Genomic DNA, 144179 nt, shown 5'->3' with positions numbered 1-144179 from the left:
AGGAACTTTACAATTACTTTACCAGTAAACATTAATAGATAGACTTTTTTGTATTTTACATATTAAAATAATGTGCTTTTTTTTTCCATTTGAAGACATTATCTTCAAAAAAACACATTAACGGAAACATCAGAGATGTGTGTGATTCTCATCAAGTGCTGACGATGTGGCTTTCGATGAAACGCTGCATGTTTCCTCAAGAGAATATTAAGGCGGGAATAATACAAGTCAAGACAATATTTAACCAAGTCCTAATATGTTTACAGTCATTTTGTATCTGCAGAAAATGGATCAAGTCATTGCGAAGTGGTGCAAGTCACGCGGCTGCCGTAGTTGACTGTGTTGGTGTAAAAAGCCTTTGAATATAAAAATGCTACATTAAGTGTTACGCATGTTCATAATTGCGCTCGCCCCAGCTCCCTCAGCCCAGGGCAAAATGTAATTAAAAGCTCTGAGAATTTAGTCACTGAAATCATTTTCTCATTATCAAGCCAGCCTCTGTACAAAGTGGCATATTAGTGGCTATTAAACTGGTAAATTAGTCACTTTTAATTATGGTGTTGAGGAGGACATGGCTCAGGTTTATTTATATTTATGTGCTGTTATGTAGTGCAGGGTATGTACATAACCACACTGCTTAACTGAAATGTCTCTTTGCTGCACGAGGTGATTCCTTACAAAGTGCCTCATTTCTTCACATTGTTCTTGTAAACATATTTGCATTGTTTTTGTTTGTTTGTTTAGTTAAGTGCGTGCTCCAGCGGGTCACATCATTTTTCACGATTGTTTTTGAATTATTTAGGAAGTTCGAAGGTCCAGCACTGCATGACAGTTGGAAGCGTTTCATATTTTGGGAGTGTCACTTGAAGTGCTGCGTCTCACAGTAGTCATTTCCATGATCTCGTGGGTTCTCTTTTTTTCAACGATGTGTGAGCTGCAACAGAAGCTATGAGAAGTCGAAAAAATGGTCGACGTGCTGTGTTTTAAAGAGATGTTAATAGAGATCTGTAGGTCCAAAGCATTTTGCCATGTTTTATTTATGGACATCTTGTATGTTGTGTGTCCATCTGCTGGAGAAGTCCTTATATGGTTCCTAAAGAGCTATCACAGTCACACAGACACACAGTAGGATATGGTAATACGTAAGCGCTGGCCTAGTTACGTTGCCTTCCACACCATCTGATTCTCAGTTAGACATTGTGTCCAGTCCCAAGGAGGCAGCGTGCTGCTTGGCCTCAGACGCAGGTTCTCAATGCTGGTGGTCTTGCTGTTGTGGCTGGTGAGGCCACTTGCAGTTGATGCCTGCAGCAGCGGGCTGTTCCACACCTGCTGTGCATGATGGGACAGGGACTGATAGTAGGACTGGCAGGGCAGAGAGCCCAGTGGTGCAGGAGCCTGTTAACATTCATTCCAGGTAGGGAAGTGAAGACGGGGCGGCGAGGTCAAAAGCAGGATAGTGCACCAGGTGTTGGTGGCAGCCATGTGCTGGCGGAACTGCTCCTGCAGACGAAATAAGCTGAGGGGGACGAAGAGTAAGAGTGGCTCTGAGAGAGAGGACCGGTGCTGGCCAGGCTGCTGCCTGGAGGACGAAGGTGTCACTGATGGAGAGACCAGAGGGAATCTGTACAGGGAGAAAGAAGATTAAGGTTGTATATATATATATGCATGATAGTCAGCTGATGAATGCATTAAGTTTGCCAAGGATAAAAGGACTTGTACTCTATATTCTTACCTGGTTTAGGGCATGAGTCTTTTACAAGCCGGAGAGTCGCCCCAGGTGTCACCGCCCCTCTCACACTTCATTCTTCTTTCTGAGATTTGCTCTCGTCCTCCTTATCGGTTGCATTATCCTCTGTTGCCGACTCACTGCCTGAATGTTCTGCTGATGTGACATTCAGCTCCATGTCCAGTGGAACAGGGCGAACCACAGGACCTTCTGTCTCAGGGAGGAGGAGGAGGAGGAGGAGGATGAAGGAGGGAGCTGGGTATCAGGACGGATAGTGGTGGAGGGAGGTGTGTCCTCCTTCTCATTCCTCCTTCCCCTGACACCTCCTTCTGCTTCTGAAGCTGCTCCTTCTGGAGGCTCCGCTGCTTTTTACGAAACTTTGCTCTGCGGTTCTTGAACCAAACCTGGAGGATAAAGAAAATGTAAACCATGAAAAAAACTGCGGTCATGGATTGTAGTTCACCGAGATAATTTATGCACTAATTTTCAAATATTTTGTTCTTCTCTGTTTTGTTCTTTGTTTTGATATTATTTTTTTATATAGAAAAACAGAAGCTAATATGCTCAAATGGCAGAGCTTTAAATTCAGAATCAAGCTTGTAAACCTTAGAGATATATGAGCTGGCAATTTTTTCACAACTTGTATATGTTGTTAAGACAAACAAGCCTTTGTGCATGCAAAACATCACTATGTAGAAAAGCCATAACTCTGCTTATAGCCATTATAAATAAATTGAATATTTTTCGTAATGCGAGTCAGTTTTTTTTTTTTATTAAAACTATTTCAAACTGAATTTTTATTCAATTTTTGTTTGTTTTTTCTTTCTGTTTTGTTTTGTTTTGATGTGTTTTTTTGTTTGTTTGTTTACTTAAGACTGACACCCAAAAACAACATTTTGGAGAATATTATCCCAAAACATATAAACCCTGCACTAATTGGCTGTCAGCATATTTTAAGGCATGATTAAACACTACCATAAATCCATACTGAGTTCTACACGAAAACAACCATCAGATGCATTCTGTGTTTCTTCCTCGGACATGCCTACCTGCACACGAGCCTCGGGCAGATTGGTGCACCTGGCAAGTCGCTCTCTCATCACACATCCGGGTAGGGGTCTTCTGGAAAGTCTTCTCCAGCGCTTCCAGCTGCTGCGCGGTGAAGGCCGTGCGGCTCCGGCGCTGTTGCGGTGCTGAGAGCCGTAGCGAGCCTCCAGGATGATGTCTTGAAATGCGCAGCCGTTGAAGAGAAAACACACGGCAAGTTTTTATTTTACTGAACATTAGGGGTTTATTGCACTTATTTCACTTGCATGAAGGTCAGCTGTGCTGTTTCTAAATAAACGAATATCTACGAAGGTATTCCAAACTGGAATTTTAGTTACTTAGTTTCCATCCATCTATTTTCTTCCACAAAAAAAAAAGCCTGTAGGTCTTAGAAACATTTTGTAATGTTTTCCATTCTCTTGTTTCAGTTTTCCCAACAAGAGAAAAAAGGGGGATGGCTGCAATGGCTAATTAAGACAGGAAAGAAATCTTTTTTATGGCCTACCACAGCACACTTTTACTTGCTTATTTATTCGGATCCCAACTATATTCCCCAACGGGGAAGATAATTAATCATGAATGCACATACTGACACATAATTTAAAAATATTCTACAAAGTAGTGTCACTGTCACAGACACAAATTTTACAACAAATTGCAGCTGATTTCTGTAAACACAGTGCCTGCTGTTCGTGTGTGTGAGCGTGCACTCAATTACCAGCTAGTCTCTCGGCCAATGTAAGCGCGTGCACAGACGGCCGGTAGTCGGGCGCGTGCTGCGCCTGTTGTGCGGCCTGCTGGTGCAGGTTGTACATGGCGCTGAGGGAGTTCATGGCGTGCAGAGAGTAGCCGTTCACCCCGTAATGCTGCATGGTGAGAGGTCGCTACCTGCGGAAGGGAAGAGAGGGTGGAGTGATTTTCAGATAAATGGGGGCAATCCGGCGTTGGGAGGGCGCGTAGCTGCTGATTGACAGGCGGCATTGTTAATCACGTGATCAAAAATTTAAAAACATTTTTTTTTTCATTCTTTGTTTAATGAGAGAACAAATGGTTCAGAAACATCTGGTGCAGACCTGGTAGCGGGCTATGACACACACACACAGCGTTTTTATTACTAAGTGACAGTAGACCCACGCGCTCAGGGGCCAATAGATTTTAATGTTCGCACTCAGACTAAAGTGTTATCCATTAACATCCAATTACCGCTCTGTTCAATCCATTAATTATACAAAAGACTTTTAATTGGGGTAATTATCACTCTTTGCCGTAATGAACCGTGACGGATGCCTTATTCATGAATTTATTCACGTCATTTTTGTGCTCCCGAGAAGCTAAATCCCTATTGAAAACGTTGCTTTGACAGATCAAGGCGTTGATGAAATGTTAGGAAATGATATAAGCTGATTTGTTACGGGTCTCGGTGGTAAAAACCTGCAACCAGATAGCAGGATTAAATTATAGGCTATGACTATTCTCATCAAGTGACGTTTATTTTCAAGTCTGAAAAATTCATTTTTCTTGCCATATTTAACAGTAAAGGTGATTTATTTGTGGTAGTTTTATGAATAAGTTTAAAGGCCTAAACATTTGCAGCTTTAACGGTAGGAAACAGACGGATTTCTCGAAGGAAAACACAGACGAGGCAGCAATTTCCAAAAACTCTATTTTGTAGTTCTCCTTCACGACGAGATTTTCATAGATGAGAACGCTTGAGGACACGATTAGATATGTATTAGCACCAAGAAGGCTGACAGGAGGGGCTATCTCCGAGGCCCAAGCAGTTATTATAACTATTACAGAGGGACCACAGGGGAAAGATATAAATCTTCCTGCTGTATGACAGGTATGTAACTGCATAAATTCTTGCGCTTGTGCAGAGAACTCAAATAATATTAAAACAGAACTTTAAGGTCTTTATTTAATTCTTAACTGCTTTGTTAATTCGGTGGATTTGTCTTTTTCATGTGCTGTCTTGTAGGCCTTCTGCAAATGTCAAACAAATTAATAACAGCAAATCTGATTTTGCAATAATACAAACTGGCCAGTAACCTAGTACATATCAGCTGGAAGAGTTTAAACTGCTCCATTCTTTGAAATAAGCCCTGATGGATAACTGTAATTTACTTCGCTGTTAATTTGATCGCGCCTTTTTTACGTGACTACATTATTAACTGACATGTTCTGATAGTATTTATTTTTTCAAGTCCGTTAAAAAAGAAATCTGTTTCTTCTCGTTTTTATTATATAATAGTAACAAAAGCAACAATAATAATAATGTGTAAACAAATTAGGGTGTGGAAACCGGGCTTTACTCCACACGGATAGCTGTTGTGGAAAAGTCGTTTCTTTCTGCTTTTTAGTGCCGTGTGCGTGCGTGCGTGTGTGCGTGCTCAGGCGGTGTGCGCGCAGTGCCGCAGTGCCCATTCCCAGCCTATTAAGTGGCCGCGGCGGCTGATGAATGTGATCAGAGGGCAGTGGGGAATAGTTTAATTCGCGGGGACAGAAGGTGCTTCGCTAAACATTTACTTTACTCCCCCAAGTATTTGAGTTGAATGGGCACCCCCACACACACCCCCACCCCCCAAACACACACACACCTCCACGCCCCTCCACCCTCCCCTTCCCCTCTCTGGCGGCCTCTTATCCCATCGCCCCGGGGCAACGTTTTGGCTGAGATGTATGGCTTCTCCGCGGGTAAAAATATGCATGTTGATCCCCATTTGGCTCCCCGTCTAATGGAAGTGCAAATAGGTTTCGACTGCGAGGCCCTCCATTTATCATCACCGCTGACATGGACGGACGTACAGTGGGACCTGGCGGTTAGCTTTGCGGCGGAGTTCCCGCGTGTGCGCGTCCGGGTATGTCCGCGTGCACGCGCCCGCGTTCCTGTAATCGGCGGTACTCCTCAACTGCAGTTTCCAGCAGTGCATCTTCTGAAATTATAAACATTCATTCAAATCAAATTAAGCCTCTAGCCATACAAGATATAAGAGAAAAAAATCACCATCCAGCCCGACCTACGAGCAGAAAGTACAGATTTGTATTTGTTTACACCCGCATGCCTGCAATCACTGATGAAGTTTGTGAGACTCAAACATCTGTCACTGGCTTCACAGCAAAGCCGCAAAGAAGCGTATCCTGATCTCATTTGCATGCTTTCATCTGTTTTCTTGTGTTTATGGCCAGGTATTTCTACTTTAAACCTGACTTCTGATCGTTGCCAGCTTACCGACCTTTTTAAATTACTGGTTATAGCCTGTGTCCCCCTGTCCATATCAAATTCTGCACAATAGCTCATTGCTGTGAGCTGTGTCAGTGCTGTTATTGTCATTCATAAGCCTCTCTTTGCTCCAGGCACTGGGCCCTCCTGGCTGCCTGCTGCTCAGTGCTTCGATATGAAACCGTCATTATGTAAATTGGCGTGTACAGTGCAACTCTTTGATCCGACTAAATTAGGAAAATGTTATTTGCTAACAGCCCTCAGGGGCCTGAGTCGACCTGACAATCTGCTCTTTGCTGTGTCACTAGTGTAAACTGTCAGAGGGCGAGGAACATCTGTAATTTTTCCCCCTCAGCTGTATTATGAAGGATATTTTTTTGTTATGCGAAGGCCAGGTTTAATTTAAAGGTTTTTCAGTGTCTCGTATTTAATTGGCAGCATTATTAATGACACTTAATTGACACTTTATTATTTTATCGTCTAAGGAAGTGTTAAAAATCACAGTGGAGTTCATAAAAGTAAAAGAGAATAAGTGAGCCTTTTTATGGTAAACTAGGCTACAAAGAAGAGACAGTCAAAAAAGGGGGGGATCTTTTATATTGGGATATATCAATATGCGCATATAGGCTACATAAAGAAGCACTTTATTTTTATTTTATTTTTTTTTATTTATCTGATTAACCTATTCTTGTGTTAATGATGTGAATTTGAGTTCTCACACCAGATGTATTTTGGGTTGCACACAGATGATTAAAAATAAAAAATAAAATAAAATAAAAATCATCCAAGGCACATTCAAACTGCATAGAATAAACAACATTAATTTTGCTACCAACTACTAGCACAACAGCATCTAATACAGGCCGTTCTTTCAAACTTTCCTGACAGAATCAACTTTATATTGACATGAAGTCTGCTCTGCAAGTGTCTGCTCTTTTCTCTCCCTTTTAATTAAATATTAAGAAGATATTTAGCTAAATAAGGACAATACGAAGAGGGTTTTTTGTAGTTTGTTTGTTTTTTACCTTCTCTGCCGGTAGTTTTCTTCGCTTACACCGCCTCCACAAACAGAAAGAACCAAAGCTCCTCGGTTTCTTCCTCGGGCTTCTCTTCAGCTCTCTCGGCGGCTCTGTCGGGTGTTTTTGTGCCCACTGTACCGTCCTTTTTGTCCACCAGTGCGATGACAGGTCAGCTCAGTGAAAAGTCATCCCGTGCGCTCCGAGCCCGCTCGCTCGCGCTCCTTCTGTCCGTCTCCGAGTCTCGCGCAGAAGTGAGAAGCCGCCATCAGTTGGAGCGCGAGATCCCCGAGCTGGGATTTTAAGTAGAGCCTCGCGGGGGTCATACGAGCTTTCTATTGGCTCTCAGTGCCGTCATTTAAGGAAATAAGACGGCTGACGGTCCAGTGGTACGTCGGTGCACTGACGTCTGGAGTTATTTTTCAAATATGATCAATTTAAGCACATTATGCCCGCTGAAATCCACCCGTGTCTGTAGACACATTTTTTTCCTTCTTTTTCTGGAGTTGATAAACAAACCTGAAATATGACAAGTGAAGGTTTTCAATGGATCCATTTGGGGCAATGTAGGCGATATTATTTTATGGTCGTGATAAAGTATGAATTACATTTTTTTGCAATCAGGTGTAATTCAATACACAGATTATTTTATTCTTAAGCTTAACTTTGAATGAGTGAATAAAGTTATTCTACTGAGGCATTCATCCAGGCATAAAGAAAACACAACCACGAACCTGATTTTATTAAAATATTTTTTTCTCAAATCTGTCTTCAGACAGCTTGTCTGCACTTGGTCACGAATCCGATGTCTTTCGTTAGTTTAGGGAGTGCAAGCATCCAGCCCATAGTTTGTTTGCTTTTCGGCTTTTTCTCCATGCCAGTGGAGGAGAGAGAGACTTTAGAGAGATGGCTAATAGATGCCAGGGTGCTGCCTTAGCCTCTCTCCCGGCCTGGAAGGATTTGGGATGGGATAGGAAGACAAGACGCCATCTCAGCCTCAAAAACCCCTGTCTTAAAATGACTGCGGGTAAGAGGATTAGGGCAATAATGCCCTTCTCTTCTTGAAGGGTTTTCAGAGAAGATTTCTTCTCCCGGAGCAAAAACCGTTTAGGTAGGGAATTAAGGGCAGCGCAAAGTATCCTTTTATGTAAAGCTTGCATATTTTGTTGGGAGAATCTTTGAGAAAGTGCTTGGCCTTAACGCTTTTTTTTTTTTTTTTTTTAATCTCTGACCATGTTTCTCACTCTAACAAATCTGAACGGTAGACAAAAGATTTCACGGAATAAAGAATATTAATGTTAATGCGTCCTGGCGCATATAAAAACAGAGCTGCCTCCAAACGCGTCACTTATGAACAGCCAGCGGTTTGTGGACATGTATCAAAAAGTTTACGTGGGTCATTTGAAAGTTATCAGTTACGCGTGTGTGTGTGTGTGTGTGTGTGTGTGTGTGTGTGTTTGTGTGTGTGTGTGTGTGGTGTGTGTGTGTGTGTGTGTGTGTGTGTGTGTGTGTGTGTTAGAGAGAGAGAGAGAGAGAGAGAGAGACGGAGAAAGGTGAAGGTGAGGGCCACTCGTTTTTATTTATTTATTTATTGTAAGCAAAAATCTTGTTAGATATAAAGTCGTATAAAAGTAGCCTAATAATAAAGAACTTGTGGTATTTGCGAGACGTTATAAAATTAATTGTATGGCTGACATACAAAACTGGCCTGAAAAATTTAATTCATCTTCATAATTGACACCGACAAAATATTCGGAGTGCGTCTGTGTTATTATTATTATTATTATTATTATTATTATTATTATTAAATTTGATGTGGTCGAAATTTCATCTCCGTGGCGCGTCTTTCCTTTTAAATCTTTCTTTATAACCACCTAAAACTTTTCAATGTGTGCTTCAAAGTCTTTTTTTTTTCTTCCCCTCGCCTGGAAAAACTCGTGTGCCTCTCTGGTTGTGTCTACTTGGTAGGCTCCTATCACTCGGGTTTTCTCCGAGGTCTGAGAAAGAAAGAGGATTAACTTGTGAACCAATGGAAATAAGAACTTAAACGGGAGGTAAATCTGGCCACTGTCTCTTTGTGAGGACCGTCTCTAAAGCAATTAAAGCGAGAAAGAGTTTCTTCTCAGCGCCTCTCCACCTAAAGCTCCTTAGAGCGACTAGAGCTGTCCAGCGCATCTGAAGGGCTTAAACGCCATAAAACAGCTCCCTTACCCCTGTACCCAGCCATGCACCGCCGAATACGAGGTGGACAAACAATGACCTCCACATCATGAGCAACGCCAAATTTTAAAAATGTTAATTTGGCAGAAGAGTATGTTCAAACCTCTAAGTGAGTTTTGAGGGGGAGACCAGAAAAACGCTGTCACAGAATAAGTTATTGATTTCTTGTCAGGTTTAACCTTTTTATCCTCCCCCTTTATCAGATAATATTTTCCCAATTTGTGTAATTAATAGATTGAGCCTTTTATTTGACAAAGAACAAAACTATCTTTAATGCGCTCACATCTGCCAGCTAATTAATACTCTTAATGATGTTTCTGCAACTTCATGAATACATTAGGTTTGCAATCCAGCAAGCCTCAGCCTCCCCTGCACCATTCAAGGGTATTTCAGCATCTGTTCATCCCAAAGCAATTAATCATTTTGATGTGTAGTTTAAAACCGACTTCTTGCAGGAGACCTTTTTGACAAGAATAACAAAGCAATTTGCCAGGAGCCACCTCTTACACACAATATTAGCAGCACTTCCACAGTAAGACCTGCTTTCCTAGCTATATAGATATATATATTTAAATATATTTGATATATGAATTTAAAGAGACAGCAGCAATTTTGCGGTTTATTGTCAGCACCACGCCTCTGAATCCTCCAGAAATCCCTTTTATTGGTGACAAGATCTCAGGATCTCCTCTGCAAATCCCTCCTCTAAAAGTTTTCAACCTGTCAGTTTCCTCTAAAAGCTGGATAATTCCCCCCTCTTTTTTCTCCATCCATCCCCATCTCTCTTTCTTATTGCCCTCTTTCCTCCCTTGTCTCAATCCCTCTGTCTCATTTATTTTCCTTGCCTTCTCTGCTCTCCCTCTCCCTCTTTCTCTGTCTCTCTCTGGCCCGGATCCCTCTGCACAAGGGGCCCCATTGTATAGTCCTAATCCAGAGGCAACACAGCTTTAGGGACATGCAGGGATAAAAGGCCCATCAAGCCCACAACTTTATGGGGGCAAATCTCTCCCTAATCCTTCGCTTTATCTAAACAAAAGCCCCTCTGCCTTAATCCACCTATGTGTTGAAAAGAAAGAGAGGAAAAAACTGGAGAGTGGCAGAGAATGCAAGAGTGGGGAAAAAAGAGAGAAAACAAGAGATGTTGGAGAGAGGAAAAAAAAATCTCACACTCGGATTGAACGAGAGATCATACAGAGGAGGTCGAAGTTTTCAGGAAGAGGTAAGTAACACTGACAAGCTCTCACCTGCAGGAAGTGTTAAGTGCTGCCAAAGTGTAATGCATCCCTCATTTAAAGACCCAGTTCATGTTCTGACCACATAAACACACTCATATTTTAATGACATAAGTAGAGTTGAAACAAAGAAGGTCTGGTGTGTTCATTTAAACAAATTACACTTTTTTAAGGCATGCATTTGTTAAGAAAACGCGAGGCTCTCTCTGTGCTGCAGGTGTACAAGTGAAGATGACATCAAGGTTGATGTAAGGAGAGCAGATGCATGCAAGAAATTACATGCAAAAAATATGTTAAGACACAAATTTATTAATGCTGTCAAATGGTGCGCTTCCAGTCTGTTGACTGATGTAAACAAATGATCAGAAAACATCAAACAGTTGTTGTTTAATAGGGTTAGGCAGTGTATTAAGAGCCCTTTTAATCAATCTGATTAACTTGTGCCTTGATTTTGATCATAAGACCTGCGGTATCAGCTCATACTTTACATTAAATGTGTGTATACCTTTAATGTGTTAGTATCACCTGGACTCTTTTAGGAGCCATGCTGCTGTAACACGTGGAGAATGTGGTTTGGCTTTGTCTTGCTGAAATAAGCAAGAAAAAGATGTGTGGTTGGTGGCATATTTTTCCTGCAAAAACCTGCGTATATTCAGCATTCCTGTCATGTACATTAATGCCAACCCCTACCTTCACCCCTATCAGGGATGCTGAGTTTTAACTTTGTGCTCATAACAAGCTGGATTATCCCTCCCCTCTTTAGCCTCCAGGACATGGCGTCCATCATTTACAAAGAGAATTTCCGGTTTTATTCTTCTCTGCACCCAGAGAAGTTGCAGGCGTTCCACTGATTCCTTTCAGAGGCAATGGAGTGATTCAGTATTGGTTTTCAACCTTGTCCTTGGCATACTGAAATTTCATTCTCTGAATATTTTAATGATTTTATGTGTTAAAGATCTAGAAACCCCCAGGATTTTGTTACCTCTGTGTCAGCTTTTTGGGAGTTTGGGACTGTTATTTTACAGATTAAAGATCGGTTTTTAATTCTCTTTTCTCTCAGGTGTGGCTCTTCATGACTCCATATGTGGCCTGCTTTGCCCAGGTTGTTCCTCTAGTTAAAGAAATGGGTGCATCTTTACAGCAATGACTTATCCAAAGCCCCTCATATAGCCTGAATCCTTTCACTTCCTCTCAAACATCTGTCTTTACCACGGAAAATCTCACTATATCAGCTCCACTGTGGAGAATCAAGCTTTAATCTGGAGCTGGATTTATCTGACTGAGTGCTCACAAAGTTTAAGTCATAGCTCTGAGGGATGGGTGGTGGGTGAAGCTAAATATCTGCAGCATTAGTAGAGCAAATTGTCATTGAAATAATAAATTACTGCTTAGTGAAATTTTAGGCTTTTTTCATACTTTTATGATTACTATTTTCTGTTTCGATAAATCTAAGTTATTTCCCCTTAAAAATGTATTTAATTCAAGATCCTTTCAGAATAAAATTCACCACCACTCTGTCAAAGTAGTCAAAAGGATCTGCGATTGTCTCCCCACTTCTTTTACTTTTAGGCACATGCAGCATGGCACTCATCATATTACATTCATTAACACCCTCAATTACCTTCTCCTCCTCGGCTTCGTTCTTCCTAATAGAGCTAGCACACGGCTAATGAAGCAAATAGTTGGGACAATTTAGTCATTAGAGACAATTAAGACAATCCATTGCAATCCATCTCAGACCAGGAGACACAGAGAGAAGTCAGGGAGAGCTCCAGCAAGCAGCCACCCAAACCAAACATCGCTCTATGCAAAGTCAGCCAGTGTAGAGAAAATGCTTTAGACTGGATTGAAGTAATTTTCCCTCCGGTGGTATCACTCGTAATACTTGAACCATTATAAGTTGGCTGAAGGCATCTTGGTTTCCTTCATACAGGGATTACACCTGGCCTCAGGAGGAGGAAAATGTTTCCCAAGAGGCAGGCAGACGCAGAAGGAGGCAGAAGGCAGCCTTGATGCATTCCACCACAATAAAGTATAAATCCTCTTCTTCACAGCGTATTACAGGAATGAACATAAGGGATTGTGTCATTGTTGGTCTATAATCTGGCTTTAAACTCCTTGTTTTACAAATGGCCCTCTTTAAAAAGCTCTTTCTTTTTGCAGGGCTCTTTTTTCTCGTTCTTTTCATCCTGCATTAACCTGCTGTTCCCTCATCAGCAGTTTTTAATTTATTTTTTTCTTTTTTTGTTCCCTTGCCTGTCACATTTGGGGTCACGTATTATCACAGTCTATATTTGTAGAATTCCCTCCTTTGATGCACACGTGTAACGTGTAAACGAGCTGTCTAATTACACACGAGGACGTTGACTCTATAATATTCCCAAAGCTAGAGTGCCCTTTCCGCTTGTTAACTAGTAGTAATTGTGAGCATCACCAAAACAGTCCAGTCAAACATCAAGATAAAGCACACGCAGGGATTTGTGAATTTCCCAATGCTTTTCCATGTGTCCTTGCCCTCAGAAGCTAAGGGTAATGTCCTATCCTGCTTTGGAATGTGGAGATGGTGGCATTTTTTTCTGCCCGTTGAACAGGCAGCCTGCATGAAATGACTCCTAATAGAAATGTTCAAGTTGTCATCCTCTCCTGTGTCTCCACTGCAGTCTTTACTGAGCATGCAGATTGCATGTTACACCTGAAAAATTCGAGAAATTATCCAAATCAATGATCATTGTGAAGCAAATAAAACACCAAAAATACACTGTAAACCCGGATAAGTTGAATCTACTTAAAAAAACGAAGGTAACTCGTTGCCTTAATTTTTTTAAGTAATGAAACGGTTGAATAAGTGCAGTGGACTGTGTTCAATGTACTTGAGGCCCTTTTGGAATGGAATGGAAGATCTAAGTTGAATGTACTAATAACAGAGTTTCAGTAACTGCAGATACTTAGTTTAAGCAATCATTCACCACCCACTTATTTAACTCAGCTCGATAAGTAAGCACTACTCCATTACCAATTGAACTAAACTGTATGTTCTAATTGACGAAACTTATCTTTTATAGTTTGTGAAAAATTAAAATGTCTTTTAATCAATCCCCCTATCCTTTTTGGGGGGGGGGGGGGGGGGGGGGGGGGGGGCTGGAGCCTATCCCTGTGAGCAATTACCCTAATCCCAGTAACTGCATGTCTTCGGATTGTGGGAGGAAACCCACGCAGACACGGGGAGAACATGCAAACTCCACACAGCAAGAGGCCTGGGCCAAGGGGGAAATGAACCCAGACCTTCTAGGCGTCACTCTAGCTGTGAGGTAGCAGTGCTAACCACCACGCTGCTGCGTATTAATCCAGTCTTTTAAAACCGGTATAAACTAGATTTTTTAGCAGGTGCAAAACCTGATGATATTAAGGCCCCGTTTACACGATGCCGTTTTCACTGGAAACTGTGTCGTTTTGATGCGTTTCAGCCTTCCGTTTACACGATGGCGTTTCAGAAAAGATCCGCGTTTACACGATGACATGTGAAACGTTGAAAACGATGTAGTTCTCATGCCAGGCCACAAGTTGGCGTTGGTTTTCTCTTTGCAAGGTTTGTTTACGCAAGACACGCATGCGTGGAGTGACAGTAGGTAGTGCGGCAAATTGTTCATTACTTACAAAACGTGAGAGGTTTTGTGTGGACTGACGATGAGGTTGGCTCGCTGGTGCACACAACGCTGAATTACAAAATGGTAAAAACACAAGAAAAGCATAAGAAGCACTCATGAATCCGTGGGTACTATTTATCAATTTGTGCATCCGCGAAAAACTGTGGCCGTCGCAACCATAGTGCGCATGTGCGAGTCGCCCGTTTTCAAATCACCCCGGTTTCAAGTGTTTACACGAGAACGCAAGCCGGTGCGTTTCTGAAACGCTCCACTCTGGACCCTGTTTCTGAAACACATCGTTTTCACTCAGTTGTTGTGGAAACAGAAGGGCGAAACACATCAAAACGACACTGTTTCAAAATGAAAACGGTGTCGTGTAAACGGCACCTAAGTTGTTTGAACTCAAACACATAATTACAATAAGATAGACCATCAAAAAGTACAGTTTACTCAGCATTAACAAGTAATGTTCACAATTTTAAGTACTATGAACTCAATATTTTTAAGTCGAATCAAAATCTGGGTTTACAGTGTATATAAAACAGCATTCAGTTTATGCATGAAAAGGAATTACGGTGCATCTTTTGCTTGTCACTAAAGGCTTCATTTATATAATTGATTTATACAGTCTAAATGAAATACAAGTTATCAGTCAACACTGTGCTTGCATTTAGTTGTAATGGCACTCATTGAGTCCATTCTATAGAGTACTAATTCATTTTCATAGCAGAGTATTAAATCCACTCCAATTGAAAGAATGCAAAATTAAATCATTCACTAAGAATTCATTAGCTTCCAGTTACAACTCATGAATGCTTACTAACTGATTCATGTTAGCATTTTCATATTAGTATTCAGTATTTAGTATTTAAAGTCTGAAGCAACCAGTCTAAGAGATCCTGAACCCACACTATGAGAAAGTGGGATACATGGAGGTGACCGGGATTTAAGTCTCACTTGGAACCACTTTTAGGTTTTGCTTTCAAAAGTAAGCTTTTTGGTAACATTTCAGCACACAAATTAGGAAAGAAATTTGAAAGCTTTGGGTTAAAATACACTCTTTTAGGACATTAAACCCAGGTCAGGAGGCTCCATCCTCTGGGTTTCCAGGGAGAGAAGTTTAGCCCCATCTTAAGGTGTTGACGCAGCACACATTTTACTTGGTTACTCACATACTCACAGGAGGCTGGTTCATTTTTGCACTGCAGGAGGACAGGCTGTTTAATAGCCACCACCTGAGACTACTAACACAGTAATGTCACATGTCACAAACACATTTTTTAAAGTCTAGGTTTTCATAAGCATTCTCCATGTAACAGAGCAACCTGTTTGTCTGGACTAACAGGCAATATTCACATTTTTGTTTGTTTTTTTAACAAAGAAGCACATTATTGGGTTTTTATTAACATGAATTAGTTGTGTTGATTGAGATTTCACAGACAGATAGATAGAGATGAAATCGACTGTGTCTGATGGGGGATGTGGCTCAGTAAGTTTGGACTGAAATGATTTATGGGATATCAATATTTTGGCAAATTCAAATATCTGAAAAGAGAATGACTATTTTTTTCCCGGAAAATTTCACACATGGTCAAATATAGCTGTTTCTTAGAGTAGTAATCAAGAGTTGCATCACTGATGAAACATTTGATTGGTCTTCCTCTCTTTTTAGACTCACAATCTCTCACTCACAGAAAGTCACAGACAGGTTGGAGTGACATAAGGCAGCACATCTGGCTCCAGCCTTCTGTCCTCTGGCAGCCTCTCTGTTTTCTCTATCCTGCTCCTTATTTGAGTCTCACAGACCCTGTCACTTCCTCCTCCTCCTCCTCCTCCTCCTCCTCTGCTCTCTCCATTGCCTCTGAAAGGAACCTTGCTGGGCCCAACTGTCTGTGTAACGAGCTGGGCAGGGCAGTCTCAGTGGGGAATGCTCTTGTGAGTGTCTGTGTATTTACATTTGTGTATATGTGTTTTTCAAGGGATCACCTTGTCCTTTTTTTTTTTTTTTTTTTTTTTTTAGGGAGTCTCCCCCATGCAAACACACTTGAGAGGGTACTGGCTGTGTCACCCTTGCTTCTGCTCATCTTATGTGCAAACACACAGACACACACCATCATCACACTTCTCAGTGATCCCACAGCACCCTTCCACAGCAGGGAACAGAGAGAGGAGGTGAAGCAGGAGGCTAATGGATATGTTTGTTTACCTATTTGTCCTTGACATGATCAATTGATCAGCAGGCTAATTCACTGCCACCTTGGACTCATTACATTTCCATTTAAATTGCTAATGGATTTCTTCGAGGCTTCATCTTTGTTTCCCCATTTCCTCTGCCCGTGTGGAGCATGGAGGTACAGTAGAGGTGTGCGTCTGTGGAAGAAAGCACTCACCTGCATAAATCCATTTATAAGCATCAAGCAAAACTTTCACTCCGGATGGGGAAATCCAACATGAGTCACACTTTGTGTCACTTTGCGTCTCTATCTCAATAACGAGTGAAGTACGACAGGAATAATTACCTGTGTCATGGAACAGGTTTCAGCCATTAAATATCATCAAGTCAGACCTACTCACACTTATACAAACACACACACAGTCCCCTTGAAGAAATGTGAGCTAATTCCTGGGTGTTAAAATCCTGTGATTACGTGTGGCTGGGAAGATTACAGTTAATGATTGCTGATGTGAAATTAAATAAAGAAAGGACACCCTAAACAAAGCACTAATTCACAATATCTTCTGATAAAACAGGATCTTCTTCCTATTAAATACATTTCAGCAGCAGATCTGGATATTTGAAGACTATCAAGTGGCAATTTTAATTATTATTTTTACATATATTTTTTTCCACTTGGGTGCCAGTTTAAAAGAATAGTTTGGAAAGCATTTACTGCATCTCTTGAATAGAAATTCTTTTAAAGGAATGATTCAGAATTTTAACTGCTGGGATTCAGATACAATTTCTGAACAAAGGGGAAAAATGGCGAGCTTCAGCCACACTGAAACATAATGATAGTCAGATATCTCAGTCTTTATTTAGATTCATGAATTTAGCAGGATTATTCAATTCAATTCAATTTTATTTATATAACACCAAATCACAACAAACAGTCACCTCAAGGCGCTATATTGTAAGGTGAAGACCCTACAATAATACAGAGAAAACCCAACAGTCAAAATGACCCCCCCTATGAGCAAGCACTTGGTGACAGTGGGAAGGAAAAACTCCCTTTAAACAGGAAGAAACCTCCAGCAGAACCAGGCTCAGGCTCTGCTGCGACCGGTTGGGGCTGACAGGAGAGAGACAGGACAAAAGACACACTGTGGAAGAGAGCCAGAGATTAATAATAACAAATAATTAAATGGAGAGTGGAGTATAAACAGAATAAAAAGAGGTGAATGAAAAGAAACACTCAGTGCATCATAGGAACCCCCCAGTAGCCTAGGCCTATTGCAACATAACTAAGGGAGCGTTCAGGGTCACCTGATCCATCCCTAACTATAAGCTTTATCAAAAAGGAAAGTTTTAAGCCTAATCTTAAAAATAGAAAGGGTGTCTGTCTCCCGAATCCAAACTGGGAGCTGGTTCCACAGAAACCAGGGTAACTGTATCCTCTTATTCCCAGTATTTAAAATAAGCCATAGACTGTTTGTTTTTGTAAAAGGTTAGTTGGTTGGTTGGTTGGTTGGTTGGAACCTTGAGTTTGGCCTGAGAATGGCATCACAAGACCATGGGCACTACATAGGGAAACAACACAGACTGTTCAGTCACAAGGTAGCCACACCCTAAATCATAGCCTGTTTTTCATTTAATTTACTCTAAATGGAACTATAATTTATTCAGTGAAAACTATGGTGAATTAAATAAGCAATTAAGACCATAAACTCTTCAGTAAAGTGTTTACTGAGATAATAAATTAAGTGAGAAGTAGGGTCATTTTCTCACAGACTTAAATGTATGAGGAGTGGCCCTCTGGTGACCATTAGAAAGAATTCTTTATGCATAAGTCACTTTTTTTCATTAGCTTCACTTTTTAAACCCTGAGGTTAAATCCTTAACTTTTATACAGTCTATGAAAAAGGCTAAGATAGTGGTCTACTGCCCTCAACTTTAAGCTTAATGGGCAATACAGTCTGATCTAACTTAAGGCAAGATAAAACATATTTCAAAAATGTTTCATTCATGCTTTCTGACTGGCTGTGACTGGCTTTATTTTGTGTATACCCAGAATTTGTGGCTGCACAGATTATTCAGTTTTCTATTCATTTACACATAAGCTGACTGCACATGTGCACATGTGAAAGAAAGCAAACCAGGAGCTTGTTATGTGTTTTGTGTGTCATGTTTCCCTTCCTATGTGTCATTCTTGCTAAGCAAATATTATGTCTTTCATGTTTTCTTGATTAGCCCAATATAAAAAATACACACCCTTATTGCTGCATTGTATGGTGTCCCTCTTGTTTTCTAGTGCACAAGTGGATTCAGGAACCAAGTTAGATGCAAATACAATGTCCACTGTCTGCATGCACAACCTCTGCTGTTTGAATAACCCCTTAAAACAAAAGCTTCAGTTATATAAGTTGCATCATTTGTATTGGATGTCTTTTCTCTGCTGAGCTCAGGATGGACAGAGGGATACATGAATGGCAGGGCCTTCAGTAGGCTATCTCATGGGATTCATTTGTTTCATTGGCTGTAATGAGCTTTATATGATGACTCCTCACCCCTGTCAGATTCCACCATGATCCAAAAAAAACACCACACATTCATCACCATCCAATCACACCCACACGCACACACACACACACACACGCACGCACACACACACACACACACACACACACACACACACACACACACACACACACACACACACACACACAGACACTCACGCACACATAGCTTCAATCAATGGTCATAAATTTGATCCTTGACAAGCCTGACACTTGCACCCACGAGGGCTTTGGTTACTCTGTTTCTCTTGACCACTCCTAATATAACACACACTCATATACTCACACACATACAGACATTTTCTCTCTCTCACTCCTTCCTTCCCCTGACACACTTGTCAAGGACCTCTTTGACCCCTGACCCCGTCCCACTTGGCACTGTTATTGATTTTTTTCCTCCGACCCTCTCAATCTGGGATGAAGAAGGGTGAGAACGGGGGAATTAGTCGCCATAGTCAGGTATAATGGAGGGGATGCTGAGGATGAAGGAGAGCGATCAATGCGTGCTGATGGCTGAGCTTGCATTAGCAGAAACAACAGTCAGCCATGGAGAAAATCAAGAGGGCTTGAGGCAATGTGTGAGCAGCACTGATGGGGATGTGAAAGAAGATGGAGGAGGCTGGAAGAAAGGGAGAAGAGGTCTTGTTATGTTTCAGATGCTTGAGAAGACTCACAAAACCAGGCGATATGGGAGAAACAGCTGCATACTAACTACAAAACGCCACCCTGCAATTTAGTTGAACATCCAGTCTGTATCGGTTAACAGCTGATGAGAGCTTCCCAAACATGTTTCTGTTCCCACTGTAATAATCCAATAGTGGCTCTTGTCTTTTTCACCTTCTTCTTAAATTTCCATCAGCTTTAAGTCTCTACTCGTTTAATTCCTTTAAACATACTTACTTATTGGATGGCAATTACTGTGCAAAAATCTTAAGCTACCCCTCTTTTTTTATATTTTGTTTCCAGGGGACCAGACTTTCTTGTACTTAAAAAAAAAAAAAAAAAAAAAAGTGGTCTTGAGCAATAGTATTGCATGCTTTTTCACTAATATTTAGTCCAGTCCTTGTACCTGACCATTTTCAGGGGATTGTTGTTGTTGTTGTTGTTGTTGTTGGTTTTCAGGAGCTGGGCTTGGCCCCTTAGTTCCAGTGATAGGAACTGTGATAGGAACACTTAATGCTTCAGCATACCAAGACATTTTGGACAATTTCATGCTCCCAACTTTGTGGGAACAGTTTGGGGATGGCCCCTTCCTGTTTCCATAGGATGAGTGAGTTTGGTGTGGAAGAACTTGACTGGCCTGCACAGAGCCCTGACCTCAACCTGAGAGAACACCTTTGGGATGAATTAGAGCAGAGACTGTGAGCCAGGCCTTCTCATCCAACATCAGTGTCTGGCCTTACAAATACACTTCCAGAGGAATGGTCAAAAATTCCCATAAACACTCCTAAACTTTGTGGAAAGCCTTCCCAGGAGAGTTGAAGCTGTTATAGCTGCAAAGGCCAACATAATATTAAACCCTATCGATTAAGAATGGGATCTCATACATGTTCATAAGCGTGTGAAGGCAGATGAGCAAATATTTTTGGCAATATAGTGAATATTTGAATGTTTCACTGCAGCTATTTTCCAAGCAAAATATAAAGAAATAAGGGGTGGACCATGACTTTAGCACAGTATTGTAAAATGTCAATACTTTTGAGAGAGTTTAAGTTCTGTCACATGATAACATTATTTTATATTTTTCACAGAAACACAGCCATTCAAGACTCAAACTTTTAACCTATTTAAGGGGTGCAAAAAAAACCCAACAACAACCAGCAGTGTTTTAATGGTCACTGGTTTGCTCTGAAAAAAATCAAACACGAATTAGTACATATTATAAAGCAGGAACTTGAAAACATTTCACAACACACAATTGTGAGTTAGAGTACTTACTAATAGATAAAGAACAAAGTTTTAAATAGTTTCTTCATCATGTCATTTGTTTCAATAGTGTTCTCATATTTCCAAGCAAATTTACCATCAGTCAAATTACAGCAAGCCATAGACAGCATATAAAAAATGAGTGTAGCAGCCATTGGTTTCTAAACTACTGTTTGGAAGTGTCGAGTTGTCTGTCACCATCGTTTTTTTTTTTTTTTTTTGTACCAGAGGTGACCATAACTGACAAACGCGTGGAGTGCCCGGTGGCTTGGTTAATAAGCATGATGCAATGCACAGACAGAAGCTTTTGTTTCTTTGACCATTTGTGAGTACAATTAATGACATAGCAAAGCAGTATTTAAAAATGTTCCAAAAGGAATCAACTCCACAAATACAGCTGAGCATTCGAGCTGAGTGACAGTCAGCATCAGCGTTACGGATGGGTCCCAGGGTCCAGGCCCATACAAAAAGGCCACCGTGACCCCCTCTGCTGAATTTTGCTGACATACTTTTAGAACTATAAGTAAAATTAAATACTGCAATTTAGTAATGAAAATGTTAAATACCCACAAGAGTTACTGCAGTATCAACCATGTGCAGTAATCGCAGCAGCAGGACTGAGAGTGCACTGATTTTTGGAGTGTATGCACCTATGCAGGTCAGACTCTGGGAATTGTCTCTTGTAGCACTATTTTACAGGTACAATCAGTCATTTTTTTTTTTTTTAGGTCATTTAATAAAAAAAAAAAAGAATGTTGTATTCATAAATATACACTGATTAGTGTGTAAGTTTGTCTTCCAATAAATTGATGCATTCTCATAAACTTAGAATTAATCTATTAAAAATGTATAGGAGCAGGCGCTTGTTTGTGGAAGTCACCATGTTGCCCCACCATCATGGTGGCTGAGATGGACATCAGCATTCCACCTAATCACATTTTATCTATGTAGCCAGAGACCAACCACATACATAGTACACCAAAAATGGAGGAGAAGAGAACTGAAGAAGAATCTGCAATCTACTGAGAACCAGTGGTAAGATTTTACACACTGTACCTTTAAATGTACATGTAACTTTTTTCTTTTTTAAACAATGCATCTTAAGCTGAAGCTGTTTTGTGGACATAGCCTGTGTGACTCAAAGCACAGCACTGCACATAAGTGATAGCATAAAAATGCTACATACAATTTTATTGGTGAGTTTTAAAATTCATAAATTGGAAAATTACCTACAGAGACCACGTGTTTTTCTTCCAAAAATGCCTTTTTTCTGCTCCTAAGTTGGGGACTTGGAGTGAGAGTCTTGAGGAACAGACTTGCCTTTGGAGCATTTCTTGACTCCAGCGTTTCCTCGTGGCACAAACCAGCTGCCACACAGTCGGACCTGAACTTTTGACCTTCCAGATGTGCTGTATGTAATGTTGTTTCCTATTTTCCTAATTGCATCCATCTCAGGGTCTTCATGGCTGTCGCCATATACTATATTTTGTCTCTGAGTCTGCACCTTTCCTAGAGGATCTATAAATCAGTATCTTTGTGTTTATCAGATAAAGTCAGATTTTCAGTAAGATGACACTCCCCTCACATTATCGCTCTTTGTCAACGCTTGTTTTTTTTTTACCAGTCAGACTCACACCCGCTGTTTTCTCTTAGCTGTAAGTAAAAAGCATTTTAAGCAATTGTGGGTCCTTTTTTAAGCACAGCTTGCAATAATCCATTCTCGCTCCTCCACTCCTCATGGATCAGGTTAAAGATTTCACAGCAGTGTTTGGAGGTGACACACTTACACATAATCTTTTTTCTTTTTTTTAAATTTCCCACCATCCTCTCAGCTGATTCTCCCCCTGTCACTTTAGACGCGGCTGAGAGACTGATTTGGCTTCCATAATCTTTTCTTGCGTTGCCCCCTTCCTCTACTTGAGGAAACCTCGAAATATCATAAGGAGATTATTTAATTCGTAATTGATTGAGTGCCTCCTCACCACAGACCAAGATACTTCAAAGTGTATGAATTAAGACTTGGGACGGGGTGATTGAGGCAGGGAGGGGTGCGAGGAGGCAACGTGGCTCCATTAGGCTACTGCCTAGGTCGAGCAGCTGAGCCTCTTTGGCTGGCAAATAAGAGCTGAGTCTGATCCTGTGATGGCAGCTAATTGGCTAAAGGGAAGACCTATTGGTCAGGGGAAAATTTTGATGGGGGTCCTTGGCCCCAGTGGATGACTGGTTGTTCAGCTCCAACTACGTTTACAAAGGTAGATGAGGAAGAAGTTTGTAAACTTCAGACACCTTTTTTCGACACCGTTTTCAGCCTGTTGGCTTTTTTGGCAAGAATTTGGTGGGAAGCACAAGTACCACTTAGTCTAGCATAAAGACTTGAAACAGGGAGAATAGCCTGGCTGTTGTAGTTGATTAAGGTCAATTCTGTATTCCAGCACAAGATATCACATTGACATTTTTTAATATGTGCAAAAACAAAGGTGCAAATCTTACAATGACTCTGAAGTCACCTTTTTAAGTGCGCAGTTTTGCACTGATTAAACAGGATGCAAATTTGTAGACTTTAGGTTGACTATTGTTTTTAAATGTTGACAGTACCAGGCTAGCTTTTCCTCAAGTAGTATTTAAACTGAGTTGGATTTAGAATCATATTTACTCATTAGTCTGCATCAGCATGTCTTCCAAAATGTTTCATTACTTCTTTAAAAACCAGGTGGGCTCCTGAATTTGTGTCAACACGTAATGAAATGACTGTTTCTAAAATATTTATGAAAGCCATGTATCACCTGGATTCCAGCTCTATACACAGACTTCACCCTCTTTCTTCTCTATCATCTATAAAAGCTTTATCCTGCATGTGTGCTCAACTCTGAAACATCCCAGCCTGCCCATGCCTTCCTGCAAGATTCAAGCTCTTCGCTTGGCAGCAGAGCTACCTTTAGCCTCTGGCTGTCTCCAGAGCCAGTTCAGGTATCAGGTTTAGCATTATCCTGCTGCTCCCTGTGAGGGGCACACACAGATCCCATATGATCGCTGATGAAACTGAAGCAAAGTCTTTGGGCTGTGAAAGAGAGTGGATGACAAGGACAGTGTCTCCATCCTCCATTTCATATCTTTTCGCTCCAAATCACCCATCTGTGTCCACTTTACTCTTTGCTTTCTCTCAGTCTCTTTCTGCCCCTTTTCCTTTCTTTTCTACTCATCCTTTTGTCCTCCAATCAGCCCACACTTCCCTATCAGTCCTGACCCAATGCCGATCTTAATCCTCTTACCTCACGGCTCCATTACCCGCTTCAGCCATTTTTGCATTTATACCAAAGAAAGAGGGGCTTCTCTCTACTTTCTCAAACCCCCAAAGCTCAGTCCTCCAATCCCCCCAAATATAGACCCCCCCCCCCAATCCCACAGACCATCTCTCTCTGCATATGATTTCATTTTCAATCAAATGTGATATTTCTAAATCTGAATTGGGGGGGGGGGGGGGTGCTTTGGAGGGAAGGTGGTAAAATACTGGACCTCTTTGGAAGCCTTCATTCAGAATAAAAATGGTGTAAATCAGTTCCCAGGTGGGTCTGTCCGAGCTGCAGGATTATCTCCTGTTTTGTGTTGATTTTTAATCCCTAAATGCCACTTCTGGTCTCTTCAGTGCTGGTAATGAAATGCAAATGTAGCGCTACACTGCTCATTTTCTCTAAATTTATTTGTCACATCATAAATTATTGTATAAGTGAACAAAAAGTCATCCACAGGCAGTTCCTTTATTTATGTGAAACATGAATTTTCATGCTCTCTAAATTATCGTGCCAGCCGTTTCCTGTTTAACAAGTCTGTTTATGATCTCTTCTTTTCCTCCCCTTTCTTTCCTTTCTAATTTACTGCTTCACTCTCATGGGAGAGATTAACCCCTAATCCCCTCATGTCCCATGGTTAATTGATATGATTTAACTATTACAAGGCCCTGGGTGGTTCCACACTGTTACCTCAGAGAGAGCATTCCCTGCGCTCAGAACCATGACCCTCGTTCCCCAATCCGACCCTCCTCTCACCTCCCCCTTCAGTCTCCTATTCTTCTGTTTTGTCTGTTGTTTTTTTTCCTCTCATCTATCTGTTTCTCCCATCTTGCTGCACCTCCTCTTTCCTTCCAGTTTTCCCTTGACACCGCCCTCACTTGTTCCCAATGGTCACCACACAGTAGCAGTTAGCAGAGCACTCTGGGATGTGGCCTGCACCAGGAGACCGTAAGTTCATCAGAAACACTGGAGGACTTAGAGTCTTAAGTGGTTTGGGACAGTTTGCATTATAAGCTGGGCATGCTCTGAATTAAGCCTGGAAAAAAATGTAAAAAGTCTTTAGAAAATTTTTTCCCTTCATCCTCTTTTTTTGCACACCAATGTGCCAAAGATGAGATCAAAATGTCACCAAAAATGGAAGAGAATTATCTGTGCAATAATAAGTGAGGAAATGGTTGCATCATCTGAAAGTAACTGCCCACCTCACCCCCCACCCCACCAATACTGCAAAACTCTGGTGGTGTTTGGGATACCATAACTTTATTTAGTGACCTCACAGGATAGTTGTTGATCTTTTATTGGGAGTATTGCCCCAAACTGTCAAAAAACTTGTAGAGGCAAGAGGTCTTAAAGGCAAAATGTAAAACCACTGTGTACCACTGTGTGTAGTGGATTTAAAACTAAACCACAGTGGAAAATCCTGGGATTTTCAGGCATTTACCACAACAAATCCACCGATTAGTCTGCATCTCTGTTGCTCATAATCTCCAAATCTTGTTTGCGCAGGAGGACAATGCTAGTGAAATCCCATTTTAAAAGACATGACAGTTTTGATTTTTTTATACTGACTGTTTTAAATAAATTATGTAATTGTCTTCTTCCTTATGGCACTGCTTGAGTGGCATAAGGAAGAAGAGCATTGTTTTGAGCTTACCAGTAATTCATTAGGCACTAATCATTTAAGATCTCCCAGAAAAAAAAAAAAAAATTATATATATATATATATATATATATATATATATAAAGAAAGAGCGAAAAGTTTTTTTTAACATTATCACCTGGTGTGAAAACAAATTGCTTGAACATTTTGTAGGATGGTGTTAAAGACTGTAAAGAAGAATGTATGATCACCAGTGAGCCCACATTTATCTTCTTTTTATGGAATCATTCCTCATAAACATTAATTTAAAGTAACTGTACATTTCAATAGAAAGTACACAACCTTTCTACTTTTTTGTAATTTGGATCTGAATAAAGACTAATACCACTGTTGCCTATACAGTAGATTTTTGGCCACAGGCAGATAGCAGAATGGAAAATATCAAGCCTGGCTTAACACAACGAATGGAAACTTACTAATTAAGATGCTATGTTAATCTATGCTCTCCTTTTTTCTCTTTCTTTCCCTTCATCCGCCAATCTGTCGAGGCAGATGGCTGCTCCTCCCTCAGCCTGGTTCTGCTGGAGGTCTCTTTCTGTTAAAAGGGAGTTCTTCCTTCTCACTGTCACCAAGTGCCTGCTCATAGGGGATCATCAGATTGTAGTATTGTAGGGTCTTTACCTTATTATTTAAAGCACCTTAAGGCCACAGTTGTTGTGAACTGTTACTATATAAATGAAACTGAAACTGAAAGCTTTACTTTTAATAGTTAGCTTCCAGACATGAAAGTGGTATCTATGCATGATTTGCAAAGTTGTTTTTTCTGGTCACTCTGAGGTTTAATGTTGTACTGTAGATTTTCTATCAAAACATTGTTTCTGGTTATTTGTGAATCACATTGTGAATGACAGTGAATAAAACTGTGGTTGTGGTTGAGTCTGACTGGGGAAGCAGCGTGTTTTGTCTGTGCGGTAAAAAGGATTTTTATTTGTCTTACATTCCTCATATACATCATTCTGCCCCTAAACCTGCGCAGAGTATGTTGACTCCATTATCAGTCCAGTGCTGAAATGTTACACCTCAGCTGCAACTTTCACCACATCTTTTTTTTTCCCCTCTCATCTCTCTTTCTTGTTCCTCTGTTCTCTCCCAACTCCTTCCTCTTTTACTGCACACATGTAACTCATGTGTGTCCAACACACACACACACACACACGCACACTTTGCTGCCTACCTGCAATGAAAGCTGAGAGTGCGGCGGTGAAATCGCTGTCATATTTCTCAGGCTGATGGAACATTCTGCTCAGGCCTGAAAACATAATAAATAGAGGGCCGCACTGTCTGCTCTCAGCTTTAGCATGTATTTGTAATGTGATCATTCTCAAACCCGCAGCCTCCTCGTGTGCTTTAATGCCCGAGCTGAGATCACAACATCCTTCTCAAAGGGTTTGAAACAATAATATGTGGAAAATACACAGTCCCATTCTAACGTTGGTAAATAATAAAACAGGTTTTAAAGCTGCCTGCATTCATAACAAAATCCATATTTTTAGGAGAGGGGGAGGGTGTGTGTCTTGTTTTTAGATCTGAGTTGAACTAGTTGTTTGTCATGTGAGGCCTTGGCTGTATTTTACTCAGTGAGCTTTACTGTTGAGGTAACGTGTCATCAGAGGAATTGAGGTGTTTGGGGGTTTGGAGTGTTAAAGTGAGGAGGACTAACAGGGATCAGTGTGTCCGTGTCCATGTGTGTATTCGGGATTATGTGTGTGCACTGCCCTGCCGTTTACCTTTTGGCTCACCTAAATGTCTGCATCCACTCATCTTTCTTCTCCTCCCGCTCATCTCACTGCCCTGCTCCTCGTAGCCTCTCTAAGTCACTGAGGTATTTCCACAGCACTGTGTCAGGGTTAATATTTACTCTGATCTCATGGCTCGACAGCCCGGCATACACCTCTCGTACCTCATCTGCCATGTTTACAACACTGAATGCCAAAAATGAAATGAAATAAAATTAAACTCCTGTGAATCGCTGTTTTATTCTTAGTCTACAGATTCCCTGCAAATTTATTTGACTTATGACCTCATACAGCAAGATTATATTTTGGCTTTTCAGCATGTTATACTTCATTCTGTTCAGTAAAATGTTTAAGAGTTTGTCACAGTGGTGAGACAATGGTAGTGTAAAATAAAACCTGTTGCCCCTATATGAGGGCATACTTCTTTTCTATATGAATATTTTCTGTTCAAAGATGATGCTTAGTTTTTATACTTACCAGGTCCAACTAATCCTAAATAGGTAGGAGAAATTAAAAATGCGTCCCTAACAAGAGTTTCACAAGGTTAATTACAACAGCTGTAGTGCAATGCTGGAAAGTTGCAAAGTTAAAAACATTCAGTTAAAAGTAAAAGTCCTGCATTCACATTTTTAGTTTAACAAAGAACAAAAGTGTTAATAATAACATATAACTCACTATTCAGAATATCTCCTGGCTCCTATCAAAGTAATAATTATTACTTTAAATGGTGATGCACTGATATATGTACAATTTTAACAATAAAAATATGTAAAATTTACTGATATATCATCATTTAGTTGTTGATTATATTTAATTAAGGTCCGCTACCATCAAAAGAAGAATTTTATTTCCATATATAGTAATTTACAGGACCCTCCACGTGCGTATGTGAGAGCAAGACCCCGGCACAGAGCCACCAATCAGGCATCAGTGACAACAGCTATGACATTTACTGGGTTAGATACACCATGAAAACCAGAAGCTTGAGTTAAGGAGGCTTGCAAATGTGCAACAACTCTTGGCTAAATAGTTGCCCTCTATGAGATTTAGATGCATAGAAGAGCATCAGCTGAGCCATCAGCTAATGTGGACTGGCAGAGGGATCTGCTGATCTGCTGGGATTGTAGCTGAGCAAAACCAACGTAACTCTAGATTTGATTTGATTTTAATTTGCCAAAATTTGCCAAGTAGTTAGTAACTTAAACTTTAAAATACATGCAGTGGAAAACAAGATGATAATCAACTCAAAGAATATATTGGGGTTCATGTGTGGCACAATGAAGTTGAATTAGTCAAGTAAATTGCAGTTGTAACTAGTCTTGGTTGCTAAATAATGAGTTACGTTTATCCATCCTTTTTCTTCCGCTTATCCCCTTCAGGGTCGCAGGAGTCTATCCCAGCTGTCACAGGACAAGAGGCAGGGTATACCACAGACAGGTTGCCAGTCTGTCACAGAGACAGACAACCATTCATACTTACGGGCAATTTAGAATCACAGATTAACCTAACACCACTGTGTGCATGTCTTTAGACTACAGGAGACCAGAATACCCAAATAAAACCCACACAAACAGGTCCTGGCCTGGATTTGAACCAAGGACCTTTTTTGCTGTGAGGCAACAGTGCTAACCAACATGCCGTCACTGTGATGTTTATGCAGTCATCAAATGCAAAACAATGAATTGTGCAGTTTTTAACAAAAGGTTGCATGGCCTCTCCTTTTTCATCCTCTACTATTTGATTATAGGGCAACATAAGCCTTCGATTTCACAACCAGATAAAGCAGTGGAGGGTTAATGTGATCACTTGTCAGCAAATGCTACACATTTCAGAGACAGTTTGAAGTCAGGAGTCCTTACAGATGCTCACAGAGGACTTGCACATAAAGCAGGTTAAAATGGATAAGAGAGAAGTGTGAGAATTATTTAAAATATATATATTATATATATTTATATAAAAATGTTTATATATTTATATAAAAATGTTTATCTATCTATCTATCTATCTATCTATCTATATATATATATATATATATATATATATATATATATATATATATATATATATATATATATATATATATATATATATATATATATATATATATATATATATATATGAAAGTAATTTTTTTTGTTCTGAAGGAATTTTCTTCTTGCACCATCAGTGAATACTGGTGGAAAGTGTTAAAAGATAGAAGCCAATTATGGCATTTCTATTCACGTAAATATAAAAACTTGTACACAAACAAAATGAGATATCAATCCCATAAAAATAAGTAAAACTCATTTCACAGAATGTCATATAAATGCAGTTTTGTGTTTTCAGACTTTCCTTCATGTGTACGTGTCCATGTGCATCCCTGTGAGGTGGTGTGTGTGATGTTAGTGTTTGTCTTTTCAAAGCGGCGTCTCCATGGAGCTGAGCTGTCTCGGTCAAACCTCTGGGTCACAGGGTCATGAACCCTAGGTAAACTTAAAGCTGCTGCCTCCCAGCACAAGAGGGAGGTCTAGTCAGTCTGTTTGGCAGGTCAGCTGCAGATCAACCAGAAGGCTGTGATGACCATTAGGGAACATATTAGATATCACTCAAAATAAAACTAAAAAACTGTGTTATTGTAGCCTATCAATGGGCTCTGGACTGCTGTAATAAGAGCCACAAAAGGTACAATACTTCCAATACTTTTTGCTGCTTTTACTCCAGCGTAACCGTTTTCTGAAATAGTTTAGAAGTCCTAAACTTTGATTGTTTTGTGTGTTTTTCCAGATTCATCATTTTCTTTGCTATTACAACAGCCTATCAGACTCTTAATTTGCCCCTGGCAGCAATTTGACAGTCAATAGAGCAACGACCCTCATTAAACACCTATTTTACATCCATTTAGTGTCAACAGATAGAAAAAAAAACAATCAGCAGAGTCTGACTGTTGATTGAGAACAATGATGATTTAGTTAAACTGAAAATCCAATGTCTCCCTCCCTCAGCCCTGTGATCAGCAAAGAAAAACACCTTATCCAGTCGATCCTACGTGGGGGAAAAAAGAAAAAGAAAAGCCGGCTCTTTTTCTTTATCCCCAAAGCAGGATAACAGCCTGCGTTAGGGGAATATCCACGCCTGCCAATTGCGGTAATGGCCCCTAATTCCAAATTAATTCAGTCTAAATGAACTGTCAGAGGGAGATTGATTTGTTGAAGCTGCTGTCTTGATGAGTGGTGTCGTGGGAGGGGGTGATTAGGTGCTGAGGCCTGCGTCACCTCCTTCAGCCGCAGGCTATGAGGCTTAATTTTTTCTTCTTTTTTTTTTAAGCAGACCTGGACCTGAGCTGGCAACGCCAGCTGTTTCTGGGATGACAGGTAAGGGGGACATGTGGCCACTTGGGGCTGACCCCCACCGAGCGGGTAGAAGTGGGGACTGGGGGATCTGGAGTAAATTTTCTATCACAATTGATTGGACAAGCTGACGCTTAGGGGGAGGTTGATAAGGTTTCTAGATCATGAGAGAAGAGTCCAAAATGCACCTTCGAAACGCCACCAAGTCCGTCTCATTTTTTATTATTTCCATACTTCTGTCCGGTGTATTGCTTTGTGTTTCAGCTATAAATTGAATCCCAAACCAAAAAGTTCCTTCTGCATATAGTTTCAGGCTTTTTCTGTGAAGACAACCTTATTAATAGGCTCTCTTCAAAGTTAATTAGCTGTGGAAACGAGGCCAGGGGCACTGGCAATTCTACCCCAGAGGACTTTGCTATCCCTGCTGATTCCCGGGCTAGGCTAATTATTTCCCAATAACCTTACTTACTGGCCATGCTCCCTCCTCTGGGCCTGAGCCTAACAAGCGTCACCCTGTGAGTCGAGAGGCTGTTCTGCTTGGAAGTTTTTAGCCGCCTGCCTCCCTGCATGCCCGCCACCCAAGAGATGATTTTCTCCTCTTCCTCCTTCTGAGAGGAAGCCAGTTCAGACGCTCTGGAAGCCCCAAACATGCGGAGGCGAGAGGGTGGTGGCTTTCTAAAGGCGCTGCTGTTTGATGTCGAAAATTAAATTCCTTCAAATTCGCCATTAACGCTATTACTTAAAGTATTGGACACACTCCTAAGTATCCCAATGGCATTATGCTTGCTGTCATTAATTTTGCCCCCTCCTGTAGCTCTCCCTGCAAATATCAATATCAAAAAAAAAAAAAAAAAACTCAGCAGCTAACCTTATTACTCTGGCTATTTAATTTGACTGTTTACTTACTTTCTTATTTATATTTTTATTTCCTCTTCCCACAACCAAAGCAGAATTGTATGCTCCCATATATCGCACATATGAATGAATATGGGCCACATACATATTCTGAGGGCTGAAAAGCTGTTTATCATGCAAAGAGGGAACATCAGAGGCTAAGAGGGGAGGTGGCTAAAATAGGGTGAGCTATCAGAGTAGATATTAGAATATATTAGAATATTGGAAACTAAATGTGAACTTATGATCCTTTGACATACTTGAAGATGAAAGGAGAAAGAAACTACTATTTTTAAAAGTGCCATTTAAGATAGCAGTTGTACGCATAGAAAATAGTATTTTTCCAGGTGAAAGTCATGATCGTTTACTTATTTATGCAAATAAAGCCAGTCCATAACTTAAGATATATATCATATCTGGGCATTTAGACTATATTTGTCTATTGATTAGTGCATGTTTTTGCTTCTGCAGGAAGTGTTTTTGTCATTTGACAACGCTGCATTAATCCCCCCTTAAAGCTGTTGTATCCCAATCCTCACTAAGCGCACTGCCTCATGTCACTGCTCACAAACTGCCCTGTACGTACAGCAGCAGTCTGCACATGCTAATGGTCAGAGAAACATGTTTTTCTCCTTCAGTGATACTGATCATAACAGATTAAAGCTGAGGTTTCTTCATAATAACGGAAGGATGCATGACATGTATAAGTTGCTTGTTGTCAGGCGTGGCGCTTTAAGTGCTGCTAATTCCTGTTAGGATCCAGAACAACATTATTTATTTATTTTATTTTTTCCATAAGAAAAATATCTGACATGCTTTTTGGTGCTCCTGTAATCTTTGGCTGTTACAAATATGTTTGTAACAAAGTTCTCAGATATTTCCTTCTGGTTTTATTGGAATATAAAGCAGCTATTCAGAGAAAAACATATTGAAATTATGGAGTTATGAGCATCAGCGCGTGTAATCCTTTGAAGACCTGAAAGGATCTTGGCTGTGTATATTTAGTGCCCTTTGTGAAAGAAGTGGGCCTTTTCCAGTGTTCACATAACAACATATAAACAATTTAATTTTAGAGAATGGCTCCTTAGAAATGAATAAAAGCAAATTCTTATGTTGGTAGAAAAACTGTGTTCTTGTTCAGCCTCTACAATCTCTCCTCATCATATTTACACAATTATTGTACTACTAAAAAAACATGTTACAAGTTTGAAGCTGTCAGCTAAACATACCTGTAATGATAGGCTCACAGGATGATTAAAGGCTAACTCCAATAGCCTTTCAGTATATGGTTACCTGCTCAACCCTGTGAGATATACAGACACCTCATTTCTTTGGATTTCTAGATTTTGGGTTGCAATTTGGCGTAAAACCAGCAGTTAGCGCTCAGATTTTTGCAGTTAGCCGTCTTTGACTGTCCAGGGAAATTTTAACATCCATCCATTTTCTTCCTCTTATGCATTTCAGGGTCGTGTGTTTATTTGCAGATGTATTCAGATAGATGCTTTTTTTTTTCCTTTGCTAGAATTACAACAACAACAACTTTCTAAACATCAGAGAGAAAAAAAACTTTTAAGGCATTAACATTGAACCTATCATCATTAAGACTTTTTTCTGGACATCTACTGTCTGATTAATAAGTCTGATTAATGGAGGAGATGCAGCATCAGCAGCATTTTACTGCAAAAAATAAAACAAAACAACCAAAAACAAACTGTCTTTTTAAAATACTTGCTGTGGCTAAAACAATCTTGTCTTCACAGATTGAAAATAAAACCAGCATCTCTGTGTAAAATAAACTCCACACATGAATTCCCCCTCTGTTCTTTTCATCGTCTGTAATCGATTTCCACCAAAGTTTTCTTTTGTCCTCCCATAATGCACCTGGGGCCATAATAGAACCCGGTCTTCTTATTTCCCTGATGGACCTCCGCTCTGCCTGACACCGCTGTCCACACACTCGTTAACAACTTTACTCCTCCTGCTGCCCCCGGCCATGCAGCGGATGGATAGACGGCCCCGACGTCTCCTTGTCTAACTCTCACTCCATCTCTCTGCACATCATCCCTCTTCCCGCACCACAACAATCACCTTCTTTCCTCTCTGACTTATCACTCCACCCTGCCATTCTTCTGCTTCCTTGTTCCCCCCCTTCTCATTTGTTCACAAACTCTGAGCTGTTCTGCTTTAAGCCCATTCTTCTCCCACTCAATATAGAGTGGGAGCTTGCTGACTGCATACATCCTGCACCATGGCAGCTTAGCCTATCAATACTATTTAAATTCTCCTTATGGCCCCAAACAAGCCGCTGCATTATTTAACAGGCATGCGGTCAATCGCACATTATCAACACAACATTAACAGGTAAATGACGTTCGTGCAGCTGTTGAGCGATGTGGATACCTGCATCTTTGTCACACTGGACAGTCACTATAGAAGGTTTAGTCTCTGGATCCATTAAGCAGATCTCCTTATCTGTCTATAAAATATATTTAAATTTTCTTAATTCAGTGCAAGAGACAAAGAGATACAGGTGTGTTCTATTAGTGTAGCAAACAAGAGTCAAGCTATTAGGGAGAAAAACATCTATAACATACCCCGCCACACTGCAGAGGCAGGGGAACACTTTTTTTTTTTTTTTTGCCTCAGTTTCTTTTGTTGCTCCCGACAAAATGAAACAAGCTTGTTCAATCCAAAGCAGCAGCACGACCATAAGTGTAATGTACTTCTAGATGTAGGAAAGAATGGGCTGCAATAATAGCCAGGTCTCATTTAGTGTGGAAATGTTTTCCCATCTCCTGAGTTGAAAGGGGAAATATTCATTAAGGAATAAATCAAATGAGCCATGACTGCTATAAGGTTGCAGTGAAAATTCAATTTGTATTCATAAACAGCCACGAGCAAGGAGGTGATAATTCAGAAGAGTTGGGTTACTGAAGCTGTTTTCTACTTGTTATTTAAAAGGCCCGTGTTGTGTGTGAGTGCGCGCATGCACGTGCAGTACATCCACATGTGTTTCAATCCCCTCATAAACTAATGAAGTCTCTTGGATCTATTAGCGACGACCATTTTTTCCGAGTGTTGTTTAAAATCTAAACTCAATCACGTTAAACAGCAGCGGCGCTAACGTTGGTTCGTTAATGTAATGAAGCACGAGCTGTTTTTGAGAATCGCTCTGAAGCAATTCTTCATTAATGATGTAATCTGAGCGGTTGACTTCATCATTAAAACTACTGTTAAACTGGTTTAAGTGAACGTGTGTCATCACATGCTGCTCATCATTCATTAAGATTAATGCCAGAAAATGCTGGTGTGATTTTTAGCATGGTCTGAAGCTTGGTGTTGAACTGTCCCTGAACAAGACCCTCCTAACTGTAAAGACTCACATTCTCTCTAAGCTGTCAGTCAGTCAGTGCCTCCCAAACGGCCCTCAGAATTCTTTTAGACTTTAGTCTATTGAATGAAGCCGTGCATATTTTCTATTCATAATATCATTATTTGCTGAGTTACAGGCACTCAGAGTGCATGGGGGTGGGCAATCTGGCACTTTTTAAGTTGCCTTACTTTTCCAGCATTTTTGAGCCCTCATAACTTCATAAGTACATGAACTAGCCACATGAAGTCAGTTGAGTTGCAACCAAAACAAATGACTATGTTAGACAATCATTATGACACAGGCATCATGCATAAATTGATTGTACATAAAAATATAATCTAATTCTGAGAAGGGTGATATGGGAACCTTTGTCCAGATTTAGTTGATTTTATATGAAATGACCTGTAAATTCTAAGAGAACTATATTATTATTATTATTATTATTATTATTATTATTATTATTATTGATTTATTATTATAATTATTGGTGGTGATGAAAAAAAATCAGATTCAGTGCCGCTGTTTATTGGTTTTCCAAGTCTCTGGAACTCTGCTGGAGGGATGAACACATTCTTCTAAAATATATCTCCTTATATCGTGATTTGATGATGGTGGTGGAATCTGCTCTCTTATACATCGGTCTAAAAATCTCCCATAGGTCCTCAAAGGTTGACTCCTGAGGCCATGATAGTTATCATTTTTATCCTCATCAAATCATTCAGTGACCACCCTGTGCCTGATGGATGGAGGCACTGTCATCCTGGAAGAGACCTCCCCCATCAGCGTAGAAACTTCCACTGTAATGGCTGCATGACCCAGAAAAGGTCAAGTCTCAATAATCATCCGCTTCATCTCTCTGTAGTTCTACAACCACCAAACAGGCCTGAGTTCTCTGAAGTTAAGATATTCAAATTACCCAAAAGTCATGAACTCACACTCTGGATCGGCTTAGGAAACACTACATTATTCATACACACAAGCACATACATATTTCTGGCAAACAGTCAGAACTGCATACCTTCTTTTTTCCTTAATATATTTTTATTCATCTTTCTCTTTTGACTGTTCCAGAGGTGGCAAAAGTACTGACATTCTGTACTTAAGTAGAAGTACAAATACTTGTGTTAAAAACTGCTCTAGTAAAAGTTGAAGTACTTGTTCAACTTCTTTACTCAAGTAAAAGTTAAAAAGTACAGGCTCTGAAATGTACTTAAAGTAAGAAAGTAAAAGTAACTCTTTGGAGGACATTTCTACCAACTATTTATCTGTAAACCTACCTGAACTTGATTATATATTATTGTACTAATATAAAACAATATTACATGAGAATACAAATGTTATTCCAATCTAAATTTTAATTCTTTTTTTTTTTTTTTTTTTTTAAGCCTGTCATGTCTGGTAGATCTTGCAAGCAGAACTGTGATCTGAATGCGTTGTTGTGCCAAACATATTTGCTATTTCAAGATGAGCTCTATAGGTTCTCAATAGGCTCTTCTTGTTGTTGTTTTAACCCTTTATTTTATTTATCTGAGTTATTTTTCCACATACTATGTAACAGCCAGAGCTGACAGGCTGAAGAAGAGGAAATAAAGAGAAGAAAAAGGGAGAGAGAAAGGGAGCAAAAAAAAAAAAAAAGGGGAAAGAGCACAAGTCTATTAATCAGATACTTCATCACTTTAACATATAAAAAAATACTATCAATACTTGCAAAAATAAATTTGTGTGTGAAAAACAAAACTAACAAAGCATGTTACGCACACCAACAATTTTGTTGAGTTGTGATTGAGTGGGCGTTTGTGTCTGTGTCATGTTTGTGTCTGTGTCATGGAACGTACTTACCAATGAGGGCAAAACGCTGCAGCTCCACCCATCAGAAGCCAGAGGCAGGTACGGAAAGCCCCCAGAACCCCAGGCCACCAGCAGCCCACCAAGGGCCAGGAAGACCCCCGGCCACTCAGTCCAAAGACAACCGCACACCTACCCCAGCAGACGGGAGAGGGTGGTCTCAGACGGAGCCCCCCCAGTCGAGGAGCGAGGGCTCCAGGGAACCCAAGGCGATGAGAAGCCAGCCCCCCCCAGCGGCCAGCCCCCTGCACTGGCCGGCGGCAGGGCTCCCGGGCCCACGGCACCCAAGGACCGCCCGACCCTCCACAGAGCCCCCCCCCACGCCGAAGAAGCCAACGCAGCCCCGCACCGCACCCCCAAGGGGGGCAGGCCAGTACCCACGCCAGAACACCCCGCCCCACCCAGGAACCCCGAGGCACCCCCATCCCAGGGGGGTAGGGGGAGGAGGCAACCAGCAAGGAGTGGCCAGGAGGCAAGGCACAAGGCCCAGACCCAGGTCCAGCCATACATACAAACACACCCAGACACCCGTGTACACATTTATACACAGATACTCATACATGCCCATACATACTTACCCACACACAGATATGCCATACATACACATTCACTCACCCCCCCATACTCACGGAGACGGTGACAAATACACAAAGACACACATTCATCCATAGCTACCCACCCTCTGAAGGCGGGGCAAGTGGAAACCACCCCAGGGCCAACAGCGACCCCAGGACGCCACCAGCCCGGTCCCCAAGGAACCACCCGACCCCTACCCCGGGCGAGACGCAAGAAATCGGGGTGTAAGATGACCCATCCACCCCTCCTCCTCCCCAACTTGTAGGTCTATGTGTTAATGTTTGTGAGTGAATGAGGTGTATAGGGTGCAGTTAAAATTGAGGGGACAGTTATGCCACAAGCGCCAACTGTTGGTCGTCAGCGCTTGCCCACACTGCCCCCCCAAAACCCTCCATGTCTAAAGTGCAAATAAAATTTGGAAATTTTAATCTAAATTTTAATTCTAATGAATGTACTTAGCTTGAATCTGTTATGTAGGACCAGGGGCGCAGCTATATACTTTCTGAGATGTATGCAGGCACATTTTTAGTGCCTCTGTTATTGACCATCAGTGATGGTATAGTTACCTTGAAAAAGTAGTCCAACTACTGATTACTCCTTTAAAAAGTAACTTAGTTGCTTTACTGATTACCTAATTTTAGAAGTAACTAAGTTAGATTACAAGTTACTGTATTAGTTACTTTCAACAGCGGCAGGTCTTGTGCCAAAAAGTGATGGTCTGTCATAAAGTGATTCAGATGTTTCTGTGTGTTTTTATGTGTAATGTCTTTGTTTTATATTGGTTAGAGTGCAGTCAACATGATTTATGAAGGGCTTATATATAAAATGCAGAAATGACCTGTTTTTCAACAATCCTTAGGAGTCTGTGTTATTGTACCTACATTATAATCAATCCAGAGCTTTTTGGCCACATCAAATATCTGAACTGTGATGTTATATTTTTGTGATTTCTGCTGCCTTTTGAGCCAGATTTCTGTTTAAAAAGACATTTTTAATGTCAGACAGTTTTTACCTTAAAAAAAAAAATATATATAAATGTCACTTAGCCAAAAACTGATTGCAGCTTCTACTTTGTGATAGAAATGCTGTTTCTCACTCAAAATTACCTGATATTATTCATGAGAGACATGTTTGATATATGCTTCACAGATTATAGGTCAACAAGTCATTTACAGCCATTAAAATACAGGGAATCATTTTTTGGCAAATACCGAAAATTGCTTTTTGGCAGACGATCGCTTTTTGGCACAATATCAGCCTCTACTACATACTGTAGTAGAGGGCTTTTCAACTTTTCAGCTCTCCCTCACTTACTGGTTTGTACCAAAGTCCAGCTTTGTTGTTTAGGTGCTGGGGGGCTCCTGCATTAGCCGCAGCTCTGCTTCGCTCCACCTGTTGTGACTGGCTCTGTAAGTTTGATTGCGCCGTGACTCCAGATGTTTCCTCATATTTTACGTGGTGTTGAAGCTAGATAGCACTTTGTCGCCAGCATAGAGTGCACAACTAACCTTGATGTTGTCATCTATAGCTGACACAAACTCAAAATAGTGCCTGTGTTTCAGCAAGAAAACGCGCATCTCTCTCCTCCCTCCATTGTTAACATTTGTGTCGCTGTGCTGTTATTGTCCTCATCAGGGGCGTAGGAATGAGTTTCCTATTGGGGTGGACACATATCGAAAACCTGACAGATCCATAAATACTCTAAGCAATGCATAAAAAAATGCTATTTGATCCTTTACTTTCTTCTTTTTCAAATGTTTCTTGGAAAAATAGTGTTGTGTACACCTATATTAGTGCACGGATAAATGTTACCACTGTACAAATAATTGTTACAAATGCACAGATAAATGTTACCAATGCACAGATAAATGTTACCAGTGCACAGATAAATGTTACCAATTCACAGATAAATGTTACCAGTGCACAGATAAATGTTACAAATGCACAGATAAATGTTACCAGTGCACAGATAAATGTTACCAATGCGTAGATAATTGTTACCAGTGCATAGTTACCAATGCACAGATAAATGTTACCAATTCACAGATAAATGTTACCAGTGCACAGATAATTGTTACAAATGCACAGATAAATGTTACCAATGCACAGATAAATGTTACCAGTGGACAGATAAATGTTACCAATTCACAGATAAATGTTACCAATTCACAGATAAATGTTACCAGTGCACAGATAAATGTTACCAATTCACAGATAAATGTTACCAGTGCACAGATAATTGTTACAAATGCACAGATAAATGTTACCAGTGCACAGATAAATGTTACCAATTTACAGATAAATGTTACCAGTGCACAGATAAATGTTACCAATTCACAGATAAATGTTACCAGTGCACAGATAAATGTCACCAGTGCACAGATAATTGTTACAAATGCACAGATAAATTTTATCAATGCACAGATAAATGTTACCAGTGCACAGATAAATGTTACCAATGCGTAGATAATTGTTACCAGTGCATAGTTACCAATGCACAGATAAATGTTACCAATTCACAGATAAATGTTACCAGTGCACAGATAATTGTTACAAATTCACAGATAAATGTTACCAATGCACAGATAAATGTTACCAGTGGACAGATAAATGTTACCAATTCACAGATAAATGTTACCAATTTACAGATAAATGTTACCAGTGCACAGATAAATGTTACCAATTCACAGATAAATGTTACCAGTGCACAGATAAATGTTACCAGTGCACAGATAATTGTTACAAATGCACAGATAAATGTTACCAGTGCACAGATAAATGTTACCAATTTACAGATAAATGTTACCAGTGCACAGATAAATGTTACCAATTCACAGACAAATGTTACCAGTGCACAGATAAATGTCACCAGTGCACAGATAATTGTTACAATGCACAGATAAATGTTACCAATGCACAGATAAATGTTACCAGTGGACAGATAAATGTTACCAATTCACAGATAAATGTTACCAGTGCACAAATAAATGTTACCAATTCACAGATAAATGTTACCAGTGCACAGATAAATGTTACCAATTCACAGATAAATGTTACCAGTGCACAGATAAATGTTACCAGTGCACAGATAATTGTTACAAATGCACAGATAAATGTTACTAATGCACTGATAATTGTTACCAGTGGACAGATAAATGTTACCAATTCACAGATAAATGTTACCAGTGCACAATAAATGTTACAAATGTACAGATAAATGTTCCCAGTGGACAGATAAATGTTACCAATTCACAGATAAATGTTACCAGTGCACAGATAAATGTTATCAATTCACAGATAAATGTTACCAGTGCACACATAAATGTTACCAATTCACAGATAAATGTTACCAGTGTACAGATAAATGTTATTAATTCACAGATAAATGTTACCAATGCACAGATAAATGTTACCAGTGCACGGATAAATGTTACCACTGCACAAATAATTGTTACAAATGCACAGATAAATGTTACCAATGCACAGATAATTGTTACCAGTGCACAGATAAATGTTACCAATTCACAGATAAATGTTACCAGTGCACAAATAATTGTTACAAATGCACAGATAAATGTTACCAGTGCACAAATAAATGTTACCAATTCACAGATAATGTTACCAGTGCACAGATAAATGTTACCAATTCACAGATAAATGTTACCAGTGCACAGATAAATGTTACCAGTGCACAGATAAATGTTACCAATTCATAGATAAATGTTACCAGTGCACAGATAAATGTTACCAATTCACAGATAAATGTTACCAGTGCACAGATAAATGTTACCAGTGCACGGATAAATGTCACCAGTGCACAGATAAATGTTACCATTGCACAGATAAATGTAACCAGTGCACAAATAATTGTTACAAATGCACAGATAAATGTTACCATTGCATAGATAAATGTTACCAGTGCACAGATAATTGTTACCAGTGCACAGATAAATGTTACCATTTCACAGATAAATGTTACCATTTCACAGATAAATGTTACCAGTGCACAGATAAATGTTACCAATTCACAGATAAATGTTACCAGTGCATAGATAAATGTTACCAGTGCACAGATAATTGTACCAGTGCACAGATAATTGTTACCAGTGCATAGACAAATGTTACCAGTGTACTAGCATATTAAAAAAAAGTTTCATTCCAATGTATGTGCGTTTGAGGGCCCCCTGGTGGTCAGGGGGGCCCTAGGCAGCCGCATATGTCGCCTATGCCTCGGTCCGCTCTGTTCATGGCAATGATCCCAACAGACCGTTTTACCTCATTCAAGAGTTTCTGACTCCTGCCTCCCAAACACTCAAAGCCGTTCAGAGGGAGGCGGGGGAGTGCACGTTGCGCCTTGAAAATAAAAGCACACGAGTTAAAGATTTCAAAATCAAGTATTTTTCTCCTCCGCTGTGTAATTTTTGGTTGGGACAAATGCGTCTGTCTCCAATATTGGGGGGGGCGACACGTCCCCTCCGTCCCCCCCAGTTCCTACGCCTATAGTCCTCATGGGACTTAACTGTGGCATCTGCCAGACATCACTCCCTGAGACACAAAAAGAAAGCAAAAATGTATCTTTGTACTGAGGAAAATGACAAAAATAGTAATGCACAGTGACTTGGATAAATAACTTTAATCTGATTACTAGACTGCCAATAGTAACGCGTTAGATTACTCGTTACCGAAATGAAGTAGTCAGATTAGAGTAACGCTTTACTGAGTACGGATTACTGAGTAACGGATTACTGAGTAACGCGTTACTGACATCACTATTGACCATATATGCATCCCCTTGTGCGGCGCCCCTATGCATTGTATATAGTGCGTACCCACTTTTTGCGCCACTGAGTTGGGCACAAGCTGCGAAGGGAATTCAACTTTATTCTCTGTCCTACATAGTAGAGGGTGACTTTGCCTCCACACCTAAACACAAACGTGAGGATACTCAGGGGTTAAAGTAGGATTCAGAAGGTGGAGGAACCCTAAGTTCAGCTGTAGAGGCTCTGAATGGGGAGAAGAATCACAACTTTCTATTGTGAAATCCAGTAAATGATGTTGGTGTGCAGGCTGTGATCAGCTGATCTGCTACTGCTGCCCTTGCTTCCTCTCCTGTCCTCTTTCTTACATCTTTCTCCCTCTGAGTGAAGTTATCGCTCATTCTTGCTCTCCCTGAAAAACAGCAGCTGTTCCTTTAGCTAGCAGACACACTGTGTGACAAACTGCAGCACTTTTTGTGTTGATATTCGTTGAGCATTTAGAAATGTTGCATTTAAAATACCCGCCTATTCTCTTTTTGCTCGCTCCTCTTCTGTAGTGCTAGCTAAAATGCTGAAGTACAACTTACAGACATCGGCCCTCGGCCTGGCCCACTGTTAGCCCTGATTATATATAAATGATTCATTAATTACACGGTTTTCCCTCTTTAATTTCTTTGTATGCGATAAGCCCCGGTGGTGGAGGAAACGCCAGTATGATTGTCTCTTATATGTTATTATTCCTCCCTTTGGGCTCAGATCGTTTGATGTTTGACGGCGCACTGACCGGAAATGCAAACGCATTAAACCTAAAGTAACGAGTCTGTTTTGAAGTACTGATATTTGTGTAAAAATGTAGGGAGTAAAAGTAAAAGTAGTCAGAAAAATAAATACTCAAAGTACAGATACCTGAAAAATCTACTTAAGTACACTAACAAAGTATATGTACTTCATTACTTCCAACCTCTGGACTGTTCCCTTTAGGGGTCACCACGGTGGATCATCTGCCCTCAGCCCACCCTATCCCGAGCATCCGCCTTTGCCACACCAACCATATGTATGTCCTCCCACACTATATCCATGAATCTCCTCTGAGTTCTCCCTCTTTTCCTCCAGCCTGGCAGCTCCATATTCAGCAGCTATTGTCCAATATATCCACTATCCCTCCTCTGCACATGTCCAAACCACATCAGCCTCACCTCTCTAACTTTGTCTCCAACCTGATCAACCCGAGTTGTCCCTCTGATGTAATCATTTCTTATCTTTTCCACCCTGGTCACTCCCACTGAAGATCTTAACATCTCCATCTATGCCACCTCCAGCTTCACCTTCTGTCTTTTTATCAGTGCCACCGTCTCCAAACCATACATTATGGCAGTCTCACTGCCATCTTATAAACCTTCCTCTTGCACTCTTGCTGCTATCCTTCTGTCACAAATCCCCCCAACACTAGTCTCCACCTGCTCCACCCTGCCTGTCCATTGCTGTGGATTTTTAATTGATGTTCTTTATTTGGGGGGAAGGCATGTGTTCTGTGAATGTGGCGTAGTTTCACGAGTTGATTATATGTGCAGAGTTTATGAAGAGGAGCACTATCAAATATCATTCACTTTGTATCGTATTCTAAGTATTTTAAACTTGGTCGTTGTAGTAGTTTTTTCTGTGTGGTATAACACACATACAGAAAAAACTACTAAAATAAAAGCGCTGAAACTTATATATAATTAAACAACGCCTTTGCCACCCAACTTATAGTTGGGAAAGACTAAAGGCGAACATCTGGTTAGTGCAAAACTCCTCTATTATTTTTCATCTTCTCTTTGGCAAGTAAATCCTTCCATCCTCACAAAAAGCTGAAGCCTTTTTTTCTTCTCAGAAAAAAAAAACAAAGAACAACAAACATATTTAGAGCAAGAGAAAGGAAAGAGATAAGAGATGGAAAGAGGATGAGTTCTCCACTGTGCTGGAGAGGCCGCCAAAATCCATTACCTAAGTGTTCTTTATCTTTTCCATATGCTTTTGTTGTCTAATCTAGCTCTGCAAATCCTGGATTCAGAAAACAAACTAATGGATCAGTCCCAAACCCACCACTTTAAACACGCACAGAGAGGCACTGCTGCAGTGCTGCCCAGTGGCCGGAGGGCAGAAATGCAGGTAGGGGGGTTCACAAAGTGGATGGATGGATGGATGGATGGATGGATGGACGGTTAACAGATAACAGAATTCAAGGACGGCAGAGTTGCTAACTCTACTGTCTGCCACTGCTTTGGCCGTCACATCCTTGATCCTCTCAGCCCCCCCCCCCCCCCCCCCCCCCCCCCCCCCCCCCCCCCCCCGATCTCTTCTTTTAAGGAGGATTGGAGTTTATTCCAGACATCCACTCCAGTTCAAGAAGTGGAACGAGGAGGACTCAGGGAAATGCGGGATCATGGACGGGCTTCCAAAGGGGAAAATCGTATCACAATAGCGCTGTGACTCTTATCAGATTTAAATGAACGGGTTTGGGGTTTATGAAGTCAAGAGCTCGGGCTCAGTGGTAAACTTTTAAGTTGTTGGAGGTGGTGTACTGATTACTAAGTTTCTCAAATGGACAGGAAACATAGAGGCAAACGATGTGTCACTGCAGCCTGATTAGCTCTTAGTTAACACAGGAACAAAATGCACTGTGCACTCTGCTAGATGCAGACGCCATATAAACATCACTAACAGACACATTATCATGATGCCTCTATAAATGGAGGAGAAAGTCCCTCTAAGAATCAAATGCTTTATTTGTAAAACAGGATTGATGCCTTTACTCTTCTGTAGCATGGACGGTGCAGACAAATTTTGGGCTGCAAAACGACATTGCAAGGACATAGGCATTTAATGCAATTTATGTAATGTGTATAAGATATCACAAGCTGGCCTTTAGCTTGACATAATAACTGGAAAGATAGGGAAACAGTTAACCTGGATTGTCAAAGTTAACCAAACCTACCAATCAGCACCTCTGCTCTTCTCTGATTAAACATGTTTCAGAATAAATTCAAACCTTACAATGAATCCTTAAACATAACATTTTTAAGGTTAGCACTGATGGGATTTATGATTGTTCATTGCATAAATGTCTCAAGTGTAGGTGTCAAAAGAGCCCGAAGACACTCTTCTTCCTGTGTTTAATATCAGTTAACTGCAGATAGATGACTTGCTGGAACACAGCCACACTGCTGTATACTTCTTTCATGCTTCAACCCTCCTCCAAACCATCGTCACGCCGTAGGCTAAACTAGCTGGTGATCAGTCCCAGTCATTAAGCCCAGCAGCAGCATGCTGTGTGAACAAACATCCCTAATCACAGCCTCTTAAAGACTCCTAATGAGCCTCTGCTAATTAGGCCTCTCTCTCCAAGTCAATCTTTTCTCTCTCTGCCTCAGTCTGTTAGCCCAGCCTCATTTGTCTGCTATAGATTAGTGAACACAGGGGCCTGTGTGTGTGTGTGTGTGTGTTGTGTGTGTGTGTGTGTGTGTGTGTGTGTGTGTGTGTGTGTGTGTGTGTGTGTGTGTGTGTGTGTGTGTGTGTGTGTGTGTGTGTCACATTGGCCCAAATCAAGTTATTGAAAATCATCAGTAGTTAAGGTAAGGGTTTTGGATGGAAAGTCGTCAATGATTAAAGAAGTGCTTTAGTCTTTTTCAAGATCTATTATCCTGAGTTCATCTAAAAAAAAAAATTAGAATAGATTTCCAAATATCTTTTGGGTACATTTTGGTGCAATGTGTTTGGCTTTTATTACTTGGAAAAAGGTTTGACTAACCCAGTTCAATTAAAAACAACATTAAAACATCCAACCTCTCCTACTTGACATTTCTGTATGTCCAGTAACAGACATACTGAAATGTCCAGCATGTCATGTCCTCAGCATCCTGTGCCAGTGTGGTTCCAGTCATGCATGTCTCTCAGCTCTTTCAGATGAGTTTATATGGAAGACACATTGTTGCAGATCACACTGTCTTCTCAGTATTGTTCAAATATTCTCGATACTATGATCAAGCCTGTTTCTTTTTTAATTTTTCATTCATGCACCAGTTTAGAACAGGCTCCATTGTGTAATATTATATATATATATATAAAATGATACCTGAACCACACAAAGTCCCAGTGTATCTAACAATCCTGCATGATATACAGGTACTTATGTCAGTCTGTGTTTCATTTGGACATTTTCAGAAAGCTTAACTGGGTCATCAGCAGCTCTTCCTCCACAGAGTGGGGACCCACAGCCGACTCCCTGCAAAATCCCCGAATTCACATTCAGACTGAACTATACAAATCCTGGCCAGAAGACACTGGAATGAGACCTCATAATTTTCTAACCTGTGTGTTGTGTGCGTGCGCGCGTGTGTGTGCGCACGTGTGCGCGTGTGTGTGCATGCGTGTGTGCGTGCCTGCAAAAGAAAAGATCTCAGAGGATAAGCTAGAAGATGACAATTTGCCTTGGGATGACACTGACCTCACATGGCTGTTTCCTATCTATCTTTTACTTTTTCCACTCTTTTTTTTGCTTCAAATCTGTGTCTTAGCTCTACAGCAGCTTAACTGAGGCCGAATGAGACCAAAGATGTGCACAAACCACACGCTTGGTAACAAGATTGTAAAACTTCCTTCAGAAGGGCAGAATTACTTTCAAGTTCTGTGAATGAAGATGTTAGGTAATGCAATGTTCTATCACCCTCACACCTCGCACTTCCCTGACAGACTGATGTAAACTACATCAGGTTGTTTTATTTCACTGAGAACTTGCTATTTCTAAAATACACTTGTTATTAGAGGCAATGAGTACTGAAATCTACTTACTTTATTTGTGCATAAGGTTTGGTTTGATACAGAGGAGAAGCCACAGTTTAGCCTTTAGTCACTGTAAAGCTCCTCTAGAGCTGCAAAAAACTGTATGCAGCTCATTCCAGTCTGAATCTCGCTCCATGATTTTCATGTGTGAAATAAATAAATGTGCCACTTTTAACTTCATCTAAAAGAAATCTGAGGTGAAATCAAACACACTGATGTTTACTCTGCCTGATTATCATTAAGCCATAAGTCCCAAGCACAGTCCAAATCCCTCCACCAAGTAAGTTTCAGTCCTCATGACATCAAGCACCCATCTGCACTGTGCTGAAGTCAGGGCAGCAGGCCGTGACAGATCACAGATCAGCTGCTAGAGCAACGGCAAAATTTGTCACCTTCTGCAGCAGCAGATCAATGATAATTACCCAGCTGACATGAGTACAGCTATACCTTTACAGGATCAGGAACAGGGGGAGTGGGAGATGAAGAAGGAAGGGAGAGGGGATGAAGGGCTCTGGGCCACACTTAGCTCTGAGCTGATCGATACTGTGTGAGATATGGCTGTGACCAGCCCTGAGGCCCGGCCTTATGGAAGCTCAACAAGCCATTACTGCCATCTCTCACAGGGCCTAGTAGCACCATGCCAGGGTTTGTGTGCGCTAATGCATTATAGCGGCCAGAAGGAACTTGACAGGCAACACATCGCCATCAAAAATATCATTACGACCAATCACCTCCTACAAGTGCACTTTTAGATTATAATCGTTACAACCAGTCATTTTCCCTTCTTTATCAGAGCCATGACGAGGTCATCCTCTTGGTGAAAAAGCTTTTCATGATGCCCTTCCTTCAGCACCATGGACAGCATTAAGTGCCCTCTGCCTTTTGGTAATGACTGGTCCCAGATTACAGTGAGCAGGTTGGTAGCAGGTGTATTATCAGTTTGACAAACAAAGGAGAGAAAGCGATTTCTGTTAATGAATGGTGATAATGAAAATCAACTGAAAAGGATCAAGTGCATTAAACAGTCCAAAATACATTTGGGAAACATTGTTATTCACTTTGGGAAGACTGACACTTCTCTAATGATTGAGCATTAAGGTTAGGAAGACAGGGACAGGAAGACACAAGGTATTGGGGCAATTTTAGCACAGACTTAGAGGTGGCTGTGGTTCAAGAGGTAGAGCAGGTTTTCAACTAAGCGGAAGCTCAATGGTTCAATTCAGGCTCCTCCAGTCTGCATGTCAAAGTTGTGGCTTGTAGCACTTTGAGTGTTCAATTAGAGTCGTAAAGTACTACATAAACACCATTTGCACCATAGGGAAACATCTATCTCTGCCCAATCAAGAAATAAAAAACTAACATTTTATTGAAGTAAACTGACATTTTAGATAAGTAATAAACTGGACATTAAAAGTGAGTTAATATTTCTCAGAAATGCCAGAAGCTGTATTTTTGAACTTTTGAACCCAGCAAGTTTAAGCTAAGCTAAGCTAATAACTTCCTAATAACAAGATCCTGAAGTAACACGAAGCACCAAACTTTTAGAAATAATTACACTGGATATTAGATTATTTGGTGATACAATTTCTTTTTTTTTTTTTTTATTAAAGAGCATTAGTTACATTTAAATGATAATGGTTCATCTGAACTGTTGCTGAATTCCACCACTCAGTAAAATTTAAGTGATTCCCTGGTATCATAGAGCATCCCGACGTTTTCATCCCACTTACCTGCTGGAAGACGCGAGCAGCGAGTTCATCATCATAGAAAAGACGCTGTCACATCGTAACAAATTAGGCGGACAGGGCAACAGGGCAGCACATTGGTACATTCATCACGGGAGAAATAGATCATGTCAGCGCCGTCTGTTCTGCGGAGGCCTATCTGCTGCTCCTGTGGGCCTATAGACGTGCACTACATCAAACCCAACTGTAGGAAATGAGGCCTTCATGACAAGTAATAGGTTTTACTGAGTGGATGATGAGTATGTCTAAAGTATATCAGGACAGTCTCAGTCCTGATGGCACACATTTTTACTTTCTTACGAAAAACACAAAGTTCTTCCTGTTCGCGAGCAGTTGTCAAGAAAACTTCTGTTTATCAAGTCATTTGCAGCTTTGGAGGAAGGCTAAAAAGTTTGGTGGTGAATATATTTGATCACTTTTAAGTAAGTCCCATTTTAATCTGACTTTTCTGCCTTTTAAAATGCACTCCTTCAGTTTTCATTAAAGCAAAACAAAACCTATCAACGTTCTCAAATCAAAGTCCATTACAAACGGAACGGGACTGCGTCTGTCTCAATGTTCCTACATCCTTTTGTAAAACACAACTGATAAATTCTCTTTTTGTAACCTCTGCAGGGTTCAGTGGCCACATTCAATGACTGTGAGAGAGAAAGAGACAGGGAGAGGAAGAGCGACAGGCAATCATTTCTCTGTGCGAGCGGCAGAGCGGGTAGGCGAGCAGATGAAAGCCCATTTTCCTCTGATTAAGTCCTCTGAAAATATTCCATTTGTCAGTGCCACTGCAGCTGAGACAGGCCCTGGCCTGCACAGCCAGCCGACTGTATCTGTTGACTACGTAGCTGCCGCGATTTACATCGCTCACTGACAACATCATCATTTCCTCCTTTAATGTCCTCCTTCACTTCTGTCTATACCTCCATCCCATCCCTCTATCCCTCCCCTTGTCCCGCCACCTTGGCCACCGCTTTCCCTCCTTCATTCCCCCTCTCTCTCTCATCCCATCGGCAGTGCTTAGCGCCTGCCGCCCCCTCTGCCCCCTTAACAGCCTATTTTTGTTTGATCTGCCCCCATTGCAAGGTTGACTGCTACCAAAGAGGGGAGAGCAAAGAGGGACCTGCCTCTGTCTCTGTCATAGTCATTTTCAATGTCATAAATTTCAATTTCCAATCTCCCCCCCCCCCCCCCCCCCCCCCCCCCCCCCCCCCCCCCCCCCCCCGGCATACCCATCATGGGAATTTGTCAATTCTGTTTCTCTCTGTCTTTCTCTCTCATTCATTCTGACTCCCTCTCTCCAAACACCTATTGGCTATTATCCTGTCTCATGTCTTCCCCAGACTTCTGCCACACAGAATGCAATTTTCTCCCAGCCGCATCTGTGATGAGATCCAAATGAAAGATCATTAATATTTTGTTCAAAAAGAAATGGAGTTGTGTCTCCTATTTTAAATATTGCCATTTTCCCTTCTTGTGCTCGCTTGCTGTTGAGATGCTCTTTTTCACCTCCAACACATAAGGGCGATGCAGATGATCACTTTTTTTTCCTGCACCCTCTTCCCCAGTTGATGATTGCATATGTGAGCGTGTGTGTGTGTGTGTGTGTGTGTGTGTGTGTGTGTGTGTGTGTGTGTGTGTGTAGCTCTGTAAGAGCTTTGGAAAACCCGACAGGCATAACAAAGGTATTTGCTCTTTGTCTCTCAGAAGGTCTTTAACTTGGAGACACTGACAGGAGCAAATGAAGCAGCTGTGATTGCTGTTGTGTGAGAAGAGATGGAGTGGCACCATTAGCAGAGACTGGGGCACATCTTCGTGACAGACTGTAGTATAAAGAGGGAGGGAGGGTGGAATAAACACTCAAGTTTTATTAAAGGTGCTCGTGAGCAGGAGAGACTTTTTCTGTTATGGGACTTAAATGAAACAGAGTATGATTAACTTACACTGAGAGGTTCAGATTCGATTGTGATTACTTTTTGTTGGAAAATTCTCTGAAAAGTGCATTTCTACACTGCCAAAGTATCACGCTGCTTTGACCCAGGTAATCCAAAATCAGTTTAGCAGGTATAAGATTTCTAATCTTATTCTCTATTTGGTGTTTATTTTCTCACAAATTTGACTTGCAGCAAGGCAAGAACAACTCAGATTATACAGATTTAACGTGAGCACCTGTGTCACAGTCATTCTCATTACAACAGATAGAATGTGGAAATAAGGCAAATTAATAAAGAGCAATTCTATTCGGTTCAGTTTTTGTAAAGAAGTGCCAAATCTCATCTGGGTAGTCATCTCCAGGTGTTTTCTATTGTAAGCTAAAGACTCCACAACATTACAGATAAAGAGCCAACAATACAGTGATCACCTATGAGCACTTAGAGCCAGAGAGGTGAAAAAAATCTCCTGTTTAATCAGAAGAAACTCAAGTTTGTGAAAGTAAAGAAAAGCGTGGAGAGACAACAAACAACAAAGAGGACAAAGGACAAACTACCAGTAACATGACAGGACTACAAGAAAGGAATTTGTTTGTTGTTATTGCAAATATTGCATATGCTGTTTTCTTAGCATGTGAACATACAGAATAGGCTCATGACGTAAACAACACTAGCTGAAAAGATTCAGTATATGAAGTTATAATATGTATTATATTGGCTGTGTATAAGGCTGCGTGCTTTTTACCTCAGAAGTCAGAGCTGGGAGTGACAAACTACCCAAGCTGGAGTACAACACAATGCTTGGATTATTTTGTTTTTGTGTGTGTGTGTGTGTGTGTGTGTGTGTGTGTGTGTGTGTGTGTGTGTGTGTGTGTGTGTGTGTGTGTGTGTGTGTGTGTGTGTGTGTGTGTGTGCTTAAACATGCTTCTGCATGTTAATGAAAGTATGTGGTTGGTTCTCTGTGTATGATTTATTTAGATAAATACACAACAGCGGTAGTACAGGGTACACGTTCTACAGTTTTACTGCGGTTTACAGTCACTGCTCTCAGCTTGGATTGCAAAGTCAGGGTTGGTGGGGCTTCTCTGACTTTCAGAGTGGGAAGCTTCTGCTGGGAAGTCAGGATTTCTGACTTCCCATTTAAAATGAGCAATGGTATAAAATTCACTGTGGAGCAGCCAACTGACCAGCATACAGCCCTGGGCTATACATATTCTGCTAGCATGGCTAAAAATGTTTGCTACAGGAAGTTTTGATGATGTCCTTTCAGTCTTCATTGCCAGCTGTAATTATTTAACATTTAATGTTAGGGCTGCATGATTATGACCAAAATCATAATTGTGAGTATTTTGTTCAATATTGAGATCACAACTATTTGTCACAATTATTCATTAATTTCACTGGCAAAAAATTTTTTTTTTATTGCACTGTCATGTAAACTATACTCTGCTTTCACATCTGCATAAATCTTTGCATCAAAATAAAACTGGTTCTCTTTAATCACCTAGATTCTCTCTTAGAGGGAAAATAAAATCTGTGAGAGCCCTTTCAGCTTTTGAAAAATAATTACACAGGGGGGATAATATATCTTTTGTCCAGAATTTGACCATTTTCCTGACATATTTGTTACTCGCTGTGATTTCTGTGCATCTTTATGAGCTGGATGGATAAACAGCCCGTGCAGCCATCAGAAGACGGATACAGTGTGGTCATGATACAGTCAGCAACAATACTCAGGTCGGCTGTCATGTTTAACTTATGCTCAGCTGGTACTTATGAGCCCAAAGTGTGCCAAGAAAATATCCCCTCCAAATTCTGACCATAACATGAGACCAGGAAACGTTTTTCCAATCTTCTGTCCTCCAATTTTGGAGAGCATGTGTAAACTGTAGCCTCAGTTTCCTGTTCTTCAGTGACAGAAGTGACACCTGGTGCTGTAGCCCTTCTGCTTCAAGGTTCAAAGTATTGCACATTCAGAGATGCTCTGGCACCAACAACAACAATGCCACATTCAAAGTCACTTAAATCACCTTTCTTTCCCATTCTGATCCTGGGTTTGAACTTCAGCAGCTCGTCTTGACCATGTCTACATGCCTAAATCCACTGAGTTGCTGACATTTGATTGGCTGATTAGACATTTGAGTTAACATATAGTTGCACCTTAAAAATTAGCAAGTTATTATAAGTATTCACAAGTGTTGGTGGAGTCCACAGTAACACAGAAGTTTAGTTAGCTAACATAGTTGTAAGGTTTTTGCACTGACACAGATCAGCACTTGAAAGCAGTTCTTCTCTTTGTCAAATTGCGTTGCATGCCATTCAGCATCTAAGTCCCTGAGAAAAAAAAAAACTAAACAAAGCCCACAAGGACCACAAGCTTCTTGAACACAGTGGACTGCAAAGACAAACAGATTTCCTTTTCTGAATAGCTGTCTCTGCAGTATGATTGTGTGACTTCAGCTTCAGATGGCTTTAAAGACGAGTTTAATGGGGCTTTAAAAGACAAGCAAGTACAAATTAATAAGCAAAGAAAACACATGATTTCAAAGACAGAGAGGTGGTTTTAATGGGGAATGTGAGCCAGAGGAAAAAAAAGAACCAATAAAGTTGTGAAATGTAATTTGGAAATTAATCAGCATTCATTAGCCCACAGGGCCTTTCCTCCAAGTCTCTTTCTCTCTCCATCTCTCTGTCTTTCGGTCGCTTAATGGTCCTTCTCTTATCGAGGCATCACGGGTAGCCCGCTCACTGCTCACCCAAGCGTTGCCCATTTGCCTGCTGTTTCGCCAGCTCGCTCTCTAACCAAACTTTACCTCCTACCTGACACCCCCGCCTCCCGCTGCTCATTAGCATCACATTAGCATTTCATTTGCATGACTTCAATCAGGATTCGATTCACTCTGCTCTTTTTCTGACGCTCTTGTTTTCCCACCCATTCCTCAGCACTCACAAAGAGTTCTCAGTTTTGTGTTGTGGGTTGTTCTCCTGAACTTTTGCTTGTAGTGATTTTGTTGTTATAGTCACTTTTTCTTTCAGTGCACAGGTGACATCACTGTTATCATCAGCATTTATTTTGCTAGACAGTGATGAAAGTCTCAGGGTATAAAATAGATCACTAGAAGGACAAACCTTCTCTACTGTACTGTATTATGACAATGTCAGTAGCCTCACTTTTCATGCCAGTGAAACTTGGATGGAGTGGAATTCATTTTGATCTCTTGGCTGGAAAGACACAGTAATTAGCCAGTTGAGCAGAGCGGGGCGAGGTCACACTCAGGCAATTAAGAAAGCGACAGCCCGTCCAGCACAGTGACAGGCGGAGGCCTCACTCACAGACGCGCACATCCATTCAAAGAAATACAAATGACTGCTTTTAAAAATGACTTCCACAAGCAGCCTAATTACTATAAAGTCACTGGATCTTCTGTCTGTCCCAGAAAGAAGGGTGGAAGAAACGTGAAAGCAGGCAGTTCATAATGACATTTAACCCAGCAGCTTTTACCACTAATGAGGATCAGTTTTATTATTTTGAGTTGTCGCGTACAACTTCTAGAAACAAAAGCTTTAACCATATTTAAATCTGTAGAAAGAGCAGTCATCTTTGGAAGTCCAGATGATGGTTCACTGCACTGGCTCACTGGCTTAATGGCTAATGTTATTAGTTATACCTGCACAGGTATTTTTCATGAAAAGGCTTGAAGTCCTTACAATGTCATTTGGAACACTGGAGAAGAGACTAAATGCAGTGTAGTTTTTATTGTGCACATATTAAAACTTGCTTGGTTTGTTGGTCCATAATGCAATGCACAGAAGAATACAAAAATTTTAAGGATATAAAATATCATTTATTAGTTCCTATTGGTGGTATGGTGGTAATTACTGTCACACCAAGAAAGTCCTGGGTTCAAAACCTGGCTGTGGAGTTACATGTTCTCCCTGTGTCCAAAGACATGTATGTTAGATTAGCTGGTGATTCTAAATTGGCCAAAGGTGTGAATGTGATCATAAATGGTTGTTTGTCTCTATGTGTTGGCCCCGTCTTCTTTTTGCAATCAAATGAGTTGCCCCCTGCTGGCCATTAGACAGCCTGCTGGGTGGCACCTTGGTGGTTTAGTGGTTAAACCCAGCGACCACATGTACATGCTGTGTTGTAGGCAGTGCGGGTTTGAATCCTAGCCTGTTGCCAGTTTACCTGTGTGTCTTCCTTGTGTCTTTCCCTGATTTCCTGTCTCCCTCTGCTGCTGTGGCCAAAAGAAAGAATGCTGGGTTAGGACGCACTGTATTAGCTTCACTTTTCAGAACTGAAAGTTTGACCATCTTCTATGTACAGAACACACTTAGTGTGTGTGTGTGTGTGTGTGTGTGTGTGTGTGTGTGTGTGTGTGTGTGTGTGTGTGTGTGTGTGTGGCAGGGTGAGACAAGCTTTGAAAGTTAACTTATGATTACACACAGACACACACATATCCCACAAACATGTGGGAGTCCTACTTTGGATGTGACTTGACACTTTGGCACACAGTGCCATTAAGTGTGTGTGTGTGTGTGTGTGTGTGTGTGTGTGTGTGTGTGTGTGTGTGTGTGTGTGTGTGTGTGTGTGTGTGTGTGTGTGTGTGTGTGTGTGTGTCACATTATCCAGTTCTTTCTTTGTCTCCCATCTCTGTTGCCACCCCACTGCCAAAGTCTTAATACTAGAGTGTGTGTGTGTGTGTGTGTGTGTGTGTGTGTGTGTGTGTGTGTGTGTGTGTGTGTGTGTGTGTGTGTGTGTGTGTGTGTGTGTGTAAGATAGTGTGAGGTGTTCTGATACAGCGTGAGGCAGTTATAAATGGCCATCATTTCCCAAACCACTCTGTTCTCCATTGTGGAGCGTGTGTCGCCGCGGGGTGGGAGGGAGATGATGTGTGTGTGTGAGAGAGTGTGTAGGAGGATGTAAGGGTGTGTGAGGGGGTAATAGAGGAAGTGACGGGGCTGATAGTCCCAGAGGAAAACTGTGAGTGTGGAGAGTAGCAGAAATGTACCACTACGCAGTGTGGAAAGGCACACTGAAATCAGTGTGAGCAGAGGAAGAGACAGCTGTCTACAACACAACACACATTCAGGTGCGGGAGCATTGATCATAAAATCAAAATCTCAGTCATGTTCTGAATTTTTTCTATTTTTAATTGCATTGATTGACACTATAGTTCTATTGTCCTTCAGTTTTATCCTCCTGCACAATGGTATAAAAACTAAGGAGTCCCCCACACTCAATTATTGACACTGAAAAATACCATAATCTGTATTAAAAAGTCCACACCACCATTTGTGTGTCATTATGCCTGCAAACATCCCTCAAACTGTTTCTAAAACACCCTAAAACTAGATCAAGAGCATGATCTGAATGTCATCAGGGTAAGTGAAATCTTACAGCCCTGTTGTTCACTGTTTTATAGTCTGGCTGGTTGCATCATTTAAGTGTTGCATCCACCTGAGTTTGTTGCTGGTTTTTTGTTGTTGTTTTTTTCTGCATATCTCACCATTTCATCCAGTTTCCCATCATCACTTTTAAACAGGTAAAGCAAAGAAAGCACAACTTCTGGATTATATTTGCCATTTTAGCAGTTAACTTAAATTCATCCTCGGAGCTTTGTGTGGTTCATGTCACATGTTTACATGCGGACTGTCATCTTTTATACTATTTACATCTGTGTTCATCCAGTATTTGTATTTCTAGGACCTTTTAACAGCGTTTCCCATAAACCCAGATAACATAAGGGGTGTGTCCATGAGCTGACATGTTTCTGTTATAACACAGCAGGTGTCATTGCTCTATAGTTGTGTGGATTTGAATTTTGGATTCTTGGATGCATATTTGAATTTGCTGATTCTTGCTATTTTAAGTAGCAGTTTTAGTTCCCTCTGTGTTCCCCTGTGTGACTCAGAATTTAGTATTTGTCTTTTGGTTACTTCCTGTTTTACTGGTAGAACAGATCATCTATTAATTGGAAGGTCGGTGGATCGATCCCGACTCCTCCAGTCCATAAGCCAAAGTATCCTTGGGCAAGATGCTGAACCTGGAGTTGCCGCTAGAGTTGTCCATCAGAATGCAAGTGAGTGTGTGTTTATGTTAGAAAGCCATTAGGTGTGAATGCATGTGTGATGGGGTGAGCGAGACTTTCAGTATAAAATGCTTTGTGTGCTCAAATAAGTAGATAGGTGCTGTATAAGTACCAGTCCATTTCCTATTATTTTCCCCTGTGTTAATTATGCTCTGCTGAGCCTCGGTCCCTGCCTGTCTCCCGTTGTCTAACCAGACCTCCCTGTGTGTCTATGGTCCTGTATTCCCTTTGTCAAAGTACCTGGTATGCTTTCTGTGTTACTGGAATTCTGTAATTTTAGGTTTTCAGTCTCCTGCATCTTACATTTAGGCCCTCACTAACAAAAAAGTCTTAAAAGTGACTTTAAACCTGAGCCTTAATTGAACTTTGTGGCTTCAGATGTTCCAGTAACTTCAGTTGGAGCTGAAATCCTGCTTTTCTAGTCGATGACACTTTATCCCGGCTAAACAAAGAAATCCCCAGGATTGAGCTTTTTTTCAGGAATACCAAAGAAATTTAGTCTAATGCGAAATTATTAAAAAAAAAGTTTGACTAACTGGATGTGACAGTTTAACTCTTTATGCGCACAGACTTTTGTACTTTTTCTTCCCTTTTGATATCAGCGGGTTGACACATGGCACTCCGTGTCCGTACAGTTTTGTAAGCACATGCTGCACATAGGTGCTGATACATAAGCCTGAGCACAATGTGATTCAAAATGTATGCAAAATAATTTTCCTTCTTCATTCAAGCAGTTCTCTTGTTTGGAAAAACCTATTTTCCCTTCATTGAATCCCTCCTTACAAAGCAACACAATCTGGAAAATGAACAAAAACTAAATTAAGATATTTGAAATAACAATAGGACAAAATTGGAAAAACAATGAAGAAAAGAGTAACTCATAAGTAAAAGAGTTTAGATGAGATAATAAAGCATCAAATATAAGCTATAATTGTTTTCAGTTACCAGGCAAGGTCAGAGGTAATTAAAGTTAAACTTAAAACTAAAACAAAGCGTGAAGAAACACTTTAGTTAACTGATGTAAGAAAAAAAAAATCAGATTTAAGATTCTTGCAAAAATCCTGCCTTTGTGCTGTTAGATTATTGATGTTTTGTTGTCGCTCTCTTAGTGAAGAGTTTGTGGGCATTCTGTAGTTGTCGTTGAGCTGCACTGTATTACACTGACTGGTATTTCTGTCATTTAGCCAAGCCTCATTAATATAAATGGGATGGACAAAATAACAGAAGCAGCGTCAGTTGAATCAATGTGGCTCCAGCAAAGCAGGAACATTACAACCTGTGTGAGAGTAAGCTTGCAATAACTGCTGCATTAGTTCACCTAATAAACTACCAACTGAGTCTATCATTTAAATGCAAAGCACTGTTTTCTTGGTGTATGTGAGTGTTTTTGTTCCCTTAATGTCTGAAGGTTGTGCTGCACTGTTTAGATTTTTCTGGACTCGTGTTAATGGTTCCTATCGAGCGTTAGCCTCAGAACAGTCTTTGCACAGGCCAATCTTTTGGTGCCAGCTAAACCTCAGGATATAACTGTCTTTGTTTTATTCTTATATCCCTCTTTTCCAACTCACTGGGAACTCTCTCCAGCTTTAACTCACACTCTACATCTGAACTCATTCTTGTAACTTAAGAATCTTTTGTTAATGGTATTTTGTTTTCTTTTGGCAGTCATAAAGTTTAGGACTTAAAGCCGTTAATTACGATTGGCTCCGCTTGCCCATTTTGAGCTTATATCATCCTCTTTTCTATTCCGGTCTTTAAGCAATTTGGTTACACAGTGCGTCCAAATATTGTGATTAAATTGGTCTGTCAAAAGCAACTTTAGGACAGATAACAGTTGTGGACAGTGAGTCTACAGATAAAACTGTTTTATAGTGAGTGTGTTCAGCTGCGTAAAATGTAGAAAACTCTTCATCTTTCCTCAGTGCTGCACTTCCTGTTCTTCCCTTCCTGACCTGCAGTGGTAACACCTGCATGTCTTATGGTTCCTCAGTGGTGCTGTGTGTTAAATGCAATCAAGCAGAAGCCGCAGTGATTCCTCCTAAGGTTACTGTTTAAACTTACTGGCTGCTGGATTTACCAGCATGAAACCGTCCCGTTACACAGTGGCTACTGTAACCTTTAATGAAAGCTTACAAAGGAAAATACAGGAATAGGCGCTTTACATTTTAGTGTCTCTGCTGTAATACTCATGAACAGTTTATTCCTGCAAAAATGTATTCAATTACTGTAAATCTGTATCTATACTGAATCTGTTCTAAACTGAACGCTGGCCAGACTTGAGTATTAGCTTTAGAAGTTTTGATCACTGTGATCCACTGCTATAGCTACAACAAAGCAACAACAAACACTGAAAACCACAAAAATCTGAAGTCTAAATATAAAATATCAAAAAATTTCCAGCACATCGCTACTAAACTACATTTTCAAACTTAATAAAACTGTCTGATTGTACAGTATTCAATTGTAATGGTGGAATAATGTAGTTCTCACAGTAATTTGTTACAATGTGTTTTCCTCTTGTTCTAAAAAATATATATATTACACCCCAGCAACACTCCATCTTTCCCTCTCCTCTCTAGAAGAGGTTAGAAATTAAATGGCAAAAACAGCAGGGGACACTGTGTGTGTGTGCACCCATTTCAGCACATTACAAATGTCTTCCACTTATTTCAACCAGGGTCCCGATATGATTATGATGCAAGAGACAAGTGAGGAAACGAGAGGGTCACTTATGGAGGGGAAATAGCCGGTGTTTGACAGGAGGCCTTTCTAAATCCCACACTCATCCATCATAAGTGGCATTTGTGTACTCTGAAGGCCTCATAATAGCCTTTTGCATTTTCACACCGTGCTTTGCCTTCTGGATTTGATCGGGGAGAGAGGGAATGGATGGAAATAGGTGAGGAGGGTGGGATGGGAAAAACACACACGCACACACACACACACACACACACACACACACACACACACACACACACACACGCACACGCACACGCACACACACACACACACGCACACATTGCACTTTCCTTCATTCTCTTTATTTTCCAACCCTCATCTTCCCGTTCTCACTCCTTCAAGGCTGCTTCTCCTCTCTTCCCTTCTACATTTTAGGAAAATCACTCTGAATTGGAATAGGGACCCCGGGGCCACAGGCGCAGGGTCCATGTTTCTTTTTTTTTTTTTCCTTTCTTTCTTTGGATAATTGACTCCCTTTGCCTGGTAATTCATCGCTTGCATATGCCAGCTAATTCATCAGGAGAAGAGAAGCTGCCGACCTCACAACCTTGCAAGCCCCACCAGCCCACACCCCCCTGATAGCGCGCACACACACACACACACACACACACACACACACACACACACACACACACACAGAGAAACATATCTTAACACTTTTCCTATCTCACCTCCCCACCCCATTTTGCTAAATCGCATATATGCACACAGACAAACACATCCACACCAGGGTGTGAGTTCGCCCCCGTCCGCCTCCTCCCTCCACCCCACAAGAGCCAGTAGCCTGGAATGAGAAGAGGGAGCAAGCGGCAAGTTAGTGGATGGAAAACCTGAGATGATAGATGGGGCGCATTGTGGCATTATGAATGAATTATACCTCCCAAATACCTTGAGCAGCACAGACTGTCAGCGTGTATCTATACTAATCTGGGAGAAAATATAGCTGTTTCCACATTAAAGGGGGCTGGCAAAGAGCGAGCCACAGAATTAATTGAGCAATCAGGCCATTAGAGGGAAACATCATACTGAGCCCCGTTTCCTGATGTAGTAACATTTATCACTGCTGACCAGAAATCTGCTTCCCAGGCTTTTTCTTTTTTTTCTTCCATTTCTCTCTCGTTCTCTCTAATGTGGCCCATCTTCAAACAGATTAGGATTATTGTGACAAGACAAAGGTATCTTTTGTCTATTTCCATAGCCGTGTCAGTGGCTGCTGCATTTATCACGGTTGTCACATGGTCTTAAGGCTTTCAGTTTGCACACCTTGTCCCATTTTTCTCCCAGTGGTGGGTCCATGTTAAATTTGCAAAAGAAAGTGCACGACTCGGAAATGTCCCCTGATGAATGGTAGGCTGGACTGTCAGGTACACGAGGATTTGTTTGCATTTTCCTCTCTGTTGACTTTAGTTTTACATTTATCAGATTTGATCTTAATAAAATATGATCATGTTAAGTTTTTGTTTTGTTTTTAGCTCTTGACATTTGCTTGAATATCTCAGCTATGAAGATGTGTTATGCTAGAGGTTGTAGGTGCTTGAAAATATTTGAAAGTCCAGTTTAATGATTCTTTTCATTGTTAGAAATTGCATTCAGCAGCTTTTCAAAGTTTTCTGCATCAAAATAGATCAGATAGATATCATATTTAACATTAAACTATTACCTCCTGTTTCAGAGCCCATCATCACGTACTTTCACTGCAGATGTCAAGCAGTTGTACTAGTACTTAAAAGTACTGTATCAATAATAATGTTATTATTTATGTAAATCTGTGGTTGTGCTGTATATGTTTACACACTGCAACTGCATGTTTATGAGATAGAATCTAGTGCATGGATTAAATTAAAACATAAAGTAGCATATTCAAAGTATTTTGGCAATTTTCAGTAAGTAGTTTTTACTCACAGGTTCAAAGTAACATAGTGTGAGTTGACCCACTGTCATTTTTTTTATTTCTCTGCATTTACCAGAAAGGTCTGCATATAATTAACACAGCAAGGTGTCTGGTTTGGAGGAACCTTCAATCAAAATACTCAGCTAGTACAGTAATATAGAAAGATACTGGGGAAAAAATACTGTGCTCATCTGTAGTGGTGGTGATGATGATGATGATGATGTAGTCCTGTCACCTCTGAGGTGCTGCCTCAGTGAGCCAATATCTGGCATCTATCCCCCTCTGATGGACAAATGAGAGAACTGCACCAAGCCCAGTGGAAGCTGTAGACAGTTTTCATTGCTCATATTGGTAAATACATTTCTAAAATAAAATCATAAAATCACAGATCATATGTTTTTATATTTTATACTAAATAAACCATAATTAAGTGACAATAGGTAGCCCAGACAGATAGCATGATATACTGCACAGTTAGGCCCATATGTTTTTGGACACTGACACATTTTTTGTAATTTTCCCATCGCCACAGTAGATCTTAAATGAAACAGCCGAGATGTGATTAAAGTGCAGACTTTCAGTGCAGGGATTACAGTCATTTTTATACACAGTCCCCCATTTTCAGAGGCTCAAAGGTAATCAGACTAACATAATTTTAAATATAAGGATTGTTTTTAATACTTTAAATCTTTTTCAGTCAATAACTGCCTGAAGTCTTGAACCCATGGCCGTTTCCTCCCTTGAGATGCTCTGCCAGGCCTTTACTGAGTTGCTTGACTCCAAGATTTCCCACAGTGTTACTGGAGGCCAAGGTAATGTCATCCAGAGGAAACATCTGGTTAGACACACTGTTTCTAAGACTTGTAAATGTAGATGATGTGGTATGCTTTACATCATGAGCTGTTTCTTTCCTTCTCCATACTTTTCTCTTTCCATTATAAAGGTTAAAATTAAGCTTGTTTTCATCTGTCTAAATAGTTTTTTTCCCAGATCCGTGCAGGCTCTTTTAGACCTTTTCTGGCAAAGCCTAATCTCACCTTCCTGTTCTTAAGTGTAACCAGTGGTTTACACCTTGTTGTAAATCCTGTGTTTATATCCATGAAGGCAGCTCTTGATTGTAGACTTTGACATGATACACCAACTTTCTCAAGAGCATCCTTGACTTGGTTAGATGACACAGGACAATGATCTCACCCAGGATGTTCAAATTCATACTGTTCAAGCTAGACTAATCAAACTTCACACACTTCTTCACTGATTTCACTATGTGGAACCAGCTTCCAGCTTGGATTCGGGAGACAGACACCCTCTCTATTTTTAAGATTAGGCTTAAAACTTTCCTTTATGAGAAAGCTTATAGTTAGGGCTGGATCAGGTGACCCTGAACCCTCCCTTAGTTATGCTGCTATAGGCCTAGTCTGCTGGGGGGTTCACATAATGCACTGTTTCTCATTCACCTTATTTACTTTGTTTATACTCCACTCTGCATTTAATCATTAATTGATATTAATCTCTGGCTCTCTTCCACAGCATGTCTTTCTCTCCCCTCAGCCCAACCGGTCGCGGCAGATGACTGCCCCTCCCGGAGCCTGGTTCTGCTGGAGGTTTCTTCCTGTTAAAAGGGAGTTTTTCCTTTCCACTGTCGCCAAGTGCTTGCTCATAGGGGGTCGTTTTGACTGTTGGGTTTTCTCTGTATTATTGTAGGGTCTTTACCCACAATACAAAGCACCTTGAGGCGACAGTTTGTTGTGATTTGGCGCTATATAAATAAAATTGAATTGAATTGAATTGAATAACAGCACCCCCCCCCCCCCCTTTTTTTTTTTTACATAAAAAATATATATTAAAAGTTTAAACTGAGACGTTTTATTATATTAGCTCAATTTGAATTTGATGGCAGCAACATGTCTCAACAAAGAGGCTGGAAAAGTAAGTGGTGCTAAAAAGAAACAGCTGGAGGAATTTTTTTTACAACTAATTAGGGTAATTGGCAACAGGTCAGTAACATGACTGGGTATAAAAGGAGTATCTCAGAAGTAAAGATGGGCAGAGGTTCACCAATCTGCACAACACAACAACCACACAACAACCACACAACAACCACACAACAACCACACACAGAGAAAATCCCCAAAAATCACCTGCATTTATACAGGTTTTAGAGCAGCACATGCTCCAATCTTGATGACGTCCTTTTCAGGGACGACCTTGAGACCTTCAGCAAGATGATGCTAAACTGCGTACTGAATCTATTACAGCAGCACAGCTTCAAAGTAGAAGAGTCAGAGTGCTGAACTGACCTACCTGCAGTCCAGACCATTTGGAGCATAAAGAAATGAAAAATAAAACACAGAAGACCCAGCATTGCTGAGCAGCTAAAATCCTCTATCAGACCAGAATTGGACAACATTCCCAAAAGTCCAGCAGTTGCTCTCCTCAGTTCACAGACATTTATGGACTGTTGTTAAAAGAAGAGGGGATGCTACAATCAATGTGATGAATGTGATGTTTTACAATCAAAAACTCTGCTTTTATTATGAAAAGCAAAACAAGACCTTTCACTCAGCGTCAGCGTCACTTTACAAAACAGAACAGACCACTGAGATTATTCAGAGCCAGCCAAGAGTGATGCAGTGCAGAGGGGACTAGCTCAGCTAGTCACACAAACTTCTGACCTGACCACCCAGATGTGACAGCAGAAATCAAGACTCATCAGACCAGGAAACATTTTTCCAGTCTTCTGTTGTCTAATTCTGGTGAGCCCGTGTGAACTGTAGCCTCAGTTTCCTGTTCTCAGGTGGCAGAAGTGGCACACAGTGTGGTCTCCTGCTGCTGTAGCCCACCTACTTCGAGGTGCAACGGGTGTTCAGAGATGCTCTTCTGCATACTTTGATTTGAGTTACTGTTGCCTTCCTCTGAGCTCAAAGCAGTCTGGCCATTCTCCTCTGACCTCTGACATTAACAAGGCATTTTCACCCAGAGAACTACCACTCACTGGATAGTTCTCTCTTTTTTTTCTTTTTGGACCAGTTATTTACATGTATTCTTAAATATTGAGCAACACAATTTCATTCTTCACGTTGTCCTTCAGTCTTGCACGGCTTGTCAAACAGATCTGTCAATTATCTTTATAGTGTTTATATATATATATATATATATATATTTTTTTTTTTTTTTTTTTTTTTTTAATTATTGCATTTTTACTATGTGTACTAGAGGCTTTTGTAAAGCCCTTTGTAACACTGATTTTGATATTCTGGTAAGCTTTGATTCTGATTTTGAGATATTGGTAAGTTTTATAAAAACAAGCAAGCCATCTAATAAAATAAGATAAGATAAGGTTAGCTAAATTATTCAAACCCCTGGGGCTGATTTAGCTGCTAAACAGATCTAAAATTACAATTTCAAATAAAAGTCTTCTCCCTGGCACCAAAATATAGAAATGAATGGTGGTTTGAGACTTTTGCACCAAACTATACTTGTATTAAAACTCTGTTTCTCATAATCTAATACTACAAATGTTTTCCACAAACCCACAAACAGAAGATAACATTTTAGGAATAACACTTTGTTGTGTCTTGTATTAAGCTCTGTACAGTGCTTTGCTGACATGGATGTGCATCCAGGCTTTTTCCTCAGTAAGTTTTGTCTACAGCCACCAAGGGGCAGCAAAACACCCCCTACCATCTGCAGCATAGTTTCCTCTCTTCCATGCAATGTTCAGTAGTAACTTTCCACTTACCACAATGTGAGTACCAAAAAGGCTACTCTGAAGGTACAACTGACCAGGTATCAGTAGTCAGGCTATGTAAACACTGATAGACTGTACTGATGTTGTGTGTATCCTGTATCCAAGTGTCAGAAAACTGCATAAGCCCTTCATCCGGTTCTTGAGAAACCTGGATATGTTCAGTGGAGTGATAGAGACTGGGATACTGCGGCATGCAGAAGCCGTCTGATCATCCCCTGTTTGTACAGAGGTGAGTTGCTGAGATGTTGAACAATCAAAACATAAGTGCATACAGGATACAGGATATGAACGGCAGCTCTCTTTTGTTTATGTAAACTCCACATTCAGGATAGCAACAAAGCTAACACTCAGAAACAAAGATTGTGCATTTAAATACTAGTCATGTAAACATGTAAATGAGACTAGGAATATAAGTGCCTTCAGATTAAATAGATTTGTTTATTTAGGAAATAGATTTTAAACTACTCTAACCAACAACAGAATGCAAACTCACACCAAATTACCCTATCATATACAACACTGCTAATTTTGGTCACAACATACTTCGACTTTCACTAATTTCACAAAGCTACCTTCCTGTATTACTTTATGTGTTACTAATTTTGTGTTAGTATACTTACAGGCCACCTTGATGTCATTTCTGAGGGAGGTATTTTAATGGATGGTCTCAAGAATCTACCTCATGTACCTTCCTGCTTGTTTGGGCTCTCGGTGTGTTATCCTGGGACTACAATAAAGCCATGAAAAACATATTCTGTCTCATTCAAAGACTACTTACTTACTTCTAATTCTAAAAGTCTGCATATTTGGAAGTCTCTTCTCTTCTGTCTGAAGCCAAGCATCAAAGTTTATTTATATAACACTTTTTACAGACATAAAAGTCACAAAGCACAATATCAACAGTTACACGTTAAAATAGAATAAAAATAAATACAAACATAAGAAACAAAAGAATGTCAACAGAAGGCCTGATTAAACAGATGTTTTACACAAGTAGTAGAACCTTAATGTAACTAAATAAACGTCTGCACACATGGTTTTAAAATCATGGCACATGAAGCTAAAGGATGCTTTGTGACCAGTTTGTGCAAACTAAACCTGTTTAGGACATTTGGGCCTCGTCTGTCAAAAAATGTCACACTCATCTGCCATAGCCTATTTCTACTGGTGTAAATGACAGTTTCAGATGAGCAGTGTTAGTTGTTTTAGAAAGGAGAAAATAAAATATGCATATTTCAAACTGTTTTTTATCTTTATTAACTTGACACAAGTAATGCTTGCGTGCTTTTTTAAGACAGTTGATTTGCATGGTTTCAACAAGTAAATGAGACTCTCGATCAAGTTAAATACAACGAATAAATCAGACTTTATCAACCCAAGAATACATCTGACTTAAAATATTAAACACTCTATGCAGTTTTTATTTTGTTACTTAATCTTGAGTGTTAGCAAACTACACTAAAAGAATCCGTTGTTAGTAAAACATGCCAAAAGTATTCACTCGTCTGCCTTCACACACATATGAATTTGAGTAACATCCCATTCTTAATCCATAGGGTTTAATACAGGGGTGGGCAACTCCAGGCCTTGAGGGCCGGTGTCCTGCAGGTTTTAGATGCGTCCCTGATCCAACACACCTGAGTCAAATATAGAAGTCATTAGCAGGACTCTGGAGAACTTGACTGCATACTGAGGAGGTAATTCAGCCATTTGATTCAGGTGTGTTGGATCAGGGAGACATCTAAAGCCTGCAGGACACCGGCCCTCGAGGCCTGGAATTGCCCACCCCTGGTTTAATATGATGTCGGCCCACCCTTTGCAGCTATAACAGCTTCAACTTTTCTGGGAAGGCTTTCCATGAGGCTTAGGAAACGCATTTGTGAGGTCAGACACTGATGTTGGATGAGAAGGCCTGGCTCAGTCTCCACTCTAATTCATCACAAAGGTGTTCTATAGGGTTGAGGTCAGGAATCCGTGCAAGCCAGTCAAGTTCTTCCACACCAAACTCACTCATCCATGTTTTTATGGACCTTGCTTTGTGCACTGGTGTGCAGTCATGTTGGAACAGGAAGGGGCCATTCCCAAACTGTTCTCACAAAGTTGGGAGCATGAAATTGTCCAAAGCATTTTCCTATGCTGAAGCATTAAGAGTTCCTTTCACTGGAACCCCCTCCACCAAACTTTAAACCACTGCATCCAACTTTTTGCATTGTGCTTGGTGTTGCACGGATTGGATGCATGGAAACCCATTCCATGAAGCTCTCTACACACTGTTTTTAAACTAATCTGAAGGCCACATGAAGTTTGGAGGTCTGTAGTGACTGACTACAGAAAGTTGGCGACCTCTGTGCAGACAACGGTCTTTGATTTTTACATGGTCTTCCATTTTGTGGCTGAGTTTCTGTCATTCCCAATTGCTTCCACTTTATAATAATACCACAAACAGTTGGCTGTGGAATATTCAGTAGCAAGGAAATTTCACAGTTGGACTTGTTGCACAGGTGGCATCCTATCACAGTACCATGCAGGAATTCACTGAGCTCCTGAGAGCGACCCATTCTTTCACAGATGTTAGTAGAAGCAGTCTGCATGCCTAGATGCTTGGTTTATACACCTGTGGCCATGGAAGTGACTGGAACACCTGAATTCAATGATTTGGATGGGTGAGTGAATACTTTTGGCAATACTGTACATTAACTAATTAGAGATTACAGTGCATATTGTGTTATGTTGTGTTTATCTTTTAAATTGTTGTAATTTCTCAACATTTGGGATAAATATAGGCCAACATATCTTATTTATTCTATTTTATTTTACTTCTTATTCATGCATCTGGTTCTGCCGTCTGTTGCTATTCATTCCTTCCTGTTGAGTATGACTTCATTAAAAATCAGTCTCCTCCTGCCCCAAATGCTACAAAAACAAAAAAGGTGCAAACTCTGAGTTTAGAATTATAAAGTATAAATCTGAATGAAAACAGGACAGAGCGTACAGTACTGCTTGGTGCTTGTAATCACTCAGGTGATGCATGTGGGTCACAGGAGTCTGGCTCAGTTTGGCTCCACTCGCCGGTCTTTCTCGCGCCAGTCACTTTTTAGAGGTCGCGCGCGGTTTCGGTGGGTTTCGCACGCTCCGCTGCGGACCAATCAAAGGGCAGCTTTCCTAAGCAGCGTCCCGTTGCCGTGCAGTTGTCCCGAAGAGTGCTCCGTCCTGTGCGGCAGCGAGGGTGAGTTCTGCAGCTCATTATTCACTCAATTTTTCATGAAGCACTCACTTTGAGTGATGAGGTTTCACAAGTAGCGTGCTGTCTGGTGTCAGGCTGTGCTAACGTTGCTTTAAGTCATTGTCTCATCATGTAAACATACCTGTTTTGTGCGAGGTTTGGGTTCAGTATTTGGTCACCACCGGCAATATTAAGGCTAAAGCTTTTATGCATAAGTAGCTTTAACATAGCTGCAGCAGGGTTAGTGAGTTGGTAGCAGTTTTGTGTAAATGCTGGAGGTCAGCAGACAGCTGTAGCTGCGGTAGTAACCCGACAGGAGACAGACCCGCCCGCTTACCGGCTGTCTGTCCAATCCCACAGCAGGAGAATTAGCATACGACCAATGATGAGAGCCGAGCTTTGTCTAGGACTGTTATAACGTGAAGTTGCCAGGTTTATCTCTCAGTTGCAGCATAGTGGAGTAAAGATAATAAGTGCGTGAAGTCGAGAAGACACCAGGATATCTCATCAGCACTGTACTGTTTGCGCTAAGGTGGATTTTGGATTTTATGTACAACATGACATTTGAGGAGCTAAGTGGAGATTACTCTCAGGAAAGGTAAATCACTTGAATTATTATAATTTTCAGCTCTTCGGCACCGTGTCGTTGTTTCTTTGCAGCTAATTGCATGCATTCATTTGATAAGTTCACGATAAATCCATGTGTATTTTTTGCCATAGCTGCTGTCTTTTTGGCGTACTTCAGAGCGGGCTGTGGACGCTAAAGTCCGGTTAACTGCTCCGGTCGCGAGCCGCGGTCTCCACTTTTCAACTAGTTAACGCAGCTGCTGCTTTTAGGTGACCGAAAAGCAGACAGTTTCACACGGGAGACCTCATTATAGCTGGTCGCATGTGGTCAAAGTGATTTAAACCGCAAAACTGACAACAGTTTGCTTTTTTTTTTTTTTTTTTTTTTTTTTTTTTTTTTTTGCTTTTTTCTTCAAGCGTGGTTAAATACACTTGTGCACATCTGTCAGTTGTGCCCGAAGCCGGTGGATGCCGGGTGGCTAGCTAGTTAGTCCGGTTAGCTAACACTACCGAGGTGGAGCACGTTGGGAAGTTGTGTGTGTGTGTGTGTGTGTGAGTGTGAGGGAGAGAGAGAGAGAGAGACGGCTGTTGCAACAGTGTTAACGTCAAACTATGTGATTGTGTGTTGCAGAATGGACGCAGTGGCCAAAGCTTTAGAGGAAGTCCTCACCTCTGCGTTGCCACAGGGCTGCATTACAGTCGGTGTCTACGAGGCTGCCAAGTCACTTAATGTGTAAGTGCATAAGCTGTCCTGAAGTATGCAACAAGTTGGCCCTATGTGGAAGCAACCCTTGCAACGTGCACTTAAATCGGCTACAGACTAACAGCGTCTGCTCTTCTCTCTTCCCGCAGAGACCCTGATAATGTCGTTCTGTGCGTCCTGGCTGCAGATGACGAGGACGTTAAAGACGTGGCCCTGCAAATCCACTTCACTCTCATTCAGGCTTTTTGCTGCGAGAATGACATCAACATCCTGAAAGTCAACAGCACCAGGCGCCTGGCACAAATACTGGGTGGAGGAGGAGGTGGAAAACAGAGTGGGGGTGAACCTTTGGACCTCCACTGTGTCCTTGTCAATGTAAGTGTTGCCTCCTGTAATCGATGTGTTTTTATAGCTCTAAATATGAGAGGATTAGGAGGCACATGACTGAAACTCTTACTCACAGGGGAACTTGTCAGTACTTGTTCTTGTGAATTTAGTAAACACAAGTATGACTTCTCCCTCATGACTTCTGAGAAATGTTAGAGGAAAATGCCTTGTATCTGCCAGCACATACAGGGAATTTCTGTAACTAGAAGTGAATAGATGAATATGCATCTAAATACTTTTTAAATATATATTTTCAGAGCCCACATTCTACATCATGGAAGGATCCAGCTCTGAGCAAACTGAGCCGATTCTGCAGAGAGAGCCGCTGCATGGACCAGTGGGTACCCATCATCAACCTGCCCGAGCGATGAACTTTAACCAGCAACAAAAAACGTGTTCAGAGATGAATTTTATCTGCACACAAATTGTGGCGTAAACCCTGATGGACACATTACCATCCATAGATCAAATTCCAAAGCACTGCTGAATGAGGGAAAGAAAATTCCTGGAAAACAAAGAAAAAAAACAAAACTTTGCTATCTGTATGAGATGATCTATTTAAAAGAGGAAAAGGGGGGAGAAAAAAAAAAAAAGCAGAGGGCTGGATTTCCACTTTGGACTGGACAGTTTGGAGTTGCGTCTGTCAGCCTTTGCAGCCGAGATGAGATGGCGAGGCTCTTGTAACGTCGCGAGGTGGAAATGGCGTGTTGTATTTTTCAGTGTGAAGCTGGACACAGTACAGACAGACTCTGTCATGTGTTTGTTTGGTAAAGCCTCTGTGACGAGTCGGAGAAGTGGGGAGAAACCAGAACGCGGAGCCGTTGAGTGGACCAAGGCCTCGGCCTCTCTCTGCAGAAACAAAGCACTCGTTGAAACACTGGACCTATTGCAGTTTCACTTGTTTGATTAAAATTGTTGATGTTGCTGTTGTCATAATTTATAAAGAAAAAGGGAAGGGCTACACATCCAGTGAAGACATTTTGTGTATCTAGTGTTTCTAATACCAGCTGGTTTCTTGCCACAAGTGAAATAGTTCCTTTTGTTACAATTTAAATTATTTCTAATTATATTTAAGTGTATTTATGTTTCTCTTTTTATATATATATATATATTAACTATTTGTAATATTTGAATACAAGACACGCATCTGTATTGGTGTAAATAAAATGTATTGGTTTTTTGGAATGAGAACTAAACGTGTTTTTCTTTCCTCTTCATTTCTGGAAATTTTAGCAAAGCAGAGCTCAAATGTGGCCTTTAGCAGTTTAAAAAAAAAGTCACATGTGGATCACAGGGGTCATGTTGGCCTCAGTGCCATCTCTGAGCTGAAGAGAACAATAATCCTCGCAGCTCTCTCTGCACTAGCTTCTGCCTCGGTCAGCAGGACCTTGTTCATTCATCCAAACAGGTTCCTGTTTCACAAATGCTCTGATTTGTTGGGTAGTTTGCATTTTCATTGGGTGACTTTCTAGGAAAAAAGCCTCTGAAACCTGAACACACGCACAATTAAAATAAATATGGAGAACTATCGCACTTCCCTTGAGGCTTTTATCAGAATAAACTGGCTTCTGCCCTCAGGTCCAATAATCTGCAGCGATCCCTGCTACTTGAATGCTTTCTACACGAGGCTTTGGCACGCAATCTCGTGCAAGTCGGTCTGGAGTGCTCCCGCCACCCCCTCACCCTCCACCCTTTCCTTTTCCATCTATGTCACATGCAGGTGATCTCTCAGGAGTTGAGTTTCTGTGATGTCACCGGGCTGTAAGGCGGGCAGTCCCCCGCGAAAGTGCACAGTCATGATCATGAGATGAGAGAAGGGGCAGAAGGCTGTGCCTGTGTTGCACAATCCAGTTCAGCTTTTGATCTGAGAATTATTAATTGTTGTTCAATTTGGGTGGCTTGTAAAACTCTCTAGTCAGAGTGAATTTCTTAGTTTTTTTTCCCACTTTGGGGGATTTGTGCTCATCTTTACTCTCACAGTTTGAGCTGGGCAGGCAAACCCTGAGCAGAATGGATGGATATAGCAAAGGACTGGCCTTCAAAACAGCACCCCAGGGCCTCAATTATTAACGCTTCAGTGGGACTCTGTTTTTACTACATCACCCAGAAGGCTCCATTGCACTCAGAAATGCAAAGTGCATTTAAAGCCTCTTAAGTGGTACCTAAATCTAAATGTTCCCCTGCCCTAGAAAAGCTCCCACAGGCCCCATGGTTTCAGCTGGCACTGTGTGAAAGGTCAACTGACTTGTGACTGCAGGGTGTGACACTGACTGAGGTAATGTGGCATTGCTGTGATAAAATGTCAGAGGGCTGATGTAAGCCCTGTAAAATCATTTTTGAATACCTTGGAAGTTTGTGCTAAAAAAAAGGCTGATGCTATTGTCATCAGCACCTGATGGTTGTGTGCTAATGTTGGGAAAGGTTCAAGTAAGACAGTACCTGTGTTTATACACAGAGCAAAGTTCAGGTAGCTGCAAAGTCATGCAGCTACCTGATACATGATGCAAGCTAATAGCCTGAGGCAGCAATGTGATGAATTCAGATTTGAACATGCAGTGTGCTGCCACGATTAGGAAACTCTGAATGAAAATCAGCCATAAAATATACTCTTATCATTTTATTAGGTACATCTGGTCAAAAACCAGCGCAGCTCAGACCTGTCTTAGAGATGCGTTCATTCTACTTCATGACCATGTAAAGCTGTTTGACCAATATTATCAAGAGTAGCAAAATTAATGGACACACCTGTCCCAATGATACAATTCAGCTGCACCACAAAATGAACACAAGCCATGACAGACTTATCAACACTGTTTAAACATCGACACCTTTATTGCAGGGATGTTGTATAATACTTGATTAGTTCCAGCTCCACCCAATAAACTGCTGTTCTGTTCTAATGATTTTACTTTCCATCTTCTCGAGCTGAAACTTCAGAGTAAAGGCGTGCGTGGACAACTACACCCAAAGGTGTTAAGGAGTTGGTCCACTAACTGTGTGGGATCATGGAGTTACTAATCTGGTTGCTTGGCAACAGCCGGAGCAACAAGTGAATCAGAAAAATGCCACCGCATATTTGGAAACAATATATATTCATAAGGTACATTCACCAGTTACACTTGCGGTAGACTTAAGTGTAAAAGCATGCTAATTCTATGTTAGTGTGTCATGATGCATAGCTGCAGTAAGCTCAGTTATGGGGAGTGGTGGAAACTTACTTGACAATACCAGTTACATCAGGATGACCAGGTTGATGTGATTTTTCAAAATAAAAGCACAGATATTTATAGAAAGGCTCTGAAGTCTATTTTTTCAAATTTAAAAATGTTTGCTGGCTGTTACTGACATGTTTTTGACACAATTCATTTATTATATAACTCAGCTATCTCAGCTTTTTTTTTTTTAGCCAGCCTTTTATACCCATGACATCTGAGCTGCAAGCAACAAAATACTGCAGTAGCAACAACTCCACCATAATTTTTCCAGAAATTGCATAGTCTAGATGACCAAAGCTTATAATTGCATCATGAGTTTTAGCATCATCATTTTTATTGTCACATGGGGCCCTCGTGAAAGTTCCTGCAGAGTTTTGCACAGTTTAGGCGTCAATATGCTGAGTCATTGTGAGTGAGAACACCTACAGCGATATCAAAGTAACTGCAGCTACTACATAAATGAAGTCAATCAAAAGTTTCTGAAATGTGACTTAAATTTTACATACAGGCAACGCTCACGTGAAAGTACTGCATCATTTGCAACACCGGTTGTGGGTGAATTATGTATTACATATTGTCATTCAAACATGAAAACTACAGGTTAGTTGGTAATGCCGGTATAAAAATATGCAGCTGGGACTACCAGAGGAACAGCGGTGCAACTGCAGTCCACACCCTCCATCATCTCTCCTCACCCTGCCCTTCCTCTCCCACACATCAGCACATTCCTACACACTGACACTGTAACTGCCAGGGCAGATTTTCATAGTGGGGCACATGGTCAGCGAGCCGGCCTGCCAGCCACTGGCCAGTCGCGTTGCTGCACAATGACAAACTGGGATTACTGCAGTGGCCTTCTGGGGCATTCATGCCTGCAGAGATGTTCCTGGGAGTCTGTAAAACAAACATCTTTAATGGGTACTTTTACACGACTCCCTTTTTCTTTTTTTTGGGGGGGGGGGGGGGGGGGGGGGGTAATCTTTGTTAGCTTCAAATGGGCCTGTTTTATTTGTCATATATGTAATGTTACAATGGTGGGTGCTTATTTTAAATAAGTTTAAGTTTTAAATAATGGGCTCAGATTTCAGAGTGCACCAGTGGTCGTCTCAAGCACACAGAAATCCCAAAAACCACACTGTAAATCTGCAAGGCTACTCTAGTAGAGTCCAATAATACAAAAATGGAGCTGGGAATGAGAGTAGCTCACCTTTAAAGTTTCCATTACAATTTTCTTTCTCTATTTTTAGCAGTGTACACAATACTAAGGCACCTGATGTTCCCTGCAGTGACATTCGATCTCTGAGGGAAGCATATCGTGAGAAAACAACAAGAGGAAAGTTTTGCCTATGTAGATTATGGACAATAAATAATAGGTGACACTGTTTTTTTTTTCTCATCACTACATGGCTGTATGTGTGAGAACTGTCACATCCACACCAGTATTTCTGCAGTTGTTACAATAGCTGACAACGTGTCGTTCCTGTATGATCTTCCTATTGTGTGGTGCAGAAAACTTAACAAGCTTTGTACCCACCAGCTGGTGTGAAACAAGGTCAGAGAGACCCAAGAGGCCACCAACAGAGAATGAAAACAGACTCTCAGGGTAAGCAGGCCGTGTCCCAAAAATAGTTTCTCTCCAAGAGTGGTGGAAATCAGAGTTTTGTACTTTCTATGTTTAGCTCTGTGCACAATCCTGGTGAGAGGCCCGAGGACTCTCCTCTCCCAAGTAAGAAATAAATTCATGACTAATGAGAGGAAGTAGCTCCAGATAACACTACGGGCACAAGAGGCCAACATCAGGTTTCATGGATAGTAGCAAGATTATGCAGCACAGCACATTTTATTGAGATATTGGTACAGTATTGGACTGTAGGAATGCTTCACTTTATTAATTTCAGTTAAGTCTTCATACAAATGTTGGAATATTAATAAAGACAGTTATCAAAATGCAGATTTTGACAATTAAATTAATCTATAAATGGTACAATAAGGCTGTTACAGAGTCACTGTGAATGGACAAAAATTAGGACATGGCAGTGGTCATCTGAATTTTTCCTTAGGAGGCAAACAGGACTCATTTATTGCAAGTAAGAAGAACTGACAGCTGGACAAAAAAATCATAAAAAATACCATTGGATAGTAACACTAGATCTTGCTGATTCGAAGACCCGACAGTACCCTTTGGAGAAGGCAACAATACCAAAACTGCTGAAAAGCGGAGCACCTGGTAAGTGAAACACGATTTTAACAAGTTTTGCTCGTGACATGTAGACAAAACCGATGGCACAATATTGTTACAAATCACTTTCATCCCACAGATAAGAATTGATAGAAACATCTTTATAGAAAGTACTCCCAGTTAGAATGTTCTTTATCATACAAGGCAAACATAAGTAAGGCTTTAGAGTGAAGATTTGAATTAACACTATCTATTCGTTCTTTTTTGTAAAATTCACCATAGCAGATATTTTCTCCCAGCAAATCACAACATGCAGGACATGTCAGACAAAACCAGCATCCCCACCAGCACAAAAGTTAAAAACTCAAGCAGTTATGAGAGAGTGGTTTAAAAGACAAAAGAAAAGAAGAAAAAAAAAAAAAATCACCGGACACCCACATGGTGCCAAAACACTTAAAGATAATGACGTGCACGTCCACTTGACTAAGACACTTGTGATGAGCGAGTGGGCGTGGCTCACACTGCGTAACAATTGCTGGCACGTTTTGTCGTCAGCATCCTAAAAATAACGTACCACAGAAGGTTTTCACAAAGGATGGCTAAAATGGTTGAATTCAGACACCATTTAAAATTTCTACAATTTTCTGTCATTGGTTTTTTTGGTCCCAAGGTTTTCATTACACAGTGTTGCCCATAAAGCATTTTCATTTTTCACATAAATCTGAAGCTGAGCAAAGATCGTCTTTGACTAAAGGTTTTTATACGGAATGAATATCAACATATGGTTCATTAAAATCAGCTAAAGACAACACTATACAAGGTAATTATACTGCAGTGAGATTTTACATTACTATATTATAGTTATAGTACCAGAGTGCAAAGAGTGAATTGAACAGGATGCAGATTGTCCAGAAGCAGTTGGAGCTGCTGCAGCTGGGATGGGTTGAAAATATTATGTGTTAATAGATACAAATGTAACACCAAGTGTTACTGCTCCAATCCAAAATACATCATGGTTACATCTGAGCAGAATTCACCCTGAATTTAGTGATCTAAACTGTTCAATACTGGCGGCAATGCTTTCTGAAGCGATCACTGTTCTCCTTGAATGACACACTTGAAAAGACAGGAAGGAAACTTTGGCTGCATGAACCCATTTAAGGCAAACCTGGGACACTAATAACAGTCACTGCCCACTGGAGATGACACTGTGCACATATGAGGAAAGACCAAATCCATCACTGAGGATTGCCAGTCCTGTTGGGACATTCTGACAATGACATCTGCTTTAACATTACGCACTTGCAGGCAAAGTTTTGTTAGTGGTTAGAGCTCAAACTGAAGAGTGGGTCAATAGTTTCAGTGAATAATACGGGCTAATGGAACAGCCACACAACATTTCTGAACATGTGGGAATGATACGATTTCAGTCCACTCCTCCAACTTCTCCCAACACAAAAGAATACAGCAACATTAATAAGCCAAAAAAAAAAAAAAAAAAAAAAAAAAAAAAAAAAAACCACAACACAATAAGGCTACGTGACATCCACTACAATATAGTGCAGGGTTTTTTGTCCTTGAAGGGGTTGTCTGAAGCAGGGATGCCCATAAGTAGAGGGTCGTTTCTAGCATGTTCGTTGCAGTAGTTCATAAGGTCTGCAGAGGCCTTGGATACCTGCAGAAACAATGAAGAAAAAAAAAAAACACATATGGACATATGGACAGATTAATTGATGTGTTTTTTGCAATGCTTAAACACACACACACACACACACACACACACACACACACACACACACACACACACACACACACCTGTATGTATCACTCAACGATTATATGTTCAAAAAGCAAGTGTTTCGGACCTGCTTTGGAACATGTCTGTTTCTGTGAGATTTGACTGAGTAAGAACTCCAAAAAAGGAATACAAAATGAAACAAATTGTGACTGTCACAGGTCACAAAGTGCCCCAGATCTATGAGCCATCATCCAATGCTGCTGCTTGTGTAGGAAAAGAAAAAAAAAAAAAAACTGAACAGAAGCTGTCATGTGACTCACTGCCTAATCACATGTCCACACCAAACAAAACACAAGGATTTTCCCCACACTCATTCCATGATTCTGCAAAACAAAGTTTTTTTTTTAAATGTGTATTTTATTTGTAAGAACACTTCAATATATCCCGTAACATTGCACATTAGCAATTTACAACAATTTGATCCATTAGTAATTAAAACTGGAGCATATGCTGCTGCTAGAAGAGATGCATAACACACAACAGGAGAAGTGGATTGAAGTAAAATGGTTGCACTGCACCTTTATCCTCTCAATGCTCGCCTCTATTCTCAGCTGCTGCACCGTCCGTCGGGCATGGGCGATGTTATTGGAAGAGTGAAGCTTTGAAGACATCCTGGGCGGTGCAACACTGCAAGAAAGAATGACAGAGGAATGCCTGAATAATATGTAGCTGAAAGAGCAGCATAAACACACTGATGGAAGAGGCTATGAAAATCAAGTTTTGTTTTCAGTTCCTGTAGCTCTACAAAAATAATGATGACAATAATGAATGATGGTGTCAAGTACTTGACAAGTCACGGAGAAGCTCTGAGCCAAAAACATTCTGTGCGTGTCAAATGTTCAACAGAAGCCACTAAATGATTTGACCTTATTTAATGCCTGTGAATGTGTTGTGTACCATAGAGCTGTTGCTATGTACCAACAGCTCTATGGTACACACAGGACCCGCATCTACACTTCCACTGAAATATGCAAATTATTTTTTTGTTGTTCCAGTGCAAACTTGCAGCGAAAAAAGATCCAGTTATTTATGAGTTGCGCAAACTCTGCTGAACTAAGACAATGAATGAAGATCTGAAGCTGCAAGATGTGTGTGTTTGCACCAGCAGCTACGGGGGGGGGGGTCACAGAGTTTTCTGATAATCATTAACACACTGAGGGGGAACAAGTCCAGACATAATGCACAGTCCTGCTCCAAAGTTGCTCCTCTGCTCTCTTGCGTCCTTTTATTGCCATGCGTCTGTGTTTCCCATAAAAACACACTTATTTCCTGTAACTTCTTTGCATAACACACAAATGCCTTGTTGCGCCACACCTTGCTTTGACCAAAACCTTTCCCAGTACGGAACAGGAAGCTTTACAGTACAGCTTCTCAGAAGTTTATGTTGAAAGTTCGTGCAAACTATGAGATTAATTAACCAAAAAAGGGATTAAAAAGGTTCTCTGTCTGTGTGCATGAAATATGTAATCAACTTGCATGCTGTTACAAAAGGCAATGCTTTTGCTTTTAGGCCTAAAATGATTAGACTTGCTGATTCTCCTTTAAAAAGTTGTCTTAAAGCTTATTTTTGTTTTTGATATCCTGGTTTTAGCTAAATGCCTGCAGGGCTTTAGTTTCTGCTTTGTTTCTGCAGAGACGCCTTGGTTTTAAAGCACAATCTTTTCTGATCTGGAAACATACAAAGAGAAACAGAAACAAACCTGTTATTGTTATTATTACTATTACTACTGTGTATGTTTCGGTGCATAAATATTCCAATTACTGCATCTGCTTTAAAGGGGCACAGGATTGTGTAATGAGGCCTGAGTCACAATAACTGTAAATGACACAGGAAGGTGCTGCAAATGAGACTACTGAGATTGACACACACGAACCTGCAACAGCCACAGACACTCCTGAAGCCAGTTTTAGTCCAATGCAAACATATTGGAGAATGTTTATTTTGTTAGACCCTGTCTGCAGGATGTAGTCCCTCCAGACAGTGTCTGATGCTGTAGCCAAATTGCAATGCTTTTCATTTCAGAAACAAAGAGCGAGGGAGCAATGAAGACAAAAAACGGAAACGTGAAGGGATGGAAGATCTCCATTTTCAGACTTCTCCTGGGGAGTGCCTGATTAGAGTTTTACTGCCATCCAATGACAAGTAAATACTTCAAAAGACAGACTTTGAGTGATGACTCAAAGAGCTGAAATGTTATTGATACCTTGTGAGACATGAAAGGGTCTTGCATCACAGTCTGAGGGGAACAATCACTCTAAAGAAACATTCTCAACTTCATTATGAACTCAAGGCACCAAAGGTGAAGAGAGCCAGAAAATGCTTTTATCCAAACATGCTGAGTGAAAGTCTTTTTCTTTTTCTTTTCAATGGCTGGAAGAATTCTGTACATGGGACATGTTCAGGCTTAGATTATTAGTTTTTTTTTTTTTTTTATTATACTGAAAGAAGCAAAGGTTTTTCTTCAGGCATTTTGATGCCCACTTTCTGACCATAAACGTCTCCACAAGTATTAGGTTCCTGACTAAAAAGACCGCACTTTGTGCTTCACCTGCTTCAAACAGTTTTTTCCGGCTGGTATTTTCCTGCTTCCAGATAAAACACCCTGGGATCCTGGCACTACCATGCAAAACATATTGTATAGTAAATAAATTGCACAATATGCAAACACAGTACAAAAACTGCTGATCAAGTACAACAATGAATACAACGATAGCATGAGAAATGCAAACAGGCTTCACACGACAGGCCTGCAGTAAAAAAAAAAAAAAAAAAAGGCTTGGACAGCTCCTTTCTCTCAGAAACGTCCTGCAGAGAGGCTAATCATCCATGACTTGAATTAAACACTGCTATTTCAGGTTCAACAGCAATTACACGCTCTGCAAAAACAAATAAAAGGGCTTTTAATCACAGATCAGAAGTGCAAGTAAAACCATAGCAGATTAAAAATTGCACTAGGTTTTATTTTGCTGGCAGTGTGATTCAAACAAATTAATTTAAAGGACTAAAATATTGCTATTTAAAAACAACCCTTTAAGTTCTTTGTGATTTAAGCAACGGTGTAAGTGTTTTTTTCTAAGACAGACCCCTCATAATCACTGCTTTTACTTTATTTTTAAAACTAATGGCATGTTGCTTATTCACGTAAATACAGACAGATTTCTAATAAAATTTCACCAAGTTTTTTTCTTTTGCTGTATAAAATATGCCAAAAGGTTGTCAATAACTCTTAGAAGTATTAATGAAAGCTTTAGGACTGAGGCACTTTTTACACCTTTGGCTCTCTATATCTGCCACCTGGCATGTGGAGGGAAATGAAGAGACCTCCACTCATGTTATTTAAGATTAACTTAAGACAGAATTAAAAATTTATTACTTTTTGGCGCCAAAAGTATAATTTTAATTAGCATGTGTGGTAGAAGGAAGAGGCAGGACTCCCAGTGGGATTCAGAAGGCAAAATACCCAAAATGAGTCACTTCAGTGAAACAGTGCAGGCTCTGTGATGTGACGCCAGCTACCAGCAGCAGCAGCCTGGCTGAAACTCTATGGGAGAGCACGAGTGTGTGGCATTAAGCACCACCATGTACAAATAGTTGCCAGGCAAAAAAAAAAATTTAAAAAAGAAAAAAAAAAAAAGAAATTACCTCCAAGGATCAGAAAAAGACCACCCCCTTTACAGCACAATACACACACACAAGCAACCAGGACCACCTACTGCACAGAGCAGCATGGCCCCACCACTCTGCTGTATCTTACACACACACAAACCCACCCGCACACATGCCATTCATTAGCACAGTGTTCAAAGTGCCAGGAACAGGGAACCATTATGAGTCAATGCTATTAACAGCAACACTCAAGAGATGAAAAACTGTGTGTGTGTGTCTCACACTGTTACTACACTGCAGCTTAAACCCAAAGAAAACTCTTAAAATCGGCTGCTGACGAATACAAGTAACGTACATTAAAGGCTAAAAGAAGAGTCAGTCCTGTTGACTGAACAGTCTGTGTGGTCTCTTCAGTGAGTATCTGAGGCTTTTTAGATTGGAGCAGCTTTTGTAATAAAGTAACACTGCTTTGGGGCTTAAGTACTGCTGGCTGTACTTCACATTTTAACTGACATGAGGTGACAAGAAGCAAGGATCAGGCTTTTATGCATCGAAAGCCCCACATTTAGCTGACCTACAAATGACAGATTAGCAATTGTGGATTGTGTTCTTCTGCAGATAAACCAACAACCGGTATTGTGTTAAATAACTTGGAGAGCTCTTGGATTGGACATGACTCTGTGGGCCTTTTCAGAATGGGTGATATTAGATTTTCATGAAAGCACACTCAGTTTTTTTTTACGCTACTTCTGCTCTTCATTTCTGCAGCAACAGTGATACATTGAATTTATATTCAGTAACTGTGTCTCAGTATAGTTGCTTTATTACTGGCAGATTCAACCTTCACAATAACCATCTACAGTATATTTTTTTATTCTCAGCTTCACTGTTTACTGTTCACCTAATGTTTAATACTCTCATTTTAACATGTCAAAGCTGTTTTGTTTGTTTTTTTTAACTGCTGATGCTAACAGAATATTTCATTCTGCCACAGGGAAAGAGCTTTTTTTTGGTCATTGTTCTCTTTTTAACAATTTTTGGGTATTTTTTCTGCAAGTACAGAACATGAACTGTCAGATGAAGAGCTGCCACCTAATCTCAAGTAAGGAAACAAACTGTACTGTCTCTGTGCTGTATGGAAGCTATTTGTTCAGGAAATCAGATCAAGCCTGCAATTATTTCATCATTTAAGCAAAAAAAAAAAAAAAAATGGACAAAGTGCTCTTCTATCATGTTGCTGAGTTACACATACATGATTCTGCACAAGAGCCTCTCTTTTTTATCTGCTAAAATATAAACCACATCTGACACATTTGATGGGCGATCATTTTAAAAATACTCCAAAATCTACTGCTTGGAATCTGATTTTTAATACTTTTCAAGTAAAGAGTGAATTGTGGAAATGTAAAGAGGTTGAAAACAAGGCCTCCAGCCACAAGCAAGCTGTTCCCCTTGACACACACACACACACACACACACACACACACACACACACACACACACACACACACACACACACACACACACACTTCTGTTATCTTTCCTCAACTACAACCCTCCCCCTGCCAGTAGGAGTTTCCCAGTCTGCAGGCAAAGCTAAAAGTAGCTCTCTCATACTTTCTGCTGCCACTCAGCACTTTTCCAGCTGAATGAAAACCATGTCCTGCTGCACCTAAAACACGTACCTCAGATCTACTCTGCTGTCCCTCCTGCTTTACTATAAACACTGCCTTGTTCTCATAAGGTTATGGTACTTATCAGACTTACTAATACTCAGTCATCAGTTCTGACGCTGACTAAAGTGTGATTGTGTTTATAGACCAGAAGGGAGACTCTGGCTGCAGAGTCTGTGAAAGAGAAGGGGTGAGGCAGCACGCAGACGTTGCGAGCTTATACTTGTTTTATACTGTGAGAACCACCAGCGTGACATCACTACTTTTCCACCTTAAAAATGAAAGAAGTACCTATTAGGCTCTGGTTTGTCTGTCAGCTGCTGTTATGCAGTTACAAGAGCAAAGATTTTGTCTACCAAAGCGCCAATAGAGACAATACAGACTTGGGACCTTTAACACAATTATCCCCAAATCAACTACACAACAAACTTCTTCTGGAGAAATACTCATTAATATTACAGTGTAACTGTAAAATCTTGCAGGCCCTGAGAACACACAATTTTGCCATTCTTGATAAAACTTGTTATCATAAGCAACAGCTGGTACACGAGCACCAGGGTACCTTCCATCCTTATTTGTACGGTTTGCTGAAACAACTCATTAAGTAAATAGGTAGCTTAACAGAAAATTCATGACAGCCACAACTATTAATAATTAATAATTTAGCATTGCAGGTTTAGGGTTAGGTAACTTTTTGGCCATATGCTAATTTAGCACATTTTCTTTGCATTTCATTGCAACTTTTAACGGTTGTTCCTGCAGTTTGGTCCTTCATTTCCCCGCAAGCCATGACAAATTTAGACAAAACTCAGTTTATGATGGCCATTTTCCAATATCAAAGATGACCATTATACTAAAATCATGGCTTCAAAATGAGACTCAAACCAATGGGTCACATCATAAGTGGTTACATCTATCTTTTATATACAGTGTATGCAATGGACCCATAAAAAAGGGGTGGATGTTAACCTAATCCTAACCTTCACTCTAAACCAGATGCTGGTGACTTAAGCATTTCATTTTTAACATTTATTAACTTCCTATTTATTATTTATTGATGATGATGATCACTATTATTATTTTATTTTTTTATTTATGTATTTATTTTTAATTGTAGCTTCTCAAGTGTGAAGGTCTGCATCTTCTCTTTTGTTCTGGATGTAGAAGATTTGACTATAATTTCTCACTATTTTAAAAGTGTAAAAAGAATAAATGAATAATTCATTTTTTTTAAAAACACACACATTAATTAATAAGTTGGGGAGGGAAGCTGCTGCTTCGGCCCTAGTTTCCACTAAGAGCAATAAAGATAATGCATTCTGTATAAGGGTTCCAGGCTTAGCAGCAGAGCTATAGCATCACCCACAGAGGTGCAGGTTTGGCTGCTGAGATAAGTGACTGACAGGTCCCCACCCAGGCGGCTGACTATACACTCTGTCCAAAGGGAATGCTCAGAAATTCACTGTTCCTTATGATTAGCCCAAGAATGCTTGATTAAGATCCGCTAACAGCTATCCCTATTCCTGCGCAATCAGATAGCTTCCAGGAAAAGCAGGACTGTTCAAAGGTTATTGGAAAGTTGTTCAAATAAAACATGTGGTGCTAAAAATAACAATAGATTTCATGATACAGTATATCTTCTCAGTTAAGGTCAAACCCACATACCATGGTTTCTCAGAATCAGCCAAACTGCACAATCTTGTAACACCTGCTGCAGACTGACTGGATCAACTAGTCTAATCACCCCGTAGTCGCGTGTCTCAGCAACTCAAGCTGCGTTTTACATCCATCCATCCATCCATGTCTGTCCAGTATGTATAATAAATGTAATGGATGAATTTAATTTAATTTAATAATAAAGCTGATTTTGATTCAAAGTTTCAGCCTTTTTTTTTTTTTCATTTTTGGCCACAGTGGCTTTTTGTGACAGTGGAGAGAGACAGGAAATGGGGAAAAGATACAGGGGATGACACGCGTGCAAATCGGCGCCGGGCCGGGACGCAAACCCGCTCCACCCGCACCGCAACGCGGCGTGTGTATGTGGTCCCCGGCTTCACCACTAAGCCACCCAGGCACCCCAAAGTTTCAGCCTTGACAGCAGACACTGCCTTCTACACCAATCAAGCATAACATGGCCACTGATTATGGGGCACCTGTTAGTGGATGGGACGTCAGGGAGCAAGTGAACATTTTGTCCTCAAAGTTGATGTGTTAGAAGCTGAAAAATGGGCAAGTGTGAGGATTTGAGCGAGTTTGACAAGAGCCAGACTATGATGGCTCAACTGGGTCAGTGCATCTCCAAAACTGCAGCTCTTGTGGGGTGTTCCTGGTCTGCAGTGGTCAGTATCTATCAAAAGAGGTCCAAGGAAGGAACAGTGGTGAACCAGCGACAGGGCCATGGATGTCCAAGGCTTACTGATATACGTGGGGAGCAAAGGCTGACCCATGTGGTCCTGCTGGGAAACCTTAGGTCCTGTAATCCATGTGGATTTTACTTTGACACGTACCATCTACCTAAGCATTGCTGCAGACCATTCCTGGTGGCTGTGGCCTCTTTCAGCAGGATAATGTGCCCTGCCATAAAGCAAAAATGGTTCAGGAATGGTTTGAGGAGCACAACAAAGAGTTTGAGGTGTTGACTTGCCCTTCAAATTCCTCAGATCTCAATCCAATTGAGCATTTGTGGAATGTGGTGGCAAAACAAGTCCAATCTTGGTGGCAGATAGCACAGCACACCTTCAGGGGTCTAGTGGAGTCCGTGCATCGGTGGGTCACGGCTGTGTTAGCAGCAAAAGGGGGACCAGCCTAATCGGTGTATATGGATGTTTGCTGCAAAGAGCCTACAAAATGTTTATGCTTTCCACATAAATGTTCATCCTGGCAATGCAGAAAAACCACACAGTCATCACAACTTAATTTGCCAAAAGTCTCCTGAGATATCAGCAGTCACGACTGCTGTGGGCAGATGTAAAACTCCATAGAAAATGATGAACAACCTGAAAATATGATGCCTCCAGGCACAGCTGTTGCCAGTAAGGAGGCATAAATAACAGTCCAGCATACTGGAGCAAACTGCAACACAGTCGCACAGTGTCTAGACAGAAGACTAGACTGAACTCATTTCTCCAGGGTTTCTAAATCCTAAATTCATGCACAATTACTCAAGGCTCATTCTTGTCCAAATAAAGTATGAATGATTCCTTGTTTCAAACATAGACTGAATGGCTGAGAAGTTTTGCTGCAGGAATTGCAAGTCAGCCCAGTTTTTTTTATGAAGCACTAGAAGTTACAAAGCTACACAGAAAAGCTGCATATAAAGTCAGATAAGTTGGGTACATCCATGAGACAGTAAGTAAGTGAATCAATGTCCTTAAACATGATGTTACTGAGGTCAGGACTGTGTGAACATAACTGACTGCTGTACATACAGTGGCTGATAGAATGCAGAAGAGGAGCAGCATTTGTGTCAGCAGCTCTGCCTGACATAATGACCGATAGCAATGATAATAGAGAGGACAAGCAGGACCGGTATGTAAAAACTAAGCAGAGCCAGGAACTCACATGACGAAAGAAAGCAATCTCAACCTAATTAGATTCCACTCCAGACACAGCACAGTTCACATGCTCACTACTTGATATTCTTGTTATTCTTTCCTGTAAACTATGAGTGTGTTTTCATCACAATTAAAACAATGGCCCAAATTCTGTCTTTGAGTTATTTGTCTCTCTCACACATCACTGAGTCGTTTGGTAAAATCTGGCTCATGAACTGCTGAATGAGCTATTTTAAGCAGCCTGGGTCAGCCGTGTGGTGGCCCATGGCTATTGTTGACATCACAAATTATCAGTTGTGTAATCCTAAAAGTGGGTGTACTGTGGTTTAAAGATTAGGGGTGAATGTCAAGTAAGTGTAGCATAGGCAAGTGAGGGTTTTAAATGGGTACCTGCAGCAGGTGTGGTGGGAGTTCAGCTGTGTGTGTGAATCCCAGGATACAAAATAAAAAATATCTGTCATGTGAGAGACCCACTTAACTACAGCAATACAATATAAAACAATATAGCATATTATAGCAACTTAATTCAGCCCAAACAGTTCTATGGACCAGCTGCATGTAAGTACACAATGGGAATGTTCCCTGGGAGTTACATATCTTCCAAAGGCTTCTTTCTGTTTGCATTTGCACAGCTAATAGGAACTCTGAAGAGATGTGACAGTCAGCTAGCAGCTTATAATGCAACAACCTTTCATTTTCTTGTAATCCCATTTAAGACTCTCCATTTTCTCTCTCTTGTAGTAGATGCATATTGGCAAGTTGATAGGAATTTTACATTTAACTCTGATGAGTCAAAATCACATAGCATTTCCTCTGTTGCCCAATATAGCCTGGACTTTACTAACGGGACATTTTTCTGTGTTTTGTTCTACTACTGTAAGACTAATGTTAAAAAGTTGTTGCCCAAATGGCTAATTTTTTTTCCTTTAGTAATGGACGTTACTGGTGCTGCATTCATGTGTTCAACCTGCACTTAATCTGGGCTTACAACAGTACATATATGCCATTCAAATTTTCCGCTTTGCTTAGAAAGAATTAAAGTCCACAATTTGTGTGCAAGCACAAAAAAAATTGGGAGCACAATCCCGAAGGGTTACTAGAATTATGAAAAAGTTTTTATATTAGACAATAAGTAGAGACAGCCTTGGGCTGTGACTTCAAGCAAAGTTTCATATCAAAAGTGCAGCTGATAGTGATGTGCAATAGCGGTTGATACAGATAAAAAAAGATTAAAGGGAATCCAAAGACATCACAAGTGGTTAACATGGGGGCCGGTGTGGGGGTGTCTGCAACATGCACAAAAAAACAAAAACCTGAACACAACAGTGAAGAATGTGAAATATTACATCTTTCCATTAATGCAACTGTGAAATGACTCCTTGCATTCCTTCCTCAGGAGGGGCCACAAAAGAACAAATTATGCAAAACACTTTGTTGATGCTTTACAACCTTTCAAACACAACTCATGGCTTTACACGCAGGATGTCAAAAGTCTATAAGCGTCACATAAACCGATGCAGAAGGTTCCTCAATGATATCATTAGCAGATAGAGTATATACTAAAAATAGCCAGCAGCTCTTTGTTGTTGCTGGCTACTTTGCAATTGGTTCAAGTTAAAAATGACACGCAACTGTAGCTAAATATGACCTGTCCGGGTAGGATCCAGATTAACAAGGTCTTAACAGTTTCCACGAAGTTGCCCGTGAGCCTCTGGTTCCCCAGTAATGGGTCAATATGGAGCCTGGAGCAGCCCAAAAACAAACAGAGGCCTGTGGCAGATAATGTCCTTCAGACGTCATTGCAGACGCACAGAGAGTGACATGCAGGAGACATGGGCAACCTAGGCAGAGAGGCTGCCAGGCAGCGTCTCTCTCTGCACTGCCCTCAGAAAACAAACAGCATTGTTGTCCAAAAACTGCACAAAAGAAAGCTTAGTGCAAGCTGAGTGGAGTTTGCTGGAAATGGATGCAGGGAAGGAATGAATGGCAGGGCAGAGAGTTGTGTGCGTGCAACCGAGACTGATAAGAGTTTGTGTGTGTGTGTAGTAGAGAGAGAGTTCAGCTGAAGAAAGCAAGCTGTGCAGCTGTGTGTATGTTGCATTTGGTCTCATGCCAAATATCTGCTGCTGGAGACAGGAACACCATAAAACTTAAAGCTATTGTGAGTGCTTTGCCTTTTGCCTCAGTCACCCTCGCCTCTGAAAGCTACTATTCATGACGAAGGCAGAGAGATACCACACAATGGAACTCCATTTCTGCTCCAACACTGCCCTGCCTATATGGAACAATAAACAGACGTATTCGGCCTTTCCAGGCTCCACCCCTGAGCTAAACTGACAACATTTATGTTGCTACTGCAGCAAACGTGAAACAGAAAAGGGCAAAGGTGTGTAGTGTTGTTAGTTACTCCACATATTCTGCCTGATGCAGGAAGTGTTAAACAGGAACATGCATGGATGGAATAATTGATAATGGCTCGGACGTCACAAAGCTTATTAGAAAACAACGTAAAGGTTGTAAAGGAGTTTGTTTTTCAAGCTAAAAGGAAATGGGATTAGTCAGCTGGTGACATAAATGGGGATGTGCGCGTGTATGTGTGCATGTGTGTGTGTGTAAACCAAAGACTGGGTGTGTGTCAGGAGGGCAAAGTCTATTTTTACAAGTGGACACGCAATGTTCCCTTTATGGCATTCAGATTTACACACATATTACTATTATACAATATTAGTATTACAGAATCAGTTCTATAAGGAAAGTTAGGGAAAAGACAGTGTTACTAAATCTTTTATTATTAATCAGTATCAGTAACCAACCATGTAAAAAAGGACAAAGGGATCAATGGTGGAAAATACAGTGGTGAGTTCCTCTTTCAAGATTCTCAGGCAAAGGGGAAGGAGGGAGGGAGGGAGGTGTGCTGCTACATCCAAGAGAAAAGAGCCTCAAAGTTGTGTGAAAATTGCTCTTTTTTTTTGGAAAAACAAAGTCCGATAAGTGCATGCTTAAAACTTGCTTGTATTTCATGGAGTACATACTGAATCGATAAATATATATTCGTATAAAAAAACAGCAGACAAAAGTATTTTGCAGCCTGAAAACAGATGAAAAATAAGCGCCTTATTAGCAGCTCTCTGATGACGCTCTTGAAAAACTGTATAAATGTGCATGTATACATGCATGTGAGCAGGCTGCTGCATGGATATTGCTTCTGTTGTGCATGCAATTGTTCATTTACAATTTTTGCTGAATCACTGTATACACTGGCATGCTTTATTCTTTATTAATGTTTGCTTTTCCAACAACTGTTATCAGCTATAAATGCAAATGGAGAACAGTTGAAAGTGAAAATAGGGGAACAATGAGCACCTGCATCCACATTTAAGAATATTTGTACTTCCCATCAAAAGTGACACGAGCCACTGTTTTGCCTCATTAATTCAGCAGATATCCAAGAAGCTATGCTAACATGGTGAAATTTATTTGTCTGTAAACTGCTCAACTTTGCCATCACAGGTCAAAGGTCATGGGGCCACATGGCTGTGGATATCTTTTTCTACCCTGAGTCTGAACCACTTCCCCTACGTAATGCCTAGACAAGTGAAAAATAATCCAGAGGGCTTTAGAAATCACAGACAGGAGGTGAAACATGAAGAAGTGAGAGGAACCAGGCTCTTATAAAAAGAGATGAACTGCACCTAGGGCAGCTGCTTTTGCACAGTTTAAAAAAAACAAAACAACAACAACACCTGAGCATCAGCACCTGAGCATCAGCCTTCCTCCAGCCTACAGGAAGTGTGGGATGACTTCACGAGTCAAGAACAAGTCATGTGGTCATGTTTTCTTTTATCTATTCACTGACCGTATATGATTCAGAACCCAATGATCCACATTATCTGCTAGTAAGAAGGGACATTACTGAACACACAGGGACAGGAATGACAAGCATGTGGATAGCAGACAGATATCTACACATGACCACTCAAGCATGGGAAGACAAAACCCTTATAAGAGGAAAAGGAAAACAGGAACAAGCTGGTAGAAAGTGTCAGCAGAGACAAGAGAGAAGTGCTGATCTGAGTTATAATTGGAAAACTGCAGCAGTCACTCTGACAAATGCACATTCAGTATTGTGTTGACAGTAAAAACCTAATTAGACTTCATGTATACTAATATATTGCCTATTCCAAAGTGATTAGTACTACAGGGTCATAACTAATTTATTACAATAAGCTATGCAGGTATTTACTGTGCTACAGTTTCAAAGTTCAGGTAAATGATCTTATGATCACTTTATGACAGCATTGAAAACCTTGGTGAGGGCAGAGGGAGAAGGTTAGGACAAACGGTTATGACCACAAACAATAAAAATGTCAGCAAAGAGCTAAGAAAAGTTTGCCCAGAGACCAAAAGTTGGACATAAGTCTTGCAAGTTTAAATTTCTTTCTAAAGTAACAAGTGCATTTTTAGCAAATTTTTAAAAAAAAAGAAGTTAAATTTTCATGCTGTTGTTAAAACATATGTGGAAACCTTGTAGCGATGTGATGGACGCAGCTGCCGGGTCTGAAAAGCGAAGTATTGCGGAAGTGCGTTAAGCATCACATTCTTTTTAATGGCCAGCAAGTGGCGATAGATGCGGTTGCAAAAGCACACCTGGTACTATAGAAATTAGAAAATAAAAAGTGGCAATCAGACTTGATCTCTAAATAATTTCCTGAGGAGTTTATGCTCTCAGCTACTCAATTCAGGTCACACTGAAACATTAAGTCCATTTTATAAATTTTGGTCAGCCTATAGTTTGGAAAGGATTATTATCTGTGCTCACTATCTAACAACTTGACAAGTCACTAGCCAATGGGTGCACGGTTTCACAGTAAGCTGCACAACTCACTCATCTCATCTGGTTTGAAAACATAAAGATGTTGATGGTGACAAAGGTCCTCTCAAGGCTTCAAGAGGTTAAAATATGCTGACTTTTATGTCGTATTTTAGATTGCACTAAGAAACATTACAATACTACACTTCCCATAAATCTCAAGCACAGGCACACACACACAACCATGGTGTATCTTGTGATGTCTTTTTTTTGATACATTAAAAAAAAGGAATAGCGTGTCCATTATAGATCTAGAAACCTGCAGAAAAGAGTGTGAAAGAATTTCATCACTGCATAAAATCCCACAAAAACACCCCAAAGATAATGAAACACTCCTAATGTCATTGACGTTGTTGCACTCGGGGAATTTAAAATGACAACATGCCACTGAAATTCTAGTCACGCCACGGAAAGAATTTTTGGTTTTGTTTTTCAAGCATCTTTCTCATTCCCCTAATTACGTTTCAGAAACTCATATAGATTCATTTTAGACAGCAGGAACAAAAGTTTAAATTATGATGGTTAAAATACATAAAAAGAGGCAAACAGGATCTCAGACAGTCCACTGACTTATAGGCAGACTGACTTACAATCACCCCCCTACTACACATACACACAAAGGAGTAAGAGTTACTATTAATCAGGGGCCACATGAATGGCTGCTCCTCCCTCCAACCACCGTGACTCTGTTCATCTAACAGTTTCAAAGACATGTCGGGTGCAGGAAGAGGCTCACACTGTGGGTCACAGTGAGGCCACTTCCTTTGCAGCCCACCCCAAATCCCCTCAAAAATTATGTTTGCCTCCTCCTCATCCTCCCTCCGTCTCCCTTTACTTCCTCGCTCTTCATGCTTCATCCATTTCTCAGCACTACAAGGTCACTAGGTCCACCAGACTCATTCATGCAAGTAGTTTTGTTTATTTTTAAAATGGACCATAGTAATTTAGAAGAAGAAAAAAAAAATCAGTCAAGACAAAATACACATAAGGTCACTGTGAAACAGCATGCAGGAAATCAACAGAGCAAGAAGTGCTTCTGCAAATAGAGGTATACACAGAAATGCGTGCGTGCGTGCGTGCGTGCGTGCGTGCGTGCGTGCGTGCGTGCGTGCGTGCGTTTTAATCAGATGGACTAACTGCACTAACAGTTCATAAATGTCTGAATAGCAGATCCTGCAAATAATTCCTCCACTGAGAAAAAAAAAAAAATCTCCACACAATCAGATAACAGCGTAGTTTTTGCAGCAAAAATTGCAGAGAGAGGGAACACTGCTTATTGGGAACAGTTCCAAGAGGTAGCTGCACAAGGAGTCACTGTACAAGAAAGGTTCCTAGACAAAATGTGAGGCCTTGCTGCACCGCGAAGGAGCGAGTAAATGACTATAAATCACAGTCGAACAAAGCCTTGATGTGCTTTAAAAGTGAGCAAATTTGACGGAGTGTGAATGAGACACCTGATCCAAGCAAATGAGAAGGCACTGAGAATGCGGACAAGAAGACAGACAGTGACTGTGCATCTCTTGGGCACCTGTTTCTGCTCCAGACAGACACAGGGTATAACAGACAAAAACTGTGGGGCCCAAGGAGTTTTTTTAAAGCAAATAAAGGGGCGCAAGTTTCTCCTCTCAAACACAGCACAGACACTTGTGGATGCAGAGCCCTCTGCTACAGGTGTCGAGGAAGAGTCCCAACTATGCCTCTGTGAGGAAGGACACACACTGGCCTTTGTTTGGGATGCCAGCAAACTTCCCTATAGACTCAGAAAGGCCTCTAAAGCAATGAAAGAATCCATCAAAGTGACACTGTTTCTCCAGCCCACTTGCATACACCCAGACAGCTGAATTTACATGCTGATTGCACTGCGAGCATTATGAATGATTCATTTGTCAAGCTGGACTGCACAATTCTGCTGCATCTTGAACTTTCCTCCAGTTAGTTAAAAATGACATGCTGCTGATAGAGCACTGCACCCTACCAACATGTACATATTCAGGAGCTGCTATTAACACTATTAATAAACTAAAGGTTGTCATATATCCTGAATTGCTTTATGCTGGCAGGCTGACCTACCCACCCTAACCTAACCCACAACAGGATATGCCCATATTTGGGCCTCTTGTCTTGTGAAATCCTGTTCTTGTCAGAGGAAATAACTTAAGAAGTGTTTGTGACCTTACAAAAAGGTATACCTTCCTGTGAGTGGGAGTACTTCAAAGCACTTCAACCAGTCCTACCAGACAGAAGTATTGCCTTTACATGTTTCTGCAGGAAACATTTTTTAAGTACTTGCCAATCACATATGTAACATACCAAATGTTCATTATGCTTCCTGACATTAATGACATTAATCCATGGATATAGGGACACATACAAGATACCCCAAACAAAGAAGTCATCTGGACAAAAATATATCATTTTGAAAAAGGTATTGTGCCTCTCACCTTTGTTATTTGTTGAGACTAGATCTTAGTTATGTTACCAACAAACAGCAGATTATCAAGAGACTGTAGCTCATCTGTCGGCCTTTGTGTTAATGGCACTCTGCTTTGTTGGTTACTATAGAGTCCTTCCAGTAAACAGTGCTAATACATAATCTACAGGAGCCCACACACACACACGCAGCCACACACAGGCACACATGCTATCGGAGCCATCTGACGACAAATAAATGAACCCTGATTCACGTCACAGGTACAAAATATGCCAAACACACAACACATTCTCACATTGCAGGAAAAGCAAAGTAACACACAGAAATCAAACGCAGAGGACAATGGGCAACCTTACAGCGTTTTCCAAAGTGACAGATGGGTTTTTGTGTGTGTGTGTGTGTGTGTGTGTGTGTGTGTGTGTGTGTGTGTGTGTGTGTGTGTGTGTGTGTGTGTGTGTGTGTGTGTGTGTGTGTGAGAGAGAGAGAGAGAGCACGCAAGATACATGGGTTGTCACATAGAATTGGCATCACACAGGCAGAAAGACTGATATAAAAAAATTCATTTAACTATAAAGAGCATAGCTGATGGTAAAAAACTAAAAGACAATAGCTGGTCAAATGTTTGCTTTTGTTGGAGTGGTACCAGCAAAAGGAGCACCAATGAAAATGACCAGCACTTTGAGGGGGAGCAGAAAGCAATCAGAGTGCACCACCTTGTGGCAGAAAGATGGTACTGCAGTAAAGGTGCTGCCCTCTGAAGATCCAAAGAATCTAAAGAGTTGCGTTTCAGGACTGGTTGCTATGACCGTGAGAATATTTCCTGTTTTGTTTTAGTCTACTTTAAAGTGGTAAAAGCAGTCCACAGAAGACCTGTGTTCCCTGCTTTTTATCCTCACCAGTACAGAAGGGAATGGCTTCAAATTATGTGAAGTATTCAAAACACAGAGAGAGCTCTCAAAGCAAAGCCCACATAATGTGCTTTAAGGGCAAATCTTCTGTGAGAGAGACACTGTTTATTTGTTCTTACAGAGGCCTGCTGGTGGTTATGATGCTGCCAAACATCATAAGCTACCATCGGGGAGGAAGCAGAGAGGAACCCACATGCTGATGGGTCTTCTGAAGGTTTTTTTTTTTTTTTAAACTTATATTTTTGTTTATGAAAAATTAACATCTTTACAATAAAACCTGACCTGTTAGTTTGCAGCATGTGTTCCCCTTCCAACACATTCATGTTGGGAATCAAGCCCAAAAAAAACAATGGGGGACAAAAAGAAGTCCCTGCATGTGGCAGTTTAAAGGACAATGTGTGGAAAAAGAGACTTTCTGGTGTTCCCACTGATCATTTACACACTGTTCTCCTGTCCGTCTGCTGCTCTCATAAAGAGAAACACACATGCAGGGCCCTGTCAAGCTGGCCTAGATCATGTTTATATGTCTGCAGGGACAAAGGCTCAACCATATTTACCAGAATTTTTCCAAAGAAAGTTAAAGAACAATTTGTAGCAAAGCAGACAAGAGGGGAAACATACACAACATTGCTTCAGTCTCTTAACCACATAGAGACAAGTCCACCAACTCATCAAGCAATTAAAGTACCTTTATTCACTACAGATATTGGAAAATCACTCTGCCACTCCATACACCTGGAAAAGAAGCAAACTGGTGAGAGTTTTGCTTTAATTAAAGGTTTTTGAATTCATAAAAGCCCTCCCTTTATTGTAAAGACTCAACACAGGGTACCATATACCCCAATTCAAGAGTGCTACTGAAATGCACATAAAAATATTTATTTGTGTTTGTGCCTTTTTTTTCTGGCTAAACAGATACTGTTTTCCATTTAACTTGACTGTCTGCCCATTTGCTGGCCTGATTCTGGATGCTCTCTTTTCTTGTCTCTGTCCTCTCTCTTTGCACTGACAATAGCACACAGACGTATTGTATTCAACAAGAAAGTAGCAATAGTCTGATGTAAGTAAGGCATGTAAACAGTATTTGTGACACAGGTTATTATAAGAGGAGACTGGGGAGAATCCACATTTGATAACAGTATGACACAGAGATTAGTTATGTGAAAACATCATTAATAAATGTGGGCGAAACAGAAGCCACCCTGGCTTTATACTTACAGCACTGACTTTGACTACATGTCCGCTCTTACCTGTTTCTTATTGCTGTCTTCAGCCTGCTCTCTCTCTTTCCCTCTCTATCCTCCTCTCTCCATCTTTGTGACGCCCAAAAGGTGAAACAGAGTTTACAACCAAATAAAAAGGAATAAATTGATCCATATCAATCAAAGATAATGCCCCAGGATCGGTTTTTATTTTCCTCAAATAAAAAGACAGTTAGTTTGGCAGAATATAACAAGATTATGTCAAATACTAAAATACATTATTATTCCTACGATTGCTATTTTTACTATTACTATTACTTTTTATTGGTGCTGAAATTGAAATTTATGGGTCTAAACTCACCAATGTATGTCTGCATATTAAGTGAGGCTCTAACTAATCTTTTTCAATATAAACGTTCATATTGTAGAGGTTTGAGTTACAGATAAAGTTGCAACTAATACCTAATAACTTCATGATGAATAAATCCACTAGAAAGTTAGATAAAGCCATAAAGTATTACAATCACTTCACACACTAATTTCCAAGAACACAACTGCACCGGACAGCTGTCAAGCAGAAAACTGACTGTATTATAGATGGTATACATATGTTCACTGGCCACTTTATTAGGTACATCTTGCTAAGGGTGAGCAAGGTTGGACCCCCCCTTCTAACTTCAGAATTTATTCTTTGTGGAATAAATTCAACAAGGTGCTGAAAACATTCCTGAGAGATTTTGGTCCAAGTTGGCATGACAGCATCACACAGTTGCTGCAGATATGTCAACTACAGATCCGTGATGCCAAGTTCCCATTACACTACATCTTAAAGGTGCTTTATTGGACTCTAATCTGGTGACCCTGGAGGCCATTTGAGTACAGTGATGTCATGTTCAAGACAGAGCTTTGTGACATGGCACGATGGGTACACTGTGGTTATAAAGGGATGGGCATAGTCAGCAACACTACTCACGTAGGCTGTGGCATTTAAATGATGCTTGATTGGAGTTAAGAGGCCCAAAGAGTGCCAAGAACATATCTCCTACACCAGCCATCACCAAAAGGCGGATCTCGGTCCGGATCCGGACCGAAATGATGTCTCAAGCGGACCCGAACCTAATACCAAAACAGAAATAACCACTTAATTAAAATCTTGTTGAGCACTTTCTGGTTTACCGGCGCAGCTTTTACAGTCCTTACGGTAGTAGTGAAGCGTCCAAGGAAACCCACTGACCAATTGCATGCGAGTTTGGCTATACCACGTGATACCACCAAGCTGGTTCCTGCCGGCTGGTAAACTTTGTAACAAACAGGGTTATTATTGTTAGCGAAAATGAACTAAATAATGAAAACTGAAACTGAAAAACATTTTCATTAGCTGAAATAAATAAAATCTATAATTAAAAGCAAAAAACAGTATTGTGAGTTTATAAAACTAACAGAAATTATAGATAAAATGACCTTTGTTTTCGTAATTTTATTTAAAAAACCCTTGTGGATTGATATGAAATCATTTAATCCGCTCTAACAGTTTAAGTTGGGAGCGCCATCGGGCAACTGTGTGCGTGCGTGTGTGCTCACCGCATCGGTCCGCAGCGGTCTGCCGAGAAACCGCACTGAGCATCAATATAAGGACTCACAAATGTCAGCAAATTCCTGGAGGGAGACTGCTGAAACTATGGGAATGGATGAAAGTGGACAAACAGGGACAAATATGTTTGCAGCCAAAAAACTGAGCACAAAGAGCGAGGACCAAAAAAGTCCCAGCCGGCACCGCATATAAAACACCGGCACGCGACCGCAAGGTAATTAACACACACAATCCAGCTACACAAGCATAAATGGTTGGCCACTTAAGTAGGTTGTGTACACAGGCCGCAAAGCTAGCTCTCCGAGCAGCTCCAAACCAGAAGCAGCTTCATGTGGTTATTAAACAAATATGTAGGACCGCTTTTTTGCATTTGCGCAATATTTCTAAAATTAGAAACATCCTTTCTCAGAGTGATGCTGAAAAGCTAATCCATGCATTTATTACTTCTAGGGTGGACTACTGTAATTTGTTATTATCAGGCTGTCCTAAAAGCTCCCTGAAAAGCCTTCAGCTGATCCAAAATGCTGCAGCTAGAGTACTGACAGGGACTAGAAAGAGAGAGCAGATTTCTCCCATATTGGCTTCTCTTCATTGGCTCCCTGTTAAATCTAGAATAGAATTTAAAATCCTTCTCCTCACATACAAGGTCTTGAATAATAAGGCCCCATCTTATCTCAAAGACCTCATAGTCCCATATCACCCCAATAAAGCACTTCGCTCTCAGACTGCTGGCTTACTTGTGGTTCCTAGGATACTTAAGAGTAGAATGGGAGGCAGAGCCTTCAGCTTTCAGGCCCCTCTTCTGTGGAACCAGCTTCCAGCTTGGATTCGGGAGACAGACACCCTCTCTATTTTTAAGATTAGGCTTAAAACTTTCCTTTTTGATCAAGCTTATAGTTAGGGCTGGATCAGGTGACCCTGAACCATCCCTTAGTTATGCTGCTATAGGCCTAGGCTGCTGGGGGGTTCCCACAATAGACTGTTTCTTTTCAGTCACCTTATTTACTTTGTTTATACTCCACTCTGCATTTAATCATTAATTGTTATTAATCTCTGGCTCTCTTCCACAGCATGTCTTTCTCTCCCCTCAGCCCAACCGGTCACAGCAGATGACTGCCCCTCCCTGAGCCTGGTTCTGCTGGAGGTTTCTTAGTGTTAAAAGGGAGTTTTTCCTTCCCACTGTCGCCAAGTGCTGCTCATAGGGGGTCGTTTTTGACTGTTGGGTTTTCTCTGTATTACTGTAGGGTCTTTACCCGTAATACAAAGCGCCTTGAGGCGACTGTTTGTTGTGATTTGGCGCTATATAAATAAAATTGAATTGAATTGAATTGAATTGGTGAGAACATCAGGATGCAGCTGGATTTGAGCTTTGATTCCTTCGAAGAGTTCAGTTTGTTTTTGTCAAACATTCGCTGTGTTCTGATGTTTTACACCACGTGTTCTGCACTGACCCTGAAATTTGTTGTAGAGTTTATTCAGTTTTGGAATTCATGTTTTTCTTTATGTTTCTCCTTGTTAATGTTCATGTGTTTCCTTAATATTACACACATTAAATACGTAGTGGTGCTATTTTTTGAACAGTTGGTTGTTGAATGCAATTTTTTAAACGGTATCTTTAGTCGAGTTATTATTACACAATAGTCACTCTTGCACCTGACAAAGCAACTAAACTAAAACTGAGGAAAACTAAACTAAAACTAAGCATGAAACCAAATATATATATATATATATATATATATATATATATATATATATATATATATATATATATATATATCTCAAATTAAATAGTTGGACTTCTGGACCTTGGCCTCATTAAATTTTGTCTGACTGGACCTCTTTAAATTTTATTTGAATACCCCTGTCCTACACCATTACACCAACACCAGCAACAGCCTGTATTATCGATACAAGGCGGGATGGATCCATACTTAATGTTGCTTACACCAAATTCCAATCCTACCATCTGAAATCAAGACTCATCAGATCAGGCACCATTTTGGCCAGTCTTCTATTGATCAGTTCTGGCGAGCCTGTGTGAACTGTAGCCTCAGTTTCCTGTTCTTAGCTGACAGGAGTGGCACTTTTTCTGGTCTTCTGCTGCTGTAGCCCATCTGCTTCAAGGTTTGCGCATTCAGAGATGCTCTTCTGCATACCTTGATCGTGATGAGCGGTTATTTGAGTTACTGTTACCTTGATATAAGCTCAAAGCAATCTGGCCATTTTTCTGTGACCTCTGGCATCAACAAGGCACTTTCCCCCAGAGAGCTGCTGCTCACTGGCATTGGTCCAGAGCGTTCTCTGTAAACCCCAGACATGGTTGTGTGTGAAAATCCCAGCAGATCAGCAGTTTCTGAAACACTCAGACTCACTTGAACCCTACATAACTAGTGTGAAAACTCTCATGGTGTGACAGCCTTATCAAATAACTGTTTCAAGTTATTTTTCTCAGTAACTGTTCCTCCTAGTTTCTCCTAAATACTGTTGAGCAATCAGCCCCTCAGCTCATTAACTAACCTTTAAAGTTAGAGGGACAGATCCAAATCTAACCTCACATTAAACTCTACAAGGAACTTCAACCTTGAACACAGCTTACACTCCAAACACACCTATCTTATCTGCTTCCCTCTCTCTGTCCAATCAGAGATCAGGATGAACAGCTATGTACTGGCAACAAACCGAGGCCTCCTCACCAACCTCAACACAAAAAAAAAAAAAAAAAAAAAAAAAGGTTCATATGTCAACGTGGGTGCACTTACGGCATCTGTTTTAAGGTATTGCTCAGCAGGTAAAAAAAAAATAAAACTACATAAAAGAGATAGACTCAAGATGGCATTGTTGAGTCGACTTGTTAAATCACTCTCACTATAGGCTGGTTTTGTGTAGACCATCGTACAACCAAAAAAATATTCTTTCAGAATCTAGTTTTGCTTTACAGAGGCATGTTATTACAAGCCCAAAGTGCTTTGCAGGCACCAGCAGTCACAGCATACTAAAGACTATCAGGAGCCACTGCCTAAATCTCCCTTTTTAAAACAAAAGCCAGTAAAAATATCACAACTCTAAATTTGTTTTCACTGTTTTCACCAGAATTAAAAAAAACAAAAAACAGCCCTCACTTTTTAATTTGCAAAATCTGAATGGTGCAAGTCCGCATGTAAATGATGAAATAAGCTGGTGTTTTCAGTCTCTGAGGATGGAAATATCAGCCAATTATTCAATAAGTCCAACCATTTAGGAAATTTATCAAGAAAAAAAAAAAAGCACATCTTAATTCAAGCTTCTGTGGCTATTCTTGTACATATTTTTTTTGGAGGGTGCCACCATGGTGTGGTGGTTAACACTGTCTCACAGCAAGAATGTCTGGATTCGAATCCAGCCCAGGCCTTTCTGTGTGGAGTTTGCATGTTCTACCTGTGTCTGGGTTTTCTCCGGGTCCTCCGGTTTCCTCCCACAGTCCAAAGACATGCAGTTAGTGGGGTTAGGTTAAGTGGTGATTCTAAATTGCCCATAGGTGTGAATGTGAGTGTGAGTGTGAATGGTTGTCTGTCTCTCTGTGTTAGCCCTGCGACAGACTGGCAGCCTGTACAGGGTGTACCCTGCCTCTTGCCTTATGACAGCTGGGACCCTGTGACCTGCGACCCTGAAAAGGATAAGAGGATGGATGGATGGTTTATTTTTATTTTTGCCTTTATTTTGGACAGGACAGTAGAATAGACAGGATGGGGCAGAGAGAGAACAGTGAAGTGGCACGCAGGAAATGTCCGGACTCGAACCTGGGGATCTGCAGTAGCCTTCCAGCATATAAAACTTGTATTTATGTTTTATCAGTATATTGGGCTTTTCGTCAGCATCTAAGCATGTCTGCTTCATGTCTGACTGCACACCCTGGTCACCTTTCTGTTAAAGTTCTATTAAAGCTGTAAAACACAGCAAAGTTCTGAACACTTAAGTCACATTAATGACGATGTATTTACAGGATTACAGCGGTGCCATGAATCCTGCATCTTCAGATGTTCAGTTTACTAAAAGAAATGATTATCTTTTGAAAATGCCCCAAACCTGAGAGAGAAAAAAACAGGCAGTCTAACTGTTGGACTTTTGGCTTGACGCCTGCTGTCGATCTCTGACTTGCAGTCTAGCTGCGGCCAAATAACCTCACACAAAATGGAAGCCACAAGGTGCCCCTTTTGCTGCTTAAAAACTACTGTGGCTCATTCCATCAATGTTGTGAGTATGTCTGAATGAAGCCATGAAGAGCATTTACATTGAAAATACCTTTACTTTAACAGACTGATAAAGCCAGCAATGTTAGATATGCCATGAATAAAAAGGGGTTATATGTAATTGACAGGAATTTTCCATTTGGAATTTTGTATTTGGTGGACCTTTTAGTTGGGAAAGCACAAAGGAGAAGGGCACTCAATAGAGATAAAAGGTATATCTTTATTATATTTGATGTATGTGCTTGTTTACTGAAGCTACTGTAATGCATTTAAGGTTCAGCTATCAAGCTCTTGTGGCTGACTTGGATATTTTTTTATCTTGTCCATTTTTGTACTTTATTGTAAAGACTGTGGCCAAGTCTGAGCCAATCTAAAGGTCCACTAAACTTCCTACTTAATACAGCCAGGGGTGCTTTCAAGACTATCCTCAATGAGCAAAGTCAGTGGAGAAGAACAGCTAAAAGAATTTAGACCTGCTTATAGATTAAAAAAAAAAAAGCACATTAATTTAGTTCTCACAAATACAGTATTAATAAGATCCCTGCATTTAAATAAATCCACACTAATGTTCTTCATTTTTTTTCTTACAGTGAAACCTATTTTGCCCATAAATGACTAGCATCTTGCTGATTGGTTGAAGCATTGGCTGAAATATTAATAACAATATGAATCAAACGATAACTAAAACAGATCTCAGAGACGTCGTTAAATCACACATGCATGCAAAAACTTAAGCGTGTCTATGAGAAGCATTTGGTGGTTTAGGTCAAAGGTGACTGCTCATAGAAATTCCTGAGATCAACGTGCATGTTGTTACGTGGCTTTGAGGACAAAGATATTTCACTGCAACTGAAAAACATAAAAATCTTAAAAAGGAAACATATCTGTTATCTTGGCCACTTATATCAAAAACAAAATCTCAAGAAAGCCCAAAAAGTTTACATTTTGAGGTCTACAGCTCCACAAGCCCCATTCATTCTGGAGTAACAAAATATGAGCTGCATAGCTGTGAGGAGAAAGATGAGGACTAAAAAAAATCCGTGGCTTCTCCTCTCACATGGATGTTAGATGCTCCGTGTTTGGCACTAGCTTTACCTTTGTGCCCATCAGCTGTGTCCTCCACTGAGACTCATAATAGGATCTGTACAGCGTGAACACAGCTTCTGGGACCAGTGTGTCCTTGAAATGAAAGGCAGACAGAGGAAGCAAAGGCAGCACAGAGAAACAGAGACAAGGCGATGAATCAGAATCAAAAAGCCTTGACACATTTACCGAAATGAAACGAGGGGAAATTAGGTCTGCGCGCTACCTTCCTTACCTATCTGAGATGGTTGCCACGACAACACTTCCTGCTTAGCAAATGTGTACATGTCAGGCTGATGTCAACCTGATTAGTACATCAGCACTGAGAGTGCCTCACTTCCTGAAGGCAGCAGTGAACAAACTACCTTCATCTGGTCGTTTTGACTGTTGGGTTTTCTCTGTATTATTGTAGGGTCTTTACCCACAATACAAAGCGCCTTGAGGCGACAGTTTGTTGTGATTTGGCGCTATATAAATAAAATTGAATTGAAATTGAATTGAATTGCCCTCACCTTTGAAATGCATAAAACAAGAAAGAAAGAAAGAAAGCACCATCTTAGAAAATGTTTCTGCTTTAAAGTGCGTGTCTCACCAAGTTGGCCCATTTTTAGCCAATAAGAAAGGCCCGAGTAATGCTTGGTATTTCATAAAAGCAAGTGACTGTGCTGCCAAACCAACAGATGGGTGTGACTGTATATTCGCAGTGTCACCACCACTCCTCTCAGTACATCTGCTGCTGGGTAGGGTGGAATTCAAGCAAACCAGACACTGTAGGCTCAGCCTTGTGACTACCAAGTTACACAATGCAGCGCACACACAGACACACACACCACAAACATCAAGCTGGGAAAGCCTTTAAGGGCCACAGTACATCTTTACATACTGTAACTCTGAAGTGCAAGAAAATCATGAATCAAAAAGGAGAAGTTGTGGAGTTCTTGTTAGTGGCAAGAAAGAGAAAGTACATCAAACTGTTATGTTAGTGACATTTTTCAGTCTTGGAAGGAAAAAAAAGGCATTTCTTCACGTACACAGACGCAAACTGCCATGTTTTGGTACAAGATGACTCTGAAACTAAAGTATCGCGGCTGCAGCGCATATGCTTTCAAGACCCCCCACCCCACCCCCCAGTGGGACTCATGTCCAGGAACATCAATCACAGGTTTACATGTTGTGAGTATTTTTCATAAACTGCTGTGAGACTGTGTTCTGGATTTTGACCTTCAGTGTAAGAGCACAGATTATAGACTTCAAAATAAGTGTGGACAACATGTGTGAAAGTGTCTGTAAATTTTACAGAAAATGAATCAGCAATGTGTCAGTGAAATGCGCTGTTTCACAATACTGGCAGCACAAAAATCAGAGAAACTGCTGCTTGTTCTTGTAGCGCTCATATTTCTCTCTGACATCAAACATCTCATCAGATTTGTAACCTTGTTTCCTTTGATTACTTCACTGTAAATGTTGCCAGATTTAGAGTATTTTACTGAGGCATTTAAGAAAGTTCTCCCTTAATCTAAGGATTGTTGTGAATTATTAACGAATAAAATGCTGTAGTTTTGCAGACTGGACGATGACATTTTTCAGCGTCTTGAAAGCAACAGAGAAATCAAGAGAGATTCTCAGGATCATCTCAGGACCTATGTTTGGTATTTTCAGCAATTACAACGATTATTTCAGTGAAGACACCAAAGCAGCTATCTGGCTATTGCTGACTAATCATTTTAACGATTATTATAGATTATGAATAATCAGTATGAGAAAAAATTAGGACTTAAGTGGGAGTGAATCACTCATTTATACCACTGATGAATCTTATCTACTTTTCTTTAAAATGTCACATGGTGAGAAATTCATTATTATTTCTTTGAATTTACAGTCACAACTTCAAACAGCTCATTTTAGCCGACAAAACTAAAAAAGAATCTTTAAAAAAATCTTTAAAAAAAAAAAAGCACCAATTTGTCTTTTTCAAGAATCAAAAGTGGCAAATTCCTCTTTAAGTAGTCTTCAGGAATAGTTCTCCAGGCTTCGGATGGTTTTGCCTTTTGTTCCATTCTCTGCAAAAAGATCCCACACCGCTTCAACAATGTTGAGGTCCAGGTATGCTTTTACTGCATTGGCAGTGTGTCTGGGATCATTGTTGTCAGCGCTGCAGATCAGATGCTTTCCAGATGGTATTGCATGGTGGATCAAATCTGATGGTACTTTTCTGCATTCATAATTCCATCAATTTTGACAAGATCCCCAACACCACTAGCTGAAATGCAGCCCCAATCCATGACGGAGCCTTCACCGTGTTACGTAGATGACTGTAGACTAGACGCTCACTGTTACACCTCTCCTGGATTCATCACTCCATCAGACCTGTTGACACAGATTTTCAGTGCAGTTCTTGCGTAATTTGGCATACCTCAGCCTTTTCTCCCGGTTTCCCTTCCTCAACAATGGCTTCTTGACAGCCCCCCTTCCACTGAGACCATTTCTGAGGAAATTTCAGTGAAGAGCAGATGGATCAAATGAAGGGCCCAAAGCCTTTCAGATTCTGTCCATCTGCTGTACACAGTTTTTAGGCCTGTCACTTCTTTTGTCCTCCATTTGTCCAGTTTCCTCACATTTTTTTAAGGACACACTGCACACCATGCTGAAATATGCAATGGTTTCAGCTAATAGCTCTCTCAGAAATCCCTTGTTGGTGCAAAAATACAATTTTATGTTTATTGAACTCTGTTATCACCGGTATTTTTCAAGGATTCAACTAAAGGAATCGGAACAAATTATGTGTTTTTGCAACACGCTCCTAAGTAACAAAATTCCTAAAGATGCAATTTAACATTGGTTCTTTGCTAAGTTGTTATGTGGAGAGACAGCACTTGTTAACTTCTTGAGTTAGGTGCCTTTTTATTGAACGATTCATAGGTCAGTGTTGAGTGGCCTATGAATCATTAAAGGGTCACTTTTCTTTTGACTATACTAACAAACAAAATCCATTCCTCTGAAATCCTCTGTAGTCCTCTGATCAGGAACAAGGACTGGACTGATAATGAGTGAAAAAGCAGCCAATGTCCAAAGAAAAACTCTGAAAGCTTTAAGAACTATCGCTCAAGACCACTCTAAAAAAATTATGAGAAACTTTGGCTACCTGGAAGTAAACTACAAAGAAATGAAGGGTGACTCAAGGCTTACAGTACTGAATGTGTGCCTTCCATGAGTGTGTTGTTGTTACATTACTATAGGAATCAGGAATGGAGTGGAGAAAGGGTGTGAATGTAATAACATGTACTTTAGCACAAATACTTTTAGAAACCTGTACTTTTCTCCATAGCCTGTAAGCCATGTCGGTTTCTGTGTGAGTAACATGTTGAGAAAATATGTGAATCTCAGCCCAGTAAGGAAGTAGTGAGATCACTGAAAAGACACGAAAACAAGCACACACAGGCACGTACACACATACCACCTCCTACTTCAACAAAACTCTCCACTGCGGGGAATCACAGAGAGCACTATGAGGAAACAGATCCTGGCTGATCAGAGTCTCAGACAGTGGCCACGGCTGCATCTTCCTCCTGCTCATCAAAAACTCACTGCCAACAGAGTCGAGCATTCTGAGTAAGAGGAGATGCATACCGTTTACTGATAAAGCATTACAGCACCAGTGGCAGCTGGATGTGCAGCCACATCCCACAAGTTAACTCAGATGGGGAAGAAGGAAGGAAGGAAGGAAGGAAGGAAGGAAGTAAGGAAGGAAGAAAAGAAAGCTGATCCTCCATTCAGTCTTAAATCTTACAGGGAGTTAACTTCCCTGTCCTTTTCTCATCCAACCGTTGCATTAAGCAGGACATGGCTCCCATCTTGATCACATGACCCCCTTCCTCTGTTACTAATCAATTTACATGCATCACACGTCACACTAAATCCTGCCAGCTATCCAGCTAACCTACTCATACAACTACAAATGCAGTCGATGCCACCAAAGAGAGGTAATGAGTTTCAAAATGACTTTTAGGTTACAACACATCAGAAACATCCCAATAAACCTCATCTGAGGAGCAGAGCTCTTCTGCTCCATGTAATAGCACCACGCAGCCTTATGGCTGGACCCAACACTGTAGGAGACAGGCAGCTGCTCATGGCTGTCATCACCTTTATTAATGAAACAATGACATAAAAGCTGCCACAAGGGGAGGAAAGCACTTCATTTCTTCTGACTTCTGAGGCCGTTCACTCCTTCAAAATAAAACTTCAGGGCAAACTAAACCCATGTGAGGAGCATGAAGACAGGAAATGTATGCTCCTCGGTTTCCAGTGTGTGGTGTGATCCACTTATGTGGAGAGGAGGCTTTGATGGCAGTGAATGGGGTACTAATGAGTTGGCCTTATCAATGGCTGGTCTGTATTCTGTCCTCCTAATGGCCTGAACTGTTGATGCCCCATGTAAACATCTCAGCCACTTCCCAGGCTCAGAACTGGTTCATAGTAGACTATACCAGTAATGTTCCAAGCCCCTACCTATTATATATCTCTATATCTGTTTGGCCTGAACAAGTGGCTGGTTTAATTTTCTGTTCTGGAATAATCTATTTGCGTTTCAAAATAAGTCACTATGTGGCAACAGAGTAGGTGGGGCCTTTGGGGAATAATCAGGGCAGAAGGCCCAGACAGCAGTGTGCTGAGTAAAACCTTCAGTTAAAAGCTTTCACCTGTTGAATACCAAATGAACCACACATTTCTGTGTAGACCCACAACTGCAGAAAAACATTTGTGCGTCTAAACTGTCTGTGGTGCCACCTAAGTGTAGCACAAACGGAGGGAGGCTGTGAAAGCTGGCAGCTGACAGTAAATATGTTTCATAGTAGAACAGATTGAGACCAACTGTTGCTTCAGCGTAAAGCTCGTTATATCGGCTGGTAATGTGACATTTTATCAACACGGGTTGCAGTCTTACCTGGCCGGTGTGTAACGTACAGTCAGGTCTAGCCGCGTCTCCTTCCACTGAAGCCAAACTGTATCCGTCAACAGACTGGGAGGAGACCTTTCCCTCTGTTCTGTCTCACGGCGCAATGTCAGAACTACACTAATGTGTTTACACCACAGACTGTGGGAAACCAGCTCAGCAGAGACCTCGCCTCCGTCGACTTCAAAGCACCGCTTTCACTTTCTGGAGACGGTTAGCGCTAATTTTTAATTGTTGGTTACTTTTTTCTTTTTCGCCAATAACACCACCTTCGCCCCTTCTTCGTTCCTTTTCCTCCACTTGGACGCTTTGCAACGAGAACAGCCGAATCTCGTCGGGAGAGAGGCGGACCAACCGAAACACGGGACGTCTACCAGCGTCAATCTACCCACCACACAGGCACCGCTTCCGGAAGTTTCACAATAAAAGCAAAGGCGCCTCGCGCATACTAATGTTCTTGGAGGGAGGGAAAGCATTTGCAACACTAAAAGCTTCGTTTGGGTGGTTACTGATAATATTATGTAGAATTGAACCTAAAAAGGTGAGTGTGAAGTGGACCTCGTTAATGTAAAATTACTCCTTCTTTTGCATGAGCTACCACACAACAAATACATTCTTTACAGTAGCTGATGAAATGAGCCGCTCTTCAGTTTTTGAACCGAGCTTATTAGTTAATTAAAAGTATGTGTGAAATATTTTATTTAACTCCAATAATAATAAAAATTATAGAAATTTTTTTTTTACAAAAATTAAATCAAAGCATGTGGGAAATGTTTTATTTTAGTCTTTAGTTGGTTTGCTGAAAATTATCAGCCCTACCAGCCTAACGAGGATTGGAGGTCTCCACCCACAGGCCACTTTATTAGGTACATCCCGCTAGTGCTGACTCCCCTTTTTCATAAGGTAGCTTCAACAAGGTGCTCCTCAGAGATTTTGGTTCATGACGCAGCATCACAGAGCTACTGTAGACTTGTGGGGTGCACATTATGTGAATTTCATCACCATCCTAATGTCCCAGCTGAAATCGAGACTCATAAGACCAGGCAATATTCTTTCTCACTAAACCCTAGACACGGTTTTGTGGGAAAATCCCAGCAGATCAGCAGTTTCTGAAATACTCAGCCCATCCTGTCTGCCAACAACAACCATGCCACATTCAGTGACTTAAATCGCCTTTCTTCCCTATGCTGATGCTCAGTTTGCATTTCAACAGGTTGCCTTTAATGTCTACATGTCTAAATGCATTGCGGTGCTGACATGTGATTGGTTGATTAGATATAACTAGCTGAACAGGTTTTCCATAGTAAGGCAGCTGGTGAGCGTGGGACGGGGGAGGAGGAAAGAAAAACTAATCCTCCATTCAGTCTTAAACTTTACAGGGGAGTTCCCTTCCCGTCCCCTTTCGCATCCAACTGTTGCAGAATATACTCAAAATGTTGTCTGTACTGCTATATTAAACTTCTTTAACTGTGCAACTGACAAATATATTCATAAAGACTAAAGTAAAATTAAGGGTTAAAAAGAAAACATTTGAAATTAAAACTAGACTGAACTGAAACATTTTGAGCAGTATTTAGTAAAGATGAAATATTTTTTCCCCACTTAAACGGTTGTATTTTGTTTCATATCAACTATAATGTGGAAATCAACATTTCCCAATATAGTGCAAGTCTGACAGGGACATGGGAAAATTTCTTTTTTAGTACTAATGTCATGCAAGTATACAAGATAATTTTCAACAAAACAGTGAAGAGTTTCTTTTTAAACTCTTATTCACGTTTAAACTGACTCGCTGCTTCCTGTTAGACCGAAACTCTTCAGTTAACTTGACAAAAGGAAAAAGCAGGCCTGCTGTTCTGCTATCAGCCTTGCAGAGGCGCAAGCTTCCTGACTGAATGCAGGCAGAGGTGCAGCAGAGGTGTTCCAACTGTTTATGGATTAAAATGCTTACAAAACTACAATTTCATTTCTATGGTAATATATTTTTATATTAATGGTGAATGAGACTAAAAATAAAGACAAGAATATCAAACATCCAAATTGATCTGTAAAAGAAAAAAAAGGCTCAACAATACATTAAGTAAAAGTTTTTATTTAAATTAGCATAAAAAGCAAGTAAAAGAGACTAAACTAAAAACCATGTGTAATAGGCTACAGTCAACTTCAAAAATACTGAGTGAAGCTTGATGCATGTTTTTGTGAAGCTGAAAATAAGCACTTTATAAAAAACATATCTACATCGTAACATGATGAACATACAGTATGCTTTTCCCAAGGTGGCTATGTGGTCTGTACATTTCCCCAGTGATTATGATTATATATATATATAAAAAAAGAAAGAAAAAAAAAACAAGACTTGAACAACTATGGAGTGACAGCAGTACTGCATATGATCTACTTCCTATGAGACGTACATTTGTGACAGGTTCTGAACACCTTGAATGAGAAAACACCCCCTAATAAAGCAGAAATATCAAACCAAGTGTCTAAAACATCTTGCGGTCTGTCGTCATCGTCTTTAAACCAATGGCACGGGAGTGCGACAGCTGCTTACAACACAAAGAAATGGTTTCTCCCTGTAAAGCAGCTTTTTCAGTACCTGACTGCGTAAAAGATATTGTGCAACATTAACAAACACAACAAAATTTACATTGAGTATGAAATGTGAGATGAAATTCCACCATGAAATGAACAGAACTGATAGGAGTGTTGATATTCAGCTTTTACAAATACAAAAAAAAAAAAAAAAAAAAAAAAAAAGGAGACTTTGGGAACAGACTGGCCTTTAAACAAGCTTGTGGTTTGGTGCCAGAGAGCAATCTGCGTAGTTGCATGCAAGGTGGATTGCCAATCCCATTTTAGAACCAACGGACACAAAGAGGAAGCCTGTTTGATTACATATACGTCAGTGGACCAGTGGAGAGTAGATGGCAGTTTGCTTAACAGTGTTAAAATCTATTCCTGGGCCTCTTTGCCAGTCATCTTGTAGATTTCAGTGGGCCCATCAACGTGTGTGATAGTTGTGGTGAGCTGGATGTCTTCTCCACTGTTTGCTCCGGCAACACCTGCACATAAACATGAAACATTTTTATGCAAACATTTAGCTTTTTTGGATTTGTTCCAACTTTATTACTGCAGTCTTAAATCTGTTGCATATCAAGTTGCTTTAGCTGAATTTCATTAACAAACACTCTCCAGCTTGCAAAAAGCAGAAGTGAAACTCAAGAGCTGAAAAAGTAAATCAAAACAGAGAGACTGAAACTTGGAGAGAGCTTCCCCTCCCATGAGACCCCTTGACGCAATTCAGGGAAGGCATCCAAACTTCAAACCCTCTTTTTCTCTCCCTCATGCCACTGACGTCAGGAGATGGATGGATGGTTTTCATTACTTCCCTGCTCTTCGCCCCACCCCTTCTCTTCACTGTTCCCTTCCTTTCCGCCTGGAAGGAAGCCTGGTGTCCATTAGAATCACACTCTTGGGCCAAAGAGACCCTTCTTTCCCCTGGGAATCAGGCCTCTCTCACCCCCTCCAAAAAACAAACTTTGGATGAATAGGCAGCTTTACAGGAGCAGACAGATACTTGGTCTCTATTAGACTGATGTAAGAGCTGCTGGGGGCATTAATAAAATTCAACCAGATTAATAACTTTAATACACCAAGGAGACAGGGCTCAATTCTAGAAGCAAGCAATAAAAAAATTACAAGCAATAAATAATATTGCCAATTTTTTCCCCCCCATTTTTTGAGACAAGAAACCACAGGGTTAATTATAAAAGTATAAATGTGTAGTTACCAGTGAGGCACTGACCGCTTGACTGCTCATCTCCATAGCGTTTGTGAGATGGTGCATAGAGAAACATGATGGCAAAGACATACAGATTCCACATGCCGTAGATGCCAGTGAAGAAGGCGCTGTTCACCTGCACCGTGTGCTCTCCCCAGTGCCAGTGACCTTCGTTCACCTGAATGAAAACAAAAGACAGTTTTTAACATCACTGGCCTTTCAGTGGCACTACTGGCCCCTTACTCAGAGATGCAACAGATTACATAACTTCATCAAAGAGACTCACCTGACTTATGATGAAGAAGATCACAGTCAGTGCAGCACAGGCCAGGGTGACCAGCATGAGGAATTTGAACCTGAAAATCAGACCCTAAAATGATGATAAGGAGATTACTTAGTGAGAAAACATTAAGAGTCATTATATTGCAGTGTTGTAGATGAGTGCCCGAAAGCAAGTGTACGTTTATAAAGAACGTAGATCTGAAAACAAAACAGTGAAAGACTAATAAAACCTCACACACACACACCTCATAGTGCAGCCGTCTGGCCTTTGACATGGCAGGCAGGGACATCCTCTTCCCGCTAATGTTACGGAAGACTTGAAAAACCATGAAGCAGAGAAAGAGGAAGTAGAGACACGCACAGATCCCTGCTACAATTATGAAAGCCATCTAAGGAAGCACTAGTCAAGGAAGTAAATAGTAGTAGTGACAATAGATGAAGTTTTCAAACATAGCATCAAGTCAATTAAACATCTGGGATATTGATCTGGTCAGTTAAGTAGCAGATGGGGTTATTAATCAGTTTCAGAGGACTAGAGGGGCAACAATGAGACAACACCTGTTGTTCCGATAGCTGTGCAACAGAGGTTGCACGGGTAGTCCAACTCCTCCGGGATGGCACATCAATATGCGCAATTGCCAGAAGGTTTGCTGTGTCTCCCAGCACAGTCTCAAGGAGGAGATTCCAGGAGACAGGCAGTTACTTTAGGAGAGCCGGACATGGCTGTAGAAGGTCCTTAACTTATCAGCAGGACTGGTATCTGCTCCTTTGTGAAAGAAGGAACAGGATGATGACTGCCAGAACCCTACACAATGACCTCCAGCAGCCACTGGTGTGAATGTCTCACAACTGGAAACAGACTTCATGAGGGTGGGCCTGAGGGCCCGGCATCTTCTATGTTTCAGTCCATCTGACACTGCCAGGGTGCACCTCAGACTGTCCAGGAGCTCAGTGATGCCATGGTGCAAATCTGGGGCGGGGGGGCACACCATCCATCATCTTATTAGGAGTCCTGATGTCGTCAGGCATGCATACAAGCACATGGGGGCCATACAAACTACTGAGTTCCATTTTGAGTTGCTGCAATGAAATTTCGGCAAAATGGACTAGACTTTGATTTGATTTTCAGGGTGTCTTTGAATTCAGCCCTCTGTAGGTTGATCATTTTCATTTACATCAAATAATGTGGCATCCTTTCATTCCGAACACATTACCCAGTCCATATCAGTATAGATATCCAGCAGGATTTTTCTTCCCCCCATTGAGATCTGATGTGGGGTTTTTTTCCCCTCAATAATGGTTCAGGTGAATATTACTGCTCTTATTTATAAACCCTTAACATTATTTACTGCAACAGACAAACTTGTCAGTAACCTCAATATGTATCATTATACAAAATGTTTTAAAGCAGCCAAGACTGGGGAAAAAAAAAAATGGTGTGCTGATGAATTTTGCATCACTCAGATCATCAAGCAAAGGAAAACTGGATATCCAAACAAACACAAGGACCCTCGGCAATGCCTGCAACATATGGCATAACTGAATAATGTTTCATCATATTAGTCTAGAGAGTACAGTTTCCAGTTCATGCCAAAGCCAAGAGAAGCTGTGCAGTTTGAAAGCTGGCACAGTATTACTGAAGAAGTGAATTTGTTCCAACAACTGAAGCAGAATAATAACCATAAACATGTTTATTGACTGCCAAACTGAGAACTCATGCTTTGGTCATTTACTCTCCCACAGGGTCACTATTATCATTATTTCTGTCTAATGACTGTACCACCTTTGGCCAGACAAACTCCTCTGATATCGTTAATACTGCACAAAAAGGATACAGCCAGCTCAGTTCCTACGTCCGAACCCCAGATGCTGAAGAAGGGATTTGTTAGCTGGACACCTCTAATCAGGAGGGGAAAAAAAAAAAAAACAAAAGTTAAATATTTAATCTCAAGTCTGACAGAAATCAGTGTTATACACAGAGCCAACACTCCAACACACACTTCAGAAGAGTACTATGATGTGTTCACAACACACTCGTACAATACATACAAAGTCTATGAAAAGACAAACTGATGCAGTCAATTTTCAAACTATGAATAATTTTTTTTTTTTTAAATTGGAATTTTTCATCAGGAGGACTAATTGGCCATAGAGGTCAACTACTCTGGTTGCTAAAAAAAAAAAAAAAAAAAATAAAATAAAATAAAATAAAATAAAATGAGAGAGTGACATCACGGTGGTTACATCCACCTTTTATACCATCTGTGGTTTAGAGTGAACACACCACTATAATCTACCTACATACTCTGTTTTTAACACTTTTTTCCTAAAACAAGTCTCTAGCTCTCAGCAGTGAACAATGACACTTTGTCTCACCTCTCACACATGTCAAAGATAAAGAGGCAGAAGGAGCCAAACACAACGGGTCCGACCTGCTTCCAGTAAACTGAGAAACGGTTCCTCTCAGTCTGGTCCTGAAAGAGAAGCACAAAACAGACTTTTTAATGTTTCATAAATCACTTACTGCACGCACCCTTCTCAACGAAAGGCCATACTGTAAATGCCACTGTCGTCCTTTTCTAACATCATCTTTGTGAGTTCCTTTGACTTTCAGTTGATTGATTGATTGATTGGACTGAGATTTTATATCAACTACTGGCTGTGCTCACTGTCACAGGCATCTTAGCACCTGCAAAAGATAGATGTCACAGTCAGTGGAGGCTAATTTAGAAACTATGCGATCTGAACTTTTAACACTAGGAGGAAACAAATCAAGTCTAAGTGGTTACAAAACTATCTGACCCATGACGTGTTATGTTTGACGATGTCTTTTCACGGGGGAAACAGGATCCATCTATTGATTTCCAAAAAACAGGGAAGACGACGTCAAGATATTACCAGGTTTCATCCAAACATCAAACTCTGCACTGTAGGTACTCAGATCATCAGCAATACATCCAGCAAGTGTGAAGTAGATCAGATGAATGGTTGCTGAGATGAGTGAAGGACACTTAAGCACAGTTTTTGAGAACTGATGATGTGAAACATTCAAATATCCCTAGATAACAGAATTAGTAAAAACACCCACGGTCTTCAAGCAGGGTACCATCAAAAACAATCATGAAACCCTAATAAACCCCTACAAAAGCCACTGCGAGGAGGACAGAAGTGAGGGCAGCCCCTAAAAGGGCAAAAGTGGCAACCTTTAATGATGGTTTAAGACGGGTGCAACATTAGCTGTAGTCCTGGTGTTTCACACAAAGGATTTAAAGAAAAAAAAAGAAAGAATGATCAACAAGCATCATCATGACACTGAAATGTTCTCTGCATAAGTTCACAATCCAGAAAGGACCATGAAAGGACTGAAGTTTAATGTTCAGTGCAACTTGACCAAGCTTAAAAAAAACTGTCCAGATTAATAGAGTTAATACAGAGAGAGGTTAAACAAAAATGTGCCTCTATTAAATGTTGATGGGAATGGATCTGATTAACTTTTTTGCACAGCAGATACTTTGATAAGGAAAAGAAGTGAAATCAATAATATCCAAGATATCTGCAGAAAGCTGTTTGAAGTTGTTTGGCCACGTTACAGTAGCAAATACACCTGTGTTACAGGTCTAAGATAACTGAGCCATCAATAACATAACAGTCACTGATTGTTACACCTGACCATCTTTTTCCTGTTTTGACAATTCACAATGCCTGGTGTGAAAAATGTTCATCTACACAAAACAGCCTCAATCTCTGTTGTTCAATACTGTGAGTCAAAGTTGTAATCCATAAACACGCTAAAGCTCAAAAAACTATTATATTAGTGATTTTCTTGCATATCTACATGTCAATTGCTGCTTTTATTTAAATGTGAAGGATTTATGACCACACACACACACACACACACACACACACACACACACACACACACACACACACAATATTAGAAAGTAAAGTGGAATACACAGAGGAAGAGACTAACAGCGATGACAACCAGAGATCAGGGAAGGTCACTGTTTTGGGCATCATTGCTGAAATTTCCTGAATTGTTTAATACAAATTACTCGGGTAAACAGCTAAAACATCTTCACTAACTGTCAATCGGAGTAAAGATACTCTTGGGTGATATATGACAAAGTGGGAAAGAGCCTGGAATGTGCGTAAGTCCACCAATGTCAGACTTTGATCCCGGAAGAACAATAGAAGACCAGATGACCAAAATGTACCCGTTTCAGATCCATCAAGGGACTTCTAACATATGCTGTTCCCTTCTATTAATATCTAATGAAACCCCATTTTAAAATTATACTGATTATACGTACATTGTTAATCATATCAGCTCAAGCACTGATGAACAGCTGTCATGCAACACTGACTTGAACTGTGTTGTGACTTGCATTATACATGGATGAAGTCACAACACAGTTCAAGTCAGTGTGTTGTGACTTCATCCATGTATAATGCAAGTCACAACACAGTTCAAGTCAGTGTTGCATGACAGCTGTGTTGTGACTTGCATTATACATGGATGAAGTCAGTTTTGAATACAAGAACAAGAATCTAGGAGGTCGTACAGAGGGAAACCTTGAGAACAAGCAACCAGGTTTAGGAATAAATCATAGAACCAGACGGTACAAGCTCAGGTGTTTCAGGTAGAGATGCAACACTGCTGCAGAAATGTTAACGTGCTGAATCAGCCAATGAAAGCAAGTGGAGCAGAGCCAGCCAGCCAACAAGAAAGACTGTGCAGACTGTGTTACAGTCCAGAAAGCTGAGGTGGGCGGGGGGGGGGGGGGGGGGGGGGTAAAAATAACCTGCAATTTTTTTGTGAGATGACGTTCAAGTGCAGAGAAGATTTTGATGGCTGGTACACAGAGCTCACACATCTTCAGTTCTCCTCTGCCCAGAACCAATGTTTCAAAGAACTGTGTTTCCTGGATAAAAATGACAACAAGATAAAATGGGCAAAACCACTTTTCCAAACTTTATAATGTGACATGAATTTTTATTGTCCTCATTTAAAGAACAAAGTTTTTAGTAACTTCAAAATCAGATGTGGGCTTTTTTTGACATTTCTGAAAACAGACCATAATAAATATGTTGTAAAAACAAAACTGAACTCTTAACATCTGTCATATTTGCTTGTTTTCCAGCTGTTAATAGCTCTTTCATTTGGTTGTAAATAGTGTGCTTTAAGATAAAGACTACTGAGATCCTTTGCAAGTGATGAGTGTTGGGATGCAAATAAATACACCTTTATACACAAAGTATTGTGTATTTTATGTTTCATATAATTAAGATCAAACAAGAATCTACACACATCCTTAGCTAATTGCACATGCAAGTGCATGGTGCTCTGCACTTTCCAACATCATATGAGATGGAGTGAGGAAGAGAAGATGGTGTGCAGCTGCCGAAGCCCTCTTCTGAGCGTGCATTCAGTCATGCTTCTATCTGAGCCTGATTATCCTTTTCATTTACACCATTATTCAGCCCCACAATTCTTAGTAAGGTTAAAAAAGCTTTAAGTAATATTGAAAGCAAATCAGAAAAACATGCCTGAGATGAAAGTAAATGGGGCCGTGTACAGTACCATGAGGTGTTCCCCACAGAAGATGATCCAGAAGGAGAGCAGCATGGAGTAGAAGATGCCCTGCCTGATGTCTCCAAAAAGCAGCATCCATGTCCAGTTGAAGCCGACAGAAAACCACTCCACTGGGATGTTGATGAATGTCATGGAGATGCCTAGAGCCAAGATTACCCTGGGAAAGCAAAAAATAAGTCTTAAATTTCATAGTTCGCCACCATTACCTACTTTGAGGACTTATGTAATGATGAGTGACACAGCACAGGCAAAGCCAGCCAAAGATGCAAACTGGGAATCCCAGCTGCAGCCAAGAACAGCTAAGCAGTGATGCAATCAAGAACAACCAGACTTTCCGATATATCCAATGTTCCCTGTCTGCAGGTATCTCTCAAAACTATGTCAGATAAAATGTAGTTTACAAAACAATTTCTGATGCATAAACCATAAATAAAAACATCATTTTGCCCCAAATTCTCATCCAGAAAACCTCTCAGCTATGAGGGGAAAAACCCCCACTAGGGGGCCACATACACCTAGGGGTACAACCTGGCCAGCCAGCCAGCAAATCCACCTGAACCAGACTCATAAGACCCCAGGACATTCAGCTAGAAGCAGAGTCTCCACAGAAGCCTGACTTATGTGATTCTAAATGATGTATTTTACCAAAACAACCTCATTATTACTGCTAGTCCTCCTTTAATCATGAAATCCAGATATACAGAGAGAAATAAGGGCCAGTGAACCAAGAACAATCAGCACAGAGAAAGACAAATAAAGCTTGTCTTCTCAACGACTGCAGCAGGTCCCTGCATGCTGCCAGTAGATATAACAAACCCTGTAAATAGACAGGTAACAGGGCAAAACAGAGTTACAGAAGATAAGCGACCTAAAACATGTGGGTACAAACACTTCATGCTAACACTGTGGGTAAGAAAAGTAATCTGATATGGGTTCAAAGCAATTTCACATCAGACAGCTCGTCAGCGATATTCTGCAAAGCGAACAGAGTGAAACCATTAGACTGGCATGCATGGAATGTGTACAGAGCACCATCAACACAGGCAGGAGAACTGGGATCAGCGTATGTCTCAATGTGAGTGAAAAGGCAAAGGGTTTGATTTATAAAGTGGCAGACATTTGTTTTATGGGACAGCACGAAAAGCACAGGTGTAACTAATAGCATGAATTTCGTTCCGAGAGCATCTGGATGAGCCAGGTAACAGGTATAAGCAATCATTATCATCATCATTTGTTTTCTGCTATAAACAAGTCAAAATGTCTGTTGCATTCCTGAGCAGTTTACATTTTCAACACACATTTCTAATGTCAAGAATAAAGATGATGGATGTTTCATATCATCCCGAGTTCCCCTTCACATCTATCCTCCAAGTTTAGAAGAAGTCTGAGGTTTGCCATTCTGACGCCTATGTGGGCTAGCATGACAGGAGACTCCAGTAAAGCTTTTAAAGCATGAAAAAATCATCCACTGTCCACAAATAGGGTGCAATTCGCACTTCCTGAGAGCCTGCTGGTCATCTGGGAATAAGAGCCTTGAGCTGGAAAACACAGAGGGAAGAAGAGAGACACTGACTGTGTGTGTGTGTGTGTGTGTCCCAGTAACGGGTGTGTTCCCATTCTAAATGCGTGTGTGCAGCATGTGTAAGCTGAGTGCTAGCTTGCAGATTTTGTAACGTGTTTCACGCTTCGCCAGGCGCTGTGGCGCAGAACGCTGCCTCTTACTGATCTGTCTTTTCAGCACAGCAGGGGGTTGGATAAACACTGGGTTCTGAGCACGATTTCAACTTTTTCACAGCACGGCACCCAAACAGTTTCAGGCCCAAATACCTCCATGTGTTGCTTGAACCTTCATTGGCTTAAATTTCCATATTTCGGTTGTGGAATTTATACAAATACTTGAGGTTTTAAAGACTTTTTCCTAGAATAAAAAAAACATCCATGAAGATTTCTTGTGTTTCCTACATTTTGTTACACCACTTCATTGGCTGTTCAGCATTATAGTTAAAAAGCAGAGTATAACATACTGATAGTTCTACACCAATCATCCTCAGAAGTTTGATGAACAACGCCCTCTGATCTCAGTGACCTATACTGTACATAGTCGCCATGACCTACTTATTCTTTTCATTCATAGTTAATTTGTACCCAGTAGATGTACTCAAGCTGAGCTTATAATCAAACTAGTACTGCAGGTCCTCACAATATCATTTATCCTTCATTAATCACTGAACAGCAGTTAATTCAAATCTAATTTTCATCACTAGTCATCTGAGGGTAGATGGAGTTTTGGCAGCAACAAAATGTATGTTTTTTTAGGAATAAAAATAAAAGAACAAAAAACCCAAAATACTCTTATTACAGTACACAGCTATGATGCTGCTGATAAGGGGGCCTTACTTCTCTAGGAGGACAGGAGGTCTGCTCATGAGGGTGATGCGTCTCCAGTACCAAATCATGATGATGAGGATGCTGGGTGTGAGGAAGGTCTTCATGGCAAACCAAACTTTGGTGAAGCCGCCATTCTGATGAATGCCCTTTGAGGAAAGAGAAACCCCATCAGTGTCAGTGCACGATAACACTAACAGACTATCCCTTAAAGGCAAAGAGGTTTACTTTCACAACTGAGGAGGGACCCTCAGCTGTGGGGGTCAACACTGGGAGGGAAAACTTACAATAAGACGAATGTCTTTGATCTCGCCGATTCCCACATTGATCTTCTTCCTCTCATTGACAGGCAGGCGGATGTTGAGGAGATAGTACTTGTGGGCCACGCTCCCCACTTCCATGAAAGGCAGCGAGTCGCATTCATAGTAACGGCCCTCATTCTCAGAGGTCTGGAGAAAACATAGGAGCACCCAGAAATGGGTTAAAACACATTTATCTAAAGCAGATGGCTAGTTAAATTTCTTTTAGGCAAGTTCTGAAACTGTGACTCAAAACACAGTCTTAACCATATCAACACGATCATGTCCACCTGTGTCATGATCCCCACCCACCAGTAGGGGTGTCATCATATTTCAAGATTTGCAATACTGATATTTCTGACAATACAGAAAAAAATGCAGAATGCTTTCTTGATGCTTGCAGGCAGGAGCATTTCTGAGTGTAAATAGATGAATGGCATTTTCCACTTCTCTTTTCCAGTGAACTACTTTCATTAATGGCACACTACCTAATTTAAAGTGTGAATATATTGTTATAAAGCGCCAATATGTCCAGTGACACAGCACAAGTCAAATGTAAGCACAAAAAATAGCCTAAGCAGTATTTTCCCCTCAACCTTGTAACTTGTCAGAGGCCTGCATAATACTGTCTAATAATGAAACAAAACTATGTGTATTTTTCAGAAATGCTATTAAATGATCTAATATCGCTCTTTATTCAAGAGTTATGCTGACATCCTTTAACAGACCCCATCTCCCCTTATCCCTATTCAATAACAAGCTAAAATATCATTCATAAAGATAAACAAGTTCATGGGTGAGTTAAGGGTGCTGCAGCTAGCTCAGACATGTCTGTAATAACAGCAGGGCAGACAGAGCTGAACAGTTAAGTTTTATTAAGAGACCAAATTACAACAAGTAGAAAAACATGCTTGTATGAGTTTGTTGGTGAGTTTTATAGATGTTACAATGACGAATACCTAAACTGAATAATTGTATTGTAGTTCTCCCCCCCTCCCTCTGTAGGAGCTGTAATTTCCATTGATTATTATAAATGGGCATTGGAGAATATGGTAGTTAAACCTCTACAATACTTTTTTCAAAAAGTGGAGAAATGCCGTTTGCACCGAGTTACTGAAGCTACAGAGGACAAAGGCAAGTCTAGACATGACGTGACTTTGGCTGTGTGCCAAGTCAATAAAATGAGCTACCTTCTGTAATTTAAAAGTTGAGTTAGAGTCTCCAGTACCTTGGTAGTGGTGAAGTTGCAGTTGAGTTTCCTCTGCTCGAAGGAATGAGCCATCTCTGTCCATTCACTGACTGTGTCATCTCTGTAGGCCAGGCCAACATCAATGTGGACCACTGCTCCATCCTCTGGAAAAAAATAATCACAACAACAACACTTCACTTTTGCATTCATTTAAAAACTTGACAGACACACTGTAAAGCTGTCAAATTCACCAAAAAGCAAACCATCTTGAGATTGACAATTTAAAAAAAATAAATAAATAAAAAAAGCAGAGGGAATTGTTTTCCTGAAGAAAGAAGAAAAAAGGCTCTGAATAATACATTGACACGTGTGCGTTTTGATGTGTATTATGCCTCGTCACTGCACAAACCTGCTGCCTCTTATCATCCTCGCAATGAGATAAAATTAAATCGTGGTGACAGACAGCCATGGCCTTTTCAGTATACGGCCACCAAACGCTCTTAGCACTGATGATGACTTTTGCTTTTCACTTTACAAGCTTGTGTATTTAAAACCATACAATGTTTATGAAGTAATTCAAAAGGTGATATTGCGCACCTTACCCAGTCTAATCACTAACAATCAGCATTTGTATCAAAAGGTCATTAAAGGCTACGGTTTAAACTGCATTGGCCTTAGCTAATTTATTCTAAAACAAACAAAAAAAAACAAAAAACCATTTATGTTAGGTGTTAAACAGTGGTCCTGTAAATCTGAAATTGGTCTGAAACGCATTAATATTATTTCTCAATATGTGAAGATATGTAATGACTCCACCTGCTCGATATGGTGACCCAAAATCAAGGTTACTTCCTGCTGCACACAAACTTCAACAAAACCTTGAGCAACCCAGCCCAGTGAATCTAACAAAAAGATCCAAAGCCAAGCTATTAAAACTGCATCTTTAGATCACATTACAAAGCCAAGTGTTCTCTCCTCCAGCCCTCCAGAGAGCCTCTTGTGCCGTTATGAAACAAGCTGGAATGAAGAGAAAGAAACCCAGTGGCCTCTGCTGTAAGACAGGGGGAAAAAAAAAAAAAAAAGAGGGAGAGGGAACCAGATGAGAACTGGCAGCCGACTGTCTCTGTAATGCCCTCTCCACTGCCATTGGTTGAGCCAGACGCCCTCAAATGTCAGCTCGCTTCACGCAAACATTCCACTCCACTCCAGCAGCCATTGCCACGGAAACTAAGCCTCCTCAACAGCTGTGTTATTGCTGGACCCGGGCCAAAAAGGGGATACTTGGTGCTGAGTAGAGTGGGGCAGGTGGGTGGAGTGGTTAATAAGGGTGACGCTCTTCTCTGGGACGAACATTGTTACACAGATAAAGTAGTCAAGGAAGAGATGCCATTGTGTTCCTTCGTCATACGCCAGCAGAACAGAATCCGCCCACCTTTGGCACAGCACGCTCTGCTCAGGATTTAAACCTCATGACATTTTGTTAGCTGTGGATTAACAAAGTGACTCCAGTGTTTCATTTGGACTTTATTAGTATTTTATAAAAATCAGAATCTAGGCTCAATAAATCCCTTTATGGAGTAAGTTTTACAGTTTTAATGAATAAAGGTAGATATACCCTGATATTTTAAGATGCAGCATAAAAATGGTGACATGACTACCTGATTGTTAAACATAATGCTCTTTTGTAAGATTAAAGGAGCTTAGAAAACTGATCAATGCAACAGAAATACCTCATGTTGCCCAATGCTTACACTACCACTACCTTGTCTCAGGATAAAATAGAAAAGGCAATAATGTTGTACACTAGAAAAGGAAGGTAAATGAAAGGCTTTGAAACTGTCTGACTATTTTAGGTTTCAAGGTAGGAATCCTGCTTTTTCAGCACTACCAGATTTCTACTAAATGTAGCACTCGGCTCCCTCTGTATCCATTTGTTTTCACAGCACCTCATATAGCTGAGAAAGATCAAAATGAGTCTATGACATCTGGCAAAAAGGCTTGTCTGTGGTCCAGGCTGAATCACTGACTCATCTGTCAGACAGCCAGGCAGTAAACAACCCACAGCCCCCTGACACAACCGAGGCCAAGAATGTGAACAAGTAAGGGATGCTGATGAGTAGGCCACCACTGAACCATGACTGTTTAGACAAGTCAGACCAGAAAGACAGTCACATAAAAAGAGACCATGCACTTTCAATATTTTTGCTCTCTTCATTGCTACAAATACTTCTCATCACCTTCGAGGCCTATGATGGATTGCATTAAGGCTGACAAGAATTTTTTCAGTGTAAATAAGCCTCTTTACATCAAACGTTGCCATCATACTCAGCGTGCCATTCAAATACTCTGCCATGCATTGCAATCCATTTGAAGAAAACTGTAATTCAGATTCAAATCAACTTCCCCAGACTCTGCTGGTGATCCAGACTCTCATTAGACTTTCTCATCATCCTCTCTAATCCCTTCTTTGAGGATTCTAAGCACCCTGCCATGACACCAAGCCCTGTCTTCACAGAGGTGCTAGTTATTTCCCTCCTCCCCCTCCTCTGAAGTACTTAACATTCGGATACTGCAAAAGCAAGCTGTAAACTAATACACATCACAATAATGCTATCTTAAATTAGGTGAAGATGCAAAAGGTTCCTGGTAGGAGACTGTAGACAACAATGGGCAGCCTGGATCAAGCATAAAGAAAACCAGTGAAAAATTTCAAACTTAATTTTCCATTTTTCTCCCTAACCCATTACTGCATCTCAAACAGCACACAGAGCAGGTACATGGCGTGCAATATTCTTATTAATTTAAACTTTTATTAAAAAAAAAAAAAAAAGGAGTCTGAATTGGGATAATGTAATGTTCCAAGTATATGGCTGGCTGAGATCCTGAGTATTAGAAAATGGGGCTCTGTAATTAATCAATAGCAACCAAGACAGAATGGGTCCTGATTACATCTCTTTATACCTGTCTCAGTGTCTGACAAGCCTCTACAGACCCTGAGATCTATAAGGCTATGCAGAGGAAACAGCAGAAACAGCATCCATCTTTATTTGCTGCCTTTCAGTGTCACAGAAATTCACTGAAAAAGACATTCTGAGGAATTCCTCAGAGGCAGACTGAAATACAAATCCAAGTAGAGAAGGTAATATAGGACACAAAGAAAGATTTACTGAAAAAGCTGGTTCAACTGTAGGTGGTTTTTACTGACTAGATTACAATGGATGTGAATATTTCAGAAGCTAACTTTGTTAAGAGTCTCTGCAAATATTTTCCCTTCAAATTTTGAAAGGAAGAAATACCAGAAAGATAAAATATTGACATAGTTTAAGACATGCAGAGAAAAAAAAAAAAAAAAAAAAGGTAAGAGTGCCCACAATGAGAAAACACTATTTCCAAGTTTTGGTTCTCTTAAAAGCCATGTCCATTAGAAGAAACACAACCGGTGTTGTCCTCTCCCTTACTTTGTTTTATAACCCATAAGAAAGTTGTAGTTCTCACCTATCGGGTTGCGCCTACTGAAGGCGATGTCAAACTGCAGAATGACCAGCATAAACTGGAACCACGGGCTCATCTCCTTGTTGGGAGGAGGAATGTGGACAGCAAACACGATGTTGTTAGCCTCGATCATCTTGACCACGGCTTCATCAAAGGTCTGGATCTTATCACACTGGTTGGGACCCCAAGGCAATAACCATTCTGTTTTTTGCTGTTGTTTTTTCACTGTATCCACACACTTTGTAGCCAAGTAGTGCACCGGTGAGGTGGGGCTGGGAGCTGGTAAGACAAAGTGGGAGAGAGGTTAGATTGTCAAACTGAAATACTGCAGTTTTTTTTGTTTTGTTTTAAATGGGCCTACTATGCCAAATTTCCCCTCAAACTAATAAAATAAATTGTTTCATGTGATTTAGCAAAAAGAAAGAAAAAAAAAAAAAAGCAAATAAATCTTCAGTGCTGTGGATAAAACTGTTCAAGGACAATAATACCTCAGGAACAGTCACCAGTTGTACTGATTTGGCTCAAAGTCAAAATACTTTTGTAATTACTTTTTACACTGTTACAAAAAATGCCTACAAGCAAGGCGCTGTCTGTGAGGAGAGAGGGAAGGAAAATTCCCGAAAGCTCTCAGGCACCAATTACAGTGTTTACCCATTGAGATTCATGAGCTCGACAAGACTGTTGTTTGTAGTCTCTACTAACAGGAACCTTTGTAATGCTTAGGAAAAGAACGGCCATTATCATGACAACACAGAACCTTTGGCATCCTGTTGTGAAAGCTACAGCCCTGATGTGAATGACACCAGAGAGGTCTGAGTCCAGGTGTAGCCACAAGTTTTTAAAAAACAGATTAACTCAGGAAATGGTGTGAGACAATCAGCAACCAGCAATCAGTTTAGCATTTACCCTTAAGCCCTTATACATTACCAGCATCACCAATGTGTTACGCAAAGGTCACTTTTATATTTACGTTCCTCATAGCTTCATTCAGATACACCCACAACAGTAACGCAACGAGCCACTGTACGCACAGGATACTCGCCACGATACATCACGAGGTCAAACTTTTCAAGATTTTGGCAGTATTTCATTCATACACTCTTTAGTAAATGGATAGCATTTTGCCAACAATAAAATAAAAGTATCCAAACAGCTGTGGATGAGCTCAGAACCTGAGAATGGCCGCTTTGTAAGAAATCATTTGCCTGTGGCTTGTGAGCTGTGTGACAGCTCACCTGTGAGGATTGAGGAGTTCAGAAAGTCATGTGTTTCTGGAATCTAAAAATCAATCCTCTCTCTGCATCAGGGATAGGCGAATTCAAGTAGTTACAGAAGTTACCACTGTTGTGCCAAATGCATACAGTCGTAAAACTCCATATGGAGACTGTAATGGATGGCTCTTGCTGCTCGATGATGCAGCAGGCATTTAATATACAAGAATCACCTGGAAGGGTCAAATCACACTTCAGCTCCTGTTAATTTGTCATAATCAGTCCTATTAAGGCCAGCACAGTCTCATAAAATGGTAACACACATCTATATTCTACTGATTTCTGTTTCTGAACACAATTCCCCCCCCCCCCCTCCCGTTCATGCTCCCAACCGTTATTGTCATGCCCTTAAATACAATTTTTCATCATTCTGGTCTCATATGTACTGACTTAGGATCTTTTAAAATGCATCAGCCATCTGACACATTCACTTCTTTCACGTTTATTTTACTTTAGGCTTTATTTTTGGTTGAATGATGCATCCCCATTGAAGAGTTTCAACTACATTGATGATGCAGACACAATATATACTTCCTGCTGAAATACATTAATTCCAAAGCTGCGCTGTCAAGTAAATAAGTGTGTTTATGAACACAAACATACAGATTTCTTTCTCCTGATCACTTCACTTGTTAGTCAGACCCGTCACAGGTGTCACGATAGAGGTTTTGATGTAAAGTAGAATTTTCTAAACAGTAATCTGTGTCAAAGTGTGGAGTGAATTTGAGAAAACTCAACATACATGACCTTTGTTTTAGAGAATTCCCAAAAGACAATCTTTTTTTTTTTTTTTTTTTTTTTGAGCTGAGCAACTCACAAAGATGCAAAAGAAGCATGGACTGAAAACAAGAATCAACACACTTGTGCTATGTTGATTGTGATAAGTAAATGTTATTAAGTCTGACCTAGTAAACTTCACCAAAAATAAACAAATAAAAATAGGACCAGTATGTTTTTTCAGACATGAAGCCAACATATTACGATGCCATCAGGTTAATGGAAATGAGGTCAGAAAGGGAGTATTTCTTTCAAATATGAGTACAATATGGCCTCAACTCTTTCTTGCAAATAAAGCCATCCATACCTTAGAAGGTAACCTACGAAATAACCGCCAATGAAAACTACCAAACTACAACCTAAACCGTTAAGTCTACACTACATTGCAACTACATTGCAAGGATGCAAACTGAAAACAGAGTCATAAGTGAGACACCAAAGTAGAACCGAAATAAGCAGTGAAGTAAGCAGATTTAACATTTTATTCTTTATACACTTCCAACAGACAGTCTGCATAAGAGAACAGATACCTGGGAGAGTTATGAACGCCAAAACTAGGGCAAAGAGTAAAAACTTGTGCCTTCATCAAAGTGAATGTTTTTCGTGCTTCGTGAGCACTACCAGAACAGAAGATACCCAGTTTGTTCTGCCAAACGGTCTAATCACAGAATCCTATCATTTAAATATTGGCCTATAACAAACAGGACAGTGACTCTAATCATAGAGTCAAAACTTTTAAATGACTTCCATCAATTAAGTCTATGCAAGTTCTCATGCAATCAAACCAGCCTTCAAAATCTCACACTTTAAGATAAATATGCAAAACACTTGAGCAAATTTGAAAGGGAAGCTAAGAAGCTGTTAGTAAAAATCCTAGTAGGGGCCATAAGCTGTAATCAGTCTAGGGTACTTGTAGGAACTAATGACTCATGGGGCTGAGCAAAGCTGAGAGCTTTCACATCAAGATTAGTACCATATCAAAGATGATGCAAAGCCCGTTTCATCACTCAAACAAGCCACAACTCATTAGTGACACTTTAAGACTGATGTATATTTCAGCCTTTTATGATGTCCAAAGGTGCAGTAACTATAGGGGTTAGAAAACTGTTCACCTATCCAGAAAGATCCTGTTATTTATCTGAAAATCTAATCATATCTGTTCACTCATAAGAGCTAAAGGGCGGATGCCACAGTGTACACACCCATAGGCTTTCACACAGTCATAAAACTCAACCAGGAGAATCTTCAACTGTGCTAAAGGCTGCTTAAAATTAAAATGCACACATCCACACAGAGCAAGAAGAACTACCCACTGAAGTGAATTAAACCCAGTTATCTGGATCCCCTTGGAGTTCAATTATCAAGTGACCCTGTGAGTCCAGAGGCACACCAGCTCCTCCAGTCTCCATCCCAGTGTGTCCAGGATAATGGCCATCCCCTCAGCCCGCTGACCCCATGCCGTGTTCCCGGGTTTGTCGGGAAACAAGGGGAGAAAACCCCCTTTCTACTCAATTACCCTTGCCGCCCCCGGCCACCGAGCAAACACAAAGGAATCTGGCTTCATTAAAACCATCTCAGCCAGGAATGAACCAAACAGGCTAATTTATCAGCCATGTAGCGAGCGTGAGCGGGACTGTGTGGGGACACAGAGAGCGAGAGAGGCTGGCTGGCGGGTGGTTTTTCAGGCTCAGCCCTAAAAGCAACACAGGCATCTTTCACATGAACCCAACTTCTATCGACCGCGCTGGTGCGCTGCTGGTGGGGCTTGTGTGTGTGTGTGTGTGTGTGTGTGTATGTGTGTGTGTGTGTGTGTGTGTGTGTGTGTGTCTGTGTATTTGAGTGGGTGGATTTGAAGAAACTTGACAGCAACTCCAATGCAGACCTGAAGGCAAAATGCAACTTTGGCAGCTGTGTGCGTGTGTGTGCAGCGCTGTCTGTCTCAATGCAAATGAAACTCGTGGAAGGAGGGAGAAACATGAATGCTCTGCCTGCGAGGCGATGGGGATCTGGGGAGAAAAAGGGGGGAGACAAACGGAGTAGGGGGGGGAAGGACTGAAAGGAAGGTAGAGATGCTGCCTGGGGGCCCCACACAGCAGACATTACATACGGGGAGGGGAGGAGGAGAAAAGGGAGAGGGAACATTCGAGTTTGGATCAAAGAAGTGGGGGGGAAGGTATCAGATCTTTCCGGTGTTGAAATAAACCATTAAAAGTGTGATGTTTGGTGTTATTTTTACGCAAAGAAACGAAGCCAACGGTGGCGGCACGCAGGGCAGCGAACACCTTGACACAAAAGCAGTGATTTAGCTGAGGTGCATTTGGTCTCGAAAGGTAAAATGCAGCTAAAGTTAGCGCCCTTCGTCTTTTGTTTCACCGGAGAGCATTTATTACCGCTTGTATGAAGGTGAATAGCGACGAACTCAACTTCAAACTTTTCCCGTATTAGCAGTTTATACACATTAACGTTTAAATACCCGAAGGCACGCGCGTGCAAACGCAGACGTTAGCTAAGAAACACACACAATAAAAGTACGGGATAAAAAATAGAAAGCCAAAAGCACAACTTACCAATTAAACCGCCGACCATGAAGGCAAACGCCTGGAACAAAAGCAGAGTAACTCCCACTATCACCAACTTTTTGGTGCTCATATTTTCAATAATAGCCCCCGCCATGGCGAAGGAAACGTGGAAATGGGAGTGAAGATATCACACCGAGCGAGAAACAGTAATGTTGATGTGGAGAGGAAAAAAAAAAAGGGGGGGAGGTAGGGTGAGGAAGAACGCGATGCACCCACTGCAAGTAGGAAGGCAAGCTGGGCCCCCTCCACCGCTCTGCTCCTGCCTTTCAACTTAGGAGGAGGAAAAAAAAAAAAAAAAAAAAAACAGGAATCACATGACCGAATAGCGCTCAGCTTTATCCCTCCACAGCCAGCTAAGATCAGGGGGAAGATCTGTGGAGCGCCACCGCATTGCAATAGAGGCTGGTAATGCAGGTTACTGTGTCATTGAATGCCTGTAATAGCCCCCCTGTTGTGTGGGTACAGGGCTATTTAAAGGGAGGTTTGTGAGGTCCCATCTCATGTTTGGAGCTCAATAGCAGTCAACACATTGTCCTTAAAAAAAACTATTCTTAGTCCAAGGTAAGAGGAGATATGGATAGACTACTGCACAAAATGGAACTGTATTCAGTATTTCTGATTTTCTGGCAACGTGACACACGAGAACTAATGTTCAGCAATTAAAAAGAAAATACAAATAAATAAATGAATATCCCTGGGCCCCAGAGCCCCAGAGCCAGTAGATCAGACTTTTACTGCCCCAGAAAAAATGCCAGTTTAATTACTTACAATTTGTAACTGAATCTTTAAATTAAATGTGGAGGATTAAATGCAACCCCCCCCCCCCCCCCCCCCCCCCCCCTTATGCTCACCCCTGTTGCTAGAAAGAGAGAGGAAGGCAGCCTGCAGCAAACTGGTCAAGCAGCTCCTCTGCATACAGACTGCTTTCATTTTAGCTTAATTCAGCTGTGCTGTTAGTTTGAAACAAGTGGGATGGAGCAACTGAAGGGTGCCCTTTGTTCACATTTAAACAGGTGGTTTGAACGACTTTAATGTGAAAATACTGGCTTTAAAAAAGAAATACTTATTAGTGAAGGTCCCCAGTTTGCTTCACAGGTGAATCGGTTGGTGGAAACACCATCACTTGTCCAAACAGCCAAGCATCTGGCCAATCAAGCTGCCAAGTATACTTTAGCAATGGCCCCTTACCACTGGGCTGAACTACACGGTTTAAGAGACCTCATTGGAAACAACCTTCCTCTGGATAACGCTTTTGAATCGATATGGGGATTTTTTATCTTCGTTGGCAGCTTATGGTGTTGGCAGAAAGAACCTGATTCAAGAATTTTTGTGGATTGGATATGTCATGGAGCTAGGATCGATGACTTAGACTTCACAGAGTTGGTCCATTTGTGTCAAATATGTCTCATTAGAGTCCTTTAAGCTTGTTTTCAGTACACAGGACCTTTGTTGGCCTGTGCCCTCAGACCTGTGGTAAGCACAAACACATAATCTTTATCATTAAGTTTTTAAAATGTTCTACTAAGTTTGGCTTTTTGTAACCATTGCTCATAATTGCATTATATATTGTTTTTCACTTATGCACAGATTTAGATTATATAATACTCAGGTATGAGTAAAAGCAGCATTGTAAAAAATATTAAGTGTTTGTAATGTTACTACTGTAAATAACTTGGTCATTTTTAGTTAAAACTGTATCTCTCACATTGTTTGGCATGGCTCGTGACTCAGACCATCACAACAGAGCTAGGGTCAGGGACTTCACAGGGCTAATTGAGACCAATAAAAGGGTTTTCCTCTGTATTATCTTTTTGTAACCATTTCCTATAATCGCAGCATATATTGGTTTTCCAATTATGCACAGATTTCAAGTTGCATTATACTTAAGAAGGTACTTTCACCTGCTCTTTTTCCAGTGGATCACCAGTGGATGGATCTGCATGTTTGATTTGTCACAGATTTTAATGCCAGATCCTCTTTCTGATACAACCCTCCATATTTATCCAGGCTTGGCAGGACTGGCACTAGAAGCACATGAGCTTGTGACCCCCCTGAAGATGGTGTTTTTGTGTCTCCTCCTCAAGGAGATAACATTAACTACACCCAAATGCGAGTAAACGCAGTGGTGCAAGAAATAGAAATTTCCAGTTTTTGCAACACTACTGCTGCTTCGTCTTAAAAGTGACTGTCAATCCTGAAGAGCAACGCAGCTGTGAGCAGAGCTTTCTTTTCTTTTCTTCTTCCTACTTTTACTGATGCTGTAACAAGATCCCACCCCCACCCCCATGAAACAGAGGAAACTTTGCAGTTTCTGTAGGGAAATCATAAATATGCTGATGGTGCTGTGCACAGGTTCTCAAGGCTCAAGAATATCCAAGAACCACAGATCTGAACTACTGTGAGCTTTATTTAAAAGCCATTCATGCGAGCATTTCAGGGTCATTTCATGGAGTTTACACAAGTGTCATGCACATCACATACCACTGTTTGACAAGCACAGATTATGCATAAAAAAAGCATGTAACTTTTAGCAGGGATACCACTTTCCAGTATCAATAAAATAAGAACACCATGCACATATGTTTAGTAAAGAAGTTGTTTTGATATAGTTCATTAAAAGAAAGTGTATTAGATCTTCTGAACACACGTAGCAGAGTAAAAGACAGAAACTGAGGATTTGTCCAGCTGCCTTTCATATTTTCTTATTTCCTGTTCATATTAGGGACCGAGTGGGTATTTGCTGAAGGTGTGAAGGCAACAAGCTTTTGGAGGCAACATAACAATCGACCATTTCTACCAATTAAATGTAATTACTACCAGAGGCCATCATTTGCATGCAGATGGGATTTATTCCCGTTTGTGTTAAGTCCAGTGCACCACACCATGACCAATGCTTAGAGGCAGCCATTCAGACTCTTAACAGTGATAACATCAGTTTTATGGCACTTGGGGATTGGAATTAAAATGAACAAAAATAGCAATAGAGAGTGCTGGATAGGGAAGGAGTCAGACAGAGATGGAGAGCCTGCAGTTCTGATTTCAGAAACGGGCACGGATTCTATCCAACGGATCATGTTCCCACATCTTGGAATCCCACGCCTGGTACCAGCCAGTGAAAGTTGGAGGCTCTGCTCCCTGTTTAATGGTGGTGATGGGAATTCCTTTGCGACCAGAGGGATCCGAGTCCAAATACTCTTTTGCTGCATGACAAGAAAAAGAGGAACATTTTATGGCAGCCAAACCCAGCAGCTATGAAAGCTAGTGAAAATTACATTTGTTTACATTTGTCTTTTAAAACTGTAGCGCAACAAACCTATTTTGGGAGCTCCTGCCTTTTCCGCGTCATTAGCGTCATTGCCAATCCAAATGAAGAGCTACAGGAGGGAGAGACATCAAAGTCAGAGTTTTCAAATTATGATCTACAGAAATTTTGAAAGTGACATTTTACACGTGCGTAAGGCTCATTTTACCTGATCCCAGGTATCCAGGAGCATTACGTCATCAGTGGCCAGATCTGACTGAGTGAAGTCTCCAGGTACTTCTTCCACCTGAGAGCAAAGAGAAGTAGGTTTGCGTGTATTCAGATGTCATTACTCCTGCTGATTAATGCTATATATTGATTTACTAATGTAATTTTCCACATCTGTATCCAAATGTGACATCTAGACTCTTTTAAAAAGATTTGAGCTCCATTCATCTCTCCACTCTCTGACTTACGACGAGTCTTCCTGTTTTGTTGGAGCAGCCAAACAGACGTGGGGGTCTGACCGCCTTCTGCAGACTCTTTGACGTCTGGTAATCCTTCTTGCCTCCCAGAGCAGACCAGAAGTCAGCTGTGAGGGAAGAATAAGAAACAGACTTCAGCTACATGTAACGTTTAATTGGCGCTTTGTTTGTTTGGACAGGAAGTGACCCACAACCTCTTTGGGCAGCTGAGCAATGAGATGCAGCATCTTTTTAAGTGTAATCAAAACCAGACCAGAAATGTTTATGTTCTGTGTTACTGGCCCCATCAGGTTTTAGTGTAACTGGCAAATAAAGGCAGAATTTGATGGCTATACATAATTAATTTCTTCACTTATTCAACCCTTCTGCTTTTTTGTAGGTAGCTTTAAAACAGCAGGCGAGAATTGAGCAATATCCTTGGAAAGTTTTCACTTGTTTTCTGTTGGTCACCCACCTGGCTCCTTGCCCTCCGACACATTGTTGGGACTACCACCCAGGAAGCCCACCACATACTTGGCTGCGCCCACCTCCTCATCGCTGGCGCCCAAGCCCCGCCACACATACAAGGCACTTGGCATTTTCAGCACAAACACATCATTGGTGTTCAGATTGGATGCAGTAGGCTTGACCTGAGGATGCAGACAGGTAAGTTAAGGAAATAAGAACTCGCAAACACACACACACACACACAGAGTGGGGTGCCGCAAAATGGCTTACCTCCACTGCGCGGGTACCATGAGAGGAGCTCTGCCGGATGTGGAAGAGGCGAGTGCTGCCGGCCTGTGTCTGTCCACCTTTGCGTGAAGTTCCTCCCATGTGGATGATCATGGGTTTGCCCTGGAAGATGCTCATGAGGTGAGGAGGCTCCTGACCCTGGGTCACTCTCACCTATGAGTGGGTGAAGCTTGGTCATTGAAATTAACCAGTAAAGGTGTGATTTTTCCAGTTATTCTAGTTTAGCCTACAGTAGATTTTTGTTCTTGGGCTGATCAACACCAAAGTGTATATCAGTATATCAAGTATTAGTGGGACCATATCACTGTTTACAGCAATAATAAAACTGACAATAAATTCATGCTCACTTGATGTTCACTATAATAAATCAAGTTTCTGCTAATTGATTTTCATACACAAGGAAATGAAACAGAACTGAAATAAAATCTAAAATGTATTCACAAAATGGCAACATGGTTTCATGACAATCATCTAATATTTTGAATGCATGTGTGTTTTTAATAAATTTTGAGAAAATCTGTAAAAAACATCTCAGAAAAGTCTTGATGTCTTCATGATTGCTGAGAGTTTGATGTATAATGAGCAAACTGAGTGTCAAGGTTTACCCATGTTTTAATGCACATCTTGTAGTTATGACAGCTTATCTGTGAAAGGGCTGCAGTTTGGATGGTGTCTGGGGGTCAAAATAAAAACTAAAGAAACACCGCCCTCTGGTGGTTATTCTGGGTGTTTTTGGTTTGTTTTCTTAGGGGATATATGAGATAATTAGTATTTGTCAGCTACACTAAAGCCTCTGTAATAGTTAACAAATTCAGGAGTATCAGGAGACAGGCCATTTGTGAGCTACAAAAACTCATTAGATACACACCAGGAATGAAAAATGTGTGTACTGTGGAAAGTGTAATGAGCAGATTCATGGAAAGATTAACGTTATACATGTAAGTGTATCTGACCGTGTCAGTCATTCAGGAAGAAAAAAAGATACAAGCACAATAACTGCTGATATTATTTTTAAGTCACAAGTCTAGTTTTTAAACTAGACTACAGAGATCTGTTTGTGTACATAATCTTAAGGTGTCCATTAGGTCATGTTCTAACCTGAACTGGGGATCCTCCCATTGAGTCATCCAGCTTCACCGTGAGGAACGCTGAAGCTCCCAGTTCGTCTTGTGTGCACGTCAGCCCCTGCCTGACACAGCAGCACCAACACAGTTTGAAACAGTTCACTTGTGTGTGTGTGTGTGTGTGTGTGTGTGTGTGTGACAGAGATGTCAGATAGGGTGTGTCGGGATCATGTCTGCACAGATTCTGCAACAGCTTTTAGATGATACTGTGTTACAGAGATTATATTCTTTATACATGTTTTACTCTTTTTACCCACCAGGTGTATATGATGTGTTGCTCCCGGGATCCCTGTCTGTAGCTGTACAGGATGATGTAACAGTCTCCACCATAGAACTGACCGTAGGCAGAGGGATCCACAGGGACTTTTTCACCATTCTCGACACGCCAGATCTAAACGTCAAACAGCAATCTTTTTAAACAATTCACAACTCTGTTCACCTGTGCTATCGTTTCACTTTTTAACACCTCCTACCTGGACTTTGCCCTTGCCATCATCCACCATGCCGTGCTGGGCCGCCATGACTTTGTTTGTGTGTAGGGTAGAGGCATCAAAGGGCACCTGCTCCACCTTGGCTATCTTGCCAATAGTGTAGGCCTTACTTGGGCCTGTGGTTGCATCCTTATCCCTCCAGTCAGAAAAGAACTGCTTAAAGAGAGACGTTTCACCTCCTGCAGGAAGTACCTGGATCTGCAAGGCAAAAATTTACCTTTACAGTTAGCTGCACTGTGGAATATATAATTGCAATAATTTTGTCAGACTTATTAATTATATGTCGGCTTTACTGTTGTTTTGTTGCTGTATCCCTTGTCTTTGATGAACTGCTGACCTGCAGCCATGGCTGCTTTACGCTCCGAAGTGTTGGCTTTGGGACCTGTTGGAATCAGATAAGACACGACAAGGCCATCATTTTTAAAAACAAAGGAGGTGCAATTCTTCCTCGCACTAATTAGAGAGAAATATCTGGTAACTATTTAAGTAAAGAGGCTGATTGAGGCAGGTATATAGTACAGTTATAAACTGTCATTATACCACTGTTTAGTCAAAACTGCCAAGAACACTGACGACCGAAAACCATAAATGTAGATATCAATTTGTGCAGAAAAAAAATAGCACTGCGGATGGCATGGGAAAATAAAAGCTAATGTCAGGAGCATAATCACAAAAAAGTTCTACTGTACCTTTCCATACAAAGATGGTGTTGTCCACCCCGTTGTCCAGGATGTAGCACTCCTCTGGAGACAACATGGCCTGTTTGAAGGGACTGGATTCAGCTACAGATGTCACCTTCATGGAGCCAGACGCATCTGAAATCTGAAAAAGCAAAGAGGTAGCATCAGGCACTGACTTAATTTTCAAAGGCACAATGAAGAGAACTCATGAACGGAGCACTGCAGACTTTAACATTATGAACTGCCAACAAGGATGCCATGTTTTTTTTATTTTATTTTGCCCAAAAACTTGAGATTTATGGTCTGATTTTGGAAAGTCTTCTTCAGTGACTCTTCGAATAGATAATTAACATCTGCGACTACCCTTGCAGGTCATGGTGACTGGGCTGCAGCTGGTTTCAACTCAGTTCCACACAATAATAGAGCAGACATTTTATAAGCACAAGATGACATTTCATATCCTGCTTTGTGAAATAGCTTAGCTATGAAATCTTTGCACCCACATATGGAAACCAGTGTGATTAAATTGATCTGACTGTCACTTGTGTTTCTCACCATATAGAGGGCACCCTTCTTCTTGTTAGAAGTCTCCACCTTGTCATCATCCGGAGTACTCGGAGCAATGGCGGTTTTTGCTCCTAGAGCCTAAACAACAACCAAAGGCATTAATCGCTTAAGCTTTTATCATCATTAGCACTGATTAAAATAGTTTTTTTAAAGCACACAACAGCATTGGTAGTGATTTCTTTCAGCTTCATTTAGATTAAAAAATGTCTTCCTAAATTGAAAGTGTTCATGTTAACCCCCGCCCACCCCCAACTTTCTCTCTCATTAGACCTCTGCAGAGTTTACCCTCCACTCTTGCTGTAAAGGAACTGTCTACAAAGCCACCCTGGCACAGAAGCGCGTCACAGAGGTCAGCATTGTGTCCCGTCATTCCCACACTGACTAACTCCATGGCGGTCTAATGCATTAATTGCACTTAAAGCTTCTGCCTCGAGTGATCACCTCTGAGGTTAAAGTGTGGTGACATTTACTAGAAGAGGGAGAGAACTGAGGAATGTGTGTGTTTGACCTCGACGATGGGAGGCAGCTCATCCCCCTCCTCGACCATATGCACTTTGGCTCTGCCATTCCTCTCATTATCTCTGATGCTGATGGCGACCTCGGAGGCCTTCAGACGCTCAAAACGGTTACACTCACTGCCACACCACTGATAGATGTCCTGCAGGAGAGAAAAACCCAGGAAAGCAGATTTTAAAATGTGTAAGCCTTAATAATTTCAGGGAAATTACAGAGGTTAAACTACTCTCTCTCTCTCTCTCTCTCTCTCTCTCTCTCTCTCTCTCTCTCTCTCTATATATATATATATATATATATATATATATATATATATATATATATATATATATATATATATTTATACATATTATGGAATGCCGTTTAGGAAATATAATATATATATATATATTGAATGAAAACTGACGTCACGGAAGCTCTTGCGCCATCTAGTGTTTTCGTTACGTAAAGCACATAATGTCGCTACAAGAAATGACACTATGAGTCAATCTGCAGGGAATTTAGTGGCAGAAATCCTAAATAATGAGTAGCTAATTAACACCCTGGCAAATGCATGAACTGGCCAACATAATGCTAGCAGCAGTGTTCCTAATCATACTACTGATGAAGAGTTTTATTCAGTGAATCTCTCAGGTCAGACAGCTCCTGCGTATCAAGCTAACAATAAGCAGAACATGCCTTCCACATCCACATCTCAGATTCTAGACAGGGCCTGTTGTTGTGGAGGGTGCCTGTGCATGTTCTGCGTAATGTTAGCTTGCATGCAGGAGCTGTCTGACCTGAGAGGTTCGCTGCATTTGGTCTTCCACGATGAAACAGTGAAGATGAACTGCAGATTGACTCATAGTGCCGCATCTTGTAGCGACATTATGCGCTTTACGTAACGAAAACACTAGATGGCGCAGGAGCTTCCGTGACGTCAGCTTTCATTCAATATATTCAGACTTTCATTCAATATATTCAGACTCTTATTTTAATATATATATATATAATTTCCTAAATGGCATTCCATAATATATATATATATATATATATATATATATATATATATATATATATATATATATATATATATATATATATATATATATATATATATATATATATATATATATATATATATATATATATATATAGACACACATACAGGTAAACATACAGGTAAAAAAAAAACAGCTCACCTTTCCCAAGTCAATGATAAAGCAGTCTCCTTTGTTGAAGCTGTTCCAGGACATTGCCACCTCTGTTGCTCTGATGATCCTGCGACCTTTAACGTGAAGCAGGCGCTTCACATCCATGTCGTTGGTCACTACGTGCTTGAAGCCTGAGGCCACACCGCCTTTCTGCAAAATCAAATGTTGATTTGCATGAAGTCTTATCCCATGAATACAAGCCTTAAATCTTAATTTGAATTAAGAGAAGATGAATTAACTTTACACATGAGCCACAGTTATAGTTACAATTACTACACACAGGCCAGATGACTAGATAAGTCACAAATGGTTAAAGGGAGGGTGCCCAACACAGCACCATAAAACCTTAAGGAAGAAAAGGTGGGAAAATATACAAAGACAATGGGGGAAATTAAACTAGTGTGGTGGCTTGAGGATAAATGAGGATGGTGGTTGTCATGTGCCACCACAACCATTGTACCTGAGAGTTGCCATTATCACGTAATGTGCCATCCTTGGTGAAGCCAATAAACAAAAGGAGAATTTACAAAACACCACTGGAAAATGAGCAACAGAAATACTCTGAAATACACCATGGTTCTTTTAACAACTAAAATCTAAAGCAGAGATTTACCCCTCTCAGTTTATAACAATGTGGAAACTGAAGAGAAATAGTATTTAAATTAAATGTTTGTTTTTTTAGATTTATAAATGTCTCATATTGTGATTTTCTTCAGCATGATACCTCTGCAAACTGCTTTGCACCCCCCCCCCCCCCACACACACACACACACACCAGCTCCACATTTGTATATTTCTAGCCTAAGTCAGTGCCATGCCTGCCATCACTGATGCTTCCTCTGCTCCGTGGTCCTGCTGCTCTCACACAGAGCTGTACCACAGATGGAATAGCAGCCCTCATTTGACTAAAGTGGTCTTGACTGAAATGTGGATGAAAACAACAACAAAGGCGGCTTTCTTAAATTAGCCTTTGAAAAATTCACTCAGAAGAGTCAGCCGAGGACAGAGTGTCGTTAGGCTCTGGGGGCGTAGCTAGTTTGACCTCTAAATGGAAAACACATTCAGGCTGGGTTTTTTTTTTTTTTTTTTTTTTTTCATGGTGACAATGCATGCTCTCTGTATTCTGAGAGTTTCCTAACACTGAAGTTACCAAAACTATGAAGAGAAGATGAGGTTTGGTTCTGTTTTTTCACTTCTGTATGCTGAGGAACACTGTGAGTGTGTTTGGACTGTGCAGCATATGCAGAGCAGAGTTTCCATCCTCTAACAAAAGTAGTAAATAAGTATTTGGTCTAATTATGTTTAACTAAAGCCAGAATGGGGGTTGGATGGCTTTTTTTATGAGAAACAGATGGCTGTTAAAAGCGGCTCAGCTTGTGTTTCCAAGTGTCCTTTTTTTTTGTACAGGCTGGTTGCCTCGGCTATAATCAATCAGTCCATCAGACACACCCAGAGACAGAAATAGTAAAAAGGGGGCAATGCTGTAATTCCTTTGAACTTCAGAATCATCAGCTCATCTCCATAGCAGAGTTCACAGGACGCTGACAATCAAGAGATTTGCAGAGACGTTTCAGAGCAGTACTGTTTCAGCTCTGAGGCATCACTGTACATAACACTTATACCCCTTCTGTATTTTAAAGGGTTTATTATTTAATTGCAGTCTGAAAACACATTAGAAAAAGAATCTAAATCTTCACAAAAATGCTGCGTTTTCAGTTAATAATCTAGACCAGTGGCTCCCCTTTTTCCTACCTGTAGCCTTTTAATAGCAGCACCGCGCCACAGCTTTTACTTTGAAGGTGAACACTCCCAGTTTCCAGTTTGCTTTGCATTTTTTTTTCAAGTTTTAATACTGCTCAGCTCGTAGTTACAAATTGTTTGCAGACAAGTCGGCAACTTCCATGCAAACTACAGGTGACCGCAGCGATCTGGCAGTGACCAAAAATCATAAGGAGGCTTTTGGTGCAGAACCCTCTTTAGAACAAATATGGCAGACAATTCTCGAGCAATATGCAGCTGATGCCATGGGAGAAACCTTCACAGTCAGCCGTAGTGTGACTCTTTGTTCACTCACTGCCTGGCAGAAGGGGTTTTAGCTCCTCTACAATTAAGACCACACTCTTTTTAAGCCTTTTTCTGATTGGCTGCCCCATGCAAACAAAAGGTTTGAACGTAGGTGGGTGGGGATTATATGGTTCACATCCAGTATTGCTCACCTGGTACTTGATGCCTGACTTGAAGTATCCCATAAAAGTGTTGGATTCATGGTTCTGCACCTCCCTGTACTGCACCGGCCCACCACCCAGGAAGTCATCCAGCTGTGAGGAAAAGATGGCCACTGCTCCACTCTCATCCTGCGAACACTCATCCCCTGCAGAAAACATACGTTTGTAACCGGCTAGTTCTGGAAACAATCTGTAACTGCTTCACATGCACACTCAAGACTCAAGCACTTTAGTGTAAGCAGTGACCTTATGGGCCCTCTAAGTCAGGACTGGAGTCATAGTTATAATCACATCAACCACATGAGCAGCAGAGCCTCTCTGTATCCCGCTATTACTGTCAGATGGCACACAACGTGGATAAAACTATTTCAGAATTTTGCATGAGTAATGCTGATTCCAGACGAAGGATTAATTATGGTGTTATGAGGACACTAATGTCTTACAGATGCTTGCAATGGCAGCAGAGGACTAAAGGCTTGTGAATCTTAGTGCTGGCATTGCATGCAGACTGGCAGAGAACTGTGCAAACCTGCAGGAACTTATGCCAGTCTCTAATGATCTGCAGGGGCATTCCACATGTGAGTCATCCAGCGGTTTGTTTTAAGTGTGTGTTTTTGTTACGCAACCAAAAAACAAAAAAAAAAAAGAAAAAGAAAATACTGCGGTTGAGAATAGACTTTGCCTTCTTTAAGGGTAGTTAAAGTTACACATCACTGAGCTCTCTGTGCACACATAAATTAAGGTAACAATGATGGACGACAACACCAAAAAGGGAACTGTGCAGAGGAGAGGACTTTCACAAACTCCTGTTACTTTTTACCTCCTTAACAAGGTGGAAGATGTTTCAGCTGTGAGGTCAGAAAACCTGAAGCAATTTTGAAAACCAGGCTTATTGATGCAAACACATGAATTTCTAGTCTCATCAAACCCAAAGCTACATCTGTCTGTTTGAGCATTTAAGCATCAAAAATAACGAGGAAATGCACCAGGAAGTGACTTTTTAAAACAATAATAAAACTATAAATATGTCACCTAAACTTGCAACAGAGGCAAATACCTCCCTCTTTCAAACATTATACTTTATTGCAATTAAAACAACATGATTTGGTGATTTTTGGTGCAATTAAACTGTCTCTGAGTATTACCACTCAGAGGCAGAAAACAAGTGATCAAAGTGTAAAATGATATTTGCCAAACAATAAAAATTTAATCAGATCAACTATTAGGGACAGGGGAACAATTTGCAGTAAAATGACTTCTGCTATTTTCTTTTTAACCTCATATAACCTCAGTAGAGTGCAAGACTTTACTTAATAGCATCCAAGTCTTACCCAACCACATGTGTATGTTGTATGATGGGGCTGAGGTAGTGAAAAGCACCAGATAGGCATCCCCGGTGTAAAAGTTGCCATGCAGGGCCTTGGGAACCGGTTTAAGGTCCATGTTCTCGATGCGCCACACCTGCAGCCCTGGCTGCTTCCCTGCAGTTTCAAACTCCTTATGGCTAACCATGATGGCTCTGAAATAAAAAAAGAGGAAGAAAATAGTATTGAAGTTACAGGAAGCTAGATGGAGACCGAATCATTTTAATGTTTTTGCCATGCAAAACTTTGCTGCAAATGAAGTCTTAGTGAACCACATAAAGAATTCGGGGAATGCTAGAAATACAGAAGATGCTGGTGAAAGAATTGACAAACATAATGCAAAAGTTATTTTCTGCAGTCAGAATTGTTGTACTTCCTGAATAACACAATCTTTAAGACTGTATCTGAAAACCAAGAAGGGCTTACCCACAGTGGTTATAAATACATGTTCTATCTCCCCTGTGGGCTTCTTCTATATTTGGGCTCTTAGTGTATAGACTAGAAAGACCAGTTCTTTAACCACCAATCTGTCACGTACTGCTGCTCACATTTATAAACTACTGAGGTGCATTTGTTTTGTCATTACTAAAAACTCAGTAACTGAAATAAAGCAGGTTTTAGTAATAGCTGACCGATGCAAGAACTTTGTACCATTATCGCCATACACTTAATCAGAAAATCATGTCTCTGGCAAAATAAACAATACCACATATCACGCTGTCAATGCAGTATGATCTGTACTGCTTGCTTCATAAACTCTTATCTATTTTTATAGCTGATGGAGTGAAACACAGCTTGATGTTACTGTATAACTACTACATGCGCTGATTGCTACAAACCATAGTGAGCAGAGCTGAAGCAGCGAGGAGTGCAGGAAGTTACGGGAAGCTGTTTTTCTTTTAGAAATAAAAATTTATGTTGTGATAAGAGTATTTGCTCCAAAGAAGTTGAGAGATTATACAGTACAGATTGCCAGTTTGTCCGGATTACACAAGAACCAGATTACAAGCGTGGCAGCAGGATTATTGCTGCACTGAGGCTGTAATGACAGAGCTCTGACCACATCCACTTCTACTGCTGTGAAACCATAAACTTACACTTCAATTACATCCACTCCATCTATTAACTACCATGCTGATCCTGCAGGGTGTATTATTTAAAGTTGTTAAGAGTATAAATCATACACCAAACAATCACACACCGTGCCAATTTGAATGCTTGCTACTGCTGTGATGTTTGTTGCACTGTGTTAAATGAGTGACCTGCAGCTCAGCTTTCAGTGGGGGAGCAAAACACACCCAGTGGACTTCCTATAAGACAGGATCAATAAATGCAGCACTATGGACAAAGCTCCAGCTCGCATAAAGCGAATGGACTGGAGCCAGATGCACTGATATTAACACTAATGTAACACAGTAATGGGCACGATGTTGCAGCTCTGCGGGGAGGTTTATGCTGGGAAGAGCATCTCTATCTTCATCTACTTTTCAGCTTCCAGTAACTGCGCTTTTCTACTGCAGTGGAGAACGATGTGCTGCTTCTTATACGGTGAGATGAAAAAGGTGCATTTTTAATAAAGAGTAAGCTCTGTTCCTTCTTCCTCCTTTTTTGAGTACTGCTACTACCGTCCATACTTCAATTAAAGCTTTTTGCGCTCTATTTCATTCACAAAATAATAATAAACAGAAGTAACAAAGAAAAAAAAAAAAAAAAAACAGCAACAACTGGAGACTTTCCACATCTGGAATTTCACTCGCTTCAAACTTCCCAATCCTGACTGGCTACAAAAATCAGCGATCACGAGTTCATATCGCGAGCTGTGCTGCCTCGGTCTAAGAAATTATGCCAGAATTAAAAGTCTCCTCAGACAAAAGAGCAGAAATGTCACAGCGTGTGCATGCATGTTAACTGGGGGGAGAAAAAACGGGAAAACTTACAGTTTGTTTGCGGGATGAGTCACACAGGAGAGAGTGAAGAGCGGATCAGCGGGTGGAGATTGTAGATGTGGGAGTGACGCGATTATGGAGGCTCTTTGGTTTTTAATGTTTTGCAGATGACGAAAAGGAGGAGGACGAGAAGGAGGGAGTGTCCTGTAAGAACACTGGTCAGGCAGTGTGAAGCTTTCTGAGAAGAGAGGAAAGCTTTGTGACGAATAAGGAAGAAAGGCTACCTGTTAACTTTTTGTGCCAACCCGATTGTAAGCTGCTTGTTGCACAGTGCAGAATTTAAAGCGTTGAGGCAGTGTGGGGGGAAAAAAAAGGTCCTAGAAGTAGCGGCTGAATGCGTGTCTTTGCGTTCGGCTTAAGATCGGTCTTAAGCCGAACGCAAAGACACGCATGAAAAAAATGACAACAGGGAAAATGTGTCTCCCGTTGACATCCTTGAATGTACAGGAAATCAAATATTGGGAAACGGTCAGTAGCTACATTAAATGAGAGCATTCAAAATTTTTATTCTGTCTCAATGCTGTCTTGTTAGCTTAAGGATAAACACCCACACCCAGTCACACCCATCCTCTACCTGCTGTACTCATTCTCTTTCAGCAGTGTT

At 40.7% G+C, this 144179-nt stretch overlaps 5 protein-coding genes across 11 annotated transcripts in view; 1 reads left to right on the top strand and 4 right to left on the bottom strand.

Annotated features, from left to right (window-relative positions):
- dmbx1a (diencephalon/mesencephalon homeobox 1a) overlaps positions 1–7268 on the bottom strand; it is a 7764-nt gene extending 496 nt beyond the window's left edge. Inside the window, 15 exon segments of the mRNA XM_030752332.1 lie at positions 1–1233; positions 1236–1411; positions 1413–1467; positions 1470–1526; positions 1529–1580; positions 1582–1621; positions 1733–1772; positions 1775–1945; positions 1948–2031; positions 2034–2130; positions 2776–2842; positions 2844–2913; positions 2916–2951; positions 3492–3661; positions 7019–7268. The exon segment at positions 1–1233 is cut by the window's left edge and continues 496 nt beyond it. Of these exon segments, the coding sequence (XP_030608192.1) occupies positions 1187–1233; positions 1236–1411; positions 1413–1467; positions 1470–1526; positions 1529–1580; positions 1582–1621; positions 1733–1772; positions 1775–1945; positions 1948–2031; positions 2034–2130; positions 2776–2842; positions 2844–2913; positions 2916–2951; positions 3492–3645 (1146 nt within the window). The 5' untranslated portion in view covers positions 3646–3661; positions 7019–7268 and the 3' untranslated portion in view covers positions 1–1186.
- Positions 7269–68373: 61105 nt separating this feature from the next.
- On the top strand, positions 68374–70583 carry gadd45aa (growth arrest and DNA-damage-inducible, alpha, a). Of its 2 annotated transcripts, none has more exons than XM_030751767.1 (4): positions 68374–68412; positions 69608–69709; positions 69829–70054; positions 70324–70583. In XM_030751767.1, the coding sequence occupies exons 2-4, from the start codon at positions 69609–69611 to the stop codon at positions 70435–70437; spliced, it is 441 nt and encodes a 146-aa protein (XP_030607627.1). In that variant the 5' UTR covers positions 68374–68412; position 69608; the 3' UTR covers positions 70438–70583. The 2 variants fall into 2 exon arrangements, with proteins under 2 accessions (XP_030607627.1, XP_030607626.1); XM_030751766.1 differs by lacking the exon at positions 68374–68412 and adding an exon at positions 68835–69007.
- A 4522-nt stretch (positions 70584–75105) lies between these two features.
- On the bottom strand, positions 75106–107741 carry gng12a (guanine nucleotide binding protein (G protein), gamma 12a). 2 transcript variants are annotated; one of them, XM_030752765.1, is made up of 4 exons: positions 107349–107741; positions 96477–96619; positions 77777–77885; positions 75106–77135 (listed from the first exon to the last, which is right to left on the bottom strand). In XM_030752765.1, exons 2-4 carry the CDS (start codon positions 96488–96490, stop codon positions 77010–77012), a joined length of 249 nt encoding a protein of 82 aa, XP_030608625.1. In that variant the 5' UTR covers positions 96491–96619; positions 107349–107741; the 3' UTR covers positions 75106–77009. The 2 variants fall into 2 exon arrangements, with proteins under 2 accessions (XP_030608625.1, XP_030608626.1); XM_030752766.1 differs by lacking the exon at positions 96477–96619 and having other exon boundaries at positions 107349–107737.
- Positions 107742–109473: 1732 nt separating this feature from the next.
- On the bottom strand, positions 109474–129264 carry wls (Wnt ligand secretion mediator). Of its 5 annotated transcripts, none has more exons than XM_030752836.1 (13): positions 129000–129264; positions 124388–124663; positions 120932–121056; positions 119692–119853; positions 119417–119553; positions 117008–117176; positions 116229–116348; positions 113800–113897; positions 113259–113322; positions 111669–111812; positions 111428–111511; positions 111166–111319; positions 109474–110422 (listed from the first exon to the last, which is right to left on the bottom strand). In XM_030752836.1, exons 1-13 carry the CDS (start codon positions 129103–129105, stop codon positions 110313–110315), a joined length of 1749 nt encoding a protein of 582 aa, XP_030608696.1. In that variant the 5' UTR covers positions 129106–129264; the 3' UTR covers positions 109474–110312. The 5 variants fall into 5 exon arrangements, with proteins under 5 accessions (XP_030608696.1, XP_030608695.1, XP_030608693.1 ...); XM_030752835.1 differs by having other exon boundaries at positions 111151–111319; positions 120932–121053; XM_030752833.1 differs by having other exon boundaries at positions 111151–111319; positions 129000–129263.
- Positions 129265–131398: 2134 nt separating this feature from the next.
- Positions 131399–143688, bottom strand: scinlb (scinderin like b). The gene is made up of 17 exons (XM_030751340.1): positions 143567–143688; positions 141597–141784; positions 140257–140411; positions 138029–138190; positions 136843–136992; positions 136323–136412; positions 135777–135909; positions 135381–135469; positions 135070–135285; positions 134854–134987; positions 134571–134661; positions 133455–133625; positions 133192–133366; positions 132729–132844; positions 132482–132559; positions 132325–132385; positions 131399–132211 (listed from the first exon to the last, which is right to left on the bottom strand). Exons 2-17 carry the CDS (start codon positions 141775–141777, stop codon positions 132051–132053), a joined length of 2163 nt encoding a protein of 720 aa, XP_030607200.1. The 5' UTR covers positions 141778–141784; positions 143567–143688; the 3' UTR covers positions 131399–132050.
- Positions 143689–144179: the final 491 nt, after the last annotated feature.

Source organism: Archocentrus centrarchus, chromosome 17 (assembly GCF_007364275.1).
Source record: "Archocentrus centrarchus isolate MPI-CPG fArcCen1 chromosome 17, fArcCen1, whole genome shotgun sequence".
Lineage (NCBI taxonomy): Eukaryota > Metazoa > Chordata > Actinopteri > Cichliformes > Cichlidae > Archocentrus > Archocentrus centrarchus.
Note: the sequence above shows the minus strand (reverse complement) of the source record. Positions and strands in the feature narration are given on the sequence as shown.

Bases quoted from the DNA above. Each gene is read 5' to 3' on its own strand.
- gadd45aa (XM_030751766.1), top strand. From the start codon at position 68,958: ATGTACAACATGACATTTGAGGAGCTAAGTGGAGATTACTCTCAGGAA. The intron at 69,008-69,607 runs GTAAATCACTTG...TGTGTGTTGCAG, and splicing joins GGAGATTACTCTCAGGAAAG to AATGGACGCAGTGGCCAAAG. The intron at 69,710-69,828 runs GTAAGTGCATAA...CTCTTCCCGCAG, and splicing joins GCTGCCAAGTCACTTAATGT to AGACCCTGATAATGTCGTTC.
- gng12a (XM_030752765.1), bottom strand. The intron at 77,136-77,776 runs GTGCAGTGCAAC...TTGTTTCTGCAG, and splicing joins CGAGCATTGAGAGGATAAAG to GTATCCAAGGCCTCTGCAGA.
- wls (XM_030752833.1), bottom strand. From the start codon at position 129,105: ATGGCGGGGGCTATTATTGAAAATATGAGCACCAAAAAGTTGGTGATA. The intron at 119,554-119,691 runs GTAAGTTTTCCC...CTTTCCTCAAAG, and splicing joins TCAAAGACATTCGTCTTATT to GGCATTCATCAGAATGGCGG. The intron at 117,177-119,416 runs GTAAGGCCCCCT...TTGCTTTCCCAG, and splicing joins CCTCCTGTCCTCCTAGAGAA to GGTAATCTTGGCTCTAGGCA.
- scinlb (XM_030751340.1), bottom strand. From the start codon at position 141,777: ATGGTTAGCCATAAGGAGTTTGAAACTGCAGGGAAGCAGCCAGGGCTG. The intron at 140,412-141,596 runs GTAAGACTTGGA...TGTTTTCTGCAG, and splicing joins CAACATACACATGTGGTTGG to GGGATGAGTGTTCGCAGGAT. The intron at 135,286-135,380 runs GTAAAGCCGACA...TTTGCCTTGCAG, and splicing joins GATACAGCAACAAAACAACA to ATCCAGGTACTTCCTGCAGG.